The sequence below is a fragment of the Schistocerca piceifrons genome, chromosome 11 (assembly GCF_021461385.2).
Source record: "Schistocerca piceifrons isolate TAMUIC-IGC-003096 chromosome 11, iqSchPice1.1, whole genome shotgun sequence".
Classification (NCBI taxonomy): domain Eukaryota; kingdom Metazoa; phylum Arthropoda; class Insecta; order Orthoptera; family Acrididae; genus Schistocerca; species Schistocerca piceifrons.
Window position 1 is genome coordinate 20,056,258 of NC_060148.1, and position 144,179 is coordinate 20,200,436.

At 43.2% G+C, this 144,179-nt stretch overlaps 1 protein-coding gene across 1 annotated transcript; it reads right to left on the reverse strand.

The window, feature by feature from the left end:
- Positions 1–30,636: 30,636 nt before the first annotated feature.
- On the reverse strand, positions 30,637–90,948 carry LOC124720067 (ankyrin-2-like). The gene is made up of 4 exons (XM_047245334.1): positions 90,906–90,948; positions 71,387–71,963; positions 45,304–45,456; positions 30,637–31,219 (listed from the first exon to the last, which is right to left on the reverse strand). Exons 2-4 carry the CDS (start codon positions 71,950–71,952, stop codon positions 30,742–30,744), a joined length of 1,197 nt encoding a protein of 398 aa, XP_047101290.1. The 5' UTR covers positions 71,953–71,963; positions 90,906–90,948; the 3' UTR covers positions 30,637–30,741.
- Positions 90,949–144,179: the final 53,231 nt, after the last annotated feature.

Below are 144,179 nucleotides of genomic sequence, written 5' to 3' on the forward strand. Positions count from 1 at the left end.
CTCATGACTGTCTGGCCCTACCACCAGTCTTAGCCACCTGAGACTCCCACTGTATGGATGGCAGGTTAAGGTTTCCACCTAAAACTTTAATATGGCCACGAAATGCACGTCAAATATTCTCCTGGTTTCCACTCAAAATATTACCCCACTGTTGCTGCTGACAGGGTGGGGGGTCTACTATCGTGTTTGATCCACCTTCAACGCTTGTCTCGGCACAAATTATTTTACACTCGGGATCTGCACTAATCTCACTAATGTAATCGCGTTTTTTCTGGTGTAAACACAAGCGTTCAACCTATCTTTATAACATACATTGCTACCGGAATTTGCACCGATTGAGGTGGCGCAGTGGCTAGCACACTGGACTCGCATTCGGGAGGACGACGGTTCAATCCCGCGTCCGGCCATCCTGATTTAGGTTTTCCGTGATTTCCCTAAATCGCTCCAGGCAAATGCCAGGATGGTTCCTTTGAAAGGGCACGGCCGACTTCCTTCCCCTTCCTTCCCTAATCCGATGAGACCGATAACCTCGCTGTTTGGTCTCTTTCCCTAAACAATCCAATCCTACCGGAATTTAGAATCTCGTTGCTACTGAATTCGGGTTTCACCCAGCTTTCTGTCCCTAGTACTGTGTTGGTATTGTTACCGATTACAAGCGAGATTAGTTCTGACCCCTTTCCGTAGACGCTCTTGCACTTAATTAATACCACGTGGACATAGTGAGAACAATTTAAGGCCAAATTCTCTAGATTATAGTGTCCTGCATGTGTGTCGGCGCTGGGTCGGCGGTAACAAACACGTCACGGGTTGCGTGGATTCTGGGAGCAATCGCCATTCAACGTCAGTCTGTTGAGAAAGGATGAAAAACCGGACAGAGCTCTTAATCCACTGGTTCAAATATATCTCTCACATTATCAGAGAGGACTATGTTGAGATGCCCTTTTACTTACTAAATATGTAACGTTCTTTACGAAAGTGTAGCGTTCTTTATTAACAGTAAAATACTTGAAACCTCCTGGCAGATTAAAACTGTGTGCCAGACCGAGACTCGAACTCGGGACCTTTGCCTTTCGCAGGCAAGTGCTCTACGAGACGAGGTACTGGCAGAAGTAAGGCTGTGAGGCGGAGCGTGAGTCGTGCTTGGGTAGCTCAGTTGGTAGAGCACTTGCCCGCGAAAGGCGAAGGTCCCGAGTTCGAGTCTCGGTCCGGCACATAGTTTTAATCTGCCAGGGTGTTTCATATCAGCGCACACTCCACTGCCGAGTGAAAATCTCATTCTGGAAACATCCCTCAGGCTGTGGCTAAGCCATGTCTCCGCAATATCCTTTCTTTCAGGAGTGCTAGTTCTGCAAGGTTCGCGGGAGAGCTTCTGTAAAGTTTGGAAGGTAGGTGACGAGGTACTGGCAGAAGTAAAGCTGTGAGTACGGGGCGTGAGTCCTGCTTCGGTAGCTCAGATGGTAGAGCACTTGCCCGCGAAAGGCAAAGGTCCCGAGTTTGAGTCTCGGTGCGGCACACAGTTTTATTCTGCCAGGGAGTTTCATATCAGCGCACACTCCGCTGCAGAGTGAAAATCTCATTCTTGAAATACTTAAATGAATGCCTGAACTGTGAATGCATACAAAACTGGAGTTATCGTGTGGCGTGTTGTAAGTGCAAGTGGTGTACTTACTCTGTGTAAGTGTTAGAAAAACTTTGTGCGAACTCATGGGGCGATGCTACTCCCAATACCAACAAAGAAATACAGTCACTGCAAAATACAAGCAGCCCCTGAGGTACTGAATGCTCTGGCCCTGTTCGAAACTGATAACTTTGGTCCCTGTACACATAAAAAATAATAATATTGTCTTACCTGTAAAGCAGCAATGGCGGATCGCGCTGTATTCTGCCCTCTCATGAAGAAGAATAAAATATACTAGCTACTGGCTCAGCGGAGTGCAATGCTGGCTGAAATATTTTGAAATATACATGAAATTCTTTTGGCAGATAAACTGAAACATTTGAGAAAAAGTGAATGCATTAAGAAAAACATTTGACCCGGACAGGGAGGTGGTAGTGATTCGGGTGAATTACTAATACTGACTTTTTCAATAGTGAAATTGTATTCAAAGTTAAGTTTGGCTTTTCACAACAACTGACATTTGAAATTACGTTACTCAGAAAAATTACATCCTTTATACTAAAGGAAAGCTCTTCTTTGCTGATGTAGTCGCAAACAATGACATTTGTACAGCGGGTATTAGCTATCATCACTAAAAAGCATAAAGACAAATCATCAAACTATTTATACCCGTGTTAACAAATCTCAGAAACATTACAGAAGGGTAATATCTAACTAACCTATACATCAAATATCTGGGGTTACCCAGAATAGAACTCGTTGCTATCACCCAACTCATTTACATTAATGCGCTGGCAAAGGGAAAGCAGTAAAAAATTAATCTCTTTGCCTTTACTGCGAGAAGACTTCCGGTTAAACATTTATATTTCCAGTAATACATGTACTCGTAAAGCCTCTTTGCAATGTCAATCCAGTAATCATTTCTTGTCACAATTAAATTTAGACTTCATCACTTCACTTTACATCCCATTATAAAATCACTTATCATTTTTAACTGTCTATTTTACATGTGGGATAACACAAAATATTGATATGAGATAATTCCTGAATTATCATCTAACACTTGGCAGCTTTACACAGCACATTAAAAACTGCCTACTCCATCCCCTTTCGCTCACAGACTGTTACACAGTCACTGCTGTGTGACAAGCGCTCTCTTACTCCAGCACTACAATCTCAGACCGGAAGCAGTATCTTTGGCTCTGTGATCGTGCAAAGTCAGCGATCCGCTTTATAGAGCCCATCAGAAATGTAATCGTTTACAATATAATAGTTTCATTTTACTTTATTAATACGATTATTGTATTCTAGTGTCACATAAGTGTACCCGACTAGACTCCTTTCAAATATTCTAGAGTGCTCCGTTCCGGAAACATTGATACGTGTGAAGTATGTCAATACAAACGGCAAAATTTCAGTTCAGTTCTTGATTGGTGGCTGAGTTACAGTAATCCTAGTCTGCGAAAGGACCTTGTCCACTACTGTTCTGAGGCAGCTTTTCAGAAAAGGAAGACAATGCAATTTCACAATCAGTCTTCAAAAGACGCACTCGGCCCTTCTCCTAGTCGTAACGGGAACCGATACTTTGTGATGAAACAGACCAAAGCCCCCTGTTGCCACTTATTGATTTGTAGACCATTCTAAAGAAAACGACATCAGGCTAACACACACAGAAGCATTGAAAGCGGACATCCTTGGCTGACAGACAGAGGAATTGTCACACGACACCTGTTTTTCTACAACTGATATCTATTATAGTACTTGCATTGCTTATTAGAATTCGCAGTAAGTTTGTAAAACGAATGCTGGTTTCCTGTTTGTGCAGGAGTTACCATAGCTATTTGTGGCTGACACAATAAAAAACCATGTGCGAGTCGGGCGAAAGAACTTGTCACAGGTTCATGTGCTCTTGCTGTGTGTAGTATCACGTATCTGTACGCACAAATGGCTTCTAAAGTGTTCTTTCGTGCAGTTTCGCATTTGTGGTGATGACCAATAGATCTACGCATGGCACGTTTTAATGTTGAGACGACGCTTTTCAAAATGGTGCATGGGGGCTTAATTAAAATGCAATAATTTTAGTAGCTGTGTGTCCGGTTACGAAGTCTCGTAACTGGTTGGCCCTGAGTAGTATCAGTACGCAATCTGACTGCATAAACTAACAGTAGAGAATGACAAGAAATTTCCATTAACACAATTGATTAATTAAGTCCCCTGCAACTATAAAAGCTACGAAACAACAAAGCACAAGGGTAACTGTTCTGTGTGTGGTAGTGTGATTCAACGTACATTTATCTGGCACGGTTCTTCCTCAGTATGACAAGATATTTTAAACACCATTTACAATGAACTAATTGAAAAACCAGAAATACTATCTATAATTGCACATAGAAACCAGAATTACAAGTCTAACACATGAACACGAGAAAGATGCTTTGTTGACTGAACCTGTGACCAAGAGGCATTGTCGTTAAAGGAATGTGAAATAATTTTTTCTTTTACCTCAATATATATTGACGAAAAATACACTGTGATCATTGCAACATCTTCCATCTATACATTACACCAACCGAACAGCATCTACTCTCTCGCCCAACAGAACAACAACTGCACTCAACATCCTTTGAACTAGTACAGCCCTTGACATTCTCTGAACTACTACTGCGCCAGTGGAGGCGGCGGAATAATAATCTTTGGCGCAATCTCTGGCGCTGTGACTCAGTGTAGCCACCTTTCATATGCCCCTCCTCCACGGGCTAGTATTTGGTGGTATTTTTGCCAGCATTGGTGATGAAAATACCACCAAATTCGTCTAAAAAATACAGACAAAAATAAAAGATGATAAATTTTGGCTTTGCACTGACCCTTCAATAACCTAATATATAAAATACAGTAAGGAATACAAATGCTTGCATACATGTGATTGTACATAATAGTTTACACAAGTAGCATTTCTCAGAGTAGTTAAACAGTTCAATCAATGGCACCAGCAATGACGAATAGGTGCAGGTAAGAGTCACATAACATTTCATGAACAGTCTATACACAATAAATCAATTTATACAAATGTTCACATAAAATCTTTTCAATAGTTCAATAAACAAGTAGCACTCCTCAGAGTAGTTGACAGTTCCAACAGTAGCACCCAGCAATGGTCAACAGGTGCAAATAGCAGTCCCATAACATTTCATAAACAGTAAATACACAATAAATCAGTTTACAAAAATATTCACATAAAATCTTTTCAATAGTTCAATAAACAAGTAGCACTCCTCAAAGTAGTTGACAGTTCCAACAGTAGCACCCAGCAATGGTCAACAGGTGCAAATAGCAGTCCCATAACATTTCATCAGCAGTATTTGAACAGCTCGAACAATGGCACCCAGCAATAGTCAACAGGTGCAGACAGCAACAAGTGACATCATTTCAGTAGCAGCAGTTCCATCAGTGGCACCTAGTAATGTTGAACAAGTGCAGACAGCAACAAGTGACCTTATCAATGGCTGAGCAGTTCCAACAGTGGCACCCAGCAACGGCGAGCAGGTGCAGACCCCAACAAGTGACATCTCATCAATGGTTGAGCAGTTCCAACAGTGGCACCCACCAATGTTGAACAAGTGCAGATAGCAGTCCATAATATTCACCAGCAATAATTACACAGTTCATCAGAGTTCCTCAGCAGAAATTAAACATTTCCAAGTGGCACCTATCAATGTTAACAGGTGTAAGCACGAACAACAGTCTGAATGCACACACAACTGCTTTTACAAAATTATTATCAATGCTCTCACACTAAACATACAAATTATAATAAACACACGAATGATATCAGATAATTGTTATATTATCTATTACAATACACAAATATCAGTAAACCTATAATATTTATGGGTGTCAGTACAAGCCACAACAAACAAGTAAAATAATATTTAGGAGGTAGGTCGGTACCAATTATTTGGGATTAGGAAAGGAAAAAACACAAAACACATTCACTCATCTTTCATCCACGTATTAAGTACTATTGTGTAACTGAATAGTGTTAACTGTGTAAATGCAATTCTGTCAAAATTTGATGTGCAACATGTGTATCAAGTAGTAGTCGCAGCAGTGTATAATAGTCAATAATAGTTAGCCAACGTCATAGTCATCATGTCAAGACCAATGTTTGCCAAGCCAAATCAAAATGTACAGTTGCTGAACAACTGTCAGTGTGCCAAGATATGCAAATACTTCCTCTCTCCAAAAAAAGTATATACTGCTTATTGATTTACCAAAGTGTGTGTGTAGACAATCTTTCTTCCACTGGAGTGTTCTAGTCTGCCATCTTCGTCCTTCTTGTTCCATATAAACCAACAAAAAAAATATGCTCCTCACTTACTTTACCTCTTATCCACCAAAACTCCAATAATCATCCACATCACACAATCTCAATACTTCAATAAAACCTCTTAAATATGTCGATACATATAAACCTTATCACCAATATCATTTCACTTCTATAACAACTCTTTCCTCTAGTCAGTCTCCTCAAACAAGTACAGATAAAATCCTAGTGCAAACGTCAATTCGTCATCCCATACAACCTGAAGACACAATGTCCACACACAACCTCTGTGTAATCCACCTGAGCCAAATCTTCTACTCATTATGAATTATAAAATACATTTTGGTTACCTTGTCCATCATAAAATAAAAGAAATACATACATGACCTCTAACAGCCTTCAATTTGAATAACTTTCAGTAAGTAGGTGCGAGTACGTAGTATGAATGGTCGCATAAGACTTTGAATGAATAAATCTTAATATTTCACAGTGTGTACACAACTTCAAGAATCATGGCAAAACAGAAGCAAACATGTGGAGTACTTCTTTGTGTCAAGTGTCACTTGCTATTTCAATTGCTCACGAAGAATGCAGTGTAATAACTGTCAATGGTCTAAACCTAGTGTTGGTATTTCATGTCGTTAGCTTTCTTTCTATTAGCATGAATTTATACAGCTTCCATAAAACCTCCAGTTCATGTGACTTCAATGAAGTTCCTTGTAGTTCGTAGAATTATAGCAGTTCATTTTCTTATCTTAAAATATAAAGCACTGAGCGCAAGCAAAACATGCAATAGCGCGTAAATATACCAGCAGAGACAGAATGTCAACAAGTGGATGCAGCACAATCCCTACAACGAGGCTCTGCCAAGCGAACAATCTATAATTAATACCATAGTGTGACCTAAACTCCATGTTTGTACGCAGTATATCAGCATTTCTATATACCAAATTAAAGAGTAGTTATGACAACAAAACAGAAATGTGTAAATATGCAATCCATACGCAAAGCAGCAAATATATATCTTACACATTAAACAGGTTATTAGCATCATATCAGCATAAGCAAATAAATGTTCATATGTAATCTCAATAAGTAAACATGAAGGCGCAAGCAGGTAAATGACAAAGTATAACTTACATACATAACCATATCAGCACAACTAATCAGGTGACAATTATAATTTAAATAAATAGGCACAGCAGGCACGTAATAAAAAATATGACATCAGTGAAAAAGCATAGCAGCCAAGCGATGCATAATACACATAAGTAACAACTCTGTTCATTAATAAAACATTGTCAAAATCAGTTAACACAAAGAATAAATCGCGAGTAGCAAATTACGTATAAAGTACATACCTAAGTAGAAATATATTACCTGAAAAATAAACTCAATTAATGGTTACCTTTTTAGTTTATTACTTTCTTCTTCGAAATTACCTTCTTCCTGAAATTTTCTCGATAGCAAGTCCTCTTAACGTCGGACACACACAGAATTTACCTGAAGTTCTTAAATATTTTATACAACTGTATCCTGGAAAAAACTGAACGTTAATAACATAAGTTATCAAGTCACTGTAGCTTTACACTGAATTTAATCGGAGAAATTAGACTGTGTATTTGGCTATGGCTCTCAGTGCATTCGCACTGAGCGCACGATCAGCTGTAGGCGCGTGACGTAGGAAGTTATTGTTTGCGGTCAACGACTGCCTTGTGCGGCGCGCAGACTGACTGTCGCTTTGTGTATGTGCCGCCGCCAAAACACGGCGCGGTGTCCTTGTATTCTCTGAGTGTTTACGTGTAACTGTTAATTTCTCAAAAGTATGTCATTCGACAAAAATTTTAACGTTCGATATATGATGTATTCCCTTAGAGCGCCGTGATTTCAGAGTTTCTACTTCGACAGTGTTATCATGAACAATTTTGCGAACTCTATATGGACCGTAATAAAACAGAAAAAAATTGCGAAACAAGCCTTTTCCTTAGTGAGACCATCGATGAGACTAAATTAACACCTTTTGACTAACTGACAAGGATTTTAAACGACCAGGACGTTTAGCTGATTTATCTCTTCTAGCAGCCGCAGATGCAATATTTTGCAGAGCCAGGTTCACAACTTCAGAATGCCGCAGTTTCCGTGTAGGCGGAAAAGGAACTATTTCAGAAATACGATTTGTCGGTACTTTATTTTTTAATATCAATATAGGCAGTAAAGAAGTTGAATCGTTAGGGAGTTCATTCAGAATGTTTTGAAAAATATGAAGATACTGATCCCACATTCTGTGATTATGATGACAATAAAGACGACACAATTTATTGATTTCCTTCACCCATCTCTCTGAAGCGTTAGATTGAGGGTGAAAAAGTGAAATGACAATTGGTTTAATCTTATGACGCCGTAGAGTACGAAGCCAAATTTTAGAGCGAAACTGTGATCCATTATCTGATATAACCTTATCAACATGACCCACTTCTTTAAGAAAATGTTTGATGAAAGCATTAGTTACTTAATGAGCTGTTGCTTTACGTAAAGGTGTAAAACACACATATTTTGATGTCAATTCCACTGCTACCGAAATGTACGCAAAACCATTAGTAGAACGAACCACTGGACCGAACAAATCGACTGCAGCCATCTCCTTTAATTTCGCTGGATTGATAGGAAACAACGGTGCTCTGTGAGAAATAGTTAGCGGCTTAGCCTTTTGACATAATTTGCATTTGGCAAGAACAAATCGAATATATTTTTCCATATTACTGAAGTAGCAATTTTCTCGTAATTTATGAAAGCATTTTCTGGGACCAAAGTGTGCATAACTGAAATGTGTATACAATCGATTTATTAACCCACTCATCAGGAATGCAAACTAACCAAACAGAGTTGTCAACCGATTTTCGTTTAAAAAGAATATCATTGCGAACTAAATAATATGTCTAATCGATACGCTTTCCTTTCTCCTCCACTTCTCCTTAATGTCCTTCCAGATTGGATCCTTGTTTTGCTCCTTAGCGATGTCCTGGAGCGAAGACAGAAAAAATTTTCAAACGCAACATCTTGAATATACAACAGACAAGAATTGTTTTCTTTGCAGTCCTCCTCAGCACTTTGTTTCAAACCCATAGGTGCACGTGATAAAGCACCAGCAATATTATTTGAAGTACCCTGTATGTAAACAACACTAAAATAAAATTCCTGTAGATACAGCGCCCATCGTGACAATCTTTCATGTGTTAATTTTGTTGACATAAGAAATTCCAGAGTTCGATGATCGGTGTAAACCTTAGTATGTCTGCCATACAAAAAGATGCGAAATTTTGTGAAAGCCCAAACAACAGCCAAGGCTCCAAGTTCCGTAATCGAATAATTCTTTTCTGATTTAGAGAGAACACGACTTCCAAATGCAATAGTTTTCTGTACTACAACGCCGTTTTCTTCTATCTCTTGAAATAAGTGTGCACCTTGGCCTTTGTATGATGAGTCCGTCGCCAAACAAAAATCTAGATAAATATGGGTGTGATAGAAGTGGAGCAACAACTAAAGCACCACGAAGTTGTTCAAATTCTGATTGAGCTTCCTCATCCCGTTGGCGGGGAGGCTTGCGTGCCTCAGCGATACAGATAGCCGTACCGTAGGTGCAACCACAACGGAGGGGTATCTGTTGAGAGGCCAGACAAACGTGTGGTTCCTGAAGAGGGGCAGCAGCCTTTTCAGTAGTTGCAAGGGCAACAGTCTGGATGATTGACTGATCTGGCCTTGTAACAATAACCAAAACGGCCTTGCTGTGCTGGTACTGCGAACGGCTGAAAGCAAGGGGAAACTACAGCCATAATTTTTCCCGAGGGCATGTAGCTTTACTGTATGATTACATGATGATGGCGTCCTCTTGGGTAAAATATTACGGAGGTAAAATAGTCCCCCATTCGGATCTCCGGGGGGGGGGGGCGGGGGGGCTACTCAAGAGGATGTCGTTATCAGGAGAAAGAAAACTGGCGTTCTACGGATCGGAGCGTGGAATGTCAGATCCCTTTATCGGGGAGGTAGGTTAGAAAATTTAAAAAGGGAAATGGATAGGTTGAAGTTAGATATAGTGGGAATTAGTGAAGTTCGGTGGCAGGAGGAACAAGACTTCTGGTCAGGTGACTACAGGGTTATAAACACAAAATCAAATAGGGGTAATGCAGGAGTAGGTTTAATAATGAATAGGAAAATAGGAATGCGGGTAAGCTACTACAAACAGCATAGTGAACGCATTATTGTGGCCAAGATAGATACGAAGCCCACACCTACTACAGTAGTACAAGTTTATATGCCAACTAGCTCTGCAGACGACGAAGAAATTGAAGAAATGTATGATGAAATAAAAGAAATTATTCAGATTGTGAAGGGAGACGAAAATTTAATAGTCATGGGTGACTGGAATTCGAGTGTACGAAAAGGGAGAGAAGGAAACATAGTAGGTGAATATGGATTGGGGGACAGAAATGAAAGAGGAAGCTGCCTGGTAGAATTTTGCACAGAGCACAACATAATCATAACTAACACTTGGTTTAAGAATCATTAAAGAAGGTTGTATACATGGAAGAACCCTGGAGATACTAAGAGGATGTAGATGAAGATGAAATGGGAGATACAATACTGCGTGAAGAGTTTGACAGAGCACTCAAAGACGTGAGTCGAAACAAGGCCCCCGGAGTAGACAATATTCCATTGGAACTACTGACGGCAGTGGAAGAGCCAGTCCTGACAAAACTCTACCATCTGGTGAGCAAGATGTATGAAACAGGCGAAATACCCTCAGACTTCAAGAAGAATATAATAATTCCAATCCCAAAGAAAGCAGGTGTTGACAGATGTGAAAATTACCGAACTATCAGCTTAATAAGTCACAGCTGCAAAATACTAACACGAATTCTTTACAGACGAATGGAAAAACTAGTAGAAGCCAACCTCGGGGAAGATCAGTTTGGATTCCGTAGAAACACTGGAACACGTGAGGCAATACTAACCTTACGACTTATCTTAGAAGAAAGATTAAGGAAAGGCAAACCCACGTTTCTAGCATTTGTAGACTTAGAGAAAGCTTTTGACAATGTTGACTGGAATACTCTCTTTCAAATTCTAAAGGTGGCAGGGGTAAAATACAGGGAGCGAAAGGCTATTTACAATTTGTACAGAAACTAGATAGCAGTTATAAGAGTCGAGGGCATGAAAGGGAAGCAGTTGTTGGGAAGGGAGTAAGACAGGGTTGTAGCCTCTCCCCGATGTTGTTCAATCTGTATACTGAGCAAGCAGTAAAGGAAACAAAAGAAAAATTCGGAGTACGTATTAAAATTCATGGAGAAGAAATAAAAACTTTTAGGTTCGCCGATGACATTGTAATTCTGTCAGAGACAGAAAAGGGCTTGGAAGAGCAGTTGAAGGGAATGGACAGTGTCTTGAAAGGAGGATATAATATGAACATCAACAAAATCAAAACAAGGATAATGGTATGTAGTCTCATTAAGTCGGGTGATGCTGAGGGAATTAGATTAGGAAATGAGGCACTTAAAGTAGTACAGGAGTTTTGCTATTTGGGGAGCAAAATAACTGATGATGGTCGAAGTGGAGAGGATATAAAATGTAGGCTGGCAATGGCAAGGAAATCGCTTCTGAAGAAGAGAAATTTGTTAACATCCAGTATTGATTTAAGTGTCAGGAAGTCATTTCTGAAAGTATTCGTATGGAGTGTAGCCATGTATGGAAGTGAAACATGGACGATAAATAGTTTGGACAAGAAGAGAATAGAAGCTTTCGAAATGTGGTGCTACAGAAGAATGCTGAAGATTAGATGGGTAGATCACATAACTAATGAGGAAGTATTGAATAGGATTGGGGAGAAGAGAAGTTTGTGGCACAACTTGACCAGAAGAAGGGATCGGTTGGTAGGACATGTTCTGAGGCATCAAGGGATCACCAATTTAGTATTGGAGGGCAGCGTGGAGGGTAAAAATCGTAGAGGGAGACCAAGAGATGAATACACTAAGCAGATTCAGAAGGATGTAGGTTGCAATAGGTACTGGGAGATGAAGAAGCTTGCACAGGATAGTGTAGCATGGAGAGCTGCATCAAACCAGTCTCAGGACTGAAGACCACAACAACAACAACAAGGAAACTACGAACATAACGTTTTGTAGTAGGAACAGCATAATTACGAATAGCGTCTAGTTACTCTGGATCAGGAGGAATACCTTCTGTAGAAATAATATGCCCAAGAAATTTCACATGAGAACGACCAAATTCTGATTTTTCCAAGTTCACTGTAATGCCAACTCTTGCAAAAATACATAACAATGAATCCAAAATTTTGTTATGCTCACTCCAAGAACGTTTAGCAATAAGAATATCGTCAACATATGAAGTAATATTGTCACGAAGATAAACAGGTAAAATTTCGTTTAAACCACGAATGAATGCTGCTGAAGATACAGTAAGTCCAAACGGTAATTTCCGAAATTGATAACAGTTACCAAAGGCTAAAAAGCCAGTGTATTTTCTACAATCAAGGTGGAGTTCTATTTGCCAAAAACTTGCTCGCATATCAGTTGTGTATAAAACTTTAATTCCATGGAAATGTTGAAGAAGTTCATCTAAGTTCTGTGGACGGTCAGTTTCAGGAATGATGATATTATTTATCTGTCTGGAATCCAGAACCAAACGAATTGACCCATCCTTTTTAAGAACGACATGTAATGGGCTGGTATAAGGACTGACTGCTGGCTCAATAATGCATTGATCTAACATGCATTGAAGTTCACTCTTAACCTTCTCTCTATAAGCCAAAGGAATAGCGTACGTTTTCCCCCGAAATGGTGTGTGTTCTTTTACTTTCAATAAATATTGTAAGCCTTGTATAGTTCCTGTGTGATGACTAAATACTGTAGCATGTGAAGTCAAAATTTGGTGCAATTCTTCTCTTGCAACGTCATCTGTCACTTCAGCTTTGTTAACCTTTTCATTATTTCATTCTTCACTATTAATCATATCATCCATCGCGTCTCTGTATCTATTGTCGTAGTCATGAATGAACACGTTGTCGTCATAATACTCAGCGAAAACATCAGAAGTAAGAAACCTTAAACAATTTGTGTCTGATTCAGATTTCGTTACACACTCGAAAAATTTCAAACATCTCAGCATTCTGGCAACAGTCAAGTTCACACTTCCTTCCTTAAAGTTTAAAATTGCCTTATGTGTGTTAAGAAACTCCATACCTAATATAATTTGTGTACTGAGTAATGGAACAATAATAAAATTAGCAGAAAATTCATATCCTTGACAAATAAAATTTAAGTTGGTCTGTTGTTTGACTTCACACTTTTTCCAGAAATAGCTCCTCGAATTGTAGTTTTAGAAACAGGTGACATAGGACAAGCAATAGTTCTTACACATATACGAAAAACTGATTCACTAATAACATTCAATGGGCTCCCAGAATCTAAAACCGCAGTGAACTTATTCTTACTCACACATAGTTCAATAATAGGATGTAAAAATGCGTCTACATTACCTTCCTTTTCGTCTAACAAAATATCTCTCATGTCTTCCAAGCGTACATAGTGTAAAGTCGTAGCGTCATTACTTTCTGAACCGTCTGTACTGCTGCCAGAAGCCGAAGCTACAAGTCATTGTCGATTGTTTGCGTCACGTCTTTGATTATTCGCGTCATTTCGCGTATTTGCACTTGTGTCTCTGAATTTCTGTCACGTGGAGAATGCCAATTAGGACCCAGCTGTCTGTTATATGTAAATTCTTGGTTGTGTCTGTTATTAAAATTTCTATTTTCCTGGCTATCTGCATGACTACTTCCTGTGTAATTTCGACTGTCACTTCTGAAATTATTGTTATATCCACTACTCTGGTTATTTCTGTAGTAAGAATTTCTATTATTGTAAAAATAATTTCTGTCTTTATGATGCCGATTACTGTTTCCGTATGATTGACCATTCCGGTAGGAATTTCCGTTATTATAATTGTCTGTGTAATTTCTGTTAGAACGTCTGTTATTGTCATAAGGCTGGTATCTATTGTCCCGTCTGTTTCGTCTGTCATTTTCAAACTTACCGCTATAACGTCCGTTCCGATCATTATACCTTTTCACTGAAAATCTATTGTGATTACCGTTACTGAAAAAATTACAAGAAGTTCCGTCGTCGTTGTCATACTCAAGTTCTTGTAGCAAAGTCTTAAAAGTTTCAACGTCGTCTTTACATCTTCCGGCTAAACCAATGTGTCTTATCGATTGTGGCAGCTTAGTTAAACAAATGTGAATTAATTCAGTCGGGCTATAAGGGTTGGAAAGGAATTGATTCTTTCGAATCACGTCTTCAAAGTATTCTGCCGGCGTGCGGAACTCAGACTGTTTAAAATTACGCTGCATAATAAGACTATGTTTGACCCTGTCTTGCGTGTTTTCGGACCAATATGCCGATAGAAATGCATGATAAAAATCATTTAAATTATTAGAATCTCTAATAAGTGCGCGCATGCGCCTCGCCGGTTCGTTTTCTAAATATCCACACATAAATTCCAGTTTGTGACTTAGTGGCCAATTTGGTGGAAGTGCATGCATAAATTGATCTAACCATGAACATGGATGTATGTCATTATTAGAATTGGGAAAGATCTTAAATTTCTGAACAGTTAAAAAGCGTTTATAGTCAAAGTTTTCGCCTCGTGGCGACAAAGACCTACCGCGTCTGTCCCAGTCCGAATGTCGATTATTGTCAAGTTCGCGCGCCTGGCGCTCTCTTGTTGCATCTCGTAAATGAAATAAATTACTTTCTTCAAACCCCTCTGCTATCTGTGATTCTAAATTTCTCCTACTGTCTTTTCCTACGATTTCGCTTTCAATTTGTTTAACTTGCTGTCGTAACGCCTCAAATTCCCTTTTAACGCGTCCATTAAATTTTCCTTGATTTTCAACAAGTTTACTTTTATTCTGGTACTCTTCTGTTTCTGCAAATAGCAATGGAGCTGTGTATCTCTGCCCCCATTTGAACTAAGACTTGTCAATTTATCTGAAATCTCCTCAACTTTTTCCGATAAGTCACCTATTTGTTCTTCCTGATTATTTACGTCTTCCGTAAGTGGCGCGACTCGGGTTTCAGTACTGACACATTTAGTAGTCAACTGTTCATATTGTTGTGTTAGGTTATTTATTCTGTCATTTGGTACGGATTCCTCGGTTCTTTCAAATATTTCTTCTTTCTCGTGTGCACGTTGTAAATTTAACTCTGAAAATTTTTGTACTATCACGCGATCTCTTTCTTCCTGTTCTCTATCCTGCTCCTTTTGTCTGATTTCTATTGAAATTAATCTATTATCGTGAGCATTCAAAATCGGTTGTACTTCTTCTCTAATTTCTTTCTTTAATTCATCTTTCGTGTTTTTAAAACATGTCCCTATTTGTGAGTCTAACCGTGTTTCCATTGTTCCCATATCAGTTTTAATTGTTCCTATTTCTGATCCCAAATTTAATATTGCACTCATCAACTGCTCCATATTAACCAGTTCGAAATTCTTTTTGCCCCTAACATTTCCCGTAAAACTAACTTCTTTCGTCATAGCTGTCAAGCTATCTGTGTTCGATACCATTCCAAAATCTTCTCTCTTTAATCTCGTATCCTGGGAATTTTTTGATTGTGAAAAATTTTGAACTGGTTCTGGACTATTTTCCCGGCTTATTAAACTGTTTTCTACTTCATTATTTATCATACTGTTCTCCTGTGTTGGCGAGTTCGCCATGTTAACAATTTCGTCATTCTGACTATCCATCATTTTTGCCTTTTTCATCGATCGCGTAATCATTTACAAAACATACAAAACTCGTCACTATACGAAAATTACACACAATATAACACTTTATCACCAACAGTACCATTCTCACGAAATGCTTCCCGACAAACACGACTAACGAACAATTAAAACCTTCACAATTGCACAAAATTGTCAAACCCGTATACAAGACATAAAAAATTAAATTCTGTAAAAACACCATTAGAAGAATGACAAGACAACTACACATGTTCAATAACCAAACCTACACATGCAATATAGACTACAATTACTAAACTACAAATTACTACAACAATACTACTGTCTGCAATTTTTACTATCAAAAGAATTCCAAGGGACGATCCGAAGCAGCAGTCGCCACGTGCATGGGGGCTTAATTTTTAAAAAAATGTAAATATTTTTAGTAGCTGTGTGTCCGGTTTCGAAGTCTCGTAACTGGTTAGCCCTGAGTAGTATTAGTACGCAATGTGACTGCATAAACTAACAATAAAGAATGACAAGAAATTTCTGTTAACACAATTGATTGCAACTATAAAAGCTACGAAACAACAAAGCACAAGTGTAAGTGTTCTGTGTGTGGTAGTGTGACTCAACGTACATGTATCTCGCTCGGTTCTTCCTCAATGCGACAAGATATTTTAAACACCATTTACAATGAACTAATTGAAAAACCAGAAATACTATAATTGCACATAGAAACCAGAATTACAAGTCTAACACATGAACACGAGCCAGATGCTTTGTTGACTGAACCTGTGACCAAGAGGCATTGTCATTAAAGAAATGTGAAATAATTTTTTCTTTTACCTCAATATATATTGACGAAAAATGCACTGTGATCATTGCAACATCTTCCATCTATACACTACACCAACCGAACAGCATCTACTCTCTCGCCCAACAGAACAACAACTGCACACGACATCCTCTGAACTAGTACTGCTCTCGACATCCTCTGAACTACTACTGCACCAGTGGAGGCGGCGGAATAATAATCTTTGGCGCAATCTCTGGCGCTGTGATTCAGTGTAGCCACCTTTCAATGGGTTTGCAGTCGGCATGCAGGAAAGTTATTCGGTGAAGGCCTCCCGCTACATGACTTCATGTTTCCCTCCCAGAATACTGAATTTGGATGCCAGAAGTAATTTCATTGACATTAGCTGTAGAAGTGGTGCCGATAATGCCCCAATACGTCTGATAAAATTGAATGGTGATCCCATGAAGAACTTCTGACTTACTATTTGCACACTGTTTGAGACTTTCCCTGATCTCATTACTGTCAACTAGGTCTCGTGGGCAGCAATTTTATATTGCAGCGTATGGTTTTGTCTTATAATTGAAACAAGCGTAAAGGGAAGTTGTTGTACATAGGAAATTTATTAAGAAATATTTTGCTAACCCGTCTAGTTGTGAGAACGTTATAAAAGGGTGTTTTGTTGTTGTGGCTTAATGAAGCATAGTTATACTTGGAGTCCCTTTTCTCATTTATCAGTCGTTAACTTTAGTTCCTCATTTTTCATTCTTTACCTTTATGAATGTGTTTGCTTACTCGCATTCCACATCGCGAGTTTCATGCTGCAGAAACATTTTTATGAAAAGTAATTGCATTGCGCATGGCAGGTACGGTAAATGAAATTTGGTTTTCGACTGTTTCATCGTTACTTTGATAGTAACAGGTTGCAGAACAGGCGAGCGTTCCGTTCAAACGAGTAGGCCAACAAATTTAATTATCATAAAAATCCATGTTCACTGTAAGGTACAGCGATTGTCAGAATGTGTCTCTGAAAATATCAAATCACTTCAGACGTTTCAGTTCAATAAATCATTTCAGAAAGGTGTTATCTTGTGAATTTTCAAGCAGTTTTAACACAAAGCTAGATGCACAAAATTTTACGTTCACTTGCTCTCTAAAAATAATAACGGTTCTGGTACAGTGATTGTTTGCAATTTTGAAGATAAAGATTATCAATATTCAGGGCCATCACTTTAACCCGAACCATTTGTTTTGCAGTCAGACAACATATGAAAATTTCATTTAAAACAGGCGCAGCAGAATTGTTTGATTTACTGGCTGCCCTGAATTTCGCATCCTATAGCGTGTGCTTCAGCCCAAAATTTTATTTTAACACAGTTTTGTTGTAATGCACTGAGATTTACGTATTCCGATATGAAAATAAGTTTTACCAATTTCTCAGATAGCGACCAGACACTTACAAACAACAGTTTAAATAAATACGAACACGTTTCAAAATATGTGACGTCCCCTTATTGAGCAGCCAGATTGAAGATGCGAAGAACGCAGGTGGAGTTCTGGGCTGTTTTCCTTCAGCTGAAGCGTGCTATGACGTTACAGTGTGCCGCAATAGCAGACACCAGACGAAGGGCGTACGTCAGTTTATATCCGCCGCCTGCGGGGAAGATCTGGATAAAACAAGGACTCAACTACGATATTTCTCCTCTGTTTTCAGCACATCTGCTGTTTCTAAGAAACTCGTTTAAAATGAAAATGTCTGGTGTAGGAGATTTAGCGGAGCTGCTGTCACTGAACCACGGCATGCTGCCGTGACGCAGACACAGCCAGCCTGAGGAACCTAACAGTCAGTACCTGGGACCACTGCAGAGGCTGAACATTTTTTAATTTTATTTTTACAGATCGAAATACAACAGAGTGAGCCGTGTATCGACTCGTGCTACACCTTGTGTTTAGATTGTATTGGTTTTCCTTTTCTTCCCCTGACATGTTTGTTTGATGTGTTGTCTGTCATTAAGTGGCTGCTTGGTTGTCTTTTCCCTCTGCTATCGATAACTGCGTTTTTGCTTCCGGGAAACTGCTATGGAGGAAGTGAGATCTTTGACCGGTTGTAACCTCGCGCGGTGGCGCGGAAGTAGGGGCGTTGCGCGCAGAGAGAGTGGGGGGGGGGGGGGGGGCAGTGTGGCTCTCCAGCGCGGACCAGGCGTGGTCTGTTGTACCGAGTCGCCACGTGATGTATGTCGGTGGTGTGTAACGAGCGGGTCGAGTTGACGGAAGAGCTCCCCGCGGGTTGGTTCTATACAGAATCGCCCCACGAGTAGTTGCTGTTCGTTTCGCCTCGGTGGAGCGTTAACAAGCTTCTTTAAGTCCTCCGTTTCGACACTAGAGTTTAAAAAGGAGACACATGACACGAAGGAGCGGTCACTACCCGTCAACGTTGCAGAGAAGACGTGAACTCCGGTGGCAGAGCGTGTAGTCGCGTGACCGTGGCGTGTCGGGTACGCTGGCGACGCGTGCGCGGTCGGATGTGTGGATCCTGGCCATCGGAGGTCGTGTACTGCTTGTCCGAGCATAATTGCAAGTTACAGGGTGTTTCAAAAATGACTGGTATATTTGAAACGGCAATAAAAACTAAACGAGCAGCGATAGAAATACACTGTTTGTTGCAATATGCTTGGGACAACAGTACATTTTCAGGCGGACAAACTTTCGAATTACAGTAGTTACAATTTTCAACAACAGATGGCGCTGCAAGTGATGTGAAAGATGTAGAAGACAACGCAGTCTGTGGGGGTGCCATTCTGTACGTCGTCTTTCTGCTGTAAGCGTGTGCTGTTCACAACGTGCAAGTGTGCTGTAGACAACATGGTTTATTCCTTAGAACAGAGGATTTTTCTGGTGTTGGAATTCCACCGCCTAGAACACAGTGTTGTTGCAACAAGACGAAGTTTTCAACGGAGGTTTAATGTAACCAAAGGACCGAAAAGCGATACAATAAAGGATCTGTTTGAAAAATTTCAACGGACTGGGAACGTGACGGATGAAAGTGCCGGAAAGGTAGGGCGACCGCGTACGGCAACCACAGAGGACAACGCGCAGCTAGTGCAGCAGGTGACCCGACAGCGGCCTCGGGTTTCCGTTCGCCGTGTTGCAGCTGCGGTCCAAATGACGCCAACATCCACGTATCGTCTCATGCGCCAGAGTTTACACCTCTATCTGTACAAAATTCAAACGCGGCAACCCCTCAGCGCCAGTACCATTGCTGCACATTCGCTAACGATATAGTGCACAGGATTGATGACGGCGATATGCATGTGGGCAGCATTTGGTTTACTGACGAAGCTTATTTTTACCTGAACGGCTTCGTCAATAAACAGAACTGGCGCATATGGGGAACCGAAAAGCCCCATGTTGCAGTCCCATCGTCCCTGCATCCTCAAAAAGTACTGGTCTGGGCCGCCATTTCTTCGAAAGGAATCATTGGCCCATTTTTCAGATCCGAAACGATTACTGCATCACGCTATCTGGACATTCTTCGTGAATTTGTGGCGGTACAAACTGCCTTAGACGACACTGCGAACACCTCGTGGTTTATGCAAGATGGTGCCCGGCCACATCGCACGGCCGACGTCTTTAATTTCCTGAATGAATATTTCGATGATCGTGTGATTGCTTTGGGCTATCCAAAACATACAGGAGGCGGCGTGGATTGGCCTCCCTATTCGCCAGACATGAACCCCTGTGTCTTCTTTCTGTGGGGACACTTGAAAGACCAGGTGTACCGCCAGAATCCAGAAACAATCGAACAGCTGAAGCAGTACATCTCATCTGCATGTAAAGCCATTCCGCCAGACACGTTGTCAAAGGTTTCGGGTAATTTCATTCAGAGACTACGCCATATTATTGCTACGCATGGTGGATATGTGGAAAATATCGTACTATAGAGTTTCCCAGACCGCAGCGCCATCTGTTGTTGAAAATTGTAACTACTGTAATTTCGAAAGTTTGTCTGCCTGAAAATGCAAAAGCATATTGCAACAAACCGTGTATTTCTATCGCTGCTCGTTTAGTTTTTATTGCCGTTTCAAATATACCGGTCATTTTTGACACACCCTGTAAGTTCGTGGAAGGTTTAATCGTTAAGTAATAAGTTTGCGTAACCAGCGCCTCTTCTAGCTTGTGGCCTCCGCCGACCGGGTTTCCTGTCCCCGGCACCGGTGTAATTGAAGACAGTGATCTTTCCTCCTCCTCTCGTTACTGTCCGATGGCAGTTTGTTTCGCTAATCTGTCGTGTGTTATGAGTAAATTCATGCTTCTTGTTGGTCGATCACGTGTTCGCCCATTCAGGACTGTGTGGTGTAGTGTTTCCTTGCACGAGGTTACCTCTAATTCTGTCAGCAAGTTAAGCTGTCTTACAACAAGTTTTCGCTGGCTAAAAGTCGGTGCAGTGACCCGTCTGAGAGTGGCCATTGTGTTTACGGGCGTATTTAAATTGGTCAGTATTCTGTCTAGCCTGAGTGGGTGATTTGTGGCCGCCTTACACGGGTCCGTCATACCTGTGATGTTCTAATGATATTCCAGGACACTTTTGTTTAAAATTTTTTAAAATTCCTCCAAATTTGTAAATTCATTTTATTGCCATTAATCGTGTGTTTGCTGAGACCTGTTTAATTTTTCTAATGGTGGTGTTGGTAGCTTCACTACCTCACCAGCCTGAGTGGGTGATTTGTGGCCGCCTTACACGGGTCCGTCATACCTGTGATGTTCTAATGATATTCCAGGACACTTTTGTTTAAAATTTTTTAAAATTCCTCCAAATTTGTAAATTCATTTTATTGCCATTAATCGTGTGTTTGCTGAGACCTGTTTAATTTTTCTAATGGTGGTGTTGGTAGCTTCACTACCTCACCAGCCTGAGTGGGTGATTTGTGGCCGCCTTACACGGGTCCGTCATACCTGTGATGTTCTAATGATATTCCAGGACACTTTTGTTTAAAATTTTTTAAAATTCCTCCAAATTTGTAAATTCATTTTATTGCCATTAATCGTGTGTTTGCTGAGACCTGTTTAATTTTTCTAATGGTGGTGTTGGTAGCTTCACTACCTCACCAGCCTGAGTGGGTGATTTGTGGCCGCCTTACACGGGTCCGTCATACCTGTGATGTTCTAATGATATTCCAGGACACTTTTGTTTAAAATTTTTTAAAATTCCTCCAAATTTGTAAATTCATTTTATTGCCATTAATCGTGTGTTTGCTGAGACCTGTTTAATTTTTCTAATGGTGGTGTTGGTAGCTTCACTACCTCACCAGCCTGAGTGGGTGATTTGTGGCCGCCTTACACGGGTCCGTCATACCTGTGATGTTCTAATGATATTCCAGGACACTTTTGTTTAAAATTTTTTAAAATTCCTCCAAATTTGTAAATTCATTTTATTGCCATTAATCGTGTGTTTGCTGAGACCTGTTTAATTTTTCTAATGGTGGTGTTGGTAGCTTCACTACCTCACCAGCCTGAGTGGGTGATTTGTGGCCGCCTTACACGGGTCCGTCATACCTGTGATGTTCTAATGATATTCCAGGACACTTTTGTTTAAAATTTTTTAAAATTCCTCCAAATTTGTAAATTCATTTTATTGCCATTAATCGTGTGTTTGCTGAGACCTGTTTAATTTTTCTAATGGTGGTGTTGGTAGCTTCACTACCTCACCAGCCTGAGTGGGTGATTTGTGGCCGCCTTACACAGGTCCGTCATACCTGTGATGTTCTAATGATATTCCAGGACACTTTTGATTAAAATTTTTTAAAATTCCTCCAAATTTGTAAATTCATTTTATTGCCATTAATCGTGTGTTTGCTGAGACCTGTTTAATTTTTCTAATGGTGGTGTTGGTAGCTTCACTACCTCACCAGCCTGAGTGGGTGATTTGTGGCCGCCTTACACGGGTCCGTCATACCTGTGATGTTCTAATGATATTCCAGGACACTTTTGTTTAAAATTTTTTAAAATTCCTCCAAGTTTGTAAATTCATTTTATTGCCATTAATCGTGTGTTTGCTGAGACCTGTTTAATTTTTCTAATGGTGGTGTTGGTAGCTTCACTACCTCACCAGCCTGAGTGGGTGATTTGTGGCCGCCTTACACGGGTCCGTCATACCTGTGATGTTCTAATGATATTCCAGGACACTTTTGTTTAAAATTTTTTAAAATTCCTCCAAGTTTGTAAATTCATTTTATTGCCATTAATCGTGTGTTTGCTGAGACCTGTTTAATTTTTCTAATGGTGGTGTTGGTAGCTTCACTACCTCACCAGCCTGAGTGGGTGATTTGTGGCCGCCTTACACGGGTCCGTCATACCTGTGATGTTCTAATGATATTCCAGGACACTTTTGTTTAAAATTTTTTAAAATTCCTCCAAGTTTGTAAATTCATTTTATTGCCATTAATCGTGTGTTTGCTGAGACCTGTTTAATTTTTCTAATGGTGGTGTTGGTAGCTTCACTACCTCACCAGCCTGAGTGGGTGATTTGTGGCCGCCTTACACGGGTCAGTCATACCTGTGATGTTCTAATGATATTCCAGGACACTTTTGTTTAAAATTTTTTAAAATTCCTCCAAGTTTGTAAATTCATTTTATTGCCATTAATCGTGTGTTTGCTGAGACCTGTTTAATTTTTCTAATGGTGGTGTTGGTAGCTTCACTACCTCACCAGCCTGAGTGGGTGATTTGTGGCCGCCTTACACGGGTCCGTCATACCTGTGATGTTCTAATGATATTCCAGGACACTTTTGTTTAAAATTTTTTAAAATTCCTCCAAGTTTGTAAATTCATTTTATTGCCATTAATCGTGTGTTTGCTGAGACCTGTTTAATTTTTCTAATGGCGGTGTTGGTAGCTTCACTACCCCACCATACTTTGTTAACAAAGTTCTGTATTTACTTTAGTAGTCTGTTTACTATTGTTCTTTAAATTTTTTAAATTGTTGTATTGCTATAAATTACTTTGATTCGCGTTAGCGGCGTGTTTTAAAAGGTAGTTTATTGCCGTACTGCTAGCATCTGAGTTTTTTTTTAAATTTTTTTAAACTGTTGTATTGCTATAAATTACTTGATTGCCGTTAGCGGCGTGCTTTGAAAGGTTGTTTATTGCCGTAGTGCTATCTTCTGTGTTTTTTTTAAAAAAAAGGTTTCTCAAACTGTTGTATTGCTATAAATTACTTGATTGTCGTTAGCGGCGTGTTTAAAAGGCTGTTTATTGCGGCACTGTTAGTTTGTGTAAAATACGAATAAAACATTTGTGAAAATCTCAACTCGACAGTAAACTACTAGAAATTTGGCCCTGTTTCCCAAGTTGTGGTGTGGCTTGCAGTAACCGTAACCACTGTGTGTGTCACAGAGTACTTACGTTCTCCAATGAGTCTCCCAGGTCCGTTTTAACAGGACCGTCAATAGAAAATGAAAAAGCGCAATGGACTGATCTTTTCTAAAACCTATAGACCATGTAGCAGATATAAAAAATCAGGGGAAAATTATTGAAGTGGGGCTGCAACTGAGGGCAGTGGACAAAAGTACGTGAGAATCGGCATTAACTTTTACGTTAGTATTTATACTCATGTATTTCTTCTCTATTGTTTTTTTTGTCATTTAGTTTTGTCTTACAATTAATACTTTCAAATTCTTGTAACATTACTCTGATTTCTAATTCAATTATTCTTACTGCTTTCAGTTGTAGTGCAAAAAGGTTGACTTACCAGTTGATACATATTTTTGTAAAGAACGTTGCTTATCTGTTATTGTGGTCTTCAGTCCTGAGACTGGTTTGATGCAGCTCTCCATGCTACTCTATCCTGTGCAAGCTTCTTCATCTCCGAGACCTACTGCAGCCTACATCCTTGTGAATCTGCTTAGTGTATTCATCTCTTGGTCTCCCTCTACGATTTTTACCCTCCACGCTGCCATCCAGTACTAAATTGGTAATCCCTTGATGCCTCAGTACATGTCCTACCAACCGATCCCTTCTTCTGGTCAAGTTGTGCCACAAACTCCTCTTCTCCCCAATTCTATTCAATACCTCCTCATTAGTTATGTGATCTACCCATCTAATCTTCAGCATTCTTCTGTAGCACCACATTTCGAAAGCTTCTATTCTCTTCTTGTCTAAACTATTTATCGTCCACGTTTCACTTCCATACATGGCTACACTCCATACAAATACTTTCAGAAACGACTTCCTGACACTTAAATCTATACCCGATGTTAACAAATTTCTCTTCAGAGACGGTTTCCTTGCCATTGCCAGTCTACATTTTATATCCTCTCAAATAACAAACCTCCTTTACTACTTTAAGTGTCTCATTTCCTAATCTAATTCCCGCAGCATCACCCGACTTAATTCAACTACATTCCATTATCCTCGTTTTGCTTTTGTTGATGTTCATCTTATATCTGCCTTTCAAGACACTGTCCATTCCGTTCAACTGCTCTTCCAAGTCCTTTGCTGTCTCTGACAGAATTACAATGTCATCGGCGAACCTCAAAGTTTTTATTTCTTCTCCATGGATTTTAATACCTACTCTGAACTTTTCTTTTGTTTCCTTTACTGCTTGCTCAATATACAGATTGAATAGTATCGGAGAGAGACTACAACCCTGTCTCACTCCCTTCCCAACCACTGCTTCCCTTTCATGTCCCTCGACTCTTATAACTGCCATCTGGTTTCTGTACAGATTTCGCACCCTGTATTTTACCCCTGCCACCTTCAGAATTTGAAAGAGAGTATTCCAGTAAACATTGTCAAAAGCTTTCTCTAAGTGTTCTTCTAAGATAAGTCGTAGGGTCAGTATTGCCTCACGTGTTCCAACATTTCTGCAGAATCCAAACTGATCTTCCCCGACGTCGGCTTCTGCCAGTTTTTCCATTCGTCTGTAAAGAATTCGCGTTAGTATTTTGCAGCTGTGACTTATTAAACTGGCAGTTCGGTAATTTTCACATCTGTTGCTCATCTATTTAGTTGTAACCGCAATCGGCAAAGAAAAGGAAAGCTACAGTATTAGAGCAATCGTGTGATAGGTGACAAAATCGTTCCAGAAACTGGACACGTTTTAGCGGCTAGCAGGACAGGGAACCAGGAACTTTTAGCTTTCGGTATGGGTCTGTAAGGTTAAAAAAGAACACGTGCTTGAGCAGTTTGTAGAAGCTGTTAGGCGACGAGCTACGCAAGGACCAAAAACACAGCCGCGGGAGCGAAAAAGTGACCTATCTCTCCCTCCCCAAATGTATTCGACCGCACCTTTTAGATTGGGGACACTTCGAAAAGCGGCTCACCTGTCTGGAGCAGACAAAAACAGGCGTGTAACTGTTATGCTTGCCGAGTGCTTTCGCTTTGCACCGGTCTCTCGTAAGTCTGATTTGGCTCCAGGCTACGACTCTGGATTATCCAGAGGCTGGAAAAACCTAAAACGAGGAGAAGTTGGCCACGAAAGCAGCGCTGGTCATGAAGTGTCGCACTGAAAACGGCGCAAATTAGAAAATGCGCCAAATAGAAGTTCGTCCGTACAAAATCTCATAGACCGCAACAGTGTAAGAGAAAAGCCATCAGTATTGGAATGAACTGTTGCGTCATGTCACCGAAGCGATTCTCTTTTCTTGCCGCTACACATTTTAAATATACTGAACAAGCTAGCAGCCTGCTTATCCGCTTAGAGCAAGAACTGAAAGGTAAACGAAGCAAGTTCACCGTTTTGGCGATAACCACTTTCATAGCAGCGGTAACTGCATGTAAGTGGCACAACAAAAGGTGTCCGATGTGTCCGTCGTTTGGTTTCGTCACATATCGGATTTGTCCGGAACGACTTCTAACTACCCTACCACAACAAAGGTCAGAATTTAATAACGACTGTGGTGTTGCTCACGCTGCTAAATACTGCATTTTCGGGCAACAACAAAGTTGTATTATGTGGCAGGTGTCATTAGAGCACAGTTAATAAAGTCATTTCATGTCATAATCAAAAAACTAGGCACTCATCTTTTTGTGTTTCCCGCGCTGGTCTCGTATTATCATGGCTCAATCGTTGAAAATCTAGGTGGTTATGATTCCAAGCTCGGATGCAAAGAGGCCTAGGTTTTATTCTGCTATATTCAAAAGTTATGTAGATGCGCTTCACAAACCATCCTTGAAGATTACACTTTTGCTGGACAATGGTGATGTAAAAAAAATAATCAGCACTCCGAAATTAAGTTGCACTTCCTTTTAATTGCTTTTATTGCAATGTCACGTAAACACAAAACATCACTTCACAATACAAAACATACTTGAAAACATCTTCCTCACATTTTATAAGCCAACTACAATATGCATCTTTCCAACATGACGTCCACGACTTGACTTTTTCAAGGTCCGACTCTCTAACAACGCAACAACTAACAATCGCTTACGCGCCCAAAAATCAGAGTTGCAAGTACGTCAAAGACATAGTGACAAAAGAAATAATACACATAAGAAAAATATCATTGCAATATAAACATATCGATGTATCAAAAATGAAATCAAATTTGAATGTTGTCTCATAAATACGTTAACTACTGTACAGAAACACAGTAGAATATTGCTGGTATCGAGAGGTTCAGGTGAGGTGCCGTAATGGTTGCGTAATTCAAGTACCATTTCAGACTTCACTATTGTTTTTTCCATTTATGCAGCGTTCCACATTGTGTTGGTATCGCCCTTGACACGTCTCCGCCGACCGCAAAGATTAGCCATTTAGGTTTTTATTCATCAGTTTCACCAACTGTTTGTGAAGAATGCCAAATCGAAGAAGTTACCCATTAGTTGCTTCTGAAATTGTTGTTCTACTGCAATTTCAAATATTTGCCGAAAGTTGCGATGAAAATATACTATAAAATAAAAATATCGGCACTTGATGTTGCCATTTTAATATCGATGCACCGGAATAAAACAATCGCTGACATATATCGATCTTTACTGGATAAAATACCCATGTATTGACATTATATCGACAGCTCTACTTACAACAGCGGGAGCTGTGTGAGTGGCAGCTAGCAAGGACCTCAGGTGCGCGGACTGAAAGAAAACCCGCTGGCAACTTTTCTCCTCGTGGTGCTCACCATAAATCTCTGTGGCGTCCATTCTACGGACAGTTGCGCCGATGAAGTCGCATTCGTCGGGACAACTTCTAAAAGTATTTTTTTTTTTCATTCTACTCTTTTTTTTTTATTCTAGTCTCCAGAGATGGAAAGTTTTAAAAGGAAATATCGGCAACGAGATGGTCTGTGCGGGTAGGTGCCGTGCGACCATTTGCCAGGATCACAAAAGGCGGCTGAACTTGCTAATAACTTTGACTGCGCGGGGGGGCGCACACTGAACTGAAAAGCTTCCAGAAGTATTTAAAATCATTCCAGTGCGTCTTGATGTCTTCAGTGTCGTACAAATTATCACCTGCAATAAACATACCTAAAGTTGCACTTCAAACGAGAGAAACCAGAGCAGATGTTTTAAGTATCATTACTAAGAGTCTCGTCGAGGAATTAAATCAACTGAGAAATGCTGAGATACTATTTACGCAGTAAGCTCGGGAGTAGCAGAATATATATATCACCTCAACGGAATGTAATGAATCATGACGGAGAGAAACAGGAAGGCAGAAGAAAATGCTTCGTTGATTAAACACCAGAAAATGATTTAAACCGGAACCCGAAGGGCAGTTTTAAACTAAATGTGTCCGATGTTATCAGACAGCTGCGCGAAACTTAACTGTAATGTGTGGTGCCATAGGCAGCATGGTCACATTGCGTTGCTTGTAGAACTATGTGAGCGAACACGGTTCCCCAGTGGCAGAGCGTGTAGAGAACGTCGAATCTTTCCATAGTGTACACGTTAATAAGGAGGGTCTGAGAGAAGAAATTTTGCTGTTGAAAAGATTCATGAAGCCAATTTTGAGTCCGAGCCAGTTCTTCTATGCCTTCTCGGTGCTCTTCATAAGTGCAGTTTGAATGATATGCCGCAAAATATGATGACGGCCTTACGAATTGTTCTGCACTTTGCCTGTTAGTTTTGCACAAGCAGCTACGATCGAAGTGGGGTCAGAGTTTGTCCGCTCGTTATGTTGTGTCGTGATTATAAAATATTAAGCATCTAAAAAAAAAACTAGAGAAAGTAGTTTGGTAAAGTATCAAATTTACACAAATCGCGAGCATCAAAATTTATTAAAAAAGCCACTGATTGATCTTTCTGCAGTAACATTTTGTGACGTTATCCGAATTAACAAAGCTTAAAATAAAAAATTTTAAGGAGCGGCCTAACAACATTTACCCAGGGCCCAGAAAGTCTAGTGCCAGCCCTGGCTCTTGGTACCTGTATCGACATGCAGTAGCTGCTCTTTTAAAGAAATACAGACGAATTATTAGAACTTAAGATCTGTTAAACTCAGAGACTGTGCAATCAGAAATAAGGGAATTAAGTGACATAACAGTAATTGACTTGATACACTACGCTCTTCATTACACTTGTTTACTCGATTTATGTGTCAATGTAAGGGTAATTTTATTACCTGTAGTTCCAGGACTTGCGTTACCCTCTCAGCTGTGTCATTGAGATTTATGAGTATCGAGATTCGTGTGCATAATTGTGAAACTTACTTTGCTTTCATGTGCTGAAATTTGGCCCTCAGTGTTCTGTCTCAAATAGAACTAGAATTACATTGCTTGTTGCAATCTTTTATGTCAAGTACTGACAAAAATACTATAAGGACCGGATTTCCTTTATATATTGTATGTGGCATAGTTAATTTCCAACTATTTTAGTGTATATGGTGACTGCTTTTCATTATAATCAAAATGGATCTTTTGTGTCCTCATAAAGCAAGTGGTCCACAATGAAGCACCTGCAAATTTCGCAGCTAAATTCCCCAAGTTTCTAGCAGGTTTATATTAGTGCTCTAGTGAAGTTTGGAAGGTAGGAGACGAGGTACTGGCAGAATTAAAGCTGTCAGGAGGGGTCGTGAGTGGTGCTTGGGTAGCTCAGTTGGTAGAGCACTTGCCTGTGAAAGGCAAAGGTCCCCAGTTAGAGTCTCGGTCTGGCAGAGAGTTTTAATGTGCCAGGAAGTTTCGTATCAGTCCACATTGTGCTGCAGAGTGAAAAATCTTATTCTGGAGGTTTATATTACATTGCTGCTGTATGAGAGCTTCGAAGATACGGTGTAGCTGCTGTTTGCTTCCGAGCTGTAATTCAGTGTTTAACCATTGGCACTGAAGATCATACTAATTTCCTATTTATTTTTGTAAATTGCAGAGCTATTTTTGTGTGCACAGTTTAACAGATTTAGGTGCTTTGGTAGTGGAATAGGTGTGACATTGTGGTGCCCAGCTGGTGAGTGCCGTAGTTCTGCAGATCGCCGCCTGGGACAATGAGGGCGCTACTTGCGGCGGCGTCTGGCTGAGAGAACTGCACTGCAGGCCGTCGGCAGGGGGATGTGGAGGAAAGCGGGGGAAGCTTACTGTCTTATACTGTAACATCAGAGCAAAGGTCCGTGTCGTCCGGCAGGTAGTGGTGCGTTAGGCAGCGTGACAGCTGTGTGGGAACTGTAAGGTATGAGGTTGTGCTTTGATTGTTTAGTTACGTGTGGCCTAACCGTATGGTTCCAGATGATAAGCGCGTTATGTGGTGTGAATACCTCTACTAATATCTCATTGTAATTAAACACAGGAAGTACAATACTGTAAAACGTTTGCTGAATATGCAGAAGTAAACTGAGTCTGATATCAGAGGTGGAAATTCTAGTGAGAGAACTCATATAGCAGTAATCTTAGCGTGCTACAAATTGCTATAGTCTGGTATAGGACCTTCTAGGTTGGTGTGAAATGCTTTTCACCGATCACATATTATAGAGTAGTTGTGTTTATTCGCAATGAACTGTTGACTTTTTCAAAGTTTAGAAGTGTACTTGAGACATTTTTCTTGAGAGGAAGGTTGCCTGTTACCTGAATTACTTTACTGTTACATAGCTTTCTCTCTGTTTTGTCGCAGTGGTGCTTGGAGTATGTGTGCAGTATGCTAGTTGAGGAGGGGTAAAATTAGTGAGTGACAGAAGGATTCAGTTTTTGTCTTTATTTGAAAATCTGGAGACGCTGTTCTACTTTATTTTTTTATTATTTTTATTTTTTATTTTTTTTCAGACGAGTTTGTGGACTGGTTGTCTCATGACAGGATTTGCATCAGCCGCGTGCTGTACGACCTGGCGATGTCCACTGCTGTGCGCCCATTTTCAGTTCTCGCCCTCCTGTTGGCCCCCGCCTCGAGCAGCTTAGCCGCCGCTTCTGCATGGCCATTTAATGCCGCACAATGCAGCGGCGTCAACCCACCGCTAGCCCTTGCGTTGGGGTCGGCAGACGCTGTCAGCAGCAGCTGCACCACAGCCGCGTTGCCCCGCAGTGCAGCCAAGTGCAAAGGCATGTTCTGGCAGTTGCTCCTGGCGTCCAGCGCTGCACCGGCCTTCACCAGCCACCTCGCCGCCTCGACGTCTCCTCTGACAGCTACATAGTGCAGGGCAGTAAATCCACCCGTGCTCCGAGCCCCCACATCGGCCCCCGCGGCGAGCAGCTCCCTCAGCTCCCCCACCGACCCCTGGTTAGCCACCTTGATCAGCCTCCTGTCTCTCTCGTCTGCAGAGAGGCTTCTGCAAAAAAAACACAGGAACTCCCACTCTCTGCTACAAACTCGCAACACACACACATAATGAGGGAAACTGCCACACAAGGAAACAATATAAAACAGTGCACAACTCTGCATGTATTATGCTACAGCAAATCCCCCTTATAAACAAATCTTTATTCATTGTTCATTACAAATAGGATTATACAACCTCTGAAGGAATTATGTTGTCATATTTTGTGTCACTGATTCCTAGAAGTCACCTCCTTTGATCTCAGGATGCCATAGTTAACGAGTCACTCACCTCCACAAAAACACAAGCTTGTTGCAGCTGGTAATAGTTCTCCATCTGTAGCCTAACTGCTAGAGGTCACACACAAGAAGATTACCATCTCCAGATTTTCAAAGTGACACTCTCCTCATATGCAGCCAAAAAAATTTCAGTCCAGTTATCGGCCAATCTCTTGACACAGCCTCGCCAAATACTGAAAGTTTCTGACACACAGACAACAATGTGGCCAAAACATTGCCAACTTTGAGCTTGTAAACGCAAATTTATTATGATAACCGACATTTCAAAAAGCAACGTTCACCTTGAAATTATACAATGAAACTTTTTTTTACTCACTAGCTTCTCCGAATACAATCCAGCAACTGTTATTCCCGTTAACTATAGACACAAAATATCATGAATATGGTTTCAGTCACAAGGAACAATGAGTAAACTCAAAATGACATGATATAGTTTTGTGTTGACCGAGGATTAGAACCCAGCACTTAATCAGATGGTTAAGTAAGCACAATCAAAAGTTAAAAATCGTCATATTAACAGTCTTCCGTCGGTTCTTGGTAGAACAACATTATAATAACTGAAAAGCAGCAGTTTGCTGTTGTTCTACAATATTACTTTTATTGTAAACCGGTTTTCGGCTTAAAAGGCCATTTTCAGACATTTACTGACATTTACTCAGTAAATGTCTGAAGATGGCCTACTGGTGAAAAATGACGATTTTTAATAAATGAAAAGCACCAGTTTGATTTTGTTCTACAATATTACTTTTATTGTAAACCGGTTTTCGGCTTAAAAGGCCATCTTCAGACATTTACTGACATTTACTCAGTAAATGTCTGAAGATGGCCTTGTAAGCCGAAAACCGGTTTACAATAAAAGTAATATTGTAGAACAAAATCAAACTGGTGCTTTTCATTTATTAAAAATCGTCATTTTTCACCAGTAGCGAGATGACAAACTAAAATGACGAGATGAAAATATTTTGCCCTACAAAGATTCGAACCCAGAATATATGGACATTGACTTCTAGCTAAGAGTAGACGTTAAATAATGGTTGAATTCAACAGCAGCGAAATGTGCACATATGCGAATTGGAAATAACGAAAGTTTCTGTGTTCACTAGGAACAGAACATTACACATATCGTTGTTGACTACATACAATGTGATGTTCACTAACGAATTCATTTTCACAGTAGCTACGAGTGGCATCTTTCAACCTGACATGATAGGACGATAAGTCATATGTCTGACTTGGGAGTCAAAACCAGTACCCACCATTTGTCGCACGCATCTCGTGGTCGTGCGGTAGCGTTCTTGCTTCCCACGCCCGGGTTCCCGGGTTCGATTCCCGGCGGGGTCAGGGATTTTCTCTGCCTCGTGATGGCTGGGTGTTGTGTGCTGTCCTTAGGTTAGTTAGGTTTAAGTAGTTCTAAGTTCTAGGGGACTGATGACCATAGATGTTAAGTCCCATAGTGCTCAGAGCCATTTTTTGAACCACCATTTGTCACATATAGTTTGATGTGCACATGTTACAACTTGAAATGACAGACCAGGATTTGAACCCAGACATGTATCTTTTGTGAAGGTCTCGAGGACTTTGCAGTCATGCGGAAACAACGAAATGGTGGAAATGTATCACCTCAAAGGGATCAGATGTGTCGAAAATGGAGATTTGGGTTCGAATTCCAGTGCAGCACCGATATTTTCCACATCTTAAGCTCAAACACAGTAAGAGTCAAATGGCATGGGACCTTGGTGCGATTGGCTCATTAGTAAAAAAAATCGCATAGGAAAGGTAACTCACGACAGTTTCAATCTGGGATGACTTCTGCCTCTGCCAGGGCCCCAACTATAGCGAGTCTCCTCCAGGTTACTAGAGGTGGAGGGATAGTGCTTGTGCTTTTTCAAAAAGATATCCTGATGTGAGAAACGAATCCAGATATTCACCATACATAGCTAGAATCACTTCTACTTCTTTTTTTTAAACTAATAACTTTAACACGATTTAAAATTCATGGAAGTAATGTTGGTGCGAACCGACTACGTGCAGACAAGAAACTGACCACCTTAACCACTTTCTTCTCTCGTTTTATTTTTTAACCACTAGACCATTTTTTCTATGTGATATCCTCTGCACCACAGTTTTCTATCTTCTATTTTTTTTATGGCGACAGTGCCAGGCAGTTGGCGACAAAGAGGGCAAGGGTCAAGAATCCAGAGGCCTGTTCCATCGTACCGCCGCTATACCTGTCTCAGCTATCCGCTCTTCTTGTGATATACTGACTTCCTTTTTCTGGGAGACGCTGGTCAGCACCAGGCAGGAAGGTGGAGGGGAGGGGGGGGGGGGGGCCGTGGAGGCCAGCGGTTGAGCATTCCGAGGCCTGCCCACCACGCGTCCCCCCATACCTGTCACAGAGCCGCTCCATTATTTTCGTGTATGATTTTTTATTTTTTTAAAAAAATTTTGCGCTTCATCCAGAGGACCGTGTCTGCAAAGAAACTATCTCAGTTGTGAGCGACAGCTTTGAACTTCGTGTTCACGATAGTTTGCTTTCCAATTTATTTCGCAATATCTTGTAAGTCACCCAATGTTTCCCGAGGTTTGTTTGCCAAGTTGGTCTTCTCTTGACTCCAAGCACTCCACTCAATGGAAGCTCTGTGCTGCCATTTTGGATGCTTCGGGTAACCGTAAATGTAATGCAGAACAGAAGAAATCAGGACAGCCCCGTCTTCTGGTTAAATGTTTTGACATACTGAATAAAATAAAATGAAATATAATAAAAAGTACGATGTCTTCTGTTGTGAGGATAAGCTTTTCCTCCGATACTGCTTCACCACAAAATAAGATGCTTCTGAGCTATGCAGATTTCTGTTTCCCTAAAAATAAATACATAAATAACCAAAAAATACCGAATGAGAAAAAAAGAGCTTATCAACGATTCATTATGTTGTTCTTGTGTTTACGTCTTTTTCCTATTCACTAGTTAAATTTGTGGTAAGAACGTATGGGACGAAACTGCTCAGGTCATCGGTCCCTAAGCATACATGCTATTTAATATTTAATCTAGCTGAAACTAACTTACGCTAACGACAACACACACACACACACACACACACACACACACACACACACACACACATGCCCGAGGGGGGGGGGGGGACTCGAACCTCCGACGGGGGGGGAGGGGGAGGCGGGCAGCCGTGTGAACCGTGACAAGATGTCTAAGTCTGTGCGGCTTAATTACATGTACTAGCAAATTTTACAAAGTTGTTCTTGCACACTCGTGGCCGACTTGGAGGGGACGGGTCACCCCCTGGTCCACGCCACATCCGCTTGTGCCCGGCCCCCGGTTCTGTGCCAGAGTGGGTGCACCACCCTACGTAACTTCTACTAGTTTTATTTCCTTCAGTTAGGAGGTAATACGTTATTTGCCCTTTCAGCCAGTTTGGAGCATTTCTTTATTGAAAATGGATGTGGCACGTTGGTAGGATTAAAAGAAATCAGCAGGCAAGGTACTGTTCGTGTTACTGTGGCCAACATTTGTCTGACAACTCGCCAGATCTCCTTCACTTGAGCGCACACAAACCTGCGTTCTTCAGTATCTATCAGGTCGCTGTTCTCACAAGTTGGCGAATCACCCAGACTTTTTGCATGAAGTCTCGCTTTGCTTGCTACTTGCCCTTGTGCTCCCCCTCCCATTGTGTTTTCCAGTTTTCGGACTATGAGATCTCTTTCCAGTAGGTCAAAGGCTTTGGTAAAGTCTATGGACACCGTGTATAACATTTGTTTCTTTTTTAGCGCTTCATTGATGTTGTTTAGAAGCAGCCTGACTGTTGTAAGTGTTGATCTTCCAGATCTGAAGCCCATTTCTGGTTCTGGGAAGAATTAGAAGAAATGCATGTACGAAGGACACATTCAGCACATGGAAAAGTTGGAACAACTTTAAGTGAAATTAAATGTACAGGTTTTAACAAGTGTTCAAAAGGATTTCCACTGTTAAACGTGCAGGAGAGAGAAGACGGCAGGAAACTGTACATTAAAGATATCTATGAGAGGAAGGAACTATTAGACGTGGCAGAAGTAGAAATGACAGCTAAATTGGAAAATGTGGGGAACTGACCATTAGAATTTTACAAAGCTCTGGAAAATTTGCACACAAACAAGGCAGAACAGATAGTTAACGTTTCATACATGATCGCTGGGGAAGGTGGTAATGAAATGACTATTCAAGTTTGTCTGTAGAAGCCACGAGACAGGAGCCATAACAACAGACTGCCAGAAGGTCATCCAGACACTACAGAAGCGACGAAAGAGCCAATAAGTGCGATAGCTTTTGCACAAGGAGCTAAACAGTTCATAAATTCAAATTACTTACAAGAATAAATAACATGCAGAAGAATGAAAACCAAAGTTCAGGATCTCTTTTGAGGACGCTAAATTTGGAGTAAAAGATCCAGGGTGGCCGATCTGACCTACGGAATGTGCAAGAAAAATCAAGAGATCTTTATTGGATTTGGCTATCTTTAAGTGATGTTTGACAACGTGAAACAGTGCAAATGTACGAAAAATCGGGGTAAGGCATACTTAACGGCAGGTATCACACAACATGTACAATAATAAAAAAGGATAGGTACTCTGATTGAACATAATGCAAGACAGGGATGCTGGTAGGCTCCACAAATGTTCAGACTAAACACTGAATTTCAGTGGAATTGAAGGAACTTCCAGAAATTTAATTAAAACTGAGGATGAAAAGGATTTCATTGATAAAATTGACTGGTGATATTTCTGTGTTCACTGAAAGTGAGAAAGAATCACCAGAGTTGCTGAATGTAATAAACGGTCGAATGAGCACTGACTTTGGATTTATGAACAGAAGAAAGAAGAAAGTATTGAGGAGTAGCAGAAATAACATTGGTGGTAAAGTGTACATCAGTATTAAGGACCACAAAGTGCATGAATTGTAGGGATTCTGCTATCTGTGAAGCCAATTTACGCTGCAGAACAAAGCGAGGTAATGTAGCAGGGAAAAACAGGAGATCCCTCGCATAACAATCTTACTGATACCAAAGATTTAAGCCAATTAGGGGACGACACATCTGAAATGTTTGGATCACAGTACTGTATGAAAATGAATCGTGTATTATGGGAAAAAAACAAGAAGTGAATCGGAGCATTCTAAATGCATTGCTACAGAAGGATGTTAAAATTAGGTGAACTCATAAGAGAGGAACTCTGTAACGTCTCAGCAGAATAGGTGAGGATAGCATTATGTGAAAAATTCTGACAAGGACAAGGGTCAGCGTAATACATGATATGTGAAGGTATCAGGAAATGACTGCCATGGTAGTAGAGGTAGCTGTAGAAGGCAGTAAACTGTAGGGAAAGGCAGAGATAGGAATGCACAGCACAAATAATTGTGGAATTTGGGTGCTCACAGAAGTTTAAAACTTGTTCAGACAGACAGAAACATCATCAACAGCAGGAAGAGTTTCTGTTTTGATATGTGTTGTTACCTGTACTGGCTCTTACACCATGCGACCAAGGTGGTCCACACTTTGACAAGCTAGGTTCTACCGACATTTGCATCTGTTTCGTGCTTGATAAGTGCATGTCTTGTTACTAGCAGAAATTTTATGGCAAATTATAGGGTTCTGTCTCCTCTCTCATTCCTGCCAACCACCCAAAATGACCTCATAAACGTTATGTTTGACTGACCCCTACTAGACCATTCCAATACACCAAGAGTGTTAGACATACGCCTCTTTGTGCGTAGAGAGTTACACATTCAGCGCAGTCATACTCTCTCGCTGTCACTAGACTTTCTGTGCATGACATTCGCTTACCTGCCTGAATTATTATTTGCATTGGTTTACTGATTTTGATGAGAATAAATCACTGAACAGTTGACAATAGCTCACTATTTGCCCTACCAATACATTCTTAATTAACCTCTCTCTCATGATACTACCTCCTAATGCCGTGGATACCGACCCATTATTAATATGACTGTATTTTCTTATTTTATTCCTAGTGCACTTTGCTGACCCACCAAAAAAATCTAGACTGAGCATTTCGACTTCAAATTTTGGTCCCTATATCTTATCTACCACATAATGGTCGTGTGTGTGTGTGTGTGTGTGTGTGTGTGTGTGTGTGTGTGTGTGTGTGTGTTGTGAGGGAACTAACCACATGTGAGAGACAGTGGTCTCGTCAGGTGGAGCAGGAGTCTGCTTGGGTCCAGCAGCAAAGGTGGCAGTGGTGCTGGACCTCTACTGTGGACCTCTACTGTGTAGCAGCTGGTAAGAGAGAGGCACGTGGGCACCTGGTGGCGTCTCACTACAGCCAACACTGCTGAGGAACTGTACGCACACACGCATGCACGCACGCACGCACCCAAATGCTGAACGGATGCCAACAATGGGAGCAGCAATCCAGATGGTGCAAACGACTTGCCAGTGACAATCACATTCAGTTACACTAGCCGAGTTCCCACAGCAGTTGCTCAATACCACACAACAGGTAGTTCAAAACCATGCATGAACAAAATGCACATACAGTGCCTGACAATTACACAAAACTTTAACTACAAATTTCGTGGAAAGGTCAACTCGGGTTCCATCATATTGAAATGTATCTGAATGACCCGAACTGGGTTCGGCCCATTTGTGTGCAACCCACGTAATGTAACTGCCTTGGAGTTTGTCTGCTCCCTTTTCAATACTGTCCTTTTAATATACATAACAAAAATCCTAGAACTGGGTGTGTACCAATCCCTGATATGTGGCATCTGCGATCAGTACAGACCTAACAATGTGCTTCAGATACAGGTATTTGTATGTGTGTCCATATTTATAGCTGTTATAATGGTGACAGACAGTCAAATGTTAAGGACAAATGACATTTCAAAACTTCAGGAAGTCCCATAAGTAACATTTCGAAATGCTACTAAATTTCCATATTTAACAACCACTTTTGAAATACGTATGACCTGTAGAACATCATCTCCAGAAAAAATTTCAAGACATCCAGTTTACCATGTGCTATCATTACTGAAGTGTCTTCCATGTGACTTGCTCATCAGTTACCAGTTGGTTCTCTCCATACCACTCTCTATGTAAGAGACCCCTGCTCCTTTCCAACACATTTTCTCGGTGGTAGAGTTACTGCAAGTCTACACTCTCTATTCTGTGATATTCATATAATTTCCTTTAGTGACTCACTGTTTCTGGCTTTTAAGAACATTAAGGAGGAAGGTAGTGGTGTGTACTTGGTAAAGAACTCAAAGTACTGGTAGATACCAGCAGCATTATATCATTCCCACACAGACAACCCGATGAATTGTTAAGATGTATGTTGGAGCAGATGTAGAGCTGGTTATGGTGGTGAGTAAATTGAAGCTTAATAGAAATGTTAGGAGGAATCAATGTGTAAGTAAATGGGATATTAAAGTGCTGAGTAATAAAATAGTTATTTGAACTTCTATGAGGCTCTAGATAATGCAATAATGAATGTAACTGTTGACATTTCAGGTGAACAGCAGTTGATGTCTCTGAAAAGGCGAAACACTTAAGTAGAACAGACTATTGTTGGTGCAAGGAAAGCAACTCTTAAGAAATCTTATGAAACACACAAAATGATTGACAAAAGAAAGAAGTACAGCAATAGTCACAGAAAGCCAAGAATTTGGTATTACAGGTAACTAAGTTTGAGAGATAGTAAAGTAGAATGACTGCAGAAAGGTTGAGGATAAATAAATAAAAAATGGTCGTAGGATGCACAGATTCAGCACACAGAAGAGTCTAAAATACTTCAATGAAATTAAATGCAACAATGACAACACTAACAACCAACCTTCCAGATGTCAGACACAGTTCAGTGCCAAACATTGTTATGGCGATAGAGTATCAACCAAAACAGAACATGCATTAATGGTAATTGAAGGTATTACAAAGCCAACTGAGCATATTAAAAGCGTATGTTTGAGTAACTGCATCATAGATCTCGCGTGGGTGATAAGGTACAGTGTTTAAACCCCACTGATAACAATTTTTTTTAACTGTGTAACATTGAAAGTGATATATGCGACATTTTCCTGACATGTAAAAATACTTTTCAGAGTTTGTAGCAATGTTCTTTTGGCAGTCTGCTTTGACTTCGTTAGCTGAATGTCATGTTTTTGTTACTGATCTTATTATTTTGTTTATTATTAATTATTGTTACTATTACTTCCACATGGGTGATGCAATTGTTTCTTTATTTTTCTGTTCTGATTTATATTCTGTGAAACTACAAATGTACATTATAGGTTTACTACTTTCAATCCAATGAAGCGAAAGCAGACTGCCAAGAGAATGTTGCTGTAAACTCCAAACAGTCATTTTACATGACAAATACATTGTCCCGTATAACACTTTTGCACATAATACAGTAAAACATTTGTCGACATGGGGGTTTGAACCCGTGATCCTTGGTACAGGACTTTAAGGCTCTCCCAATTCCCCATGGAAGCAACGTGTCATGTACTCAGTTGTGTTTTGATGTGCTCTGTAGTTTTGGTGTTAGTTTTAATTAATGTTTATGCCCATTATGCTGGACAATAACACACAGAAAAAACTAAATCAGAGTTTTGGTTGATACTCTATCAACATAAAACATTTGGTACCGATCTCAGTGTCTGATATCTGGAGGTTTGGTTGTGATAGTTAAAAAATATAAGCAGCATTCAAATTAAACATGGTTAACTAGTGTAAAGTAATGGTAACTATTTTATTAACTCAAAAATAGTAGTTATATACAGTACACATACACAAAACTAGTCGCCAGAACTGTTGGCGCAATTATCCCATTGTGACACTAGCCAGTCGATTCCTTCCTTGAAGCTAGTAGGCTGCTATAGGATCCAAGTCTAGACCCAGTCACATACTTTGTCGTTTGTTGCCAATCGATGTCTGCGAATTGCTTCTTTTAGAGGTCTGAACACCTGAAAGTCACACAGTGAAAAGTCTGTGACTAAGGTGGATGTTCCAGTGTTTCCCACTAAAACAGCTGCAATGTTGTCTTCACCAAATTGGCCCTGTGTGAGTGGGCATTATCATGCAGGAGGGTAACACCATTGGACAACATGCTTCGGCGTTTCGACTTGATGGCTTATCTAAGGTTCTGTAAAGTGGCTTGATAACGATGGGCATTGATGGTGGTTCTCCTTTTCAGGAACTCGACAAGCAGTGGGTCCTTGTGGTAAGAAAAGGACATCATGACCTTACCAGAACTGGTGTGCATGGCCTCTGATTTATTTGGAGGTGGTAAAGTCGATGTATTAATTGCTTGCTCTGATGCTTGTTTTCCGGTTCAAAATGGTGACACCATGTTTCATCACCTGTGACAATACATGACAGAAAGCCGTATTCCTCTTCACGATAACGTTGCAGATGACTCAAAGACAGCACCATTCTAGTATTGCACTGTTCGTTGGTCAGTTGGTGAGGAACCCACTGTGCACAGATTTTTCGAAAGTTCAAGTTTTGATCCATTATGGTGTGGGCGGTGTCCACACTGATACCCAGTAACCAATGGATGTCGTCCATGGTGATTCTGCGGTTGTCCAAGACTAAAACATTCACTTCCGCAACCATTTCCTGTGTGATGGCACAATGATCCTGTTCAGGACGAGCATCGACTTCCAGCAACTCACACCCCTCAAGGAATCGTTTGCGCCATTCCACAACACTTGAACGACTCAGACTGTACTCACCGTATTCAGCCTTCATCTGTTGATACATTTCATGGCCTCCAACTCCCTCCACCGCCAAAAATCGAATCACTCCCCTCGTTGTTCCTGCTTACTCGCCTGCTTGTTTTGTAGTGGATGATAACTTGCGGGACCACCGTGTCTTCGATGTGAAACCACACTGGTGCTATGACACATCAAACGGTATGTATGCACACGTCAGTTATCTACCAATAGATGGCGCCATCATACCCTCAGCTACGTGTTGCCACCTTACATGTAAGGCAAAGGTAGACGCACTGACCAGGTTTTGTTTGAATGAACCTCATAATTCCACTGATTAACAAAGTGGAGCGAGAGCGAGAGCGAGACATGGCTGAAGACAATACACTGACCACCTCTGTGAGGGGAGGGACTTTCGCATGACATGGTAGAAGGAGAAATGAAAGTCGAATTGGCTAACATAGTGGATTGGCCGTTGGAGTTTCACAAAGCTCTGGAAGGCTTTCGCAAAAACAAAGCAGAATGGTTAGATAACATTCCTTCAGAATTTATGTGATGCTCTTGGAAGGTTGCAGTGAAACGACTGTTCTGCTTGATCTGTAGAATCTATGAGACTAGAGACATATCAACAAACTTCCAGAAAAAAATATCATTTACACACTCTAGATGCGTCAAAGTATCGACAAATGCATAAGCTTTCACACAGTGAGCTAAACAGTTCACGAATCCAAATTGATGACAAGATTAATATGTAGAAGAACGGAAGAAAAAACGGAGGATCTGTTGGAAGACAATAATATTGGCTCCAGAGAGGCAGATCTGAACTTTTAATTGATAAGGCAATCAAGGTGTAACGAAAATCATGGAACATTCATTGGATTAGCCCACCTTTAAATAGATTGACAATGTAAAGTAATGTGACATATGAAATTCTCAAAAATTAAAAACTTTACAGATATTGAGGACAGGCGCATTATATACGTTACTGTATGTACAATAATCAACAAGGAGAAGTAAAAATTGAATAAAGAAGTACTATGATTGAAAAGGTGCAATACAGGGAATCAGTGAATCTCCCCAGTTGTGCAAACTGAACATCAAGGAATCGTTCGTGGAATTGAACAAACTTTCAGGAATTTAATTAAAATTGAGGAAGGCATTTCACTGAGAAAATGACTGTTGATGTTACCATGTTCACCAAAAGTGAGTAAGAATTACCAGAGCTGCTGAATGCAATGAACAGTTGGATGAGTACAGAATTATGGTTTAAATAAAAGAAAGACTGAAGTATTGGGCAGTAGCAGAAATAACGTCAGTGACAAACTTAACATCAAAATTAGGGACCACAAAATAAAGAAATTTAAGTGATACTGTTACCTCAGAAGGAAATTTACACAGGACAAAGCGAGGTTGTTGTAAGAAGTAATGTAGCACAATAAAATAGATCATTCCAAGAAAAACAAGGTTACAACTCCCAAAGATAGGCCTCAACTTGGTGACAGAACATCTCTGAATGTACATTTGAAGCCCAGTATAGTATGAAAATTAATAATGGATTATAAGAGATACAGTAAGAGAAGAGAATTGGAACAGTCAGAATAGGGTGCAATAGAAGGATGTTGAGGATTACCTGAATTGAGAAGAAAGGCACTGTGGAACTTCTCTGCAGGATATGTGAGCATGGCAGTATATGGAAAACTGTAAGAAGAGACAGCAAACAGGATACATGTGTAGACATCAGGAAACAAATGCCATGGTACTGGAGGATGCACTAGAGAGCAAAAACTGTAGAGGAAGACAAAAATTGGTATACATCCAACAAATAACTGCAGACTTTGGATGGAAATGCTGCTCAATGGTAAAGAGGTTGACGTTGCACACCCATCTCCCAGAAATAAATGACGGGATCTCAGGACTCAAAATTTGTTCACAGACAGAAATATGATCCACTCCGCACAGAGTTTCTGCTTTGTGTGTGTGTTGTTACTCCGACTACCTGTTATGTCAAAATATGGTGGTCCACAATCTGAAGAGCTCAGGTTAACAGACCTTCCAACTGACTATTGCTTTTGTTTTGATTGTTGAACAGTCTAATTCTTGTTACTAGCACAAATTTAATCCAGGGTTCCAGGATTCTTCCTTCTTCCTCCTTTCTCATTTCTACCAACGACCCTAAACTGTCTCATAAACCTGTCTTTACTCACCCCACTGCTACAGCATTCCAATACCCTATTATTTTTAGATGATTTTATCTTTCTAAATACAGTGTTATACATACAATGCTCTCATAATTCCTCTCTGTGACTAGATTTTCTGTTTGTGACGTTGGCTTACTTGCCTGAGTTATTGTTGGATTGGTTTACTGATTCCGAAGGGAGTAAATCACTGAAATGTTCACAATAGATCACTGTTTTCCCTACCAACCCATTTTCAATTAACTCGTCTCTCATGATACAACTTCCTCATTCTGGGGATACCGTCCCGTTATACATCAGATCATATGTTCTGATATTCTTTTTACACTGCTGGTCACCGTAAATGCAACACCCTGAAGGAAGCATCCGAATCAAGTGAAATTTACACCATGGGTTTGCAGCGATGAGATACGCAACTGATTAGAATTTCAGCGCAGACGCACATCACGGGCGCCTGTGGCGCCACCTCATAGCGCCATTTAAGGCTTGGCGATTTCGACGAGTGTACGTTCGGCACGTGTGTTTACCTTGTGGTTGTTTCACAAGACGATCAGTTATGCCTCGTAGACAACAGCGAACATCGTTTGATCAAGTATCCGAGTTCGACAGAGGAAGGATGGTGGCTTACCGAGATTGTGGATTATCATACAGAGAAATCGCTAGTCGTGTTGCACGAAACCAAACAACTGTAATGCGGATATGTGACCGTTGGATGCAGGAGGATACGACGGACCGACGTGGTCGATCGCATTCACCTCGGTGCACCACTGCACGTGCTGATAGGCAAATTGTGCGCATGGCAGTGACGGATCGCTCAGTGACATCCCGAACCGTAGCACAGCACATTGCGTCTGTAACGCATCATCCAGTGTCTGCGCGTACCATTCGACGCCGTTTACAGCAGAGTGGTCTGTCCGCAAGACGTCCATTGCTTCGTCTACCATTGACGCAGAACCACAGACGTCTCCGTCGCCAATGGTGTGATGACAGACGGATGTGGACGGCAGAATGGAATGACGTTGTCTTTACTGACGAGGCACGCTTCTGTCTGCAGCACCACGATGGTCGGATTCGAGTGTGGAGACACCGTGGGAGAGGATACTGGACAGCTGCATTATGCACCGCCACACTGGTCTTGCACCGGGTATTATGGTATGGGGTGGTATTGGATATTACTCTCGCACGCCTCTAGTACGCATTGCCGGTACTTTAAATAGCCGGCGCTACATATCCGAGGTGCTGGAGCCAGTTGTCCTTCGTTACCTTCAGGGCTCGGCCACAGCCATATTTCAACAGGATAATGCGCGACCACACGTGGCACGCATTGTCCAAAGGTTCTTCGTCAATAACCAGATTGAATTGCTTCCCTGGCCGGCTCGCTCTCCGGATCTTTCGCCGATAGAAAACATGTGGTCCACGGTTGCTCAACGAGTGACCCAGATTACATCCCCAGCTGCCACACCAGATGATCTTTGGCAACGTGTGGAAGCTGCTTGGGCTGCTGTACCCCAGGAACACATCCAACGTCTCTTTGACTCAATGCCGAGACGTGTGGCAGCGGTGATCTCCAACAATGGCGGCTACTCTGGCTACTGATTCTGGCAGGAACCACATGCCACAGACGTCTGTAAACGTAATCATTTGATACTTGGTCAACATGTTATCTACAAAATAAATTTTGTTGTGCTACCTCTTGTCTTTCTTGGTGTTGCATTTACGGTGGCCAGCAGTGTATTTCACCTTGCTGACTCTCTTCTAACGTAGACTGAGCCTTTACATTTCCCTTTCTGTTTGTCTATCTTCTCTACAGCATACTGCTAGTGTGTGTGTGTGTGTGTGTGTGTGTGTGTGTGTGTGTGTGTGTGTGTGTGGGGTGAGGGAACTCACCGCAGGCGAGAGACGGTTGCTTCATCAAGTGGAGGAGACGTGGACAGAGCAGCTGCAGCAGGGGTCTGGCAGGGTGCGCTGGTAGTGGTGGCAGCGGTGGTGGTGGTGGTGGTGGCAGCGGCGGTGGGTCTCAGCTGTGTAGAGACTGGTGTGCTGCACATACAGAGAGAGGCCGAGTGTGAACTGTCTGGCGTATCCATGTGGGGATGTGGGGGTGGCTCAGTACAGCCAGCACTGCTGATGGACTATCAGCCCACTGGCAACTGGCAGATGACACATGCTGAACGTGAGGACAGCTTGCCAGTAAGCTTATAACATTCAGCTGCACCACCTCAGCTCTCCACAGCAGTAGCTCACAACGCCGTACAACAGCTTGTTCAAAACCATGTGCAGCTGAAAGTAACACACAATGCCCAACACTCTACCTGGATTGTATGCACCAACATAATGTTACTGTCTTAGAGTCCCTCTGCTCGCTTTTCAATAAGGTCGTTTCACTGTACAAAGTGGTTACCATGGGAGACCACTTGAAGAAACTGATCTCTAAGGCTGTCAGTCCACAATCAGACTCACGTAAATGCCAGAAAACCTGTTATTATTAGATGACAGTCTTCAACACTTGTAAACCCAAGTCTACTGCAATAAGTGTGAGCCGTGGTGAAAATTGCTGTTTTGAAGAGCCTGCCAGAGCATGTAGTGTGAAGCAGTTGCCCTCCATAATTTAGGTCAAGTAGTGTGTAAGTTTAGGGACTGATGACCTTAGCAGTTAAGTACCGTAAGATTTCACATATATTTGAACAGGGATGTCATGAAAATATTGCAAAGTCCATATCAGGCGCAAAAGACCACATTTCCGGGAAGCAGGCTGTCTTCTGCACCACGATTATGCACAGCCGCATGTTGTCAATGTCGTTGCTGAATATCTTCCAAAAATCAACCTGAAATGCATCCCTCACCCTCCATATAGTCCGGATTTAGCAACGTGTGACTTTTTTCTATTTCCTAACATGAAGAAACGCCTTCCTGGGAGGCATTATCAGTCATCAGAACCAGTGCTGAAGGCTGCAGAGGCGATTTTGAAGGACCTCTCAAAAAGTGGTTTCCAGCATGTATTTGAAGAAAGCTGGGACACGTGCATCGCATTCATTGGAGACTACTTTGAGAAGGACCATCAAAATTATGAGGATGAAGACAGGTATGCTGTCAAAAAAAAATTACGATCATTCTTTATTGAAGAGCCCTCATAGTTTGATCGGAAGACGTACCAGGAATAAACCTGTCAATAGCTGTTATTTCGCGCACAGGAAGTCTTTTACAAGTTGTGTCGGCCCTGAAAAGGGCCTTTTTTGTGACTAGGACATTGTTTACTTACAGCACAAGGTTGGTAACACCGAGTGGTGTTTTGCCGAGCTTTTTCAAACATTCCTGGCATTGCCCAAGCTGCGATTGGCGACATGTTCTATGCAATCCTTTAATTCCTAGGTTTCTAGGTGGTTTTCATCTGGGTGGGTGAACAAAAACCTTAAAGAATCCCCACAGCAAAAAATCTGGTGGCGTGAGGTCTGGTGATCGGGAGGGACCATGTCCTACGAGCACCTCTGCCAATTACGCGGCCGTCGAAGAGTTCATTTAAATATCCGCGCACAGCTCGACTGTTATGTGCTGGCGCTCCATCGTGCTGCAACCACATGCGTAGCCGTATGTGCAGGGGAACACCTTCCAGAAGCCCCGGGTAGAGTTTCTTGCAAAAAGTGGAGGTAATTTGGCACAGTAAGTCGAGGAGGTAGACGGACCGGCCCAATCGGATGGTCACCCACAATGCCTGCCCAAAGGTTGAGCGTAATTCGTTCCTGGCGTCCGTCACATGAGGATTCCCCCTTGCTCAGTAATGAACGTTTCGAGTGTTGTAAAGGCCATCCTGATGGAAGGTGCACTCGACGGTAAACAACACAATGGCTGGGAAGTCGGGATCTCGTGCAACACGTCGCAGAAACCACCGGCAAAACCCTAGTGAGCCGTGGTAAAAGTTTGCTGTTTTGAAGAGCGCGCCGCAGCGCTTAGTGTAAAGCAGTCGCTTTCCGTTTCTGGCGGTGGCGCCGCTGTGGCAATCGCAGCTTTGGTGTCTGCCTCTGGTCGGAAAGGGGAAAGGTGGCCTGTTCATGTGCATTTGAGGGGCGCTAGGAGCTCGCCAGTTGGTGAGTTGGTCAGCTGGGTCAGTGTGGAGCAGTCAGTGTGTGTCGTCCGGAGTGCTAGTATGTGTTAGGTCGCTGGACTGCTCGAGTTTGTTCAGGCAATGGTCACTGGCAGTTGGATCGATCGGTTGGTCGGTTGCGTACTGGGATACGAGATGAGTTGTCCGTCTTGAGCGTCGGCGCATGTGAGGTCGCCACGTATGAGTTGGTCAGCTGGGTCAGTGTGGAGCAGTCAATGTCTGTCGTCCGGAGTGCTAGTATGTGTTAGGTCGCTGGACTGCTCGAGTTTGTTCAGGCAATGGTCACTGGCAGTTGGATCGATCGGTTGGTCGGTTGCGTACTGGGATACGAGATGACTTGTCCGTCTTGAGCGTCGGCGCATGTGAGGTCGCCACGTATGAGTTGGTCAGCTGGGTCAGTGTGGAGCAGTCAATGTCTGTCGTCCGGAGTGCTAGTATGTGTTAGGTCGCTGGACTGCTCGAGTTTGTTCAGGCAATGGTCACTGGCAGTTGGATCGATCGGTTGGTCGGTTGCGTACTGGGATACGAGATGACTTGTCCGTCTTGAGCGTCGGCGCATGTGAGGTCGCCACGTATGAGTTGGTCAGCTGGGTCAGTGTGGAGCAGTCAATGTCTGTCGTCCGGAGTGCTAGTATGTGTTAGGTCGCTGGACTGCTCGAGTTTGTTCAGGCAATGGTCACTGGCAGTTGGATCGATCGGTTGGTCGGTTGCGTACTGGGATACGAGATGACTTGTCCGTCTTGAGCGTCGGCGCATGTGAGGTCGCCACGTATGAGTTGGTCAGCTGGGTCAGTGTGGAGCAGTCAATGTCTGTCGTCCGGAGTGCTAGTATGTGTTAGGTCGCTGGACTGCTCGAGTTTGTTCAGGCAATGGTCACTGGCAGTTGGATCGATCGGTTGGTCGGTTGCGTACTGGGATACGAGATGACTTGTCCGTCTTGAGCGTCGGCGCATGTGAGGTCGCCACGTATGAGTTGGTCAGCTGGGTCAGTGTGGAGCAGTCAATGTCTGTCGTCCGGAGTGCTAGTATGTGTTAGGTCGCTGGACTGCTCGAGTTTGTTCAGGCAATGGTCACTGGCAGTTGGATCGATCGGTTGGTCGGTTGCGTACTGGGATACGAGATGAGTTGTCCGTCTTGAGCGTCGGCGCATGTGAGGTCGCCACGTATGAGCTGGTCAGCTGGGTCAGTGTGGAGCAGTCAATGTCTGTCGTCCGGAGTGCTAGTATGTGTTAGGTCGCTGGACTGCTCGAGTTTGTTCAGGCAATGGTCACTGGCAGTTGGATCGATCGGTTGGTCGGTTGCGTACTGGGATACGAGATGACTTGTCCGTCTTGAGCGTCGGCGCATGTGAGGTCGCCACGTATGAGTTGGTCAGCTGGGTCAGTGTGGAGCAGTCAATGTCTGTCGTCCGGAGTGCTAGTATGTGTTAGGTCGCTGGACTGCTCGAGTTTGTTCAGGCAATGGTCACTGGCAGTTGGATCGATCGGTTGGTCGGTTGCGTACTGGGATACGAGATGACTTGTCCGTCTTGAGCGTCGGCGCATGTGAGGTCGCCACGTATGAGTTGGTCAGCTGGGTCAGTGTGGAGCAGTCAATGTCTGTCGTCCGGAGTGCTAGTATGTGTTAGGTCGCTGGACTGCTCGAGTTTGTTCAGGCAATGGTCACTGGCAGTTGGATCGATCGGTTGGTCGGTTGCGTACTGGGATACGAGATGAGTTGTCCGTCTTGAGCGTCGGCGCATGTGAGGTCGCCACGTATGAGTTGGTCAGCTGGGTCAGTGTGGAGCAGTCAATGTCTGTCGTCCGGAGTGCTAGTATGTGTTAGGTCGCTGGACTGCTCGAGTTTGTTCAGGCAATGGTCACTGGCAGTTGGATCGATCGGTTGGTCGGTTGCGTACTGGGATACGAGATGACTTGTCCGTCTTGAGCGTCGGCGCATGTGAGGTCGCCACGTATGAGTTGGTCAGCTGGGTCAGTGTGGAGCAGTCAATGTCTGTCGTCCGGAGTGCTAGTATGTGTTAGGTCGCTGGACTGCTCGAGTTTGTTCAGGCAATGGTCACTGGCAGTTGGATCGATCGGTTGGTCGGTTGCGTACTGGGATACGAGATGACTTGTCCGTCTTGAGCGTCGGCGCATGTGAGGTCGCCACGTATGAGTTGGTCAGCTGGGTCAGTGTGGAGCAGTCAATGTCTGTCGTCCGGAGTGCTAGTATGTGTTAGGTCGCTGGACTGCTCGAGTTTGTTCAGGCAATGGTCACTGGCAGTTGGATCGATCGGTTGGTCGGTTGCGTACTGGGATACGAGATGACTTGTCCGTCTTGAGCGTCGGCGCATGTGAGGTCGCCACGTATGAGTTGGTCAGCTGGGTCAGTGTGGAGCAGTCAATGTCTGTCGTCCGGAGTGCTAGTATGTGTTAGGTCGCTGGACTGCTCGAGTTTGTTCAGGCAATGGTCACTGGCAGTTGGATCGATCGGTTGGTCGGTTGCGTACTGGGATACGAGATGACTTGTCCGTCTTGAGCGTCGGCGCATGTGAGGTCGCCACGTATGAGTTGGTCAGCTGGGTCAGTGTGGAGCAGTCAATGTCTGTCGTCCGGAGTGCTAGTATGTGTTAGGTCGCTGGACTGCTCGAGTTTGTTCAGGCAATGGTCACTGGCAGTTGGATCGATCGGTTGGTCGGTTGCGTACTGGGATACGAGATGAGTTGTCCGTCTTGAGCGTCGGCGCATGTGAGGTCGCCACGTATGAGTTGGTCAGCTGGGTCGGTGTGGAGCAGTCAATGTCTGTCGTCCGGAGTGCTAGTATGTGTTAGGTCGCTGGACTGCTCGAGTTTGTTCAGGCAATGGTCACTGGCAGTTGGATCGATCGGTTGGTCGGTTGCGTACTGGGATACGAGATGACTTGTCCGTCTTGAGCGTCGGCGCATGTGAGGTCGCCACGTATGAGTTGGTCAGCTGGGTCAGTGTGGAGCAGTCAATGTCTGTCGTCCGGAGTGCTAGTATGTGTTAGGTCGCTGGACTGCTCGAGTTTGTTCAGGCAATGGTCACTGGCAGTTGGATCGATCGGTTGGTCGGTTGCGTACTGGGATACGAGATGACTTGTCCGTCTTGAGCGTCGGCGCATGTGAGGTCGCCACGTATGAGTTGGTCAGCTGGGTCAGTGTGGAGCAGTCAATGTCTGTCGTCCGGAGTGCTAGTATGTGTTAGGTCGCTGGACTGCTCGAGTTTGTTCAGGCAATGGTCACTGGCAGTTGGATCGATCGGTTGGTCGGTTGCGTACTGGGATACGAGATGACTTGTCCGTCTTGAGCGTCGGCGCATGTGAGGTCGCCACGTATGGGTTGGTCAGCTGGGTCAGTGTGGAGCAGTCAATGTCTGTCGTCCGGAGTGCTAGTATGTGTTAGGTCGCTGGACTGCTCGAGTTTGTTCAGGCAATGGTCACTGGCAGTTGGATCGATCGGTTGGTCGGTTGCGTACTGGGATACGAGATGAGTTGTCCGTCTTGAGCGTCGGCGCATGTGAGGTCGCCACGTATGAGTTGGTCAGCTGGGTCAGTGTGGAGCAGTCAATGTCTGTCGTCCGGAGTGCTAGTATGTGTTAGGTCGCTGGACTGCTCGAGTTTGTTCAGGCAATGGTCACTGGCAGTTGGATCGATCGGTTGGTCGGTTGCGTACTGGGATACGAGATGACTTGTCCGTCTTGAGCGTCGGCGCATGTGAGGTCGCCACGTATGAGTTGGTCAGCTGGGTCAGTGTGGAGCAGTCAATGTCTGTCGTCCGGAGTGCTAGTATGTGTTAGGTCGCTGGACTGCTCGAGTTTGTTCAGGCAATGGTCACTGGCAGTTGGATCGATCGGTTGGTCGGTTGCGTACTGGGATACGAGATGACTTGTCCGTCTTGAGCGTCGGCGCATGTGAGGTCGCCACGTATGAGTTGGTCAGCTGGGTCAGTGTGGAGCAGTCAATGTCTGTCGTCCGGAGTGCTAGTATGTGTTAGGTCGCTGGACTGCTCGAGTTTGTTCAGGCAATGGTCACTGGCAGTTGGATCGATCGGTTGGTCGGTTGCGTACTGGGATACGAGATGACTTGTCCGTCTTGAGCGTCGGCGCATGTGAGGTCGCCACGTATGAGTTGGTCAGCTGGGTCAGTGTGGAGCAGTCAATGTCTGTCGTCCGGAGTGCTAGTATGTGTTAGGTCGCTGGACTGCTCGAGTTTGTTCAGGCAATGGTCACTGGCAGTTGGATCGATCGGTTGGTCGGTTGCGTACTGGGATACGAGATGAGTTGTCCGTCTTGAGCGTCGGCGCATGTGAGGTCGCCACGTATGAGTTGGTCAGCTGGGTCAGTGTGGAGCAGTCAATGTCTGTCGTCCGGAGTGCTAGTATGTGTTAGGTCGCTGGACTGCTCGAGTTTGTTCAGGCAATGGTCACTGGCAGTTGGATCGATCGGTTGGTCGGTTGCGTACTGGGATACGAGATGACTTGTCCGTCTTGAGCGTCGGCGCATGTGAGGTCGCCACGTATGAGTTGGTCAGCTGGGTCAGTGTGGAGCAGTCAATGTCTGTCGTCCGGAGTGCTAGTATGTGTTAGGTCGCTGGACTGCTCGAGTTTGTTCAGGCAATGGTCACTGGCAGTTGGATCGATCGGTTGGTCGGTTGCGTACTGGGATACGAGATGACTTGTCCGTCTTGAGCGTCGGCGCATGTGAGGTCGCCACGTATGAGTTGGTCAGCTGGGTCAGTGTGGAGCAGTCAATGTCTGTCGTCCGGAGTGCTAGTATGTGTTAGGTCGCTGGACTGCTCGAGTTTGTTCAGGCAATGGTCACTGGCAGTTGGATCGATCGGTTGGTCGGTTGCGTACTGGGATACGAGATGACTTGTCCGTCTTGAGCGTCGGCGCATGTGAGGTCGCCACGTATGAGTTGGTCAGCTGGGTCAGTGTGGAGCAGTCAATGTCTGTCGTCCGGAGTGCTAGTATGTGTTAGGTCGCTGGACTGCTCGAGTTTGTTCAGGCAATGGTCACTGGCAGTTGGATCGATCGGTTGGTCGGTTGCGTACTGGGATACGAGATGACTTGTCCGTCTTGAGCGTCGGCGCATGTGAGGTCGCCACGTATGAGTTGGTCAGCTGGGTCAGTGTGGAGCAGTCAATGTCTGTCGTCCGGAGTGCTAGTATGTGTTAGGTCGCTGGACTGCTCGAGTTTGTTCAGGCAATGGTCACTGGCAGTTGGATCGATCGGTTGGTCGGTTGCGTACTGGGATACGAGATGACTTGTCCGTCTTGAGCGTCGGCGCATGTGAGGTCGCCACGTATGAGTTGGTCAGCTGGGTCAGTGTGGAGCAGTCAATGTCTGTCGTCCGGAGTGCTAGTATGTGTTAGGTCGCTGGACTGCTCGAGTTTGTTCAGGCAATGGTCACTGGCAGTTGGATCGATCGGTTGGTCGGTTGCGTACTGGGATACGAGATGACTTGTCCGTCTTGAGCGTCGGCGCATGTGAGGTCGCCACGTATGAGTTGGTCAGCTGGGTCAGTGTGGAGCAGTCAATGTCTGTCGTCCGGAGTGCTAGTATGTGTTAGGTCGCTGGACTGCTCGAGTTTGTTCAGGCAATGGTCACTGGCAGTTGGATCGATCGGTTGGTCGGTTGCGTACTGGGATACGAGATGACTTGTCCGTCTTGAGCGTCGGCGCATGTGAGGTCGCCACGTATGAGTTGGTCAGCTGGGTCAGTGTGGAGCAGTCAATGTCTTTCGTCCGGAGTGCTAGTATGTGTTAGGTCGCTGGACTGCTCGAGTTTGTTCAGGCAATGGTCACTGGCAGTTGGATCGATCGGTTGGTCGGTTGCGTACTGGGATACGAGATGACTTGTCCGTCTTGAGCGTCGGCGCATGTGAGGTCGCCACGTATGAGTTGGTCAGCTGGGTCAGTGTGGAGCAGTCAATGTCTGTCGTCCGGAGTGCTAGTATGTGTTAGGTCGCTGGACTGCTCGAGTTTGTTCAGGCAATGGTCACTGGCAGTTGGATCGATCGGTTGGTCGGTTGCGTACTGGGATACGAGATGACTTGTCCGTCTTGAGCGTCGGCGCATGTGAGGTCGCCACGTATGAGTTGGTCAGCTGGGTCAGTGTGGAGCAGTCAATGTCTGTCGTCCGGAGTGCTAGTATGTGTTAGGTCGCTGGACTGCTCGAGTTTGTTCAGGCAATGGTCACTGGCAGTTGGATCGATCGGTTGGTCGGTTGCGTACTGGGATACGAGATGACTTGTCCGTCTTGAGCGTCGGCGCATGTGAGGTCGCCACGTATGAGTTGGTCAGCTGGGTCAGTGTGGAGCAGTCAATGTCTGTCGTCCGGAGTGCTAGTATGTGTTAGGTCGCTGGACTGCTCGAGTTTGTTCAGGCAATGGTCACTGGCAGTTGGATCGATCGGTTGGTCGGTTGCGTACTGGGATACGAGATGACTTGTCCGTCTTGAGCGTCGGCGCATGTGAGGTCGCCACGTATGAGTTGGTCAGCTGGGTCAGTGTGGAGCAGTCAATGTCTGTCGTCCGGAGTGCTAGTATGTGTTAGGTCGCTGGACTGCTCGAGTTTGTTCAGGCAATGGTCACTGGCAGTTGGATCGATCGGTTGGTCGGTTGCGTACTGGGATACGAGATGACTTGTCCGTCTTGAGCGTCGGCGCATGTGAGGTCGCCACGTATGAGTTGGTCAGCTGGGTCAGTGTGGAGCAGTCAATGTCTGTCGTCCGGAGTGCTAGTATGTGTTAGGTCGCTGGACTGCTCGAGTTTGTTCAGGCAATGGTCACTGGCAGTTGGATCGATCGGTTGGTCGGTTGCGTACTGGGATACGAGATGACTTGTCCGTCTTGAGCGTCGGCGCATGTGAGGTCGCCACGTATGAGTTGGTCAGCTGGGTCAGTGTGGAGCAGTCAATGTCTGTCGTCCGGAGTGCTAGTATGTGTTAGGTCGCTGGACTGCTCGAGTTTGTTCAGGCAATGGTCACTGGCAGTTGGATCGATCGGTTGGTCGGTTGCGTACTGGGATACGAGATGACTTGTCCGTCTTGAGCGTCGGCGCATGTGAGGTCGCCACATATGAGTTGGTCAGCTGGGTCAGTGTGGAGCAGTCAATGTCTGTCGTCCGGAGTGCTAGTATGTGTTAGGTCGCTGGACTGCTCGAGTTTGTTCAGGCAATGGTCACTGGCAGTTGGATCGATCGGTTGGTCGGTTGCGCACTGGGATACGAGATGACTTGTCCGTCTTGAGCGTCGGCGCATGTGAGGTGGCCACGTATGAGTCCAGTGGGCAGCGCCGTATAGCGAGGGGTAGTGGCTTCGCGGTCGACACGAGAACAACAGGAGTCAACCCACGACATCGGTCTGGCCGGTGCGGGCTCCGACGCCGTGAGACGGGAGATCGGCGCGCCTTCCTGCGTCCGTTGAAGCGGCTGGCAGCGGATGGTTCGGGAGAGCGATTTGGGGGGTGCTGCGCCAGGTCTTGGCCAGACATCGCAGTTTATTAGAAGTTAAGTGATTCCTGATATGTTGCTTCATTTACTTGTTAAATTCTACTTGTTTTCTTGGACAGTCTCTCGTCCCCAGCTTGCTCGTCTGTCTCTCGTCCGTATTTGTTAGGCAGTGTCTGTCTGTCTGTCGGTCTGTCTGTCGGTCTGCCATACGTTAATAGCTGCCCCTGTCGTGTTTGTCGGATTCGGTGTTGAATTTATTGCTTGAAGTGTAACGGCCGAATTCCTGATATAAATCTTGACTATCATCTTGAGAGGCGGTATAAGTGTAATGTAGAGCATGTTTGTATACTTTATGTGAGACTGCATTTCATGGATTTTTATTTAAATGGTCATTTTAGTATATAAAGTTGCCACCCTTCCACTGTAAGAGTTTTTTTAAAAAATCAAGTTGCACCTTCAATGGTAAGTTAATTTTTTTAGTGTTAGTGTTTTGTACAATTTCGATCCCTCCTATGGGGTGCATAATTCATGTGCTTGTGCGAATTGTTAAAATTTTTAGTTTAAAGTAATCTGGTGTGTTGCAGATTTGCACCAGTGTAGTCTTTCAGAGGTGGTTGTGAGCAGTCGTGTCTACGGCCGTGTTAAAAGGGACCGGCAAAGTTCTCAGCCCAAAAGCTCATACTGTCAATATTTGTTCTTTCTGCCTTTGAATAAATTGTAACTTGATATTTAGAGGGTGCTATTTGATTGTAATTTGAAATCTGTTAAAGAAAATGTTTATAGGAATAAAATCTCCATTTGTGAAAGAAATCTAATTTGTTTTCATCAGTTACTCACTGGCAACTGCTTCCACGCTCACATAGTGTGATTAAATGTGTTAATGTTCTTGATGAATCGCTACTAAATAAAGTAAATTCTGAAGAAAAGCTTTTGAAGGTAAATTCACGGTTCATTACTGGTAGCAGAGCGCGGTTAGCATTCTTGCTACTACTCTTTGAGTAACTGATGGAATTATAGTTGTACTTATTTTATAGTGTAGTAATATTTCGCTTTGGCCAAGTGACTGTTTAGCTGCATGTTACAGGTTGTCATGACGGCCAGAGAATGTCCAGGATTCGGCCTATTGCGCAAAATTCAAATATTATATGTGTTGCGCATTCATAATATAAACAAACAAGGCACTGTTCCTAAGTTACTTGAGGATTTAAAAGATGCCTTGCTCAATCCGGTCCAAATTTCACGGCAAGTTATTGGTTTCTTTCAAACAGCCACGGCAGCGGCGTCAGGAGAGCTTGGTGAGTTCCAACAATTAGACTGGTTTTGTGTTGATCAACCAAGTCACAAGCAATTAGCTAGATTACGCGCGCATTGGGTGCACGTGTTTAACTGGGTCTCTGATTTAGAACAACTTGCTGTAAACGAGGCTGATCGTAAGGGAGTGGTTGAGTTGCAGCGAAAGGTGGCTGCGTTGCAGATTAGGTTAACTGGGTTAGAGTCTAGCTCCGAAGAATCTAGTGGGCAGGTCCAAGTCGATCCGGCACGGACAGAAAGCGAACTAAATAACCCAAACCGCGGAATTGAACCTGAAAAATGGTTCAAATGGCTCTGAGCACTATGGGACTTAACTGCTGTGGTTATCAGTCCCCTAGAACTTAGAACTACTTAAACCTAACTAACCTAAGGACATCACACACATCCATGCCAGAGGCAGGATTCGAACCTGCGACCGTAGCGGTCACGCGGTTCCAGACTGAAGCGCCGACAACCGCACGGCCACTCCGGCCGGCAATTGAACCTAACTCTGAGTTTTCCGCAAAGCTACCTAACCTGATTGCACTTCTGTCAAAGGATGTAGGAGAATTAAGTGTAGAATCGTTAGCGAAGATACAGGAAATTCTTTGGTTACTGGTTTATTTTGAGCAGCATTCTTTTGCTTTTCAAATATCGCACTCCATCCTGTTAGCTCTGTTGTACCCGTTGGCAAAGGGGAAGTGTTACGAATTAATTTCTAGAGGTCTTTCGGAGGGGTTCTCGTTATGACAACTTAGACAACTAATAATCGCTGAGAGACTCACAGAGGGCTTTAGGAAACATCTAGAATGCCAGTATATTTGGAAGGTGCAGGCCGCTATTGAAGATCTGTCAATGTACGTGGAAAGGGTAAGGGTAGCTTCACAGGCATTGCTAAGTGATCTATCAGAAGAACAATTAATTGCAGTAGTTTCGGAGGGGATGGCGGCCACTGACAAAATAAATTTTATTTTGAAGTCACCCCCGAAGACCTGGGAGGAACACTCTGTTGTTCTTACTTCTGCATCTGCGCTAAAGTTAAGCGAGGACTCTAGGAATGTTAGTGTGTCAGGACAAGCGAAGGAAAATTTTGGAGTGGAGAGAGATTGTCCGAGTAGTAATTATCAAGGCGTACACAGGAAATGTTTTTGATGTGGGGCTAGTATGCATTTGGTTAGGAGTTGTCCGGTTTCACGTGGGGCAAGAAATACTAAACGACATAAGGGCAGACGGCACGTTTCCGGTAGTAACTTATTGTGCGTGACGTAGTTGCCGATTCCCGGTTACGCCTACCTTATATTTGTCTTAATTTGAATCAGGAACCTCTGCGCGATTTATTAGATACTGGTAGCACGTATTCCTTGCTTAATGAGGCTTGGTTCCTGGAATTTGGCAATCTTACCAAACTGAGACCTAAAAATATCCCGCTTCGGAGATGTCGTGTGGCCATTGGTCAGGTGTTGCCTCTGGCAGGGTGGGTTAAGGGTAGTGTTACTGTCGGACAGTTTTCGTGGCCAATGACCTTTGCTCTCGTTGCAAGCTTGCCGGTAAATATGGTGCTGGGTTGTGATTTCATTTCTAAAACTCAACTAGTTTTGGATTATTCCGGGGGTAAGTTTTCTTTTAAGTTCGCGCCAAATCATAAGCTTCGATTTTGTGAGTGTCGAGCGGCGTTAACATCCACGCCTCCTTCCTTGTCAGTCACTCCTATTAATGATATTGATCTCTGCCATCTTTCTCCGTGGCAGGGCCAACAGGTCCACGACTTGTTGGATGCATTTCCTGGCTTATTTAGTGATAAACTTGGAGTAACGAATAAATTAGAATATGATATTCGTTTGACTGACAATATTCCGGTTAGACAGTCCCCATATGGTCTCTCACCACCTAAGATGAAAGAATTGCGGGAAAAGGTACAGAAGATGTTGGATCAAGGGGTTATCCGTCCCTCGACTTCTCCGGATGCCTCTCCGATATTCTTGGTACTGAAGGGTCAGGTTAGTGATTTCAGGGTTTAAATGAAAAGGTGATTTTGAAATCAGTCCTATTGCCTGATCTACACAATTCCTTTACTTGGTTTTCAGCCGCGTCTTGGTCCACGGTTCTTGACTTAAATCAAGCTTATTACCAGATCCTGTTGACAGAGGAGTGTAAACATGTCACAGTGTTTTACACCGACTGGAATCTATTTGAATTTAACCGGGTCCCTTTTGGGCTGGCCACCGGAGCTGCTATTTTGACTCGTTTATTAGATAGTATACTGGGTGAATTTAAACTATGCTTTGTCTGTAATTACCTGGATGACCTTGTGATATACAGTAAATCGTTTGAAGAGCATTTGAGTCATTTGCACCAAGTATTTACTAAACTTCAGCAGGCTTGTCTAACCGTTAAACTCTCCAAGGTCACACTTGCGAGGCCCCAGATTTCCTTCTTAGGCCATATTGTTTCAGGCGATGCGGTTCGGATCGATCAGGATCGTACTAAAGCCTTGCGCACGCTCCCACTCCCTGACTGATAAGCGGGGACTCGCTAATTTTTAGTTTAAAGTTATCTGGTGTGTTGCAGATTTGCACCAGTGTAGTCTTTCAGAGGTGTTGTGAGCGGTCGTGACTACAGCCATGTCAAAAGGGAGCGGCAAGGTTCTCAGCCCGAAAGCTCATACTGTCAATATTTGTTTTTTCTGCCTCTAAATAAATTGTAACTTGATATTTAGAGGGTGCTATTTGATTATAATTCTAAACCTGTTTAAAAAAAAGAAAAGAAAAAAGGTTTTCAGGAATAAAATTTCCATTTTTGAAAGAAATTTAATTTGTTTTCATCAGTTACCCACTGGCACCTACTTCCACACTCACAGTGTGATTAAATGTGTTAACGTTCTTCATGAATCGCTAGTAAAAAGTAAATTCTTAAGAAAAACTTTTGAAGGTAAATTCACAGTTCAAAATGACATTTCAAAAACAAGTTTCAACTTTAAATTAAATGCCGAAAACTTTTTTACTAGACTGGCATCGAGGACTCCAATCAAGCAACTATTGTCTCTGCTAACTAAATACCAAAGATCTTAAATAACGTTTCAGCCACAGGTAAACAAGTGTGCACATTTTTAAATGACATAGCATAAGGTTTTTTGTTGAATGGGGATTCGAACCCAACATCTAAAAGGATAATTAACCAAGCACAATAATACGTTATATGTCCATATATTTCACTGGTAGCATGATGACAAACTGAAATAATGAGACAAAGAAGATTGTCCCTTTACTGGGATCTGAATCCAGCACCTATCATTTTTTCTAGCCACAAATACACGTTAAACATCTGCTTAGTTCACCTGTAGCGAGATGGGCACGTACCTGATTTCAAAATACTGTAACATAAAGTTCTGTGTGGGTTGGGAGTGTAAGCCTGCACGTAGCATCATTGCTGACTGCACACAAGGAGACGTTGATTGTCGAATTCTTTTCCGCCAATTGCTAGGAGTGAAATGTTTTATCCTGAAATGATGCCTGCAAAGTTTTGTGTGTGACGGAGTCGAAACCAACAATGACCGTCATCGTTGACAAAACATACAACCACGATAAAAATCAAAATTACTTTTCTCCTTTGGTCTGGTGTGCACATACGACTTCAAATAACACGAAGAGCTTTGCAGTCAACCAAAATTATAACAGATGCTAATTACTATGGACATACCCCTGGGAAGCATTTCTTAGCACAAAACACTGTTGTTACACCAGATGCGTAATTTTACATTCTGAGGACACACAGTAGCATTTAATTGGAAATTTTTTGTCAGGGCCAAACATTTTATTTTGATGAAGTTAAGGCCCAGTGGTTCAAATGTCCACCTGGCCATCCTGATTCACGTTTTCCTTTATTTCCTTAATCCAATTAACGAGAATACTGAGACCTTTCCTTTGTAAGAGCACTATCGATTTCCTTCCCCACATCTGGCACTGTAGATTCTGCTTTGTCTCTATTGGTCCTGCAGTCCATGGGACATTTAACCCTAAATAACTTCTTTCTTTCCTCCATCCTCAGCATTTCCTATTGAATTCAAGTGCCTCACAAAGGTTAAATGGTCGCATTTCATCACATCTGCCAGTAATCGATTGGGCCACAGACATGCACAAAATGTTTCATGCCCCATTTTTGAAGGCTTAAACAACAATCTTTATAACCTTCAAATTTACAACCTTGAATAGTCACTGCTAGAACAATTTACAACTTGAAATAAAAAATATACTTGTTGCAATGTGTATGACAATATGTCAAGCAAAATCTCTGATCTTATGCATGAATCTACTTGATTCAGTAAATTATGCCCATTACGATTCACTTCAATGTAGTAAGTTACATGCAAAAAATTATGCACTTCCTTACGTAATTGCACGATTTTCTTTTTTTGTGCCTCCTTCCACATTCTTACAGCCTTTAGTAAATTTTTCCTCGCAGAATTTATCTGGAGCACGTGTGCTACACAAGCTAGATGTACTGAAGACAAGCGTAGTCTTTGCCCAGATCAATGGTGTTAATGATAACAAAAGAAATAACAGTAATCTTCAAAAAACGTATTGGATAAACAAAGTTGCTTTGTTGCTTAAAACCACCTCATGGTATAAAATAAATTCCTTCTGAAGTTGTAATAAAAGATCAACACTTCGAAAATAACAATGGACCCATTCTCAGAACAAAACAGTGACTCTATGAATGACGTCCTTATAAACCAAATGCATCTCATTTTTTAGTAAATTTTTAAGCCTCTAGCACAACAAATAAAGCACTAGAAAATAATTAACTGCTCTTGACTCAATGACTCACTGCAGTTAGAAGTATGACAACACTATCTGGAGAACGTTCTGGAAATTTTATTGATACTTGTAGCTGCATTTATTTTGTATGGCCCAGTGCTGGTGTAACCATAAATTTGTCCAAAATCAAGCTGCTTAGATGGGACATAATACTTCTTGCAGAAATTTTTGCATCCTAATATAATGGCAGTAGTGCAGCTGACTGTTATGTGATTTTATTTCAACTGTTACAAAAATCAAGTCCGTAGCACACATGGGTAGCTGAGGCAACTAGTGAACATTGATATGGATTAAGAAGGAAAAGAATGTTTTGAAGAGGCTGTAATGGACCTCCAGAGAAACAGAATGCTCATCCAGTGAGGAACCTTTATTCATTAATGACAGAACAATGACACAGCACAGAGTAGTTCAGTGGTCTGTTGAGGCAAACATTTAACAAATATGAACAGACTCTCCTCACCTCTGGCAACTTTAGTTAAAAAAACATAAGGTTGCGCTTTTCTTCCTAATCTACAATAAACATGATGTACCTTTACTACCTACTGGAGTAGAGTCGATGTAGGTTGGGCCATGACCAAGGCAGGAGTTTGAGAAGTGGCTCACCATTGACCTTGCTTATAACTGATATTTTATTTCATTACTGAACCAATCATCATGTTAAAGTCACAGTGCACGTATCTTACTGTATTTGCACTTTAGATGTTGAAAATGTTGTGCTGAAGTGGGAGTCTAAGTCAGATATATATTTCTGCTGTTTTTGACCCTTTTTGGACTATAGAGGTCCATAATTTTGTTGTTTCCTCAACATTACAAATTCTTCAAGGTTTCTATTAAGGGGCAAGTCTGGTTTTAAGTAGTAGTTGGGTACAAAAATTTTCATTGGGTGATTTCAAGTTGCAGCATTCACACTCCAAACTGTAGGTGAAAAGTTGTTATGATTTTTAATATTTGTGCATGAATTGTCAACAATAACGATTGGTGCCTGTTTCGGCTCCCAATCAGGCTCAGAACTTTTTATCATATCATTTCAGGTTTATGAATTCCACTTCTAGTTACTGGTGAAAAACTATTTGACAGTCATCTCTCTGTGTTTAGTCAATGGTGACAGTATGTCCAGGATTAGGGTCCCAGTCAGCCCAGAACTTACTCGCCTAATTTCTAGTTCAGACACGAGAATATCTCACCAGTGATGAAATAAACGGACATTGTACATCTATACATGGCTAATGATATGTGCTGGGTTCAAAGTGCAGTAGGACAAAACTTTGTTACCCAATCATTTCAGTTTCATCCTCACCCTAGCAATGAAAAGTTTTCAATATGACATTATAACATTTTATCACGCTTCATTAACAACCCTACTAGGTAATGGGTCCGAATCCCTGCCCAAAACAAAACTTTCTACCACATCACATCAAGTTTGAACATACACACACTCAGTTGTGTGTGCATGAAACGATAGTTAAGATCTCTTGTGATTAGTTAGAGACAGTGGTAACTGGACTGGAATCCTGGGTTTCAGTCCAATACAAAAGCATGTAGTCTCAAGTTGAATCTTGCTTTGTGGAATTTCATTTATTGTAATAAATTTGAGTTCACAAGCGCTGAGGACTCATCTCTAGTAATGGGTTTTCGGATGTGGCATTAGTTTTCATCTGCACTGATAGCTGTAAAGGGAAATTTTCTCTGGTGGTCTCTTGTAGTAATTTTGTATAGTGAAACGACTGTATTGGAATGAGAGCAGACAAACTAAACTGCAAGACGGTTACATTATGTGGTTGCATACAAACCAGGTGGAATGTGATTCAAGTCACTGGGCTGCTATTGAGCATGACAGTACATCAGTACATCACAGGATCCACAAATGCATATGAATGGGACAGGCACTCATCTGGTTGTGAAAAACATTTCAATAACAATTAACATGATATTTCGATGATCAGAACAGTGTTCAAAGCATGTATTAAAGACTGGTTTTTGGAAGGTAAGGATAATGAAAAGGACAAGAGCGTGTTTCGAACAGAGCTGGAGAAGAAGTTCAGTACAATGGGCAGTGCAGCAAGGTGCAAATTGTGATTTAACGACAGAAAGCGGCTATGGTAGTGCAAAATTTACTTTTCATAAGTTATACCACATTAATCTTAATTTCATCCAATAAATACGGTTGATAGAAATTTCAGTATTTTCCAAATGAGCATCCTCACATTGTAAGCACACATGAAACCATGAAGTGGTTAAAATAAGCTGTTTCATTTCCCAGTCATGAAAAAATGACGAGTGAGAATGTGTGTGTGTGTGTGTGTGTGTGTGTGTGTGTGTGTGTGGAGGGGGGCAGATGGTGAGCAATGTTGGTGATTGGTGATATTGTAGTCTGTCCGCTGCGAACTTACTAGTGAAAAAAAATGAAGTCTGTCCTCCACATACAGTAGACATGAATGGTAAATTTCATGAGAAACTGATGTCTACAAGGCCTTGCATGGATACATAGGGAGCAAGATGAACATCGAGTCATAAGACACACCCCACACCCCCTGAAAAAGTGCAAAAGCATTGAATCAACCATTGAAATAAAAAATTATCTGCATATATATATATATATATATATATATATATATATATATATATATATATATAATGGAAGGAAACATTCCACGTGGGAAAAATTATATATAAAAACAAAGATGAGGTGACTTACCGAACAAAAGCGCTGGCAGGTCGATAGACACACAAACAAACACAAACACAAACATACATATGTCTGCTTGTGTCTGTATGTGTGGATGGATATGTGCGTGTGTGCGAGTATATACCTGTCCCTTTTTTCCCCCCAAGGTAAGTCTTTCCGCTCCCGGGATTGGAATGACTCCTTACCCTCTCCCTTAAAACCCACATCCTTTCGTCTTTCCCTCTCCTTCCCTCTTTCCTGATGAGGCAACAGTTTGTTGCGAAAGCTTGAATTTTGTGTGTATGTTTGCGTTTGTTTGTGTGTCTATCGACCTGCCAGCGCTTTTGTTCGGTAAGTCACCTCATCTTTGTTCTTATATATATATATATATATATATATATATATATATATATATATATATAACAAGTTTATGTATTTTATTTTAATTATTATTAAAATCCTACACATGTGCTGAGTATAAAATTTGAGTGTGACAGAAAGTATCATTTTTGAGGCGGAGGGATGGGGTGGAAAGGAGACAGCAAAAGACTGTGGCAGTGCCAGAACTGAACAGCATATCTGTGTCTGCGACTGACACCCAATAGTGTGTGACGTATGAGGCAGTGAAGTAGGTGGAGATCAGGAATTACGACAAGGATCTAATATTTGTCATGAAGAAAATTTGCAAAACGTACACAAAGATTACCATTAGTAAACCAATTATCATTAATAAATTTTTTTCAAACTTAAGAGCTTGTGTTATTTCCCATAGCAAGCAGGATGAGTCTGAAGTAAAGTAGAAAAATATATTTAGATGCAATTTTTTAAGAACATAAATAATAACTGTAATATGTTCATTAATGAAACATGAATTTTCATTTTGATTTCTATTGAACAAAAGAGAAACACACTGAATGATTTACAGTATAGGCTATAAGTTCATTACAATTGGTCAAGGGAATGCAGGTAGTGGCATCTCAAAACAAGGTTTCCAGTATGTCAAATAGCACAAAAGATATTGCATAAATTCCAAAATACAGATGAAAAATAAAAGAAAATTTATCAGTGTTCATGGCTTCTAAAATTGTACAGACAGGTGTAACTGTAAGATGGTGCAGAAACAAGGGAATTTTGGTCTCAGAGACTCTTTAATATTTAGACTATCAGAGGTGGAATAGCAACATCAATAGACAGTATCGATAATGCTGTAGGGAGTGCCACAGTGGAAAGATATTCTGTGGTATTCGCTCGGTGGCTGTACTAAAGCCACAGAGCAACTGAGATACGCAAGCAGGCGTTAGATGCCTATTGATTGAGCACACAGTAAAGCATATTATTCTATGTTTCATAGAAGGGAATGTATCCAAGTACTGCATCAGATTTATATAATGGCTGAACAGAGAAGAGAACGAAATGATGTGGGAACACTCAACACTGAGGTGGTCTCACGGAGCATGAGGTGTGAGCAGCCATATACTGGAGCACCTATGCTTACTTTGCCTGGTTTTCTGAACATCTTGCATACAAGCCCTGACAACAAGCCATTACTCTTTGGTATAATGTGCCTTTAAAGTAGTTCAAAATCTTCCTTGTACTGTTCAGATTTGGAGAGAACAAATAATTAAATTGGGAAAGCTACTGACTTATGGCTTGCATCTAGAAATACATCTACATCTACATTGATACTCCGCAAGCCACCCAACGGTGTGTGGCGGAGGGCACTTTACGTGCCACTGTCATTACCTCCCTTTCCTGTTCCAGTCGCGTATGGTTCGCGGGAAGAACGACTGTCTGAAAGCCTCCGTGCGCGCTCTAATCTCTCTAATTTTACATTCGTGATCTCCTCGGGAGGTATAAGTAGGGGGAAGCAATATATTCGATACCTCATCCAGAAACGCACCCTCTCGAAACCTGGACAGCAAGCTACACCGCGATGCAGAGCGCCTCTCTTGCAGAGTCTGCCACTTGAGTTTATTAAACATCTCCGTAACGCTATCACGGTTACCAAATAACCCGGTGACGAAACGCGCCGCTCTTCTTTGGATCTTTTCTATCTCCTCCATCAACCCGACCTGGTACGGATCCCACACTGATGAGCAATACTCAAGTATAGGTCGAACGAGTGTTTTGTAAGCCACCTCCTTTGTTGATGGACTACATTTTCTAAGCACTCTCCCAATGAATCTCAACCTGGTACCCGCCTTACAAACAATTAATTTTATATGATCATTCCACTTCAAATCGTTCCGTACGCATACTCCCAGATATTTTACAGAAGTAACTGCTACCAGTGTTTGTTCCGCTATCATATAATCATACAATAAAGGATCCTTCTTTCTATGTATTCGCAATACATTACATTTGTCTATGTTAAGGGTCAGTTGCCACTCCCTGCACCAAGTGCCTATCCGCTGCAGATCTTCCTGTATTTCGCTACAATTTTCTAATGCAGCAACTTCTCTGTATACTACAGCATCATCCGCGAAAAGCCGCATGGAACTTCCGACACTATCTACTAAGTCATTTATATATATTGCGAAAAGCAATGGTCCCATAACACTCCCCTGTGGCACGCCAGAGGTTACTTTAACGTCTGTAGACGTCTCTCCATTGATAACAACATGCTGTGTTCTGTTTGCTAAAAACTCTTCAATCCAGCCACACAGCTGGTCTGATATTCCATAGGCTCTTACTTTGTTTATCAGGCGACAGTGCGGAACTGTATCGAACGCCTTCCGGAAGTCAAGAAAAATAGCATCTACCTGGCAGCCTGTATCTAATATTTTCTGGGTCTCATGAACAAATAAGGCGAGTTGGGTCTCACACGATCGCTGTTTCCGGAATCCATGTTGATTCCTACATAGTAGATTCTGGGTTTCCAGAAATGACATGATACGCGAGCAAAAAACATGTTCTAAAATTCTACAAGAGATCGACGTAAGAGATATAGGTCTATAGTTTTGCGCATCTGCTCGACGACCCTTCTTGAAGACTGGGACTATCTGTGCTCTTTTCCAATCATTTGGAACCCTCCGTTCCTCTAGAGACTTGCGGTACACGGCTGTTAGAAGGGGGGCAAGTTCTTTCGCGTACTCTGTGTAGAATCGAATTGGTATCCCGTCAGGTCCAGTGGACTTTCCTCTATTGAGTGATTCCAGTTGCTTTTCTATTCCTTGGACACTTATTTCGATGTCAGCCATTTTTTCGTTTGTGCGAGGATTTAGAGAAGGAACTGCAGTGCGGTCTTCCTCTGTGAAACAGCTTTGGAAAAAGGTGTTTAGTATTTCAGCTTTACGCGTGTCATCCTCTGTTTCAGTGCCATCATCATCCCGTAGTGTCTGGATATGCTGTTTCGAGCCACTTACTGATTTAACGTAAGACCAGAACTTCCTAGGATTTTCTGTCAAGTCGGTACATAGAATTTTACTTTCGAATTCAATGAACGTTTCACGCATAGCCCTCCTTACGCTAACTTTGACATCGTTTAGCTTCTGTTTGTCTGAGAGGTTTTGGCTGCGATTAAACTTGGAGTGGAGCTCTCTTTGCTTTCGCAGTAGTTTCCTAACTTTGTTGTTGTACCACGGTGGGTTTTTCCCGTCCCTCACAGTTTTACTCGGCACGTACCTGTCTAAAACGCATTTTACGATTGCCTTGAACTTTTTCCATAAACACTCAACATTGTCAGTGTCGGAACAGAAATTTTCGTTTTGATTTGTTAGGTAGTCTGAAATCTGCCTTCTATTACTCTTGCTAAACAGACAAACCTTCGTCCCTTTTTTTTATATTCCTATTAACTTCCATATTCAGGGATGCTGCAACGGCCTTATGATCACTGATTCCCTGTTCTGTACATACAGAGTCGAAAAGTTCGGGTCTGTTTGTTATCAGTAGGTCCAAGATGTTATCTCCACGAGTCGGTTCTCTGTTTAATTGCTCGACGTAATTTTCGGATAGTGCACTCAGTATAATGTCACTCGATGCTCTGTCCCTACCACCCGTCCTAAACATCTGAGTGTCCCAGTCTATATCTGGTAAATTGAAATCTCCACCTAAGACTATAACATGCTGAGAAAATTTATGTGATATGTATTCCAAATTTTCTCTCAGTTGTTCTGCCACTAATGTTGCTGAGTCGGGAGGTCGGTAAAAGGAGCCAATTATTAGCCTAGTTCGGTTGTTTAGTGTAACCTCCACCCATAATAATTCACAGGAACTATCCACTTCTACTTCACTACAGGATAAACTACTACTAACAGCGACGAACACTCCACCACCGGTTGCATGCAATCTATCCTTTCTAAACACCGTCTGTACCTTTGTAAAAATTTCGGCAGAATTTATCTCTGGCTTAAGCCAGCTTTCTGTACCTATAACGATTTCAGCTTCGGTGCTTTCTATCAGCGCTTGAAGTTCCGGTACTTTACCAACGCAGCTTCGACAGTTGACAATTACAATACCGATTGCTGCTTGGTCCCCGCATGTCCTGACTTTGCCCCACACCCGTTGAGGCTGTTGCCCTTTCTGTACTTGCCCAAGGCCATCTAACCTAAAAAACCGCCCAGCCCACGCCACACAACCCCTGCTACCCGTGTAGCCGCTTGTTGCGTGTAGTGGACTCCTGACCTATCCAGCGGAACCCGAAACCCCACCACCCTATGGCGCAAGTCGAGGAATCTGCAGCCCACACGGTCGCAGAACCGTCTCAGCCTCTGATTCAGACCCTCCACTCGGCTCTGTACCAAAGGTCCGCAGTCAGTCCTGTCGACGATGCTGCAGATGGTGAGCTCTGCTTTCATCCCGCTAGCGAGACTGGCAGTCTTCACCAAATCAGATAGCCGCCGGAAGCCAGAGAGGATTTCCTCCGATCCATAGCGACACACATCATTGGTGCCGACATGAGCGACCACCTGCAGATGGGTGCACCCTGTACCCTTCATGGCATCCGGAAGGACCCTTTCCACATCTGGAATGACTCCCCCCGGTATGCACACGGAGTGCACATTGGTTTTCTTCCCCTCTCTTGCTGCCATTTCCCTAAGGGGCCCCATTACGCGCCTGACGTTGGAGCTCCCAACTACCAGTAAGCCCACCCTCTGCGACTGCCCGGATCTTGCAGACTGAGGGGCAACCTCTGGAACAGGACAAGCAGCCATGTCAGGCCGAAGATCAGTATCAGCCTGAGACAGAGCCTGAAACCGGTTCGTCAGACAAACTGGAGAGGCTTTCCGTTCAGCCCTCCGGAATGTCTTTCGCCCCCTGCCACACCTTGAAACGACCTCCCACTCTACCACAGGTGAGGGATCAGCCTCAATGCGGGCAGTATCCCGGGCAACCACAGTCTTAGTCCGATCAGGGGATGCGTGGGACGAGCTGGCCGTCCCCGACAAACCCCCATCCGGACCCCCACAGTGATGCCCATTGGCAACAGCCTCAAGCTGTGTGACCGAAGCCAACACTGCCTGAAGCTGGGAGCGAAGGGATGCCAACTCAGCCTGCATCCGAACACAGCAGTTGCAGTCCCTATCCATGCTAAAAACTGTTTTGCAAAGAACGTCTGAAGTAATCTACAGAGAGCGCAAACAAATCGACAAAATTTAAACGGTTATTAAAATACAAGATTGCCTAGTAAATGCAGTAATGCTGCTACTTGCGCACTGCTGACACTGCTCGGCGGCGGAAGGAGACTAAGCGAAATTACACTATTCAGGTACTAAAACACGATGCTACACTCTCAAATACTATAATACGCCCGAAATTTATGAATTAAACAATGCAAGTACCAAAAACACGCAAAGAAATTAAGAATTAAACTATGTAGCAAATGGGTGAGCTAGGAGTATACGACTTGCTGCTGCAGCTGCTTATCCAACGGCGGCAGGGAGCACACTGACTGCGACCAACCGACACTGGCCGTTCAAAACAAAAACAGTAGACAAACGACTACGCGAATTTACACTATTCAGGTACTAAAACGCGATGCTACAACTCTCAAATACTATAATACGCCCGAAATCTATGAATTAAACAATGCAAGTACCAAAAACACGCAATAAAGTGACAGACAACTACGCAACAGAAAAAGCTATAGTACTGAGGTGTGAATAGTAATTACTCTGACAGTCTGCTTTACTAGACGAAAAAAATTCCACAGATCAACAGCAATTAAAAAGATATTGTATATATTCGAGCCCTCCTTGAACCATGCTGCAGTGCACTATCTTGTTTAAGGTATCAGCTATAAGTGACACACTTGGACCTTGACTTTATGCAGCGTGGCACTATTCGAAGGTATCTTGTTGTCATCGGACACAGAGGCACAGAACAACTTTAAACGCTACTTTATCTAAACAGGCCTACAGCAACCCATAAAGTCTGTTGGTTTAAAACTAAACAGGTCACTGTGTCTGAGCCTGTGATGGCCAATACAGCTTTATGTCCACAGAAGAAGGGTTTACGCTGTATTCACACAGTGAATGTATCGTTTGTCCTGACACTTGACGTTAAAACCTAAGGACCCACTTTTGTACACATGTAGTGCAACAGAATAGTGTCTACCAATTGTCTCTTTAATGATTTTTGTTAGCTAACGTACCTTGTGGATGACATCGGAAGTTCACTGAGGCTTTTTGCAGATGATGCTGTGGTGTATCGAGGGGTTGTAACAATGGAAAATTGTACTGAAATGCATCAGGATCTGCAGCGAATTGACGCATGGTGCAGGGAATGGCAATTGAATCTCAATGTAGGCAAGTGTAATGTGCTGCGAATACATAGAAAGATAGATCCCTTATCATTTAGCTACAAAATAGCAGGTCAGCAACTGGAAGCAGTTAATTCCATAAATTATCTGGGAGTACACATTAGGAGTGATTTAAAATGGAATGATCATATAAAGTTGATCGTCGGTAAAGCAGATGCCAGACTGAGATTCGTTGGAAGAATCCTAAGGAAATGCAATCCGAAAACAAAGGAAGTAGGTTACAGTACGCTTGTTCGCCCACTGCTCGAATACTGCTCAGCAGTGTGGGATCCGTACCAGATAGGGTTGATAGAAGAGATAGAGGAGATCCAACGGAGAGCAGCGCGCTTCGTTACAGGATCATTTAGTAATCGCGAAAGCGTTACGGAGATGACAGATAAACTCCAGTGGAAGACTCTGCAGGAGAGACGCTCAGTAGCTCTGTACGGGCTTTTGTTGAAGTTTCGAGAACATACCTTCACCGAAGAGTCAAGCAGTATATTGCTTCCTCCTACGTATATCTTGTGAGGAGACTATGAGGATAAAATCAGAGAGCTTGGAGCCCACACAGAAGCATACCGACAATCCTTCTTTCCACGAACGAGACTGGAATAGAAGGGATAACCGATAGAGGTACTCAGGGTACCCTCCGCCACACACCGTCAGGTGGCTTGCGGAGTATGGATGTAGATGTATATGTAGATCTGGTAGTGAACTGGGTTCAGTTCAGGGATTCAGTGAACCTACTACAAGAGGGCAATGATAGCACCACCAAGTATCAGGAAATGACAGTCTATGATAGTGTATTTTACAGCAGACACAGCTAAGGAAACTCAGTGGCAAAAACTGTACACTCGGAAATACAGACACATGCAGAACTGAGAGACACAAATGAGTGGGTTGCCTAATGCTTACCTGGTTTGTGGCGGTGGATCGTACAGCAGCCGACTGACTTCAATTAGGTCTTCCGGCTGCTTCCGCATGGCATCTGCCCATCCCTGAGTGGCCATCACCTCGAACGGACAGGACTTGATGAAGGCAAGTGCGGCCTGCCTGAGGTCACTGCAGGAGTGGCGGACCGCGAGGGTGGCTGCAGCCGCCGCGGTCTCCACGGTCAGCTGGGCGGCCACCTGCCGCTCGCACTCCGCCTTCAGGCTCAACAGCCCGTACTTGTCCGCTGTGGCCAGCAGCTCGGGGGCCGCGCTGGGCAGCTGGGGGGCCTGCAGGGTGTACAGGTAGGAGACCAGTTGCCTCAGCACCGGGCCCCCCACGTCCAGGATGCTCACCGCGCCGCTGCTGGCCTCGAGGGTGTCGTGGGCGAACATGGCCTCGAACACGGGGCTCCTGTCCACCAGGACGGCCCTGTGCACCACCAGCCGTGTGTCGCCTGCCACGAGTATGACCATGGCGTCGTCCCCAGCATCCATGAGGTCGCCCAGGTTCACGGCCATCGACTTCTTTACGTCCTTAACTGCTTCCATTGCGGATGATTCTGAAACATGGCATTACCGAGCAGCCCTTTGAGCTTACAGATGACTCTCGATACTTCTACAAGCAACAGGCAGACCAGTCTCAAGTATCGGTTGATAAATGTGGGCATCATCTGTCAGTTACAGCACCGTCATATTCTTGGTATGATAGACTGATGCCATTGCTGAATACAGTGGAAAGTGAGGAATCAGAGACTGGAGACCCACTGCCAAACAATCAGTGGACTACTTACTTTATATATACACATTAGCATTAAATGGACGTTGTTTTCACTGTTTAAAATTTTACTCCTTGTTGTCCACATGGGAAATTTACAAAACACCGAAAGAAGATAAACATAGCAAATTGTTTCTATCTCAGTGTCAGATCACACATTTTCCGACACAATCATATGGAACTCGCAAACTTGTGACTGGTGAGATTTTTCTGATTCATTATCTCACGCCTTCCAGTGACGTGTTACGCATGCTCAGGAACACTACTGCTCTAACACAGGACCCAGTTCACCGACTGGATGTCATAACGTGTCGGTTAGTGTACTAAAGGTACTGTTAGCTCTATTGCCACGAGACCTTGCCATTTAATGGCATGTTGCACATATTTGCAGTTCCAGGTGATTTTCACACAGGCACTACACACAGACGAAAGTACTTTTGGCAGATGACTAGATGGTATTACACCGGTTTGGAACTTTGTAGTCCATAATATGTGGCTTCCTTCATGGAGCCAAACTCATAGTACTTGAGGAGTTTATTTATGTTCGACGTTTTCTTATTTTTCTACACTTGTACAATTAATTGTTCGCTCAAGGATTGTGGTTACATCAAGACAAGCTGTATATGTATCTAAAATAGTGGAAGATTTTCAACGGTGTAGACTGATATACTGTGAGTGCTCTTATCGGTTTAGTGTTACGTTTCTACTGTTCTGTAGTGAGAGTTTCTTTGTACAGTCCAGGACTATCTATGTAAGGCACTGGACGTAACGCGACACCCAGCATCTGATGTCTGTGCAGCTGAGAGACGATTTTCGACCAACAGTGGTGCGCTCCCTTTTCCGAAAGACAACACCGTAAATCGATCCGCTACTCATGTGAACCGAAGACATTTTAATGGAAGATTAAACAAATAAGACCTGACATGCGGAAGCTATACATCTCGCTGGCTGTTGCCTGATGTGCAGCCTACGCTTACGACAGTTTGTTACGCTGACTTTTTACAGCTGAAGCAAACTGACTACTCCACCTCTGAAAAGTGAAACGGGTGGTCGCACACAAACGAGACAGAATCACACAGTGGGTGCAGGACAGGGACCAGTGAGCCAGCAGCAGGGCTGAGACACCACGGCTGCGAAGCTGACACAGGCAGAAGGCTGGCGGAGGCGCTCACCCCTGCTGCTGCTGCCCGTCCTGGCCTGAGTGGCCCTGCTGTCTGCACACACACACACACACACACACACACACACACACACACACAGAAAGACACACACAGAGACAGACACACACACACAGAAAGACACACAGAGACACACACACAGAAAGACACACACAGAGACAGAGACAGACACACACACACAGAAAGACACACAGAGACACACACACAGAAAGACACACACAGAGACAGAGACAGACACACACACACAGAAAGACACACAGAGACACACACACAGAAAGACACACACAGAGACAGAGACAGAGACAGACACACACACACACACACACACACACACACACAGAAAGACACACACAGAGACAGAGACAGACACACACACACAGAAAGACACACAGAGACACACACACAGAAAGACACACACAGAGACAGAGACAGACACACACACACAGAAAGACACACAGAGACACACACACAGAAAGACACACACAGAGACAGAGACACACACACACACACAGAAAGACACACAGAGACACACACACACACAGAAAGACACACACAGAGACAGAGACAGAGACAGACACACACACACACACACACACACACACACACAGAAAGACACACACAGAGACAGAGACAGACACACACACACAGAAAGACACACAGAGACACACACACAGAAAGACACACACAGAGACAGAGACAGACACACACACACAGAAAGACACACAGAGACACACACACAGAAAGACACACACAGAGACAGAGACAGACACACACACACACAGAAAGACACACAGAGACACACACACACACAGAAAGACACACACACACACACACACACACACACACACACACACACACACACAGAAAGACACACAGAGACACACACACACACACACACACACACACACACACACACACACACACACACACACAGAGACAGACACACATCACACAGAAAGACACACACACACACACACACACACACACACACATAGATAGAGACACAACACACATAGATAGAGACACAACACACAGACACAGAACACAGAGAGAGAGAGAGAGAGAGACACACACACACACACACACACACACACACACACACACACAGAGATAGACACAACACACAGAAAGACACACACACACACACACACACACACACACACACACACACAGATACCTGAGTGACAGGGGGGACCGCGGCTGTACGTCAACGCCGACGTCGTCCCATAACTGTATGTGCAGGCCTCGGCCGCATATGAAAATGACCGACGGAGCAGCTCCTAGGGCCAAGCGCACTGTGACATGTCTCGGCGGACCCGTGAACCATTTATGTTAGCCTTGTTCCCTGGCGGCAATTGGCGCGGGGGGAACAAATGGTTCAAATCGCTCTGAGCACTATGGGACTTAACTTGTGGCGTCATCAGTCCCCTAGAACTTACAGCTACTTAAACCTAACTAACCTAAGGACATCGCACACACCAATGGCTGAGGCAGGATGCGAACCTGCGACCGCAGCGGTCACGCGGTTCCAGACTGTAGCGCCTAGAACCGCTCGGCCACCCTGGCCGGCACCGGGGGAACAGTGTAGAACAATAATGTCAGGATCGTGGGTATGAGTCCTTCTGTGGAAACGTTTTAATTTTTTTTATTATTTCCAGATAACCGGAATACACAGTATTGGTCTTCCACAGCATTGTGGAACATTAACACTTTGTAATCAAGTCTGTAATATGTCTCTGTTCGTCCATGAAACGACAGAAAATTCCATAAATATCTTTATTTAGAATGTCTAAGCTACTTGCACTGGAAATAAACCAAAACAATGCTAAATACAGCGTATATCGGTGCATTAACATTTTCATAAAACGGAAGGCCAAACAAATTCACATATCTCACGAAATAAGCGTCAAACGAAAAAACTACAAAGAACGAAACTCGTCTGGCTTGAAGGGGGAAACCAGATGGAGCTGTGGTTGGTCCGCTACATGGGGCTGCCATGGGTCAAACGGATATCAACTGCGGTTTTTTAAATGGGAACCCCCATTTTTTATTACATATTCGAGTAGTACGTAAAGAAATGTGTTTTAGTTGGACCGCTTTTTTCGCTTTGTGATAAATGGCTCTGTAATAGTCACAAACATATGGCTCACAATTTTAGACGAACAGTTGGTAACAGGTAGGTTTTTTAAATTAAAATACAGAACGTAGGTAAGTTTGAACATTTTATTTCGGTTGTTCCAACGTGATACATGTACCTTTGTGGACTTATTTCTGAGAACACATACTGTTACAGCGTGATTACCCGTAAATACCACATTAATGCAATAAATGCTCAAAATGATGTCTGTCAACCTCAATGCAATTAGCAATACGTTTAACGACATTCCTCTCAACAGCGAGTAGTTCGCCTTCCTTAATTGACAATGCGCTGACGCATGTTGTCAGGCGTTGTCGGTGGATCACGATAGCAAATATCCTTCAACTTTGCCCACAGAAAGAAATCCGGGGACGTCAGATCCGGTGAACGTGCGGGCCACGGTATGGTGCTTCGACGGCCAATCCACCTGTCACGAAATATGCTATTCAATACCGCTTCAACCGCACGCGAGCTATGTGCCGGACATCCATCATGTTGGAAGTACATCACCATTCTGTCATGCAGTGAAACATCTTGTAGTATCATCGGTAGAACATTACGTAGGAAATCGGCACACATTGCACCATTTAGATTGCCATCGATAAAATGGGGGCCAGTTATCCTTCCTCCCATAATGCCGCACCATACATTAACCCGCCAAGGTCGCTGATGTTCCACAGCCATCGTGGATTTTCCGTTGCCCAATAGTGCATATTATGCCGGTTTACGTTACCGCTGTTGGTGAATGACGCTTCGTCGCTAAACAGAACGCGTGCAAAAAATCTGTCATCGTCCGGTAATTTCTCTTGTGCCCAGTGGCAGAACTGCACACGACGTTCAAAGTCGTCGCCATGCAATTCCTGGTGCATAGAAATATGGTACGGGTGCAATCGATGTTGATGTAGCATTCTCAACACCGACGTTTTTGAGACTCCCGATTCCCGCACAACTTGTCTGCTACTGATGTGCGGATTAGCCGCGACAGCAGCTAAAACACCTACTTGGGCATCATCATTTGTTGCAGGTCGTGGATGACGTTTCACATGTGGCTGAACACTTCCTGTTTCCTTAAATAACGTAACTATCCGGCGAACGGTCCAGACACTTGGATGATGTCGTCCAGGATACCGAGCAGCATACATAGCACACGCGCGTTGGGCATTTTGATCACAATAGCCATACATCAACACGATATCGACCTTTTCCAAAATTGGTAAACGGTCCATGTTAACATGGGTAATAAATCACGAAGCAAATACCGTCCGCACTGGCGGAATGTTATGTGATACCACGAACTTATACGTTTGTGACTATTACAGCGCCATCTACCACAAAGCGAAAAAAGTGGTCCAACTAAAACATTCATATTTCCTTACGTCCTACACGAACACGTGATAAAAACTGGGGGTTCCTATTTTAAAAAACACAGTTGATATCCGTTTGACCTATGGCAGCGCCATCTAGCGGGCCAACCATAGCGCCATCTGGTTTCCCCCTTCAATCTAGACGAGTTTCGTTCTTTGTAGTTTTTTCGTTTGATGCTTATTTCGTGAGATATTTGGCTCGGTCATGGTCAATGGACCACCCTGTAGATATAGGAGGAGCAAAAAATAATTTACGAGTACAGATGTTGTATGGACACTTTAAAATGCGCAGAAAAGCGTTAAAATAAAGTTTCAACAAGTCTAGATTTCAGTAACACACCCCATCCCCCCCCCCCTCACTCCCACCCTGGAAGGTCTCACTATCAGAACCTCTTTGTTTACAAATCAAGCACTAGCTGAGATTAAAGCTTTACACCACTTACCAGGTGCACTTCGTATGTCATTACTTATGCCACGCTCTATAAAATTTTCCAGTTCGTGCCTGACAGCCAAGAGCGATTCAGCTCAAGACATTATAATGCTGTGTAATGCCTGGTGGTTGATGGACACATAACGAACTAGTACCTTTTACTGGTAGGTATCACAGAACGGAAGTTTAAACAGAAGACATATACTGCTGTTCACCTCTTTATGCTTTTTTTATTTTAGATATGAAAATGGCTCGTCAATGATCTGAAACTAGTAATCAGTGAAGGAGCTTAAGCGATCTTGAAATATGATTTTTATCCATACATTTTAACATAACAGATCGCCAGTCCTCCCATTTGAAAATATCAAATCATAACGACAGAAATTTAACTTTTGTGCTCAAGGGCATATTTTCCACTGTATTGGCGCCAGCTGTGATCATCATTATAATTCGGTCTAAATTTCATTTGGCAACTCAGAATGCAAGTTTCATGGCGCATCGTTGAACTTCTAGTCGTCTAGTTTCATTTCCATGGTTGATGTATACACTAACCATTAGTATTAGCAGTTTGTCACAGTAGAGGAAACGTGTTTCTTTTGAGGAAGATTTCCTACAAGGAGTCATAGATACCTGAACGAGGCGGAAATTCTCGCTGAACTTCTTGTAGATGAAACACTATCAGATTCAAGTGATTTCAATTACACAGAAGTTGAAGAGAATTCAAATAAAGAAGATATGGAGGACAAAGAAACAATCCACAGAGGTAACACTCCAAATATGCTACAAGTTGTGGTTGAGTATATTCTGAGGAAACTCTTAGGAATATTTAAAGTGATTTTGTCAACTTAGTCCATAAACATCAGGGAATAACTAGCACTGGTAAAGCAACTAGTATGTGTGAATCGCTGAAGAAATTTTTCACTCCCGAAATAGTTCGGAAAATTGCTGACCGTACAATTATTGAAGAATCTGAATGAAAAAATGAATCTGCTGTTAGCGATTCTGAAATATATGCTTTGTTGGGAATTTTTAATTTAATGGCAGTTTACCTCGTTATCTGTTACGGTATTTGAACAACTGAAAGGAATATTCGCACAAGGTGGACCTCAAAATGTTACGTCTTTTCAGAGGTCGTCCCTCAATTCAAGTTTCTCTCAAAGACAAGCCTAGGCGCTACAGTCCAGAACCGCGCGACAGCTACGGTCGCAGGTTCGAATCCTGCCTCGGGCATGGGTGTGTGTGGTGTCCTTAGGTTTAAGTAGTTCTAAGTTCTAGGGGACTGATGACGTCAGAAGTTAAGTCCCATAGTGCTCAGCGCCATTTGAACCAAAGACAAGCCTTGGAAATAGGACATACCTACTAGAATTTTCAGTACCGCGGGTGAATAACGAAAATAATAAAAGTGAAAATCTATGCTGCAGGAGACAGTAGACCTGCTGCAGAGGTTCTTTTGAGATTGTGAAGAGGCTGATGGAGCCAATAAAGAATACAGGTTGCATCGTCCCGACACACTACTTCTACACTTCTGCAAAATCGGGGGATACACTTCAAGAAAAGTTTATCTCGATTAGGACTTTCAAAACCTACAGAAAACGCACACCGCAAGAAGACGACAGCAGGCAGAGACGTGTATTCCTGCAAGTTTGCATTCGCAGATTCATCGATTAAGGGGACTCCAGTAACAGTTGTCTCTAGCGTCGCACAGGAAGAACTGAAGAAAAATTTCCTGCCAGGAATAGAAGCTGATGCAGCAAAGAAGAAAACCCACATAAACCTGTAACTGCACAGAGGGAGGCGTGGATGCTGTAGAGCGAATGTCCAGGACAGAATCTACAAACAGGGACACGAGGTGGCGGCCACTGTGTATGGTCTACAGTCTGCTTCACACAGAGTTCAAGATGGATGCGCCTCAGCAGAATGAGGGGAAATAGTAAAATGCCAGAGAACTACATCTGCACGAATTAGGATTGTAACTTTTGAAACAAGATGTAGAAGAGTGATCGAAGGACTCTAAAGGGGTCTACTTGCCGATAATTTACGCTATAGGAGACCCCGTGCTTTAAGAACACAACTAACCAAGCAGCCAGAGATGAGATCACAAAAACCGGGACGGCCGGAGTGGCCGAGCGGTTCTAGGCGCTACAGTCTGGAACCGCGCGACCGCTACGGCCGCAGGTTCGAATCCTGCCTCGGGCATGGATGTGTGTGATGTCCTTAGGTTAGTTAGGTTTAAGTAGTTCTAAGTTCTAGGGGACTGATGACCTCAGATGTTAAGTCCCATAGCGCTCAGAGCCATTTGAACCATTTGAACAAAAACCGGCTTAACGTGCGGAAGTTGTAGTTGCCATTTGTGCTAGAGAAATTCAGAATAAGCCCTTTTCTGTGCAAAGGAAAAGTGTCGTCTAGAAATGGTAGTATTGTCTCTGACTGAAGAGAGTTTCTCGAAAGTTTTTACTGTACCATAACCAGTAATTCTGCAAGTGTTTTCCTCTCTGTTTGTGAAACTTTTCGTCGCTCACTAAAATGTATAACTCAGTTATTAGATCAAAGGGTGTATAGACAATCTAGACAACCGGTATCTTCAAGCTGGGAGTTTATGTTTCTAGTTTTTACAAACTTTCATTGTCCAAGTTTTGACCACTGTTTGTAGCACTTCACAAAAGAGAAACCGTATATCAACTTTTTTACCTATTTTTTGCTCACCCAGTATGTTCCAAACATTACGCTTTTTGTGATATTGTCACTCAGGACTTTTAAACTAATCTCAGACTGGTGAAACAGTGACGTGAAATAAACACGTATTACAAGGTTTATGCTTCTCCAACTCATTCACCTACAGAGTTGCAGCTGTCAGTTGATTCCTTCAGCAGGGCGTACGAACGATTTGGTCTCTCCATCAATATTCCAAAGACAAAGGTGATGGCGTAGCCAACTCCTGGCTCCTCCGTTCCTGATTTCAGCATATCCATTTATGATGATACAGCCTTGGAACAAGTGGACCATTTCGTCTACCTAGGAAGCATACTGTCATCTAACTGCTCATCTGGAAAAGATGTGGAGAATAGATTGCGTGCTGCCCATGTAGCATTTGAACGTCATACAAAGCGTGTCTTCCTGAATAAAGACCTAGCACTGTACACCAAACTGATGGTGTACAAAGCTGTAGTCATTTCCACCCTGCTATATGGTTGCGAAACTTGGACGTTATATTGCTGTGATCTGAAGCTAAGATGTATCATGAACCTGAAATGGGATGACTTCATATCCAACTCGGCTGTTCTGGAGAAAGCAAAAATGTATAGCATGGAAGCTCTTATCACTGGGCGTCAACTCAGATGGGTGGGACATGTCCAGCGGGTGAAAAATGACAGACTTCCACGCCAAACGCTGTACAGCGAAGTGAGCACAGGTAAAAGGCCACGAGGTGCCCCTCTCAAACGTTACAAGGATCAGCACAAGAAAAATCTGAAAAACTTTAACATCGATCCGAGCGACTGGTCCACAATAGCAGAAGATCGAAGTCGCTGGCGCTCAGTTACCTCAAATGCTCTTCAAAACTTTGAGCTGGAACGTCGAAGAATGGAGGATGACAAACGCCGGAGGCGTAAACTCCTCCAGGCTCTGCCACGTCCTCCACCTTCCATCAGCTGTAATGTCTGTGGCCGCCTGTTCCACGCTAGGATTGGATTGCTAAGCCATCGGCGACACTTCCACGCCTGAACCGTGACAAAGGAAATCTCAGGAGAGAAATGAAAACTCGGATACGAGTATCAGCCGACGACGACGACAAGGTTTTAAAGCCTATTGCGACACGGGCAAAGGTTGTCCTTGGTTGGTGCTCCACGTAACCTAAAATGAAGTAGTGCTCCCATGGTTAATGAATTCACATTTTGCAACGAAGCTGTGTCCAGAGCGGAGGAAGGCTCCTCCCCCCCCTCCCCCCTCCCCCCTCCACTGTTCAAGAAAGCCAAGGCGCAAGGCGTGATCCTCGCTTCGGGCAGTTTTTGTCACGTAACCGAACTCGAACTGCGACAGAGCGCTACATTACGAGTGACTCACTGCGTCCTCCATCACTTTCGACGCCCAAACAACATTCCTCAGTAGTGACACGAGCCCCTCCTTTATCGCAACCGCAGACCTTTAGACGGCCGCCTTGGCGCTTAACACCAAAGGTGTAATATCGACCACTCCTCTTTATTCAACACAGGAATCTCTGAATAACATCGTACACGTAGACGGAATAGAGCTGTCATGTTAGCTAATATGTTCGTTTTAGGAAGTATCGTGAAAGGCTTTGAATTTTCTTCTGGGATTACAAGTACACTGAAGAGAAAAGCACGCCCTCTTGTTTTTCGGACTCGCATGTTTTCATTAAAACCTTACAGACTAACTTGCAGCTGTGTACCGTAATTAGTTCCTATGGACTGGCGAATCGGTACGCTGGACCGCTTCAGCAGACTGCGCCCCTGCGCCCACTTCTTGCCGGCTGCTCTCAGCGATCTGAATTCTGGGTCGGCTCCCTCGTGGCGCGGCCAGCGCGGCGGTTTACACCCGTTCCGAGGCGGTCGGAACAGCTACCCAGCAGTGGCGCTTACGACTGGTCCCGTTTCGTCATGGTACGAACTTTTCATAGTTTCTGCTAAGTGGCAGGTAACTCAGCTGCGACTGGTTAATGAAGGCGAAATGCAGGAGTGGAACAGGTTTAGTTTCACCTTTCCGAACACCTTGTGTCAGACTCAGCAGGTAAGCATTAGAACTTGAGTGCAAAGAAAAAAAAAAAAAAAAAAAAAAAAAACATGATGAAAAAGTCCCAGTTCTCTTTTCGATTTATTAAAATGTGACGGCGCAAAATGTGTTGGTGGCATATAATAAACATTACCTCTGGTAGCATCTGTTACTGCAGGTAAAATAGAAACCTTAATTTCTGCAGCTGCAGCTAACCGCACAGTGTCTAAGTATGTGGGTTCTTGGACTGCCGCACGAGACGATCAACTGGGAGGACGTGGCGGGAGATTCTTGTACTCCCGGGCGAGAGATCTCGACTGAGGAAAGCTGTACCCTGTACTGCCATGAAGTGTTGTACGAAGTTACAAAAAGTGCACGATTTCATCGCCTGAAGGTTGCGTATTACATTGTTTCCTGTGAAAATATACAGATCCAGATAGTACACGTGTTCAAGGCCTCTAGAGTATTGTCTGCAAATTCTTGAGACTGTTTGTTGTTGTTGTGGTCTTCAGTCCTGAGACTGGTTAGATCCAGCTCTCCATGCTACTCTATCCTGTGCAAGCTTCTTCATCTCCCAGTACCTACTGCAGCCTACATCCTTCTGAATCTGCTTAGTGTATTCATCTCTTGGTCTCCACCTACGATTTTTACCCTCCACGCTGCCCTCCAATGCTAAATTTGTGATCCCCTGATGCCTCAGAACATGTCCTACCAACCGATCCCTTCTTCTAGTCAAGTTGTGCCACAAACTCCTCTTCTCCCCAATTCTATTCAATACCTCCTCATTAGTTATGTGATCTACCCATCTAACCTTCAACATTCTTCTGTAGCACCAAATTTCGAAAGCTTTATTCTCTTCTTGTCCAAACTATTTATCGTCCACGTTTCACTTCCATACATGGCTACACTCCATACAAATACTTTCAGAAACGACTTCCTGACACTTAAATCTGTACTTGATGTTAACAAATTTCTCTTCTTTAGAAATGCTTTCCTTGCCATTGCCAGTCTACATTTTATGTCCCCTCTATTTTCGACCATCATCAGTTATTTTGCTCCCCAAATAGCAAAACTCCTTTACTACTTTAAGTGTCTCATTTCCTAATCTAATTCCCTCAGCATCACCCGACTTAACTCGAGTAAATTCCATTATCCTCGTTTTGTTTTTGTTGATGTTCATCTTATACCCTCCTTTCAAGACACTGTCCATTCTGTTCAACTGCTCTTCCAAGTCCTTTGCTGTCTCTGACAGAATTAAAATGCCATCGACTAACCTTAATGTTTTTATTTCTTCTCCATGGATTTTAATGCCTACTCCGAAGTTTTCTTTTGTTTCCTTTACTGCTTGCTCAATATACAGATTATACAGATCGAATAGCATCGGGGAGAGGCTATAACCCTGTCTCACTCCCTTCCCAACCACTGCTTCCCTTTCATGTCCCTCGACTCTTGTAACTGCCATCTGGTTTCTGTACAAATTGTAAATAGCCTTTCGCTCCCTGTATTTTACCCCTGCCACCTTTAGAATTTGAAAGAGTTTTCCAGTAGACATTGTCAAAAGCTTTCTCTAAGTCTACAAATGCTAGATACGTAGGTTTGCGTTTCCTTAATCTTTCTTCTAAGATAAGTCGTAAGGTCAGTATTGTCTCACGTTGGAACTTATATTTACATAACATCAAATATTATAACATATACTTATATTAAACTAATAATAAAGTATCAGAACCTAATAAAAACGAGAATGTTAGGAAAAAAATTTTGGTTGTGTCAAGACGCGAACCACCGCCCCCAACAAAATAAATAGCTGGGGGGGGGGGGGGGGGGGGGGAGCAGTGTCGCTACTCATTACGCTAAACCAACATCACACCGTTTTTGTAATCATAATATGTTACCCCGTGCTGGAAACAATAGTAGATATGTTACTAACTGAAATTTAATTATATCAAATTGTACCAAGAACAATGCGGTTTTGGTGGATCTTCAGTGTGTCGCTGCCTTCAAATAGCCTACTCTCATAATACGCGAGTTACAATAATTCTTTTGCCACGAATATCCTGTTTCTCATTATTTTATTGGATCGAATCACACAACTAACAACGCGTTTTCCAGTGATTCTCAATATGCTGGTGCACAGAAACGGCATATATACATATGAGCTTGAAATGAATGGCAATATGGCGCCTCACAACTCTGTACTGAAGGGAGACGGCGTGCATGTGACGTAGGTGGCGTTGTGTCATCTCATTGGTCAACGCTCAGACGCACGCTCAGAATATCTGACATGCCAGATATCGGCCTGCACGTTCGGAAAGACTCCCGCACGTGCTGTTCCACGCAGTGACGTCATAAACTCGGCATGCTCGACGCTCAACGTTCCGATGCACGTTCCGTGTGCCGTCGGCCTTGAGTCTGTTATCGTATGTTAGAAAACATACGATACACACTGTTTGCAATTTGTTTCCTGTAACCATTGTTAAGGGATGTGAGAACACAACATCAACTGTTCAGCTCTGAGAACCAAGACGCGAACCAGAAATGATGGAAAAAGTCAGAAGCATAGTACAGTACACCTCAGTCGAGTGTATGCTGACTGATGTCGTGACGGATGGGGAAAGATTCACTGTGGTCCCATGCCCATGTCGTTACATTTTCCACTACAGCGAACAGAGCATCACAGGTTTCAACGAATGCAAAGTCTAGTCACAAACTGTAGCTCAGCAAAACCAAATTAAGTATTAAGGGGGCAATATAGGAAGCGTTCGGTGAGTTCGTGAACGAAATATGTGCGCAATGCAAACTCTACTCACATTTGCAAATTACTTCAACAGAGTATTACTTTTTTTATTTTACACATCTAGTTCCGTAGAAATAAATTGAGGAGCAAATCTCCAAGGTCACGGAACGTATCAGTACGTGAAATTACGACATAAATGTAATAAGAGATAAAATAACATGTTTATTAACCAGAAAAAAAGACAAGCCGTAAGTTTATATAAACGCAATCAACAATACGACACAGGAATCAACTTCATTTTTCAAGGAACTCCTCGACATAGTAGAACGAGTGGCCCATGAGAAAACTTCAGTTTCGATTTGAAAGCGAGTAGATTACTTCTAAGATTTTTAAATTCTTTTGGTAAATTACTGAAAATAGGCGCAGCAGCATACTGCGCAAGCGTCAAGCAGGTGTGATCCTGTAAAACTAGTGATTCTTCGCTACATGAAACATTACGAGCTTTCCACAAATAACTTACTTTAACAGAAAACAAGTATTTCTAAACATTTGCGTTTCTAAAATCGGTAGCACTAATTACGGTCAGTAACGCAAACTTGTTCGTTGCGCGAACTGTTTTGCAAACCGTCGACTTTTACACGCATGTGTTCAGTACAGATTTTTCTCGTGGTTTCCTGGCTTACCTTGTCTCATGGCATTAACCTGGTTTTGAGTCTGACCTAGAATCAGTGCTTCTGGTTCCGTTCGCGCCTGATAGCAGTCCGATGATTGGTTCGTAACTGCAGTCCAGAAACAACTGGCCGAGCGACCACCGCTTCGATCGCTTAGACTTGCTGCCTGCAGAAACTTTTTGGTTCTTATTTAATCGACTTTTTATGTTGTTCACAAACTGAAACATCATTTCAGCTTTTCACGCCAATTGAGGCCTTCCAAGCATGGTCTTTTCCGAATGTATTTCTGACCAAAATGCTATTCTGACAGCTGGAGTGCAGAGTTTTTCTTCATCACGCCTTTTGTATTGTTGCGTAGATATCCCCACAGCAACTTTCATCCTCTGACCAATACTTCTTTACATCTAACAGAGAGCAAAATATCAGTTTTCGTAAATTTAGCTTTAAAATTTTTTTTTTAATGTAACGAAATACTTTCATTAAAAATTTTCATCCCCTATTGGACCGCCTTAAAGGCTGAATTCCCAGAAACACTAAAACACGTATTTTTTATTTTCTGACTGAGAAACTAGATTTCAGTTTCTGTAGTTCTGTCTTCAAAATTTACGATCCACGCCATCTCCAGATTTCAAGTTTCTACCCTTATCGGCTTGGTCTGCGCCATGATGGATGAGACAGACATTGAGTTTTAATCACAGAGATTAATAATTATTAATGATACAATTATTTTTGCTCACAGATTCAGCTGGCGACTGTTCGTAAGTTATTTTCAATCAAAAATTTTGCCAGATTCAGTTTATTTACTCCACATTTCACTGACTTTCTTATTTTGACATTTCGTTCGATCGCAGTCTCGCAATTACGATTCCGTTGCAACTGTATCTGGAATTTTATGTATTTTTATTATTCTTCGGAACGTACACCTTTCCCCAAGTATGAGGGAAAAGTAGGTGCACGTGTCCTTTAAAAATCGTAATTGAACGAAGTGCAGGTCCGTTATTACTTGTGTACTCAGGAAATTCATTAAACTGTCCGCTATAGTTTAGCGAAAGCAGCACCTCGATACATACACTCCTGGAAATGGAAAAAAGAACACATTGACACCGGTGTGTCAGACCCACCATACTTGCTCCAGACACTGCGAGAGGGCTGTACAAGCAATGATCACACGCACGGCACAACGGACACACCAGGAACCGCGGTGTAGGCCGTCGAATGGCGCTAGCTGCGCAGCATTTGTGCACCGCCGCCGTCAGTGTCAGCCAGTTTGCCGTGGCATACGGAGCTCCATCGCAGTCTTTAACACTGGTAGCATGCCGCGACAGCGTGGACGTGAACCGTATGTGAAGTTGACGGACTTTGAGCGAGGGCGTATAGTGGGCATGCGGGAGGCCGGGTGGACGTACCGCCGAATTGCTCAACACGTGGGGCGTGAGGTCTCCACAGTACATCGATGTTGTCGCCAGTGGTCGGCGGAAGGTGCACGTGCCCGTCGACCTGGGACCGGACCGCAGCGACGCACGGATGCACGCCAAGACCGTAGGATCCTACGCAGTGCCGTAGGGGACCGCACCGCCACTTCCCAGCAAATTAGGGACACTGTTGCTCCTGGGGTATCGGCGAGGACCATTCGCAACCGTCTCCATGAAGCTGGGCTACGGTCCCGCACACCGTTAGGCCGTCTTCCGCTCACGCCCCAACATCGTGCAGCCCGCCTCCAGTGGTGTCGCGACAGGCGTGAATGGAGGGACGAATGGAGACGTGTCGTCTTCAGCGATGAGAGTCGCTTCTGCCTTGGTGCCAATGATGGTCGTCTGCGTGTTTGGCGCCGTGCAGGTGAGCGCCACAATCAGGACTGCATACGACCGAGGCACACAGGGCCAACACCCGGCATCATGGTGTGGGGAGCGATCTCCTACACTGGCCGTACACCACTGGTGATCGTCGAGGGGACACTGAATAGTGCACGGTACATCCAAACCGTCATCGAACCCATCGTTCTACCATTCCTAGACCGGCAAGGGAACTTGCTATTCCAACAGGACAATGCACGTCCGCATGTATCCCGTGCCACCCAACGTGCTCTAGAAGGTGTAAGTCAACTGCCCTGGCTAGCAAGATCTCCGGATCTGTCCCCCATTGAGCATGTTTGGGACTGGATGAAGCGTCGTCTCACGCGGTCTGCACGTCCAGCACGAACGCTGGTCCAACTGAGGCGCCAGGTGGAAATGGCATGGCAAGCCGTTCCACAGGACTACATCCAGCATCTCTACGATCGTCTCCATGGGAGAATAGCAGCCTGCATTGCTGCGAAAGGTGGATATACACTGTACTAGTGCCGACATTGTGCATGCTCTGTTGCCTGTGTCTATGTGCCTGTGGTTCTGTCAGTGTGATCATGTGATGTATCTGACCCCAGGAATGTGTCAATAAAGTTTCCCCTTCCTGGGACAATGAATTCACGGTGTTCTTATTTCAATTTCCAGGAGTGTAGATCGATCATTCTGCGTACATTTTGGGTGGTCTGACAGTTGTACGACCGGAGTAAAGAACCGTAAGCGAAACGTGTGCAGACATGCCAACTTTCAAAAGCGAAAAATCAGGAGAATTTTAGCGGTGTACTATTGTGAATTACAACACATCTCTGACGATTAAAGTTGCAATAATTCAATTACATTTGGTTCATTATTTACATGTAAATACTAAATAATGGACATATCTGAGCGTTCGGACTGTATAATTTATCACTCAACATGCTGAACAATATGAATGATGAGCTCTGCAGGTTTCTTTGGATTCACACACATCGAAATGAAGCGCTCTCGAGAGAACTACAGTTCGAAATTACGATCCGAGGAAACAAATTAAGGTATAGTAGATTTCTGTTTTGACATTAGCACAGTTTTTGCATGAATAAATCACTGTTAAATGATCACACGTTTTCATTTCATAATGCAACACATATTTGCATGGCATCTTATATCCGTAAGACATCTTTCCCAAATTTAAATCAATTTTATACAGGATGTACATGTTAGGCTTAGCAAATAATCTAAATAGTTTATCAGTCTGAATTTGTATGATTACGGTAGCTACTTATTCAGCACAACCGTAGCTGACTTAACCTTCTTCAAAAACTCTGAACTAAATTTCTGCTCGAAACACTTGTCTTTTGAACTGATTTTAAAATCAAAAATTTCTCCAAACACGTATCTGAAAGGATAGACCTGAACTGAGTTTTGGTATCTGGAACTGTGCTAGAAATTCTCCCACATTCCGCATTACTATGTGGAATTGACAAAATAGCCAGCATCACCATTGCAAGTTTATCGTATTGAAGAACCCCATCAGCCGATTTCTTCTGATCTACCAACGCCCACTGAACAGCAATTCTCTCTGCTGCCAAGCTGGTTGCTTCCAGCTGAAAGTTACAGAACTGAGAGTGAAGAATATCAACTTCGGTGTTCACTTTCGCTAGTAAGAATATTAGGAAATCTGTTTATGAAAAATCTAAGGCTGGAAAATGACGCTTTGCCAATAATAGAAATATTTGCAACTTCTGTATGCATTAAAACTTCATCTTTGAATGGAAATTTGTGTATCATGTAATCACCTGATAAGAAACATTTTCTTACAGACTTAAAGAATATGGAGTTTTCCTCAGGCTTCAAAGTGGTCACCAAAGCTTGGAACAACTATCGACTACTCCTTGTCCACGATAACTACGATTGCGCTGGTGCTACCAGAAGCGGAGGAAATTGGCACTCGTTGAAAGATATTCATTTGCCTCCGAACGCTGCCAACGGTAAGTTCCTTACTTCCTCGTAGATACGAAGCGTGAGGTACGCCCACTGCCACTCCCGACTGCCACAGCACGAATCTTCCAAGTTAACACAGGACAAGTACCTTGTCATCGACCAATATACCGAAGGGGCAGGATTTTCAAATAGTAAAGAAAGTATTGGAATTGCTCTGAAAATCGGGAGATCGGTCTTCAGTGTCGGGAGATCGGGAGGAAGAAGGAAAAAAATCGGGAGCCTCCCGCTTAACTCGGGAGAGTTGGCACGTCTGCGTGTGTGGCATCTGGAGGAGATAGGGTATCTTTAAAGGATTTGTGAAGAGAACATTCGGGAAGTGAGGGATTAATGGTCTCCAAAATGTCGCTGCACTGTTGTGTTATGGTTTCCCAGTAATGTCAGACGGTGTGAATGGCGTCAGCCGAGAAGGAGCGGCTGAGCAGCCGGCCGTGCTGAGAGCGTGGATCGGTCGGTCGGTCGGTGGCGCACTGAGGCACGAGATGACTTGTCCGTCTCGAGCACGGACGTAAGAACAAGGGGAGATGGCGCTAAGTATCCCAGCCGTACTGCGTTTTGAAGCCATGGGGGCGTGGCTCTCTGCCATGACACTCTGACCAAAACATTGTCAGTGTGCTATAGCGCTGCGTGTATTACAGTCGCTAATTGCACCATATACGCATGTAACGTCATCAGATTGGTTGTTTCAAAGTTTTTGTTTAAAATAAAATCTCGTAAAGGCGAAATTCCGCATTTCTTCTGATTTAAAATAGTTTTTAATGTAATATTACGAACAGCTAGCCTTCAATGTAAACGATACAATGTTGTTAATTCAGTAATAAACGTGTATCAAAAACTAAATAATAGAAACTGAAAACTAAGTTAGCTATACCCTCCCTCCAAAGCCCCATAAATACATCTTGTTTGTAATACGTACTGGGACATTTCAGTTACGTTACACTACTGGGAAACACTGTTCATTACCACCAATATTTACTGAAATACGGTACATAGAATGGCAAACCTACACAGTGTCCTGTTTAGGCCTGTTAATGTAGTGTTAGCTTTTAATTTGGTACATGATGAAGACAAAGTGAGTTACTCAACACTTCGATTATCGACGATACGTACGTATTATACTGAAACGTGAACTTGAAAACTAAGAATTTAATTCTTTGAATTAACATACCTTTTGCAAATGTTTTGGGTGTGTAGGGAAAACTGATGGTACAGCATTTTCTCGGAGCCTTACTGTTGAAACGGAAGTTCGGTCTATGTCCTCTTCTCGGAAATGCTGAGAACATATAGTGCTCCATTTAGACGCACACCAATTCTTCCTCCTCACGGCATTCTCCCACAGAGCTTTCCGACTTTCATTTTTAGGAAATCTACAGGAGAAAAACACGCTATAGTACAAGTACCGATGTAGCACACGTTCATTCACAATGAAGTTGTAAAATCACACTTAACGAGACAACTTACACATGAAATGTTATTCCCTTCGATTTCGCATCACAATCAGAAAGATTCGTACATCCGAACACCACACAAGTCACCATAATAGCGCAAAATCCTTCCAAAAGTGAGCGACAAGCCTATCCACACAAGCTTACAGCAGCAACATTTTGGTCGGATTGAGATGGCTACCCTCGGCTTCACAGCTGTGACGTCACGGCGTCTCCCTCTATTCTTACCTCCATGGTCTCGAGCGTCGGCGCATGTGAGGTCGCCACGTGAGTCCAGGGGGCCGCGCCGTATAGCGAGGGGCAGTGGCTTCGCGGCCGACACGAGAGCAACAGGAGTCAACCCACGGCGTCGGTCTGGCCGGCGCGAGCTGCGACGCCGTGAGGCGGGAGATCGGCGCGCCTTCCTGCGTCCGTTGAAGCGGCTGGCAGCGGACGGTTCGGGAGAGCGTTGGGGGTGCTGCGCCAGGTCTTCGCCAGACGTCGCAGTTTACTAGAAGTTAAGTGATTCCTGATATGTCGCTTCATTTACTTGTTAAATTCTACTTGTTCTCATGATCTCTATTTATGTCAGTCAGAGGCGATACGATTTTTGTGGACACGGAAACACTTTCAGTAACTTCCATTTTGAGAAGAAAATTCGACGTTGGCTACAAAGCTTTTATTTCTTATTTTATTATTTGTGCAGCAGTGTTGAGTTGTCTTCATCATCATCATCATCATCATCATCATCATCATCTCATCCCCCATCGACGCGCAAGTCACCGAAGGGGCGTCACCTAAGAAAACTTGCACCACGCGACCGGTCTTCCCGACGGGAGGTCCTAGCCGCACGACATTTCATTTCATTTATACACACGCTGAGGGAAAATTTACTCTGCCTGAAAACTTTACGTGACATTGAAAGAATATGAAGCACACGAAATGCACTGTAATGAATGTACCTGTATACCCTAATCTGCAATATTGCTCTTTTCCGACACATATCTCGTGTACCGATCAAATTCAAACATGAAGCACCACAAAGTTAATATCTCCATAGGGTACGCAGTGAAGCTAGAGTTTGTCGGTAAACTGAAGAGCGAGTGAGCGAGTCCCCACTCTGCCAACCCAGCTACGTCACGAGGCGCTCCTACAGGCTGTTTCACAACGTAGTACCGGCCCTGCCGCGGCGCGCGATTTAAATCTGTAGCGACGCCGTGTACAGATACGTCTCGGGTGCGTTCATTTTTAGACAAATGTATTAAGACCATAAGGAATACAAAAAACGATAGCATCTTCCGAAAGACAACAACAGAGTAAATAATATTAACATAAGAACGGAAGTCAGGATTCTACTACAAACATAGAACCGAATGCCTGTTCATGTGAATATATGTTCCTCTGTTGCTATTCGTAAAACGGGCCGCACATAATGCAATCGATCTGTAGAATTTAACGCGTGATCTTATTTTGTGTTTATAGTGGAAGGTAGAAGTTTTCTTTGAAACGTAACAATTCTTGCAACATGAAGAGTGTTTAAAAAGTAAGCAGAAATGTATAATTTTGTGTGTTAGTCCGATTTGCACTACTTTTTCGTCACTGTGTTCGTAAACATGTCTCAAAACTATGTGTACAATGTTATGCATATTCGCTATTTACTCTGTTGTCAGCTGTCAAAAAGGTTACATGTGTTTTGGTAGCGTCAACGATTATTTGTTTTGTATAAAAATAGATTACAGAGTCTGTATTAAATTTTGTTGTAAGAATAGAATAAAATCTATGAAATTTTTAGAAATGTTGAATATTGCTTTTGGTGAGCCTGTTATGAGTATACCAAGGGCATACAAGTGGTATAAACATTTCAAAGCGGGTCTTAAAGGGCAGCAGTTTTACAAATGTGGATGAGATTAAAAATGCACAGTTAGAAGACCTACAAACTATCCCGAAGAAACAGTTCCTAAAGTGTTTCGCGAATTGGAAAATTACTGGCATAAGTGTACAGTATGTAATAGAGAATATTTTGAATAGTATAACATTGCTGTAGCACTGAAAGACCTGAGTCGAAACAAGGCCCCGGGAGTAGACAACATTCCATTAGAACTACTGACGGCCTTGGGAGAGCCAGTCCTGACAAAACTCTACCATCTGGTGAGCGAGATGTATGAGACAGGCGGAATACCCTCAGACTTCAAGAAGAATATAATAATTCCAGTTCCACAGAAAGCAGGTGTTGACAGATGTGAAAATTACCGAACTATCAGTTTAATAAGTCACAGCTGAAAAGTACTAGCGCGAATTCTTTACAGACGAATGGAAAAACTGGTAGAAGCGGACCTCGGGGAAGATCAGTTTGGATTCCGTAGAAAGGTTGGAACACGTGAGGCAATACTAACCTTACGACTTATCTTAGAAGAAAGATTAAGAAAAGGCAAACCTACGTTTCTAGGATTTGCAGACTTAGAGAAAGCTTTTGACAATGTTAACTGGAATATTCTCTTTCAAATTCTGAAGGTGGCAGGGGTAAAATACAGGGAGCGAAAGGCTATTTACAATTTGTACAGAAACCAGATGGCAGTTATAAGAGTCGAGGGGCATGAAAGGGAAGCAGTGGTTGGGAAAGGAGTGAGACAGGGTTGTAGCCTCTCCCCGATGTTATTCAATCTGTATATTGAGCAAGCAGTAAAGGAAACAAAACAAAAATTCGGAGTAGGTATTAAAATTCACGGAGAAGAAGTAAAAACATTGAGGTTCGCCGATGACATTGTAATTCTGTCAGAGACATCAAAGGACTTGGAAGAGCAGTTGAACGGAATGGACAGTGTCTTGAAAGGAGGATATAAGATGAACATCAACAAAAGCAAAACGAGGATAATGGAATGTAGTCAAATTAAATCGGGTGATGCTGCGGGAATTAGATTAGGAAATGAGACACTTAAAGCAGTAAAGGAGTTTTGCTATTTAGGGAGTAAAATAACTGATGATGGTCGAAGTAGGGAGGATATAAAATGTAGACTGGCAATGGCAAGGAAATCGTTTCTGAAGAAGAGAAATTTGTTAACGTCGAGTATAGATTTGTCAGGAAGTCGTTTCTGAAAGTATTTGTATGAAGTGTAGCCATGTATGGAAGTGACACCTGGACGATAACTAGTTTGGACAAGAAGAGAATAGAAGCTTTCGAAATGTGGTGCTACAGAAGAATGCTGAAGATAAGGTGGGTAGATCACGTAACTAATGAGGAGGTATTGAATAGGATTGGGGAGAAGAGAAGTTTGTGGCACAACTTGACTAGAAGAAGGGATCAGTTGGTAGGACATGTTTTGAGGCATCAAGGGATTACAAATTTAGCATTGGAGGGCAGCGTGGAGGGTAAAAATCGTAGAGGGAGACCAAGAGATGAATACACTAAGCAGATTCAGAAGGATGTAGGTTACAGTGGGTACTGGGAGATGAAGAAGCTTGCACAGGATAGAGTAGCATGGAGAGCTGCATCAAACCATTCTCAGGACTGAAGACCACAACAACAACAACAACATTGCTGTAGACTAACAAAGTTCTTACCAAAAAATAAAAGTTAATATGTAAGCGCACCTCGTATGTTAAACTTAGAAGTCCAGAATCGGGGTACGTGTTTCGAAGAAAATTTCAGCAGTGTTTAGAATAGCTATTGCGGACATGTTTTAAGCAATATGTCTTTAGTGACCGAGACAGAGATTTAGTGTTTCATCAGCATCAAAGGCTTTACGTGATTTTGAAACTGTCTATAACGATGGGTTTCCTCACAAAATTATTAGTTTTCCTTCGTGGCGATTCCAGAAAAAACCATGCGGCTTATTTCTGCGTTCCTTCTTTATGCGTCCTATTGGGCGAGGCTGACGTTTGCATACATTGCAACCGCTTGGTTGGGAGTGTAATATTAGCCAACAGGGCCGGCCGAAGTGGCCGTGCGGTTAAAGGCGCTGCAGTCTGGAACCGCAAGACCGCTACGGTCGCAGGTTCGAATCCTGCCTCGGGCATGGATGTTTGTGATGTCCTTAGGTTAGTTAGGTTTAACTAGTTCTAAGTTCTAGGGGACTAATGACCTCAGCAGTTGAGTCCCATAGTGCTCAGAGCCATTTGAACCATTTGAACCATTAGCCAACAGTTCTTTTTGCGTCGCTTCTATAACATACGCTGTACTAACATTAGAGACGAATGAACGCTCGTTACTCCGCAAATACCTCGTCTTCTTCGTATTCTGCACATTTTCTTGCAATGCTAGACGATTATCCGTCACTTCCGGATATCGAAGTATATCAGTAAGTATACAGAGTTAACTGACACTGGTAACTAAGATCCCACGAACAGAAACGACGTATATCACTGCACGACGATCTGCACCGCTAGACAGGTAACGTGCAACAGATTTTGGGTGCCCCTGTAGGCCAGTGGCAGCGTTCTTCCAGGAATCAGTAGCGCTAGGATTTCACTCGGAACAAGTCCCGCCCACTCACCCGCTGGAGCAGGCGCGGCTCGTGGCTTCTATACTGGGGAAGGCTGCGGTATTTATCTATCGGAGCCAACATAGACCTCGGGTTACGCTGCAGATTGGTCTGACATAAACAAGTAAGGATTCAGGGGGAGAGGGTGGGCATATCACTCTCTACCCATAATTTTACGTACTGTATCTTCTATAATCAGGTATTAAATATCATTAGATGCTAACTTCGAGTTAAAATCTTTGGTTAGTGTCTTTATACGTCATCATTACATTTTCTGACACTTTGCAGCAAATCATATGAAGAGACGCGTTTCGGAGAGACCTTTAATGCGACGAATGTTAACTTTGCGGCTGCTTAATATTTTAGGTGTTTTCAGTTCTAAACTTAAGGCGTTTATTGTGGTTTACCTCCAAAGCTCGAAGTTTACGAGTTCGCATGACAATACTGTCATGTTTTGGTGACGTCACAGGTCTTGTGCAAGTAAAGCTCACTAAAATCTTGCAAAATACACTCCAAAAAAGAAACTTGCTAATATCACACGATATCAACAAAAGCACTCAGCATCAGCAAGCAAGGAAAGTAAAGTAATGGGACAAATTTCGCGCGCTTTGTCCTCTAATCACTTATGAAACTCTCGCTAGATGGCAGTACTGGTATGTTACTGTAGTCTAGTGCACTCTGGCGGGATATTTGCAAACTTATTCTAAATGTGGATAAAGTAGCCAATGGCAAAAACAAAACAACTATGTAAAACATTATCAAAACAATAATACTAAACGTCGATTAATGACGCATCGAAGCGTAGTAGAGATGTGCAGAGACAGAGATTAGATAGCGAAGTTTCGGCCACTCTACATTCCTTTATTACATAGATAGTGGAACGTGAAAAACGTGTGGTGGTTCGTATGACACCCTTAGGCTGCAAGCTCTGAGGCTTCGGGTCGCCCATAAAGAGCGGTACTATGCAGAAGCCACGCCCCCAAACCGCTACTACATGTAGCTTACGGACGTTCCAAGGCGCAGCCTAAACACTACTAACCGTTCGGAAAACATCTATCGATACAAACAGTGCCAAAAACGTTGACCGTCGTTATTTTAATCGGAATGGGAAATATCCGAAATTCGTCCTGATAATTTAAATTACGTAATACGTTCTTGGGAAATTTACTTTAACGTATATTTTGGGGCGGCTCCGCCTCAGAACCTTTAATTACGAGCCGCGCCTGCTCTGGAGGAAGCAAAACGAGGATAATGGAATGCAGTCGAATTAAGTCGGGTGATGCTGAGGGAATTAGATTAGGAAATGAGACACTTAAAGTAGTCAAGGAGTTTTGCTATTTGGGGAGCAAAATAACTGATGATGGTAGAAGTAGAGAGGATATAAAATGTAGACTGGCAATGGCAAGGAAAACGTTTCTGAAGAAGAGGAATTTGTTAACATCGAGTATAGATTTAAGTGTCAGGAAGTCGTTTCTGAAAGTATTTGTGTGGTGTGTAGCCATGTATGGAAGTGAAACGTGGACGATAAATAGTTTGGACAAGAAGAGAATAGAAGCTTTCGAAATGTGGTGCTACAGAAGAATGCTGAAGATGAGATGGGTAGACCTCTTAACTAATGAGGAGGTATTGAACAGAATTGGGGAGAAGAGGAGTTTGTGGCACAACTTGACCAGAAGAAGGGATCAGTTTGTAGGACATGTTCTGAGACATCGAGGGATCACCACTTTAGTATTAGAGGGCAGTGTGGAGGGTAAAAATCGTAGAGGGAGACCAAGAGATGAATACACTAAGCAGATTCAGAAGGATGTAGGCTGCAGTAGGTACTGGGAGATGAAGTAGCTTGCACAGGACAGAGTAGCATGGAGAGCTGCATCAAACCAGTCTCTGGACTGAAGACCACAACGACAACAGCCTTACTGTTCCTGTATCTGTCTTCTCTTATCTGCTTTATTTAATTATTAGCAACAAATTGATAAAATTGGTGTTTTACCAGTGAAATACTAATGCTGCAAATTGGACAAGTACGTCAGTCGTTGCGTTTCGACGAGACCTCTTTATCTGCGCTGGTTCAAAAGTTATAAATTATTCGGTAACTTGCACATGTTGCAGATTCGTTTATTTAGTATCTTTCGATGTGTAATTCGTCTAAATCGTATCAGCCTCTCGGCTGATTCGTCTCAACTCCTCTTTCATTTGCCGTACCGTACTTTGTCGAACTAATTTGCGTTTGATTTTAATGAACGCTAATGTGGATGAAGTATTGTCCTACAGCCGTGCCCTGGAACGGTGTAAACAAACCCGTGTGACGTCACGTGACCGCCAGCCTGTTGAAACTGGCCACTAGCTCGCCCCCGCCTCCCACCTCGCTCTCGCCTGCTGTCCTTTAAGCGAGGAATCGTTGGCGCTAGGATTTCACCCGGAACAAGTCCAGCCCACTGACCTCCGGTTTTTGCCGCTCTTTGTTCGGCGCCTGGGCATCGTTTCAGTTGACCCACGTGGTTTTCCGCGTTCGGCTGCACTCGGAGTGAATGTTAAATTAACATCTTGCTAGGTCTTAAATTGTGCCAGAGAGTTAGAAGAAACGTTGCAAAAAACGTGCACAATTGGTCTCAGCTGTGCCACAGCAAACATAAGAGAAAACAATTTAGCACTGAATACGAGAACTCAGTATTCAGATGAATAGCCTATGAAGAAACATACTTCTACGTGAGAAAAAGCACCCGAAGCTAAAACAGGAAAAAACCTACCCTCAAAGAATAATTTGCTTGGAGAAAGAGGAACCACAGTATACTTGACACTTAAGTTTCAGAACTCAGACAGTATTTGTGAAACAAGCACCAATGTTCACTATACTTCCAGATGGCATCAAAACTACTTCGTTCTTGCTAGATCGATCCAAGCTGTTTTTGCATGTTATTCACTGAATAAATCTTTTGGTTAGAAACAAACAGGACAAAGAATAACGAGAGATTATTTTCCTGTGACGTTTGCAACAGCATATAGGACACTAATCACACAGAAACAGCCACAATTCTTTATAACCTCGTTTGTAACGCGCCGGTATGGAACTGGAAGAATTTACAAATTTAAATCAGCCATTATCCATGCAAATACTAACGAAATATTTCATACAAGCAAATATCTTACTGCTTTCATTAGGCATTTCTACTTTATGGCATTCTTTTATTCTTTAATTTTCGTCAGCTACTATGAGGGCCTACATAAACAAAACGACTTTGACTTATTTCTATATAACTTTGATTTTAGACTATAGAGTTATTCGGCTGCATCCGTGGCTTTACTACCGGCATGACAGATTGAAGACCATTGTTTTCGCGTTGTACGTTTACTCTGCTGTTTCCCTCAAATAAACGTATTATAATAAGTGAATTAGTTAATGAAAATTTGTCCTTATTGTCTTTAAATAATATCACGTTATTTTTTGTTTTCTATTGCTGGCGATGCTTTCAATTCATAATAAATATTTTTATTTCTTTAATAACGTACATTCGTATTATATTACTATCCAGAAAAACTTAAATTTCTTATCATTACTGAATATCATCCCGGTCTTACATGTGTTGGACTGTGACAGTAAAAACTTTGATGTAGCTTCTTGCAGTCTGCGAAACTGACGGCTGTTTAGGGGAGGGCCTTACACTATGGATAGGCACGGACGGGGGTGAATGGGCGGGACTTGTTCCGGGTGAAATCCTAGCGCTAAGGGCACGTCGTTCTTCCGGGAAAGGCCACTTCCCCCACCAAAAGCGCTGCTCGCTCTTCAGTTTACAGACAGACTATAAGTAATTACCTATAACCCTGAGAGGGTGGTTCGGTGTGGGGCGGCGGAGGGGTGAAGTGGACTGCGGTAGTCGTCGTGGGGTTGCGGACCACTGCGGCTGCGGCTGCGGTGGGGACGGAGCCTCTCCGTCGTTTCTAGGCCCCCGGTTAACATACAATGCAATACAAGTAACCACATGCACCTCCAGACGACTTTGCGGAATGTGGAGCAAGGTACTTGGTTCACCAAAGCCATTCTACACTGCGCAGCCACGTAAGCCTTACCGCTGCGCACGTCCAACCCTGTTCCCCCCCCCCCCCCCCCCCCTTGCGCTATGTAATGCCACTTCCTCGGACGAGAAATAAAAATCAAAAATTAGCTCCCAATACCCCAAAGCTTCCTCCCCCCCCCCCCTCCGCAAGTCCCAAATTCCCAGAAAAGTGAATAAGCGAATGAAGTTCCATTTATCACTCTTATTAGGACAATAACAAGTAATTAAATCAGGAATCTAACACTTGACAATTTAGCAATCTACGAAAGAAAGATTAAATTTCCGTAAAATTAAAATCAAAATCATAATAAATCGCAAAATTATCATAAATTAACATTGGCAAAGTAGAAACAACGACCCCAAAGAATAATACTCCGTGTGAGTACTTTTTGGGAATCGTGAGTAATGACTAACAAGGGAACCTCCCCATCGCACCCCCCTCAGATTTAGTTATAAGTTGGCACAGTGGATAGGCCTTGAAAAACTGAACACAGATCAATCGAGAAAACAGGAAGAAGTCATGTGGAACCGTGAAAAAAATTAATAAAATATACAAACTGAGTAATCCATGCGCAAGATAGGCAACGTCAAGGAGAGCGCGAGCTCAGCAGCGCCGTGGTCACGTGGTTAGCGTGAGCAGCTGCAGAACCAGAGGTCCTTGGTTCAAGTCTTCCCTCGACTGAAAATTTTACTTTCTTTATTTTCGCAAAGTTATGATCTGTCCGTTCGTTCATTGACGTTTCTGTTCACTGCAATAAGTTTAGTGTCTGTGTTTTGCGACCGCACCGCAAAACCGTGCGATTAGTAGACGATAGGACGTGCCTCTCCAATGGGGACCGAAAACATTTGATCGCAAGGTCATAGGTCAACCGATTCCTCCACAGGAAAACACATCTGATATATTCTATACGACACTGGTGACGGCATGTGCGCCACATGACAGGAATATGTTGTCGACCCACCTAACTTGTACACTTAGCGAATGGGTAAAAAGATTCTTCTACCTTGCCCGATTTAGGTTTTCTTGTAGATGTGATAATCACTCCCAAAATAGTGATGAAAACGTAAGAGTTTGTCACTTAAACTGAAAATAAAAAATTAAAATTTTCACGCGAAGAAAGATTTGAACCCAGGACCCCTCGTACCGTAGCTGCTCTCGCTAACCACGGAACCACGGAGCAGCTTCCCTCCCATTGTCCCTGATGTTGCCTATCTTCTCATGGACTACTCAGTTTGTATATTTTACCAATTTTTTTCATAGTTCCACGCAACTTCTTCCTGTTTTCTCTATTGATCTGTGTTCAGTTTTTCAAGGTCTATCCACTGTGCCAACTTATAACTAAATCTGAGGAGGGCGCGATGGGGAGGTTCGCTTGTAAGTATAATTCAATGCATTGTCACTACGTTACGAGAGTTAGCCCAAGCAGGTCATATATTTGAATGTTCGTACATGTAGGCGCCCTTAGATTGTTTTTGACATTGAATAATTGCGATCTATTAAGATGCAGTAATACGATCTTCTGACTTCCAATATCAAGGCAGTAGAATTCGAACGGAGGACATTTACCTACTAGAATAAAGTGAACTTTTAACTAGATAATTGAACTAAACAGTACTTAGACAGTGATTTAGGCAACGAACACTGATAGACAATTTTCATTCATAACAGCCAGTGGTTTATGGAACTTCAGTGATAGGTCCGAAGCGTATAATTAAAATCCCGCCAACACCTGGGAAACTTTTCTTCTCAAGGCTCGGTTAGAAAGTGACTGATATTGTGCAATAAAACACCCTCGCGTGCCAAGTCGTCCATCTGTGATTTAAAATTCTACCAAATTATTGACATGAAACTCCCGAGTAATAATTACGCGCAGCGATAATATTTGACTGTAGCGCTCGGCGCTTGTGTAGAACCTTTGACTCAAGCAACAAGCCCACTGTTACTATTTCTTACATACTTGAAATTACGACCAGCTTGTAGGGAATTTGTTGTGGGTGTGATAGTATTGGTTTTATCATTAATATTTCATCATTAATCAGTTAAACATCGATTACGAACGATTGATTACGATTCTCGGTGAAGTAAATATCTCACGCACGTCGACATTTCGGTTCAGCACTGTTATTTAGTGTAACGTCGTCTTCGTAACTTGATAACGATCTCAACACTCTACCGACTGTCGCCGAGTTCTAGCCGAGGCCAAGTACAAATCAAACCAAATGATCAAGAAGAAGAGCCGCTATAGCCACCAGCAGCCGGTCTGCACCAGCCCCGCCGCGTGACGTCACCTACTGACCCTGAACTGCCGACATGAGGTTATCTGCACTGCGCGGTAGCCCGCTTACGTCCGTAAACCGGTCTTTACACCACGTCCTACGTGACCTCCGTGACGTCACGTCAGCTAGGCACGGCGAACGCCACGTCTGTTGCAGGCATACTCATAATGGTGGTGTCTCCCTCTCTGACACAGGAAAATGTGAAACTATTGGCGGTAGTTGACCAACACACATTGTTCTGCAATCAATTACTTGTGCAATTCATTACACTTCTTAACAAATAGTGTACTCCTGAACTTGAATTTCCACCTGTTTTAAGGATTGACATACAAAAACAACTTCATGGTCCAGCAGCAACAGAATTCGTGCTTCTTTACCTTATTTGTAAATCTGAGGAAGTTACGTTTGTACTGGGTTGCTTTTACAAGAAACTGTGAACATATTGGTGCTCTTCTTTAGGTATCTTGGTTGCCTATGGGGTGAGGAGCACTGAATGTTAATGAAATATCTTACGATCGTACACCTTGGGGGAGGGGGTGGGGGACAGAAGAAGAGGCAAAAGAGAGATACGTGTTTTTTCATTTTTTTTATCTTATAAAGAGGGGAATATTTATCTTTTCTAATGTGCATGTTTAAAACAGTTTAAGCTCAGCGGTATTTTCGATGTATGAAGCTATTTTGTTTCCTGTTTAGAATTCGTTTCGTTGAAAACGACTTTAATCTAATGACTGGCAACAGTTGGACATTTACACATGTAAATTAGTTCACATTTCCAGTGACGATGTCAGACGAAAAGAAATAAATAAATAAAAGAAACGAGTTCATTGTAAAGGGGTTGGGGTAAGTTACGATAGCAAAATGGATCAAGTAAATATAGTTTCTTGAATGTAAAATTTCCGAAGCTTGCAATGGGGCAAAGCGTCTTCTCATATTGATCTACGTTTCTTTCGACAGGATTTAGTAGTACAGAACTATGATCTTCATTTGTAGCTTTACGACAGTAAGAAAATCTTTCATCTAAATAAAACTGCAGAATCCAAAACAATACCAAACATTTCGTCCAAAAATAAGAGATTTATAGTGATAAGCACGCGCAGGCGTTTCTGCCTGCAACAGACGTGGCGTTCGCCGTGCTTAGCTGACGTGACGTCACCAACAAGCGCCGAGGCCTTCCCTTGAGTCTGTGTTGGATTCGGTCGTTCTGTCCTACGCGAGCTGTCAGCTGCGTGGCAGATGATAATCGTTCATGCGAAAAACGTGTTTTCCGATTTTCTTGCAGTACAAAATACTGTCTGTTAATGAGCCAAAGCTACTTCAACTGGTATAGGTAGTTTTTTCGGCAGAGATTCTCCTTTTACTTAAAAAAATTAAAAATCGCTTCTTTCCGTTTTGGAAGTTTTCTTCACTATATAATACTTCTCATTCGATTATAATCCGTATCTTAAAAAGGCCCTTCCACACGCAACGATCTGTCTGCGCACTTCACATCTGCCCAAACAGATGGTTGCGTGTGGACAGAAGATTTGCACCAACCTGAGGCGTGTGCAAACCTGGAAGTTGGAGTTGGAGGTTTGAGCGAAACCTCTCAAATCTGTGGGTTCAAACCACACCTGCGCAGACAAGTTGGACAGGAGATCGCCGCAAATCTGGCGCGAAACAACTGTTTGCGCAGTCTAGTGTTTGTATTTGTGCGCACAGGGCATTATAACGGCTGATAACTCGTCAGTGCTCTCGAGAGTTTGTAAGTGAATTCATTGAAATATATATAGAAACCACACATGTCTGGGGAAGATGAAAAATAAAGAATATAGTGACCGAGACGAAAGGACAGCAGCATACAATCCTCTAATTGAAAAATTGCGGGGAGTTGACGCCTCGGCGAACAAAGAAACAGTAATAAAAAAAAATCGCGAAAATATCAACGAATGTTCTCTTGAACTGGGCGAAAGATGTGACGAAGAAATTACGCACGCCCTGCAACGTGGAATGACTGGACAAATTTTTGAAAGCGCAAAAACTGTTAGAAATAAATATAAACGTTATTTCAGTACTACTGGAGCTGTTCCATGGCAGGATGGATTTGTATCGTAATAAACTTTGTTTTGTAAACAAGTATATTCATGTTTCTTTTTATAACAGCAGTTAATTTTCTATTATGTTTGCAGACAGATATATTCTTTTGAATAAACTTTTGATAAACGTATGTGAAATATATTGTTTTACATTACCTCTTGTTCCATTTCCTCGCACATAGACACTCCAATTTCATCTTCAATTGTACTCCTGCATGGTCTTGGCGTTTCCTGATCACTAAGAAAGCCAAGCAGATCAAAATACCATAACGTTGGCTGCTATACTTTATCGACTCCTACACCAGATCATCTAGGTTTCTGAACTTTGGGTCCGCAGCTCGTGGTCGTGCGTTAGCGATCTCGCTTCCCGCGCCCGCGTTCCCGGGTTCGATTCCCGGCGGGGTCAGGGATTTTCTCTGCCTCGTGATGACTGGGTGTTGTGTGATGTCCTTAGGTTAGTTAGGTTTAAGTAGTTCTAAGTTCTAGGGACTGATGACCTTAGATGTTAAGTCCCATAGTGCTCAGAGCCATTTGAACCATTTTCTGAACTTTGGATAACTCTTTTCGGTAAACAGTTCGCAACGAATTTACTTGACTTGCGTTCATGAACTCATCCTTCAGGACAGCGTAAATAGCTCCACATGTGTTGCTTATTATTTCACCTAACGCTTGTTTCGATATTGGAAATTCCAAATCCTCGTAGTTCCTTCCCGTTGCTAGGAATCTTAATGTTACCGCCAGCCGTTTATGAGGAGAAATTGCCCTTCTCATACAAGTATTTTTTCTCATAATACGAGGGGTTACAAGCTTTAAGAGATAATTATAAGTTTCGACATCCATCCGCAAATAATTTCGCCAGTTGTTAGGTTCGCCCTGCAACTCTCGCAGTAAACTTACGTGAGAAAACTGCTTTCGCTTTAGCAGCCACTGTCTACACCATTTTGACCGCAACACAAGTTGCGAACACAGACCACAACAGAACTTCCTCCGTTTCTAAATTTCAATATAACTGAATTAAATTTTTGACGTTTACGGGGAGTGTAGTCGCTTGCCACTGATATTTCTTTTCTACACCGACAACTCGTGGGCGAGTAGTAGATTGGGGTTTGTGTAGTGTGAACACACCACATTTGCAGCGATCTATTCCATGTACAGACATCTGCGCCAATGTCTGCGCAGACAGATCGTTGCGTGTGGACCGGGCTTTACAGTATCATATCGCAGCTTGATGATGAAGTGTCAATTTTTTCGATATCTGTCATAGTCATTGTGATAATTTCTAAGGAAGCTATCACATCAAATTTAGAGCGTTTACAGTGAAAAATGTGGTCGCTGGCTACTTTACGTTTGGTTACTTTTAGGTGATACGTTCCTGCGTACAAAATGTAGCTGACACATCGATATCGTTTTTAAAGCTGTAGCGAAAGGTATATCTCACAGAATGGAGGAAGATGCTGCAGCTCAGTTGTGAATAGTTGTGGAAGCAGACGCGTCATTCTGGTGTCAGAACACCTGCCCTTTCAGTACACTGCATTCATTATGGACAGCAGGAAGACATTTTTAATGGAAAACTCGTATCTCAAATATCAAACACTGAAGAAATATTCTCTACAACAAAGTAGTGAAACTAATATTATATATTCGGAAAAGGTATATTCGTGGAGAATCTCACCATTTCATGAAGAATTGAAACGTTAACTTCTGCTATTCAAGGAATATGCTCGAATGTTTCCTACAACGTTTGATTATATCGTGGACGCTATGAAACCTGTTCTGCCAACGGCTGATGGCGCCTTTAAGGTGCGAACACAAAAAACTAAACTACTTCCGAACACGCCATGAAAGCCCAATGGTACCGACCGGCCGCCGTGTCATCCCTAGCCCATAGGTGTCACCGGGTGCGGATATGGAGGGCATACCACTTAGTAAATGAATCGACTTCATTTACTTCCGGTACGATCGACGTGGAAGAATTATGGGCAAATTTTAAACACATTGTAAATCACGCATTGGAGAAGTATGTGCCGAAAATGTGGGTTTCGGACGGAAAAGACCCACCGTGGTTTAACAGCGCAATTCGGAGAATGCTCACGAAGCAAAGACAGTTGCACTCGCGGTACAAGAAAGATCAGGAGAATGAGGACAGGCAAAAGTTAGTAGAGATTCGTGCTGCTGTAAAAAGACCGATGCGCGAAGCATACAACCACTACCACCGTCATGCCTTAGCAAAAGAACTTGCTGAAAACCCAAGGAAATTCCGGTCGTACGTAAAATCGGTAAGCGGGTAAAAGACTTCCATCCAGTCACTCACTGATCAGTCTGGCCTGGCAACGGAAGACAGCAAAACGAAAGCTGAAATTTTAAATTTAGCATTTGAGAAATCTTTCACGTAGGAGGATCGTACAAACATACCGCCGTTTGAGTCTCGTACAGATTCCCGTATGGAGGACATAGTGATAGACATCCCTGGGGTTGTGAAGCAGCTGAATGGGTCGAAAATAAATAAATCGCCAGGTCCTGATGGGATTCCAATTCGGTTTCACAGAGAGTACTCTACTGCATTGGCTCCTTGCTTAGCTTGCACTTCTCGCGAATCTCTTGCCCAACGTAAAGTCCCGAGCGACTGGAAAAAAGCGCAGGTGACGCCTGTATATGAGAAGGGTAGAAGGACGGATCCTCAAAATTACAGACCAATATCCTTAACATCGGTTTGTTGCAGGATTCTCGAACATGTTCTCAGTTCGAATACAATGAATCTCCTCGAGACAGAGAAGTTGCTGTCCATGCATCAGCACTGCTTTAGAAAGCATCGCTCCTGCGAAACGCAACTCGCCCTTTTTTCACATGATATCTTGCGAAGCATGGATGAAGGGTATCAGACGGATGCCGTATTCCTTGACTTCCGGAAAGCGTTTGACTCGGTGCCCCACTGCAGACTCCTAGCTAAGGTACGAGCATATGGGATTGATTCCCAAGTGTGTGAGTGGCTTGAAGACTTCTTAAGTAATAGAACCCAGTACGTTGTCCTCGATGGTGAGTGTTCATCGGAGGTGAGGGTATCATCTGGAGTGCCCCAGGGAAGTGTGGTAGGTCCGCTGTTGTTTTCTGTCTACATAAATGATCTTTTGGATAGGGTGGATAGCAATGTGCGGCTGTTTGCTGATGATGCTGTGGTGTACGGGAAGGTGTCGTCGTTCAGTGACTTTAGGAGGATAGAAGATGACTTGGACAGGATTTGTGATTGGTGTAAACAATGGCAGCTAACTCTAAATACAGATAAATATACATTAATGCAGACGAATAGGAAAAAGAATCCCGTAATGTTTGAATACTCCTTTAGTAGTGTAGCGCGTGACAGTCACGTCGATTAAATATTTGGGCGTAACATTGCAGAGCGATATATAAATGTACATTAATGCAGATGAATAGGAAAAAGAATCCCGTAATGTTTGAATACTCCTTTAGTAGTGTAGCGCGTGACAGTCACGTCGATTAAATATTTGGGCGTAACATTGCAGAGCGATATGAAGTGGGACAAGCATGTAATGGCAGTTGTGGGGAAGGCGGATAGTCGTCTTCGGTTCATTGGTAGAATTTTGGGGAGATGTGTTTCATCTGTAAAGGAGACCGCTTACAAAACACTAATACAACCTATTCTTGAGTACTGCTCGAGCGTTTGGGATCGCCATCAGGTCGGATTGAGGGAGGACATAGAAGCAATTCAGAGGCAGGCTGGTAGGTTTCTTACTGGTAGGTTTGATCATCATGCGAGTGTTACGGAAATGCTTCAGGAGCTCGGATGGCAGTCTCTGGAGGAAAATGGTTCAAATGGCTCTGAGCACTATGGGACAACATCTATGGTCATCAGTCCCCTAGAACTTAGAACTACTTAAACTTAACTAACCTGAGGACATCACACAACACCCAGTCATGACGAGGCAGAGAAAATACCTGACCCCGCCGGTAATCGAACCCGGGAACCCTACCGCACGACCACAAGCTGCGGACTCTCTGGAGGAAAGGAGGCGATCTTTTCGTGAATCGCTACTGAGGAAATTTAGAGAACCAGTATTTGAGGCTGACTGCAGTACAATTTTACTGCCGCCAACTTATATCTCGCGGAAAGACCACACAGATAAGATAAGAGATTAGGGCTCGTACAGAGGCATATAGGCAGTCTTTTTTGCCTCGTTCTGTTTGGGAGTGGCACAGGGAGAGAAGACGCTAGTTATGGTACGAGGTACCCTCCGCCACGCACCGTAAGGTGGATTGCGTAATATGTATGTAGATTGCGGAGTATGTATGTAGATTGCGGAGTATGTATGTAGATGTAGATGTGGTCACCACACCGCTCTCCCAGCCGTATGTCAGTTAAAGGTAAGAACACAAACAAATAATTAGTGTTGTAAAATTCCTGGGAATTTAAAAGCGAAGAAATATTCCAGAGGAAATTGCTGGAAATATTACCAAAATTCATAAATTCCTGGGAAATTATGATTAATTAGCAAGCTAGCTTAAAAAGACTTAATAGGTAAACATAAGTAAAAGCAGTAATCATATGGTTCAATCAAATTTATATGGGTCTGGACTTACCTCCTTGTTAGAAATAAACACATTTTTTGGTTTTCAATGTTTTAAATATCAAAGAATTTGCCCTAGAATATGCTTGCCAAGCATCGACATTTACGCCTCTTACGTTACCTTCAAGTGTCAACGTCGAAACCTTTAGAAAAAGCGAGTTTACAATACTGATACGCCAAATAGTGAGTAACCAAAATTACTAAAATACGCAGGGAGATTTGTTTATTCAGTTTGTTAAGTTTTCTGTCGATGTTAGAGGTATTTTATGCTATAAAGTTTAAAATAAACTCGAGCGAATTTTGTAAACATTAGTCATTTAAAATGACATTCTGGAGAAAAATTACGCGAATAAACCGGCCGAGATTTATGATTTACTTGAAAAATACAAGTGATTTTATTGACACAGAACAAGGTCAAATATTAATTAACAATTCTAAAAGTGATAGTGATAGCGATATTTCGGAAATTAAATTTATAAATCATGGTTCATCGCAGGAAATGAGGGGTCTTTGAACTCTAAAATTGAAGCACCTCTAGTCATTCGTTTGGAAAAATTAAAAAATACTAAAGATAACGGCTAGTTGAGAATTTCACCTCCAGAGAAATAATTTGTAAGTTTAGGTTTCATTCAGAGAAAGGTGGGGTTTAACTTGCCGAAAAATTGTTGGCCTAGTAAATATTTTAAAAATATTTTTTCCGCCGGGCTTACGGTAAATGATGTTTTGCCTGGAATTTGCTCGGAAATTAATGCATGGAATGATGAATCCTGGATTTAAATGTATGAATTTATTTAGTTAACCTAGTTTTAAGGTTCTTTAACTGTTAAGGGAGCGAAAGGCTATTTGCAATTTGTACAGAAACCAGATGGCAGTTATAAAAGTCAAGGGGCATGAAAGGGAGGCAGTGGTTGGGAAGGGAGTGAGACAGGGTTGTTGCCTCTCCACGATGTTGTTAAATCTGTACATTGAGCAAGCAGTAAAGGAAACAAAAGAAAACTTCGGAGTAGGTATTAAAATCCATGGAGAAGAAATAAAAACTTTAAGGTTCGCCGATGACATTGTAACTCTGTCCGAGACAGCAAAGGACTTGCAAGAGCAGTTGAACGGCATGGACAGTGTCTCGAAAGGAGGATATAAGATGAACATCAACAAAAGCAAAACGAGGATAATGGAATGTAGTCGAATTAAATCGGGTGATGCTGGGGGAATTAGATTGGGAAATGACACACTTAAAGTAGTAAAGGAGTTTTGCTATTTGGGGAGCAAAATAACTGATGATGGTCGAAGTAGAGAGGATATAAAATGTAGACTGGCAATGGCAAGGAAAGCGTTTCTGAAGAAGAGAAATTTGTTAACATCGAGTATAGATTTAAGTGTCAGGAAGTCGTTTCTGAAAGTATTTGTATGGAGTGTAGCCATGTATGGAAGTGAAACATGGACGATAAATAGTTTGGACAAGAAGAGAATAGAAGCTTTCGAAATGTGGTGCTACAGAAGAATGCTGAAGATTAGATGGGTAGATCACATAGCTAATGAGGAGGTATTGAATAGAATTGGGGCGAAAAGGTGTGGTGTCACCGCCAGACACCACACTTGCTAGGTGGTAGCCTTTAAATCGGCCGCGGTCCGTTAGTATACGTCGGACACGCGTGTCGCCACTGTCAGTGATTGCAGACCGAGCGCCGCCCCACGGCAGGTCTAGAGAGACTTCCTAGCACTCGCCCCAGTGGTGCAGTCGACTTTGCTAGCGATGGTTCACTGACAAAATTCGCTCTCATTTGCCGAGACGATAGTTAGCATAGCCTACAGCTACGTCATTTGCTACGACCTAGCAAGGCGCCATTACCAGTTACTATTCTCCTGCCAACCCACAACAAGAGGAGCTTGTGACACAACTTGACTAGAAGAAGGGATCGGTTGGTAGGACATGTTCTGAGGCATCAAGGGATCACCAATTTAGTACTGGAGGGCAGCGTGGAGGGTAATAATCGTAGAGGGAGACCAAGAGATGAATACACTAAGCAGATTCAGAAGGATGTAGGTTGCAGTAGGTACTGGGAGATGAAGAAGCTCGCACAGGATAGAGTAGCGTGGAGAGCTGCATCAAACCAGTCTCAGGACTGAAGACCACAACAACAACAACAACAACAACAACAACAACTGTTAAGTGTTAAAACATTAAAAATCTAACAATGTTCATAAATACCCAATTTTTGGGAATCTTCCCGGGCCAAAGAAATATTCCCGGCAATATTCTCATTTTATAAGTTCCTTCCCACCAGGAATATATCTGGCCCAAATCACTACAAATAATAAATCAGTCCATTTACTTCCTTATTTACGTAACTGTATCTACTTAATCTTTTACATTTCTCAAACATTAGTAAGGTCTGAATGATCAACTTGTGGCAACTGTGACGTATTTAGGTTCTTCAACTCCTTTAATAACAACTCCTGCATTTGTGTTCTAAAATGTAATTTATTTAATGATGGCAACTGTTTCATAAATGGCAATATTGTCTTGAACCACAGAAGGTCTTTATCATTGTTATCTTATTGGTCCTGACGCATTAGTTTAATTTTCTCTCACTAATTTGAGATATACACATAACCCATGTTCTTTTTACTTACGTTTATTTCTCGTTGCAACCGGTGGATTTATGGATCCTGAAGGGATGTTATCATTGCGGGTAGTTTCTGTTGCTTAGGAAATCAGCAGCATGGCCTGTTCTGGCTGTTCAACTACAGCAACAAGTTCAGGCTCATAGTCGTCAACACTACTATCACAGAGTCCCATAACTGATACTGACAGTACTTTCAAAGGCATTATCTGTCCCCCTCACATCCATTTCGTCTTCCAGAGTAGCAGCACATGAAGAGTCCAAAAAATCCTTAGACGTGCTCGCTGCCGAGTGTTCTGGCTGAATGTTCCCTTCTGTTTTTCGTTGTGTCAAAATGTCTTTTAAAAATAGCATGGATTCAAAATATGTCCAAGTGCCTCTATATACCAGTTCACTGTCGGTGTCAGCTAAAGAACGAGGCGTAGGTATCTTTTTCAATTCTTTTGCAAACGTGTGCGTTATATTTTTCCATTGTTTCTTTGTCGCATCACCTGAAGTAAACATTTAAAAAGAAAAATACTTCAAAGCATAACGGTTACTAAAAGGTTAACAACCTGTCTCTTTAACAATTGCCGTTTCAGTGGGGAACGCTACGAATTGCTGAGATGATCGTTTAGAATTTAATGGCGAGCGGTATATTCGCGCTCAGTGAAAATCCAACTACCCATACGCTATATGAGCTGCGCAAACACGAGACGAATGTAGTTCAAAACTCTGTATAGTACTGATTCATCCTTGTACATAGAAGCGTAGGAAATTAATGCGACTGTTTAACGACATAATAGCTGATGAGATGCTGCAGACGTTTACTCCACAGTCGTGTTCTTCTGGCAAGTTTGACCTACACTTTTCCACTGAGTCGCTCTGTATCATAAGTGACTGCTTGTTGACGATCTATTTCAAAAGTGTTAAAGGCACATAATGGCAGGATATCACTCTGAATACTGCAGTGACTACAATCTCGAGACCGTTAGCGTGTAAACAAAGACTAGCTCACCATTCTGTTGTCAGCAATTGTGAAAGGGACAGGTTATACAAATGATTACCTTATTTGTTAACGTTCAATATATCGCATTACATACGTAAAAAGGTAAAAAAATAGTACTGTATTGTCCAACTTAGAACCCACCCCATTTTTAAACAAATTTAAAAAATATAAGAAATTAACACAAACTTTTCATCATTCCAGGCACTTAGCGACAGGCATAACGTTCCGCCAACTCGCTTTTTCATTTAGAATTTCTGAAACGGCTATTTCAACAATCGTTGCAGAGGTGTGTGTAAAGCTGCCTGGACAACACTCATAATGAAGTGAGTGTCTGAGCCAACGGAAGATGACTTTAAAAAAATAGCACAATGTTTTTGGATGAGATGGCAATTCCCTGTCTTGGAAGTATAGTTGCGAAACACATTAGTATTAAAAAACCCAGTAAACCTGGCTCAATGTTTTACTGCTACAAATCCTTTTCCATTGGATTATTAGCCGCCACCGACGCAAATTATAGTTTTGTCATGGTGAAGGTAGGCTCCTATGGCAAAGACAATGACGCAGGTGTGTTTGAAAAAAAATGCATAAACCTATTGGCAGTAGTGTGGAAAATGCAACTATACTTCCAAGACAGGGAATTGCCATCTCATCCAAAAACATTGTGCTATTTTTTTAAAGTCATCTTCCGTTGGCTCAGACACTCGCTTCATTATGAGTGTTGTCCAAGCAGCTTTACATACTGTTAAAGCTGTTACTTTATTACACAACATCATCCGTGCCCCTGAATCAATAAATGAGCCAGAGGTGGCATTTTCTCAAGATGTATACCTAAATATACCAAATACAGCACAACAGAGATACAATGCATCATCACGAGCAGCTGTGCAAGTAAGGTGTAATTTTAAATTCTGTTTTGAACAAAATCCTGTACAAAGAATGTAGAGTACACTGCTTAAAACTGTGTTATGTGCAGTTACTTGCAGTATCATTTATATTGGCAATGAAGAAAAATTTTAAATTGTGTGTTGAACAAACTCCTGCGCACAGAAAGTAAACAAAACTGATTGATAAATGTATGTTACACATTACTTATTTGCAGTACCAATTATTTTCGCAACTTGCTCCCATTCACGGTATGATATCAAACGGTTATGATAATTTTTGTTTCCCTCGTCCTACAACAGGCGCCGTTTTTGAACAAGACTGATGAAAATTTCAGCCATTTCAAGAGGAAAAACACACTGCAAGCCGCGTCCACTCCGTGCGGAAATATCAAACAATTTGATCGCGTCCGCTTCGCCGCAACTCAGCGTCTCACACTGCCTAGCACGTGCGCGCTCACGTAAGACAATTTGACCGTTGGTATTTCCGCACGGCCGCCGCACCGCAGAGCGAATGGCTCTGAGCACTATGGGACTTAACATCTGTGGTCATCAGTTCCCTAGAACTTAGAACTACTTAAACCTACAGGGTGTTTCAAAAATGACCGGTATATTTGAAACGGCAATAAAAACTAAACGAGCAGCGATAGAAATACACCGTTTGTTGCAATATGCTTGGGACAACAGTACATTTTCAGGCGGACAAACTTTCGAAATTACAGTAGTTACAATTTTCAACAACAGATGGCGCTGCAAGTGATGTGAAAGATATAGAAGACAACGCAGTCTGTGGGTGCGCCATTCTGTACGTCGTCTTTCTGCTGTAGACGTGTGCTGTTCACAACGTGCAAGTGTGCTGTAGACAACATGGTTTATTCCTTAGAACAGAGGATTTTTCTGGTGTTGGAATTCCACCGCCTAGAACACAGTGTTGTTGCAACAAGACGAAGTTTTCAACGGAGGTTTAATGTAACCAAAGGACCGAAAAGCGATACAATAAAGGATCTGTTTGAAAAATTTCAATGGACTGGGAACGTGACGGATGAACGTGCTGGAAAGGTAGGGCGACCGCGTACGGCAACCACAGAGGGCAACGCGCAGCTAGTGCAGCAGATGATCCGACAGCGGCCTCGGGTTTCTGTTCGCCGTGTTGCAGCTGCGGTCCAAATGACGCCAACGTCCACGTATCGTCTCGTGCGCCAGAGTTTACACCTCTATCCGTACAAAATTCAAACGCGGCAACCCCTCAGCACCGCTACCGTTGCTGCACGAGAGACATTCGCTAACGATATAGTGCACAGGATTGATGACGGCGATATGCATGTGGGCAGCATTTGGTTTACTGACGAAGCTTATTTTTACCTGGACGGCTTCGTCAATAAACAGAACTGGCGCATATGGGGAACCGAAAAGCCCCATGTTGCAGTCCCATCGTCCCTGCATCCTCAAAAAGTACTGGTCTGGGCCGCCATTTCTTCCAAAGGAATCATTGGCCCATTTTTCAGATCCGAAACGATTACTGCATCACGCTATCTGGACATTCTTCGTGAATTTGTGGCGGTACAAACTGCCTTAGACGACACTGCGAACACCTCGTGGTTTATGCAAGATGGTGCCCGGCCACATCGCACGGCCGACATCTTTAATTTCCTGAATGAATATTTCGATGATCGTGTGATTGCTTTGGGCTATCCGAAACATACAGGAGGCAGCGTGGATTGGCCTCCCTATTCGCCAGACATGAACCCCTGTGACTTCTTTTTGTGGGGACACTTGAAAGACCAGGTGCACCGCCAGAATCCAGAAACAATTGAACAGCTGAAGCAGTACATCTCCTCTGCATGTGAAGCCATTCCGCCAGACACGTTGTCAAAGGTTTCGGGTAATTTCATTCAGAGACTACGCCATATTATTGCTACGCATGGTGGATATGTGGAAAATATCGTACTATAGAGTTTCCCAGACCGCAGCGCCATCTGTTGTTGAAAATTGTAACTACTGTAATTTCGAAAGTTTGTCTGCCTGAAAATGTACTGTTGTCCCAAGCATATTGCAACAAACGGTGTATTTGTATCGCTGCCCGTTTAGTTTTTATTGCCGTTTCAAATATACCGGTCATTTTTGAAATACCCTGTAACTAGCCTAAGGACATCACACACATCCATGCCCGAGGCAGGATTCAAACCTCCGACTGTAGCAGTCGCGCGGTTCCGGACTGAGCGCCTAGAACCGCAGAGCGTTCGCAACAGTTCGCTCAAGTAGGACGCCGACTTAGCAGTGCCAACGTGTCTCCTCGAAGCTTTCAGCCTTGCAGCGAAATGACCACGACGAGAAAAATGGAGAAATTTCAGTCAATAAAGAGGCATTACCGACGATCAGCCTACACACGCGCCATTCGCGAGAGGAACAGGCGTAAACGGATAATACGAAGAGAAATCTGGCTGAGACCAGTATTTATTAGTTGGTACTAACGCCCGCCGTCATACTTTCCGCAACGGACAGGATCCCTACTCCGTCGCTTATTATTATAGTATTACATAGGTTGCAATACAGGGCACGGATGCACCAGAAATACGAGGGAATTTTATCCAGTCAACACGTACTCCGAAGTATCCTACCTATGATAGTGTAACTTCTATTATGTATTCCACCTGCCATAGTCTCACTTCTTAACGTAAAATAACATAGAATGAAATTTTCACTCTAGAGCGGAGTGTGCGCTGATATGAAACTTCCTGGCAGATTAAAACTGTGTGTCGGACCGAGACTCGAACTCGGAACCTTTGCCTTTCGCGGGCAAGTGCTCTACCAACTGAGCTACCCAAGCACGACTCACGCCCCGTCCTCACAGCTTTACTTCTGCCGGTACCTCGTCTCGTGCCTTCCAAACTTTACAGAAGCTCTCCTGCGAACCTTGCAGAACTAACACTCATGAAAGAAAAGGATAATGCAGAGACATGGCACACAGTTTTAATCCGCCAGAAAGTTTCATATCAGCGCACACTCCGCTGTAGAGTGAATATTTTATTCTAGAAACATCCCCCAGGCTGTGGCTAAGCCATGTCTCCGCATTATCATTTCTTTCAGGAGTGCTAGTTCTGCAATGTTCGCAGGAGAGCTTCTGTAAAGTTTGGAAGGTAGGAGACGAGGTGCTGGCAGAAGTAAAGCTGTGAGGGCGGGGCGTGAGTCGTGCTTGGGTAGCTCCGTTGGTAGTAGTTGGCCTTTGGCTGTGCTGCGGTGAGGACGCGCTGTTTGTGTTCCTGCCGCGGAGCGAGCGCTGGTGTTGTTTACATCGTACTCGGCCGTTTCGCGCATGCCGTACTCAGCATATAGATGACAATGGCGCACCAATACAGAAAATCGACGCTCTAATTTACGTTCCGCAACGAATTTGAAATAAAAACTTTGAGGTTCGCCGATGACATTGTAATTCTGTCAGAGACAGCAAAGGACTTGGAAGAGCAGTTCAACGGAATGGATGGTGTCTTGAAGGGAGGATATAAGATGAACATCAACAAAAGCAAAACGAGGATAATGGAATGTAGTCGACTTAAGTCAGGTGATGTTGAGGGTGTTAGATTAGGAAATGAGACACTTAAAATAGTAAAGGAGTTTTGCTATTTGGGGAGCAAAATAACTGATGATGGTCGAAGTAGACAGGATATAAAATGTAGACTGGCAATGGCAAGGAAAGCGTTTCTGAAGAAGAGGAATTTGTTAACATCGAGTATAGATTTCAGTGTCAGGAAGTCATTTCTGAAAGTATTTGTATGGAGTGTAGCCATGTATGGAAGTGAAACATGGACGGTAAATAGTTTGGACAAGAAGAGAATAGAAGCTTTCGAAATGTGGTGCTACAGAAGAATACTGAAGATTAGATGGGTAGATCACATAACTAATGAGGAGGTATTGAATAGGATTGGGGAGAAGAGGAGTTTGTGGCACAACTTGACCAGGAGAAGGGATCGGTTGGTAGGACATGTTCTGAGTCGTCAAGGGATCACCAATTTAGTATTGGAGGGTAGCGTGGAGGGTAAAAATCGTAGGGGGAGACCAAGAGATGAATACACTAAGCAGATTCAGAAGGATGTAGGTTGCAGTAGGTACTGGGAGATGAAGAAGCTTGCACAGGATAGAATAGCATGGAGAGCTGCATCAAACCAGTCTCAGGACTGAAGACCACAACAACAACAACGAATTTGCACGGCCCAAAGCACTCGAAGTCGAACGATTTCTACGAGAAGAAGTTAAAATCCCGGCGACCGACATTCTCGGCATTCACTTGTCCATTGTGAGTAATATCGTATATGTCAAGATCATCAACGACGCAACATGTGAACGGATCCTTCGGGACACGAAACAGGGCCTCCGTTTCTGCCATGCTGATGGCAGTGTGGGGTCTGTGCACGTCGATCATTCTGGCATGGGACTTCGCACGATGAGAATTTTCGAACTTCCTTTCGAACTACCGGCGGAGGACGTCGTGACAGCGCTGCGCCCCTACGGCACGGTCCATGATCATATTGCGGAAAAACGGACGCAATTCCAGACGTATCCTGTGCTGAGCGGCGTCCGCCAGGTCCGAATAGAACTTAAAAGACATGTACCTTCATATCTGAATATCGGTGGCTGCCGTGCCATCGTCATCTACGATGGGCAACCGAAGACCCGCTCTGGTTGTGGGAAGGAGGGACACCTTAGATCAGAATGTATGCAACGTCGAATCACCCCACTGCCGCCGGCTGATGCGGACCCGCCATCGCAGCCGACGCTGCTTCCCGTGACTTAAGGTACGTTGTCCAAGACGCGACGCACACTAGCGACTGCGACGGGTCGCTACGTGACGTCAGAAGTTGTCCGCTGGCGCATGCGCAGTTCGAGTTTGGGATGCGACGCGCGACTGTTGAGGCAGCTGTCGCAGCACTGCACCAGTGAGCAGTGTTGCGACGGAAGTCGCACGACACAAAGACGTACGGCTGCCAGAAAGATGTCGAGCCAGTCAAGGAAAACTGAAATGAGCCACTCACAGGATGTGATGCTCTGTGAGCTGGTCTCGCAACAGCCTTGCCTTTACGATCTGAAGAACCCTAAATATAGAGACACTATGTTCAGAGACAGAATTTGGGAAGAAATTGGTGCACAGTTGAAGCTGGCAGGTGAGTGAAATATATAATATTTTCCCATTAATGCAAATTTTTCAGGCCTGTTATGAAAATCAGTATAATCCATGCAGATGTAGAATTAGAATGATGAAAATGAACTTGAAGGTCAATTTTCGCATTACTCTTTTTTGTGACGATAAAAATTGAAAACGGCAAATACATTATAAAATGAACAATCTAAAGTACAACGAGAAAGTTACATTTTACAATACCTTCACTTTGAATGTAAACGGTAGATTGGTGTCTTGATGATACCTTCTAGTTGTGAAAAACCACCACCAGATTGTTGTACAGCTTTCTGTAATCAATAGATGTTCGTTTTTGAGGAAGGCGTTTCTCAACAGATTGCGCAAACAGTATGCTGCAATAAGTAATTTGTCACATTCACTTCAATTCATTGGTAGAAGATGGTGCTCAAAAAACTTGTGCCAAAAGTGCACTACTGTTTTACAAGACCCTTCTGGTCTGACACAGTTCACAATTGAAATTCGTCTTTTGTAAATCCTGGAGTCATCTTTTGAGTGCAGCTTGGCAAGATTAAATGTTCATGTCATCCATAACGATGTATGCTGTCAGATTATAAGAATATGGAAGTTCATTTGGATGGGAATAAAGAGTCAGTCGGCTATGAAAGTTGCCTTAGCTTGTTCCAAAAGCTTCTGCATGGGAAAAACTGACAAGTATAATTTGGGGAAATTTTGTGAACAAGCACGGACATCATTTCTTCCACATTTCTGCCAGTGTATACTGTAGACGTTCAGAATGAAAATTCTAGAGATGTTTAAGGTGTGACCCTATCTTGTTGTCAAGAACTTGAAACAATGCAATGACGCTAGCGTGCGCTTATTGTTAATGAACTTATCTTTCATTGGAATTTTAGGTGAAATGTCCAAAAACAGATGGAGGAATATTCGGGACTCGTATCATAGAAATAAACGAGAAAGAAAGCTTGGAACAGGTTCAGATGCCTCAGCAAAACCAAGAAAATGGGTTCTGCTTGATCACTTGGCTTTAAGAAACCTACATTTCGTGCCATTTTAAATGAAATTGTCAAGAGCATATGGAGAAATATCAGTAACTCATACCGGAGAAATATATGACATAAAATGGTTTCATTAGGTCCAAATGTGTCAGCGAAACAAAACAAATGCATTCTCTATCGTGTGATGACCACACGATTCTCGCTGCGCGTCGACAGAACTGGCGGCTAGTCGCGACGCTCCCGGAGATATATGTGCCCAAATCTCGGAAACGGAGATCGATATCATTCTGATCTCAACTTTAAAAATAATTTCGATATGTTAGCTTCTTTTCATCGGCAACGATGTATGACCTAACGTGAACCATACGTAAAGTAGCCAGCGACCACATTTTTCACTGTACACAATTCAAATTTTATGCAGTAGGTCGCTTGTAAATTAAGTATCGGAATAACTGTGACGAATATCGGAAAAATAGGCACCTCATTAACAAGCTGTGATGTGAAACTGTAAGATACGCAAACATCAATTTTTTGTGCCTTTTACTTTCCTCACAATTGATAGAGAAGTCATATACAGCGAAAAAAACACGCAAAACCGGAAGAGATACTTTTCAATTTTTTAAAGTAAAAGGAGAATCTGTATCGAAAAACTAACTCTGGGAGCCGATGTAACTTTGTTGCATTAACATGCAGTATTTTTTACAGCAAGAAAATCGGAATTCTTATTTTTCTACTGTATTTGAATCCGCCGCCGCCGACCGGAGCTTGGGAAACGGCGACGACTCCAGTGGTGTTGCGGCCGTGTCGCAGTCTGCCAGGGTGTGAAAAGGGGAGAGGAGGGGGCGGCGTACGTTGTGCAAGACGCGGCAGTTGGCTGCGACTGCGACGCTGCCCCCTCCTCTCCCCTTTTCCCAGCCTGGCAGACTGCGACACGGCCGCAACACCACTGGAGTCGTCGCCGTTTCCCAAGCTCCGGTCGGCGGCGGCGGATTCAAATACAGTAGAAAAATAAGAATTCCGATTTTCTTGCTTTAAAAAATACTGTATGTTCATGCAACAAAGTCACATCGGCTCCCAGAGTTAGTTTTTCGATACAGATTCTCCTTTTACTTTCAAAAAAATTGAAAAGTATCTCTTCCGGTTTTGCGGGTTTTTTTCGCTGTATATTACTTCTCTACCAATTGTGAGGAAAGTAAAAGGTACAAAAAATTGATGTTCGCGTATCTTACAGTTTCACGCCACAGCTTGATAATCAGGTGTCTATTTTTCCGATATTCGTCACAGTTATTGCGAACTTAATTTACAAGTAACGTACTGCATAAAATTTGAATTGTGTACAGTGAAAAATGTGGTCGCTGGCTACTTTACGTACGGTTCACGTTAGGTCATACATCGTTGCCGATAAAAGAAGCTACCATATCGAAATTATTTTTAAAGTTGAGATCAGAATGATATCGATTTCCGTTTCCGAGATTTGGGCTCATATATCACCGGGAGCGTCGCGACTAGCCGCCAGTTCTGTCGACGCGCAACGAGAATCGTGTGGTCATCACACGATAGAGAGTGCATTTGTTTTGTTTCGCTGACACATTTGGACCTAATGAAACCATTTTATGTCATATATTTCTCCGGTATGAGTTACTGATATTTCTCCATATGCTCTTGACAATTTCATTTAAAATGGCACGAAATGTAGGTTTCTTAAAGCCAAGTGATCAAGCAGAACCCATTTTCTTGGTTTTGCTGAGGCATCTGAACCTGTTCCAAGCTTTCTTTCTCGTTTATTTCTCTGATACGAGTCCCGAATATTCCTCCATCTGTTTTTGCACATTTCACCTAAAATTCCAATGAAAGATAAGTTCATTAACAATAAGCGCACGCTAGCGTCATTGCATTGTTTCAAGTTCTTGACAACAAGATAGGGTCACACCTTAAACATCTCTAGAATTTTCATTCTGTACGTCTACAGTATACACTGGTAGAAATGTGGAAGAAATGATGTCCGTGCTTGTTCACAAAATTTCCCCAAATTATACTTGTCAGTTTCTCCCATGCAGAAACTTTTGGAACAAGCTAAGGCAACTTTCATAGCCGACTGACTCTTTATTCCCATCGAAATGAACTTCCATATTCTTGTATTCTGACAGCATACATCGTTATGGATGACATCAACATTTAATCTTGCCAAGCTGCACTCAAAAGATGACTCCAGGATTTACAAATGACGAATTTCAATTGTGAACTGTGTCAGACCAGAAGGGCCTTGTAAAACAGTAGTGCACTTTTGGCACAAGTTTTTTGAGCACCATCTTCTACCAATAAATTGAAGTGAATGTGACAAATTACTTATTGCAGCATACTGTTTGCGCAATCTGTTGAGAAACGCCTTCCTCAAAAACGAACACCTATTGATTACAGAAAGCTGTACAACAATGTGATGGTGGTTTTTCACAACTAGAAGGTATCATCAAGACACCAATCTACCGTTTACTTTCAAAGTGAAGGTACTGTAAAATGTAACTTTCTCGTTGTACTTTACATTGTTCATTTTATAATGTACTTGCCGTTTTCAATTTTTATCGTCACAAAAAAGAGTAATGCGAAAATTGACCTGCAAGTTCATTTTCATCATTCTAATTCTACATCTGCATGGATTATGCTGATTTTCATAACAGGTCTGAAAAATTTGCATTAATGGGAAAATATTATATATTTCACTCACCTGCCAGTTTCAACAGTGCACCAATTTCTTCCCAAATTCTGCCTCTGAACACAGTGTCCCTATCAAATCGTAAAGGCAAGGATGTTGCAAGACCAGCTCACAGGATGTCCTGTGAGTGGCTCATTTCAGTTTTCCTCGACTGGCTCGACATCTTTCTGGCAGCCGTACGTCTTTGTGTCGTGCGACTTCCGTCGCAACACTGGCCACCGGTGCAGTGCTGCGGCAGCTGCCGCAACAGTCGCGCGTCGCATCCCAAACTCGAACTGCGCATGCGCCAGCAGGCAACTTCTGACGTCACGTAGCGACCCGTCGCAGTCACTAGTGTGCGTCGCGTCTTGGACAACGTACCTTATGCAGCAACCCATCACGACAGCTACCACTTCACCACGACAGCCGACATCCACTGTTGGGTCGCGGCTCCATGCTCCAATACAGGGCGATGACGACACACCCGTTCCACAAGCTACGGATTCAACTCCGATGCCGCCGCCCCCGTCGACGGATAACAACATACATGACGATAGTATGGCCGTGGACTCGCCTATTGTGCCTACGGCTGCCTTTGTGCCGGGACGTCGGGAATCTTTGCCATCGTCTGACACAGAAGGACACACCAGGAAGCAACGCTCTCCGAAGCGACGGAAGCGGAGGCGTAGAGCAACTTCCGAATGGGATGCGACACAGCCTCCAGAGGATGACGATTCCACCTTCAATGACGACGCTGCCACAGAGGCAGCCGCCATTTGCTGCAGTGTGGCACCATCGAACGAAACTGAGGACGAACCACATATATCTACAGTGGCAAAATCGGATGCTGAGATGCAGGACAGATGCTGCCCACCACCTTCTGGAGTGCAGGCACCCATGCCGAGTCCTGAGGAAGCTGGCGAGGCCGATCTTGCTTTGAGTTCCCCGACGTGGGCGGATGACCACGACGACAACGGATCCATGCAAGTTACGCCAACAGGGCCCACGGCATTGGCGCCCCCCCTTTGGGGGGCTGCGGAGGTGTCAATACAGTCAGAAGCGTCATAGGTAATTCCAGTCTTAATGGATAACTTAACACCTGCGGTTCGGCAACAAGCTTATCGTATCGCCACGCTTAACCTCAACACGATACGACTGGCAGTGAAGATCCAGTTGCTGCGTGAGATGCTTCGTACTTCGGATGTTGACATTGCCCTGTTGCAAGAAGTATATATAGCGGCCCTCCCCATTTTCTACGGTTATGTGACATATGTGTCACCGGCGGACCGGAATGGCAGCGGTACTGCCATACTAGTGCGCGACGGAATTGCCATCGAAGAAGTGACTTATCTTCCCTCAGGAAGGGGGCTGGCGATCACAGCACGGGGCATGCGCATCATTAACATTTACGCTCCATCAGGCACTGACCAACGCCGCGAACGATCGCTGTTCTACTCGGAGGATATCGCCCCCCTCTTTATCAGTCGCTTCGAGCAACATATCTTCGGCGGCGATTTTAACTGTGTGCTCCACCCCAAAGACCAAGTCCCACATTTCTCGACTTGTCAAGAACTTCGGCTCCTGGTTCGAGAACTGCTTCTCAGCGACACGTGGGAGACAGTGCACGGTGACCGTCCCGGGCCGACATACCTTACAGGGCTATTACAAATGATTGAAGCGATTTCATAAATTCACTGTAGCTCCATTCATTGACATATGGTCACGACACACTACAGATACGTAGAAAAACTCATAAAGTTTTGTTCGGCTGAAGCCGCACTTCAGGTTTCTGCCGCCAGAGCGCTCGAGAGCGCAGTGAGACAAAATGGCGACAGGAGCCGAGAAAGCGTATGTCGTGCTTGAAATGCACTCACATCAGTCAGTCATAACAGTGCAACGACACTTCAGGACGAAGTTCAACAAAGATCTACTAACTGCTAACTCCATTCGGCGATGGTATGCGCAGTTTAAAGCTTCTGGATGCCTCTGTAAGGGGAAATCAACATCGGCCTGCAGTGAGCGAAGAAACGGTTGAACGCGTGCGGATAAGTTTCACGCGTAGCCCGCGGAAGTCGACGAATAAAGCGAGCAGGGAGCTAAACGTACCACAGCCGACGGTTTGGAAAATCTTACGGAAAACGCTAAAGCAGAAGCCTTACCGTTTACAATTGCTACAAGCCCTCACACCCGATGACAAAGTCAAACGCTTTGAATTTTCGGCGCGGTTGCAACAGCTCACGGAAGAGGATGCTTTCAGTGCGAAATTTGTTTTCAGTGATGAAGCAACATTTTTTCTTAATGGTGAAGTGAACAGACACAATGTGCGAATCTGGGTGGTAGAGAATCCTCACGCATTCGTGCAGCAAATCCGCAATTCACCAAAGGTTAACGTGTTTTGTGCAATCTGACGGTTTAATCTTTACGGCCCCTTTTTCTTCTGCAAAAAAAAAAAAAAAAAAAAAAAACGTTACAGGACACGTGTACCTGGACATGCTGGAAAATTGGCTCGTGCCACAACTGGAGACCGACAGCGCCGACTTCATCTTTCAACAGGATGGTGCTCCACCACACTTCCATCGTGATGTTCGGCATTTCTTAAACAGGAGATTGGAAAACCGATGGATCGGTCGTGGTGGAGATCATGATCAGCAATTCGTGTCATGGCCTCCACGCTCTCCCGACTTAACCCCATGCGATTTCTTTCTGTGGGGTTATGTGAAAGATTCAGTGTTTAAACCTCCTCTACCAAGAAACGTGCCAGAACTGCGAGCTCGCATCAACGATGCTTTCGAACTCATTGATGGGGACACGCTGCGCCGAGTGTGGGAGGAACTTGATTATCGGCTTGATGTCTGCCGAATCACTAAAGGGGCACATATCGAACATTTGTGAATGCCTAAAAAAACTTTTTGAGTTTTTGTATGTGTGTGCAAAGCATTGTGAAAATATCTCAAATAATAAAGTTATTGTAGAGCTGTGAAATCGCTTCAATCATTTGTAATAACCCTGTACTAGTCACTCCGCCAGTCGTCTAGATCGCATTTATGTCTCACGAGCTCTAGCACCGGGAGTATTGGACGCCGAACGTTGGCCGCTTGCCTTCTCCGATCATATGCACACTCACTCTACAACAGCAGCGGATATGGCGCAGCCAAGGACCCTGGAAGCTGAATGTGGCACATCTTCAAGCCCCGGAATGCCGTCAGATTATCGCCAACACATGGCTGGATTGCGAACGTCGTCTTCCCCGATACCCATCGACTCTAGCATGGTGGGTGGACTGTGCAAAACCAGCTTTTCGGCGTGCGCTAACACAATTCGGAAAAGATATCGCAGCTTGGCATCGTCACACATTGGACTATTATTACACGATGCTTCGCGAACTCGACAGCCAACCACCATCTCCAAACCGACAAACGGAAAGCCGCCGAATTAAAGGTAAAATATTGTCTCTTACGAGGAAACGTTTGGAGGGTGTCGTAGTGCGATCGCGACATCAGGACCGAGTGGAAGGAGAAAACCCGTCTATGCATCACATCGTGCTCGACAGCCGCCGACGCCGACAGCAGCTGATCACGGGCCTCGTATGCCTGGTGGTAGGGTCGTACTGACTCAGGCCGCGGTTACAGAAGCCTTCGCAGATCACTATCGCCGGTTTTACGACGAGGTGAATACAGAGGACGAGGAAGCGGACGATCACGACATACTGCAGCACGTGCCGCACACTCTCGACAATGCAGCAGCGGCGACGCTGTTAGCTGGAGTTTCACGGGACGCGCTTAACAAGGGAGCACTCAACAAGTCGCCCGGGCCAGACGGACTGCCGCTCGAGTTTTATCGTACTTTCCGCGATCTACATCTACATCTACATCCATACTCCGCAAGCCACCTGACGGTGTGTGGCGGAGGGTACCTTGAGTACCTCTATCGGTTCTCCCTTCCATTCCAGTCTCGTATTGTTCGTGGAAGGAAGGATTGTCGGTATGCCTCTGTGTGGGCTCTAATCTCTCTGATTTTATCCTCACGGTCTCTTCGCGAGATATACGTAGGAGGGAGCAATATACTGCTCGACTCTTCGGTGAAGGTATGTTCTCGAAACTTTGACAAAAGCCCGTACCGAGCTACTGAGCGTCTCTCCTGCAGAGTCTTCCACTGGAGTTTATCTGTCATCTCCGTAACGCTTTCGCGATTACTAAATGATCCTGTAACGAAGCGCGCTGCTCTCCGCTGGATCTTCTCTATATCTTCTATCAACCCTATCTGGTACAGATCCCACACTGCTGAGCAGTATTCAAGCAGTGGGCGAACAAGCGTACTGTAACCTACTTCCTTTGTTTTCGGATTGCATTTCCTTAGGATTCTTCCAATGAATCTCAGTCTGGCATCTGCTTTACCGACGATCAACATTATATGATCATTCCATTTTAAATCACTCCTAATGCGTACTCCCAGATAATTTATGGTATTAACTGCTTCCAGTTGCTGACCTGCTATTTTGTAGCTAAATGATAAAGGATCTATCTTTCTGTGTATTCGCAGCACATTACACTTGTCTACATTGAGATTCAATTGCCATTCCCTGCACCATGCGTCAATTCGCTGCAGATCCTCCTCCATTTCAGTACAATTTTCCATTGTTACAACCTCTCGATACACCACAGCATCATCCGCAAAAAGCCTCAGTGAACTTCCGATGTCATCCACAAGGTCATTTATGTATATTGTGAATAGCAACGGTCCTATGACACTCCCCTGCGGCACACCTGAAATCACTCTTAGTTCGGAAAACTTCTCTCCATTGAGAATGACATGCTGCGTCCTGTTATCTAGGAACTCCTCAATCCAATCACACAATTGGTCTGATAGTCCATATGCTCTTACTTTGTTCATTAAACGACTGTGGGGAACTGTATCGAACGCCTTGCGGAAGTCAAGAAACACGGCATCTACCTGTGAACCCGTATCTATGGCCCTCTGAGTCTCGTGGACGAATAGCGCGAGCTGGGTTTCACATGACCGTCTTTTTCGAAACCCATGCTGATTCCTACAGAGTAGATTTCTAGTCTCCAGAAAAGTCATTATACTCGAACACAATACGTGTTCCAAAATTCTACAACTGATCGACGTTAGAGATATAGGTCTATAGTTCTGCACATCTGTTCGAACTCCCTTCTTGAAAACGGGGATGACCTGTGCTCTTTTCCAATCCTTTGGAACGCTACGCTCTTCTAGAGACCTACGGTACACCGCTGGAAGAAGGGGGGCAAGTTCCTTCGCGTACTCTGTGTAAAATTGAACTGGTATACCATCAGGTCCAGAGGCCTTTCCTCTTTTGAGCGATTTTAATTGTTTCTCTATCCCTCTGTCGTCTATTTCGATATCTACCATTTTGTCATCTGTGCGACAATCTAGAGAAGGAACTACAGTGCAATCTTCCTCTGTGAAACAACTTTGGAAAAAGACATTTAGTATTTCGGCCTTTAGTCTGTCATCCTCTGTTTCAGTACCATTTTGGTCACAGAGTGTCTGGACATTTTGTTTTGATCCACCTACCGCTTTGACATAAGACCAAAATTTCTTACGATTTTCTGCCAAGTCAGTACATAGAACTTTACTTTCGAATTCATTGAACGCCTCTCGCATAGCCCTCCTCACACTACATTTCGCTTCGCGTAATTTTTGTTTGTCTGCAAGGCTTTGGCTATGTTTATGTTTGCTGTGAAGTTCCCTTTGCTTCCGCAGCAGTTTTCTAACTCGGTTGTTGTACCACGGTGGCTCTTTTCCATCTCTTACGATCTCATGATGCCCCGATGGATCATCACGTACCAAGAACTGATGACCCCCGGTTCCCACGTACCACCTGCATTCGTGGAAGGTCTCCTTATACCGATACACAAGCCTTCCAGAGGTCGGACGGTCGAGGACTACAGGCCCATTACAATGCTCAACTCGGACTACAAAATCTTCGCCCGACTACTCGCCAGCCGCATAAAGAAGGCTCTGCCCCTACTCCTCTCAATGGAGCAAACGACACAGGGTGGAGCGACCAACATTCAAACGGCAACCAGTGAATGCAGGGATTTAATAGCCATCGCCACATCCTGTCGCCTTCGAGCTGCTCTGATCTCCATTGATTTCGACCACGCCTTCGACAGAGTTCACCACAAGTTCCTTCTGTCCGTTATGGCCCGCATGGGCTTCCCGCCTGACTTTCTCGACATCTTTCAGCGCCTTTTCCGTGGAGCTGCATCCCGTGTACTGGTGAATGGACGCATTGCGGGTCCCTTTCCGATCCGACGGTCAGTCAGCCAAGGATGCCCACTCTCCATGAACCTTTACGCGATCGCACTCGAACCACTTGTCGGAGGGTTGAAAAACAGGCTCTCGGGCATGTCATTGAGTGACCACACCTTTCACTGCAGTATATATGCTGATGACCTTCTGTTATTGCCTACTTTGTGGCGAGTGAAGCAAATTTCTGTCTAGTCTTTATCGTGAATTGTCATCAAGTAGTGCGAACCGTATCACAACATAAATGAAGAATAGCTTATGTAACACAATGCATAATTTAAGATAACAGAGCACTTGACTTAAACACATTCAGACAGCACTATTCCTTAATCATTGTCTTCGACTGGATAAATGACCAGTTAGCGTGAGTTTGTAAAGCTACAATACTTATTTATTAAAACACTATTTCAAAACGTGTTTACCGTTCTTTGCATGGGCGCACCCAGCGAGGGGCAGGGGGGGGGGGGGCAGCTGCCTCCCCCCCCCCCCCTAGAAGATATACGCAGTTTTTCACTAGTTTACTGTTTTATTTAATAGAAATGCTGCATGTTTTCTCGGATTGTACAAGTGCATTCTTGTATTTAAAATGTTTATTAAAAACAGTTTTTCACTGGTTTACTGTTTTATTTAATAATAAGTGCTGTATGTTGTCTCGACTCCTTGTTTCCTATGACTAGTATGACCTGCCCCCTCCCCCCCCCCCCCCCTAGTTCAGATCCTGGGTACGACCTTGGTTCTTTGTATTTCAGGCATTCGGCTGTAGGTACACCTATCAATGTGAACAAATGAAATTGGTTACAAAACACAGACTATACATCTTTACTTTGAATTACAATCAACAGTCATCATTCTTAGCACAAAACTGTGTCAAACCTGAGCACATTGAAAGAAGAAAGGTTGAAGAGGATAGACACTGCAGTTTTTCTTATTTCTTAACAGTACCTTCGAGTGACGCTTACCCGGGTTTGTAAAAAGATGCTATTTCATCTGCAATTTGCTTTCTCCAGGAGTGCTAGTTCTGCAAGGTTCGCATGAGAGCTTCTGTGAAGTTTGGAAGAGAAGGAGAGGAGGTACTGGCAGAAGTAAAGCTGTGAGGACGGGGCGTGAGTCGTGCTTGGGTAGCTCAGTTGGTAGAGCACTTGCCCACGAAAGGCAAAGGTCCCGAGTTCGAGTCTCGGTCCGGCACACGGTTTTAGTCTGCCAAGAGTAAGTCCTCGTAGAATACAGAAATTGAAAGAGAACATAAAACGTCTGGAATCATCCTGTGACAAGAGAGTAAATCGTAAAAATCGACCTTATGCTATACTTGATCATAGAAAGTTACGAGAAATCATATACGATCATAGCCAAAACAGGGAAAGTCGTTATAGTCGCCACAAATCCGAATAGAGCCGCTTGTTCACTGATCTAAATTTAAAAAAGATGTTTGATATGTTTAGAGAACAACATCCTGAATACAAATGCAATGAATGCACTTATAGAGAGATTTACCACTCATGTCTCAAATTGCGATTTGGTCTGCCTACAGCATATTCCTTGTTCATACTGTGACAGGTTGTATTTGGGTATTATGTCAGCAGAGAAAGGTGAGAGACAAGCTAGTGAAATTCAAGGAAGATTACATCATTTCAACGCTGAAGTGTCTTATACAGCATTGAAGGAAGATGAAAACAAAGCCAGACAAAGCAAGGGCTTTCTGACAGACTCCTCCGTATTGTACCAACATTCCTGTTACAATGAAGCCATACATAAAGCTGGAACTAATGATGGAACAGTGTGCTTTTGGCGTGAAATTGTGGCCAGGCGAGGATCCGCAGAAATTTCTTCGTGTACATGGAAGTACATCACCTAAAACTATCAGGGCAGAGGAAAGGACTTTAGTTATTTGGTCTGAAGATGAATAGGGTGAGACAATAATTGGTACATATTGTCACTTTGGCAATACTTAATAACGCTGAGATATTTTAGGACAGTCAGTCAAAAGTTCTTGATATGAGGTCACAGTTTCCTGCAGTGTGACGGAGACTTTGCCCTGACGGGACATGAAAGAAACATCGTACTGTACATGTTCCTAAACACTGGACAGATGTTATCGCTTCTTCAAGGCTACGAAACCTTTGCTCGTATATGATATGTAGCCTGGCTTGAGTGATGTGGAACATTTGCCCAGAAGGGATCCGAACTTCAAGATAACTTCATCAAATTGGATGCAGATATCAAGAGATGATCCGGGAATAGTTCGTATGAGAATCAGCCAAAATGTATTACAACCTTAGCATGCTTATTCCACCTTAAAGAAATCAGGAGAGGGCCGCAATACATACTGTAAGCTCTATTGTGTGCCACTAACTGAAATTCCTCTTCTCTATTATCAGCTGTTGCCAATATAAGCAGAAATGTTGAATGACTTCAGGGATATATGAAAGTATATTCCAGTGGAATTCAAACCATTTTATGAAGAATTGGTTTCTTTGCAAGTTAAGTCAGCATAATGCATACTATAAGAAATAACTTCAGTGGCATTCCTCTGCACGTAAAATATCGGCAGATCTATAGAAATTCAGTATTAACGTTTTTTCGCACAAACATTTTGTTGGATACTGAGGTTAAATACAGGGTGATTCAAAAAGAATACCACAACTTTAAAAATGTGTATTTAATGAAAGAAACATAATATAACCTTCTGTTATACATCATTACAAAGAGTATTTAAAAAGGTTTTTTTTCACTCAAAAACAAGTTCAGAGATGTTCAATATGGCCCCCTCCAGACACACGAGCAATATCAACCCGATACTCCAACTCGTTCCACACTCTCTGTAGCATATCAGGCGTAACAGTTTGGATAGCTGCTGTTATTTCTCGTTTCAAATCATCAATGGTGGCTGGGAGAGGTGGCCGAAACACCATATCCTTAACATACCCCCATAAGAAAAAATCGCAGGGGGTAAGATCAGGGCTTCTTGGAGGCCAGTGATGAAGTGCTCTGTCACGGGCTGCCTGGCGGCCGATCCATCGCCTCGGGTAGTTGACGTTCAGGTAGTTACGGACAGATAAGTGCCAATGTGGTGGCGCTCCATCCTGCTGAAATATGAATTGTTGTGCTTCTTGGTCGAGCTGAGGGAACAGCCAGTTCTCTAACATCTCCAGATACTGTAGTCCAGCTACAGTAGCACCTTCGAAGAAAAAGGGACCAAAAACTTTATTGGCTGAAATGGCGAACAAATGTACAACTAAATGAAACTTTATAGCTCCCTTAATTCGCCGACAGATAGTGCTTAGCTCTGCCTTTTGTCGTTGCAGAGTTTTAAATTCCTAAAGTTGTGGTATTCTTTTTGAATCACCCTGTATATTCCAGTGGAATTCAAACCATTTTATGAAGAACTGGTTTCTTTGCAAGTTAAGTCAGCATAATGCATACTAAAAGAAATAACTTCAGTGGCATTCCTCTGCACATAAAATATCGGCAGGTCTATAGAAATTCAGTATTAACGTTTATTCGCACGAACATTTTGTTGGATACTGAGGTTAAATACAATCATTTATATATTGTTGTTGGTTACAATCTTGTACTTTTAAGATTACAGTCTTGTTCTGTTAAAGATATTTTTCCCATTATTTCTTTTTCAATTTACACGTGACACAACTGTTTGTTAGAGAAATAACGAAGTCAGTACACTTGTTTATCGTAATTTTGGCTTTCGAAGTATAGTATTTGTGCAATAGAGTGCTTCCTTCTTCCTGAAAAAGAAGTTACTTTTGTCGATTGCAACCTTCTTCTGGGCGCCTATTTAATTTAATACTAGTCTGTACTTTGCCACTCTTTGTACTGAATTCGAGGTGTTACTACCGGCAAAAAAAAAAAAAAAAAAAAAAAAAATAAATAAAAAAATAAAAAATAAAAATAAAAATAAAAAAATAAAAAAATTAAGCTTACCACTTCATAGGACAGTAAGTATGTAACTGGATGTGCGATATTCTGTGTCTGCAGGTTCGAGCGCATTTAGACGAGATTTGGAATGCAACACGACGCTGTCTTCAGCATTGAAAATGATTTCGATACGTCAGCGGCACATTACGGAGCATTTAACGGCCTGACGTAAGCCAGACAGCGCCTACATCCTTAGAATAAGATTGAATGGATTACGACAATTCCAAGCATAACAACTAACAAGGGGAGGCCACAACGTCTGTAACGCGGATTTACTTCCAACTTCGTACACTCTTAGTACTCCATGGGGACGACAAAATGTGTAAGCAGTAGCGCGTACTTCTCAAGCGTCACTGAGAAAATCGCAAGATGACTTCGGTCGTCAAATATATATCTGTGTGTGGCCATGTTAACCATGAAACGGCAGCTCAGAGTGTTCGGTCAGAGCGTTAGCTACCCTTTCTAACAGGAAAAACTGAGCGAACGGATGAACGAACACACTGAACACGCGTCCCCGGACGTCCTACCTGAACGAATTCAACGAACAATATAGAAAAAAATGATTTTTTTAAAAAATGTGGTTGGCGTTCAGACCCCTGGATCGCTGGATCGAGTTCCGTTCGTCAGCTTTTTTTTTTTTTTATTTTCAACACAGTCGTTTTCTTTACTGTTCCTATTACAATTGATATAATGGGGAAAATACGTGTAATCGGATGAACTTCTATTAAATTTACAATGTTATTTGGCAGTCTACTAATTTTTATTATCACAAATAATGTAATATTGATAACTATCGACTACTAAACGACCTAACGCATAAAGTGATACTGAAAATGTATGCTTGTCCGTTTCTTCAAAATTGTTCGTATTTAATCGAAAGAGAACGAGAAATTGCTTATCGGAAGACGCTATTAAAGTACACTCGATACTGCATAATCAATTATCAGCGCCGATTTTTAAGGAAATACTGCGTTATGCATGGTTTGCGTCCAAATTATCGTCTGAAAGAGAGGTTTTTGAAAATGTTAACGAGGTTTGTTTTTCCACGGAAAACCTTGTTGTAAATTTAATACTAGTTACCCGATTACACGTATTTTCCCCATTATATCAATTGTAATAGAAATAGGTAAGAAAATGACTGTGTTGAAAATAAAAAAAAGTGACGAACGGGACTCGATCCAGCGATCCACGGGCTTGAACGCTAACCACTCGGCTGCCGCCGCTTCGTTGGGAAAATGGCCACGCACAGGTAAATATTTGACGACGGAAATTCTCTCAGTAACGCTTGAGAAGTACACGCTACTGCTTACACATTTTGTCGTCCTCACGGAGTACTACGAGTGCGCGAAGTTGGAAGTAAATCCGCGTTGCAAACGTCGTGGGCTCCCCTTGTAAGGAAAATAATTAAAAGATAACTGTCATCGTCAAATAAAAAAGCGAGACTATGACGTGTGACAAAAAAATGGTTCCAATGGCTCTGAGCACTATGGAACTTAACATCTGAGGTCATCAGTACACTAGGACGTAGAACTACTTAAACCTAACTAAGCTAAGGACATCACATACATCCATGCCCGACGCCGGATTCGAACCTGCGACCGTAGCAGCAGCGCGGTCTAAAGCGCCTAGAACCGCTCCCCCACCGCAGCCGGCGACGTACGACAATTTTTTTTCAACAATATGTTACTCATAACCATTTAAGTAATTATGCCTCTGTAGATGCTACACACACACACACACACACACACACACACACACACACACAGAGAGAGAGAGAGAGAGAGAGAGAGAGAGAGAGAGAGGGAGAGAGAGAGATACGAGCAGTGGCGTCTGCTGAGGAAACTCCCCGTATGTAGCCCAGGCTGATCTAGACGTCTATATACAGGGTGTTTCAAAAATGACCGGTATATTTGAAACGGCAATAAAAACTAAACGAGCAGTGATAGAAATACACCGTTTGTTGCAGTATGCTTGGGACAACAGTACATTTTCAGGCAGACAAACTTTCGAAATTACAGTAGTTACAATTTTCAACAACAGATAGCGCTGCAAGTGATGTGAAAGATATAGCAGACAACGCAGTCTGTGGGTGCGCCATTCTGTACGTCGTCTTTCTGCTGTAGGCGTGTGCTGTTCACAACGTGCAAGTGTGCTGTAGACAACATGGTTTATTCCTTAGAACAGAGGATTTTTCTGGTGTTGGAATTCCACCGCCTAGAACACAGTGTTGTTGCAACAAGACGAAGTTTTCAACGGAGGTTTAATGTAACCAAAGGACCGAAAAGCGATACAATAAAGGATCTGTTTGAAAAATTTCAACGGACTGGGAACGTGACGGATGAACGTGCTGGAAAGGTAGGGCGACCGCGTACGGCAACCACAGAGGGCAACGCGCAGCTAGTGCAGCAGATGATCCGACAGCGGCCTCGGGTTTCCGTTCGCCGTGTTGCAGCTGCAGTCCAAATGACGCCAACGTCCACGTATCGTCTCGTGCGCCAGAGTTTACACCTCTATCCGTACAAAATTCAAACGCGGCAACCCCTCAGCGCCGCTACCATTGCTGCACGAGAGACATTCGCTAACGATATAGTGCACAGGATTGATGACGGCGATATGCATGTGGGCAGCATTTGGTTTACTGACGAAGCTTATTTTTACCTGGACGGCTTCGTCAATAAACAGAACTGGCGCATATGGGGAACCGAAAAGCCCCATGTTGCAGTCCCATCGCCCCTGCATCCTCAAAAAGTACTGGTCTGGGCCGCCATTTCTTCCAAAGGAATCATTGGCCCATTTTTCAGATCCGAAACGATTACTGCATCACGCTATCTGGACATTCTTCGTGAATTTGTGGCGGTACAAACTGCCTTAGAAGATACTGCGAACACCTCGTGGTTTATACAAGATGGTGCCCGGCCACATCGCACGGCCGACGTCTTTAATTTCCTGAATGAATATTTCGATGATCGTGTGATTGCTTTGGGCTATCCGAAACATACAGGAGGCGGCGTGGATTGGCCTCCCTATTCGCCAGACATGAACCCCTGTGACTTCTTTCTGTGGGGACACTTGAAAGACCAGGTGTACCGCCAGAATCCAGAAACAATTGAACAGCTGAAGCAGTACATCTCATCTGCATGTGAAGCCATTCCGCCAGACACGTTGTCAAAGGTTTCGGGTAATTTCATTCAGAGACTACGCCATATTATTGCTACGCATGGTGGATATGTGGAAAATATCGTACTATAGAGTTTCCCAGACCGCAGCGCCATCTGTTGACAATTGTAACTACTGTAATTTCGAAAGTTTGTCTGCCTGAAAATGTACTGTTGTCCCAAGCATATTGCAACAAACGGTGTATTCCTATCGCTGCTCGTGTAGTTTTTATTGCCGTTTCAAATATACCGGTCATTTTTGAAACACCCTGTACGTTAAACGTCTTTTATGGTTTGAAAACGTGCTTTACACGTTGACTGAAAATACTAAGCGACAGAAACTAAGAAAAAGGCGCTGATGCTTTCTTGTCGAGTAATACGTTCGTTTCAGAGCGACGTTCCGCCAAATCCATTGTTCGTCATGTTCCGGCAACGTGAACATTGACGACTTTCCAAGAAGGATTCGTCTGCTCAATTCACCGAGGGAGCATACTTTCGCGTAGCTTAATTGTCAGTCATTCAGTAGCGGAAGAGTTATCCACGCCTGTTTAGCGGCGCAAAATGGCCCCCTCGCAATTTGCACACGCGTGTCCGTAGAGTGTTTCACAAGACGAGAGAACGCCAACCTGGGGCACGCGCCGTCCTGTAGCTTTCGCGACTGGTGTTTGTACCGAAACTTTGTGGCGGAGACAGGGGGGGGGGGGGGGGGGGTGGGGGGGGGGAGGGGTGAGGGGACGGAGAAGAGAGAGGGGCAGGGAGTGGCCACGCGGCCTGGACACTCCAGCACCGGCTGCTCCGGTGTTCCACTCCAGTCTCACATTCTCAGAAGAATGCCAGACATTTGCCACGCCGGACATTTGCCACACTTGCCCCTTCGCCAGGTAGCTTGAGTAGCGATCCCTCAGGTAAGGGACGCCCTTCCTCGGATTTCTTCTGTCTGCTTTCAAACCGCCGTCTCCACATGTTACTCGACACAACCAGTACGTAAGGGATCTTCTTCTTCGACATCTTGGCGAAATACAGAGCTTCTTTTCCGAAATTGAAATATTTGTATCTTTTGGGAAACGAAAACAATTCCGACGATTATGTCAGTATGTAATTACTTCTGCCAAGTACAAATATAGTTCCATCTGTCTGTACGGTAGCTTCCTTTCACGCTTAACTGATTGCGATAGAAACAGTCCATCGCCATGGGAGCAACAAGGAAGGAACGGTGTAACGAGAATTCGAATGTACGCTAATCATTTCTGTTTGATCGCTGCATTTGTGCCTACTTTAATTACTACAACTGCATACCCAAAAGACAATAAGGAAAGAAGAAACGGGTATGTGAATGTTTGAAAAGAAGAACGACATATTCCATATTAATTTACTCTCTAAAATCCGATATCCCTTGCGGCGAAACATTAGTTAATAAAGTGTAGCGGGACAATGTTCAAAACATGACTGAAAGTACGTTCATAAACATAGATAAGAACATCTATGACTGGCATGTCATCTAAAGTCGACATGAAATTTTAAAATGTTAGAAATAAGGAAATGAAGTAATACAGAATGTTATGCTTGTAACGTACGTTGTTCTACATTGTTTAGCTCTGGTATTTACAGGGTCACAGAGAAAGCATCCTAGGTTTTGGAGGGAAAAGCTGTAATTGTAATGATCTCCACTACAGCAGAAACAAGAAGCACAACTTAACGAAAAATAATGTAATGTGTGTTCCATCTCACAAGCGACACTGAAGCAGGTAGTTCCTGTGACTTAATATGGACAGAGGTTATATTCGACAACCGGAATAAATTAATAACTGGCTCGTTTTACCAACCCCCTGCCTCAGATGAAACAGTTGTTGAACATTTCAAAGAAACTCTAGTCTCATCGCAAATAGGTCCGCTACTCATACAATTATAGTTGGCAGTGACTTTAATCTACCTTCCGTATGTTGACAAAAATACATTTTCAGACCCTACTGTGGATAGAAAACAACTTCCATAATTGTTCTAAATGCTTTTTATAAAATTATTTTGAACAATTAGTTGACGAGGCCATTCAAATTGTAAATGGTTACGAAAACACACATGACGTCGTAGCCACAAATAATCCTGAGCATCACGACGGATACAGGGATTAGTGAACACACAGTCGTAGGGAGGCTCAATTCCGTAACAAAGAAATTCACCGAAACTAGACGCGAAATATATCTGTTTATAAAAGCAACTAAAAATTCGGTTGACGTCTTTCCAAGATACAGTCACCAATCCTTCCAATCTATGCAAGTGAAGACCATATGTGGCTTAAGCTCTAAGAAATAGTATCAACAGCACTCGAGATATTCATACCAAATAAATTAATATCAGGCGGAACCGATCCCCCATGGTACACAAAACACGACAGAAAGCTGCTGCAGGAGCACCGAAAAAGGCACGTATAATTTAGATTGAGCGCAAAATCTCCAAGCTTGGCAAAGTTTTACTGTGGCTCGAAATTTGGTGCGGATTTCAATGCGAGATGCATTTAATAGTTTCCACAACGAAACTCTCTAGAAATATGGCGAAAAATCCATAGAGATTCTGGTCCTATGTTAAGTAAACCAGCGGAAAGGCTCAGTAAGTACCTGTACTGCGGGTCGGGCGGCGAGTGAGGAGGAGGAGGTTGTAATGGTACTTGAATTACGTAACCATCACGGCACCTCATCTGAACCTCTCGATACCAGCTATATTCTACTGTTTTTCTGTGAAGTAATTAACATATTTCTGAGACAACATTCAGATTTGATTTCATTAATGTAGAGGTACTCTGATACATCGATATGTTTATGTTGCAATGATATTATTCTTATGTGAACTCTTTCTTTTGTCACTATGATCTTTGACGTACTTGTAACTCTGATTTTTGGGCGCGTAAGCGGTTATTATTATTAGTTGTTAGAGAGTCGGACCTTGAGAAAGTAAAGTCTTGGACGTAATGTTGGAAAGACACATATTGTAGTCAGCTTATAAAATGCGAACTTTAACAGTGAGGAAGATATTTTCAAGTATGTTTTGTATTGTGAAGTAATGTTTTGTGTGTTACATAATACTGCAGCAAAAGCAATAAAAAGGAAATGTAACTTAAATTTAGAGTGCTGATTATTTTTTTTTTTACATCACCATTGTGCTAACTTTGAAAGGTTTAATCTTCAAGAATGGTTTGTGAAGCGCATCTACAAAACTTTTGAATATCGCATAATAAAACCTAGGCCTCTTTGCATCCGAGCTTGGAACCATCACCACCTAGATTTTCAACTATTGAGCCATGATTTTACAACGAGACCAGCGTGGGAAACACGAAAAAAAAAAAAATGGTTCAAATGGCTCTGAGCACTAAGCGACTTACCTTCTGAAGTCATCAGTCGCCTAGAACTTAGAACTACTTAAACCTAACTAACCTAAGGACATCACACACATCCATGCCCGAGGCAGGATTCGAACCTGCGGCCGTAGCGGTCGCTCGGTTCCAGACTCTGGCGCCAAGAACCGCACGGCCACTCCGGCCGGCGAAACACGAAAAGATGAGTGCCTAGTTTATTCATTATTTCAACAAATGACTTCATTAACTGTGCTCTAATGACGTTGCCACATAATATAACTTTGTTGTTGCCCGAAAATGCAGTATTTAGCAGCGTGAGCAACACCACAATCGTTATTACATTTTGACCTTTGTTGTGGTAGGGTTGAGGGGAAGGGGGAGACATGGGACTCAACCCTTCGGAGCAGATAAAATCACGGCATATGTCCGCACACCGTCGAGAACGTAGTAAGTAGGAAGGCTCCTACCTGCTGCTGCTGCTGTCACCACACGTCACTCGCCCGTCCCGCTGTAGGAAAGCAACTGAGGGCCGCGACTAGCGAGTGGCTGTTCCAGAACCGGCGGGGCAGCGGCTCTGACGTCACGTGACCCCCCCTCCCCCCCCCCCCCCCCCCCCCGCCCCCTGCCCGGCCGCCAGCGACGAACGCTGCAAGCAGTGACCTTCGCGCTTCTTGCAGTTTTTTTTTTTCCGAGTAGCGAGCGCACACAACGCTTCCTGCGGCAGAACGCTGTATTCCGAATAAACAACTCCCTCCTCCGCATGCCCCTACACCACTCAGTAGAGGTGGGCCAAACGGTTATTCTGGAGTCACCGTTATCACAGTTCCAGTTATTCTTTGATAACCGTTATTTTTAACGGTTATTTATAACTGCCAAGTTATTTTTCGCTAGCGAATACCGAATACTCCGAGGGGCTACAGTTAAATAACGACATAGTTGAAGTCCTTCAGTTTAGTTATCAGTATAACTGCGAGTAGTGTGAAATAGCAGGAATGTCGTATGAATCGTGTAATAACCTCAGCTTATTAACTCCGGGTACATTTTAGTTGATGTTAGAACGATTATTAGTGTTTCATACTATATGTTTGTAGGTTATCGGTCGCTATTAGAAATATTATCTTCGCAGCTGCGACAGAAAGTACGCGGAACTTCGCCAAAGCACAGTTTAAGAAAGATGTTAACAACGTGCGTTTTTAAGTATGAAGTAATATGTAAACTGAGTACTGTAGGTTAAATTCGAAGCTTAATTTCTTGTGCTGTTCACATAATAGAATAAAGTGTACAGCCTTGTAATACAACAAAAAATATACGTAATGTGACAGATTCGCTTACTCATGTGCTGTAAAAGCTAGTGCTATTGGGGAAAGTGTGAGTACGCTAATCCAAGTTTTATGTCAGATTTGCAAACTGCTCGATTTCTCCAGTGACAGCATGTTTATAACATATGAAGACATGCAGATCGAAAAGGTTGACAGTGTTACATTTCTGGGACTACAACTCGATAATAAATTCAGTTGGGAAGGGCATACCACATTTTTTCACTCTATTATTTCATAAGGGAGCATATTCTGTGGTAACTTATCAAACGTAGCAAAAGTTTTTCGCACGTAAAAGCGTGTAATAAAAATCGTTTCTGGTATCAATTCAAGAACATCATGTAGGAACCTGTTCAAGGAACTTTGTATTCTAACCACTGCTTCCTAGTATATTTATTCCTTAATGAAATTTGTTACAAGTATTTCCAACCAATAGCTTAATACATAATATCAGTACTAGAAATGGGAACAGCAATCTACACAAAGACCTAAAATTACTTACCTTGGTCCAAAAGGGGTCCAATATTCAGGAACATGCATTTTCAATAAACTGCCAGCAAGTCAGCAACCATTAAAAACTTGGTTTCAGATAAGGCACGGTTTACAGTGTGTTTGAAAGACTATTTGATACAGAAGTGTCTGATTCCACCCGTCATCAATATGCCTGAAATGGCTATTTTAAGTGTGTCTATGACGTCACTACATACACATGGCAACAAACACGAAGATACATATAAATAATACAATAACATTTCCCACCAAAAATACAATCAAACCAATGGGACAATTGTGGGAAGTTGGGGGTTTTAGGGTGAGGACAAGCTAGTAAAAAAAACACACCATGATCCCAAAACACAAAATGAAGAACAAAAAGAAAAAAAAACTACAGCATTCTGCTACACCAACAAAAATCTGCAGGAATCGAACACTTCACTTGAACAATGTAGGTCAACTATAGATGACCATACCAATACCCACAACTAAAAGTACGAAAATTGGAATCAGACATTTCCCTTGACCTACATAGGTCAACCTCAGATGACGATACTAAAACATCAACACACACAACTATGAAAATGGGAATCGGTCATTTCCGGTGACCTATATAGGTCCACCACAGCTACTGATGCCAAAAAACCAACACCTACAACTGCGAAAAATAAAACCACAATCCCAAAAGTCCACAAATCAATCATCCCTACATAAATTAAATCACATTCAATACTTCATAAATACACAAAACATCAGAGCTAGAAAAAAAAAAATAATTACCACCAGCAAATTCCGGCACTGCAACCTAGATCGACAGGCCCCCCCCCCCCCCACACGCACACACAAAAACCAACTCATAAACACCGTGCCGTAATGACATTCACACACCACAACACCTTTACGTCGAAGCAGACGGGTCGAATCAGACGCTTCCATTGACTCCTCCTTCTACTCTGTAGATGAATGTCGTAACAGAGACTGATAGACAAGCTTAGGTAAAAATTCTGCTATATTTCAGTTTTGACAGCACTTGGTTGCAACAGTCAAGATCGGGTATTCTGTGTACGATAAATTTATTAAAAGTACGTAATTGTGTTTTATTCTGTCAGTGTACCAATTCTGTAAATATTAGCAGTTGCTGTGATATATTCACATATTTTGGCAATCTCCTGACAAATGATGAGGATAATAATTATTATATTCCACTGTATTATGTTATACTTTCTGACATGTTATTTGTCATTCGCGATGGCCAGCGGCTATTTCCGTAGCAGTACGAAAATATTTGTTCGCTCCAGTTACTATCCTCTCTGGAAATATCACGTGGAACTACGACCTTTAACTGGAGTCACCGAGTCAGGAACGTCTAGACACACAGTTATTCCGTTACCAGCTTCCAGGTTATCTGTGGTGGTAGTCCGGTAACTACCAGAGAACTAGAACTACGAGCCAATAACGATAACGGCCAGAGGAGAATACCGGTCTCTGACAGTTATTTCCATAGTCGCTCGAATTGCTTAGTAACTTTCCTTGTACTACCCGTCCAAGCTAAATTAACACGTAAGGCGGTGGCTTAAGGGAACGACCGTACTTGTTAATGCCTGTACTGCAGCTCCTATCAGCCACGACTCGGACATTAACTTTATTTAATTGTTTATGCTAAAAGTAACGAAGGCCCACGAAATAGTACACAGTTCTTATCAACATATGGCGCGCAGTCTCACGGTTATTCCCATGGTATATAGAACGCCTTCCAAATGCGCAGTACGATCTTCGGTCAACAGATGGCGCGAGGCACTGTTGACACTAAACAGTTATTGAAATAACTGCCAGAATCAGAGGATTGGTTATCGCAGTAACCGTTACTTCTCAGTAACCGGTTATTTCTATCAGTTACGTTATTTTTTGCCACCTCTACCACTCGGCTTCGTCCAGTAACGACACGACTGAGATCGTAACCGCCTGTTTTACTACCTGAAGCCTGGCTTTCATAGAGGTTAGTCTGGTAGGTACGCTGTTGTTTTCCATCTACATGAATGATCTTTTGGATAGGGTGGATAGCAATGTGCGGCTGTTTGCTGATGATGCTGTGGTGTACGGGAAGGTGTCGTCGTTGAGTGACTGTAGCAGGATACAAGATGACTTGGACAGGATTTGTGATTGGTGTAAAGAATGGCAACTAACTTTAAATATAGGTAAATGTAAATTAATGCAGATGAATAGGAAAAAGAATCCTGTAATGTTTGGATACTCCATTAGTAGCGTAGCGCTTGACACAGTCACGTCAATTAAATATTTGGGCGTAACATTGCAGAGCAATACGAAGTGGGACAAGCATGTAATGGAAGTTGTGGGGAAGGCGGATAGTCGTCTTCGGTTCATCGGTAGAATTTTGGGAAGATGTGGTTCATCTGTAAAGGAGACCGCTTATAAAACACTAATACGACCTGTTCTTGAGTACTGCTCGAGCGTTTGGGATCCCTATCAGGCGGATTGATGGAGGACATGGAAGCAATTCAGAGGCAGGCTGGTAGGTTTGATCATCATGCGAGTGTTACGGAAATGGTTCAGGAACTCTGGTGGGTGTCTGTGGGGGAAAGGGGACGTTCTTTTCGTGAATCGCTACTGAGGAAATTTAGAGAACCAGCATTTGAGGCTGACTGCAGTACAGTTTTACTGCCGCCAACTGACATTTCGCGGAAAGACATCAAAGATAAGAGAGATTAGGGCTCGTACAGAGGCATATAGGCAGTAATTTTTCCCTCGTTCTGTTTGGGAGTGGAACAGGGAGAGAAGATGCTAGTTGTGGTACGAGGTGTCGTCTGCCACGCACCGTATGATGGATTGCGGAGTATGTATGTAGATGTAGAAACTATGCTTTGCGCAGTCCACTTCATTTCTGGACAATAGAGAATTTACCTGCACCACGCCATACATGTAGATGGGATACGCGAGTAAAATCTCAAGGAAATCATAGGTTCAGAACGTATCCTTAAACACTGTAGTTGCACTTCCACGAGCATTGCAAGTGCTTGTAGCTCTGGTCGCCGCTTTTGTTTTCCAAAGTTATTTTGATTTCAGTCTTACATAGAGGTTTATATCTCGCAAGTGCATAACCAAATTCATTCGTGTGAGCTGGCCACCCAGAACATTTTACCGGTCAGCTAGCTGACCGTGTACTGCCCTGGTATCCATGCAAGAACTTAAATTTTTCCGCCTGTTCCCTCGCGCTGCGCCAGGTACCATGGCCCGAACTTATTTTATGCCAGCAGTTTCTGCAGTAACGCTCGTTTTTGCACTAGTCATTTTTAACCATTCGTAATAAGTGGGCGTTATCTGTGGTGCGATAGGCTGATGCAGTGCAGACTCACTAGTCGTCGTATTCGGTTTTATAATACGTGCAAAGAAAAAAAAAATCCACCGAAAACACGTAGCTACCTGTACGATAGCTTACAACAGAACAGCGCAAAATATCGGTACACAAAAACATCATCCCCGCAAACTGCAGATGCTTAGGGTGAAATACCAAGTTTAGTTTCTGCCGCTTCAAACTGAGTGCCGTTGATCACCGCACAAAATTGTTTACGTTTATAGTCCTTTTGTTTAGTCTCGTCTGAAAAATGTCGTTCGAGAAAAACTTCGTTAGTAAAGTTTTGCGTCAACTTATAAAAACGGCGCAATTCGTCATGTGAAGTCTAGATATTGCATCTCATACTGTGAGAGCAGACACTGCCGCACCTATTATTACGCTTTTTTCAAGACCTCCTCAGTGATGCCTGCTTATGTTTGGACAGAATTCGTGTCAGCTGCTGAGTCGTGACTGCACTGGAGCGACGTAAGGGGTCGTGGGTTCTCTCCCAGCAGTTCCTCGTCTACTCAGAAATCCGTGCCTCGCCGCGGTGTGTGAGAATGTGGCGTGCAGGAAGCCCTGCGGTATCTGTTAGGCTAGGCGCAAGTTGAGACGCGTATAGCGCGTGTGGCGCGACGCAGCGCAGCGCGCGTTTTTGTAACACCCTGTAGGTTCAAATGGGGCCGCGCAAATTGCAACGCGACGCGACTGGGACGCGACTGGGACGCGACTGGGACGCGACTGCGCCAGGTCGCGCGGCGTTGTGGTTGCGGCACAGTTTCTCGCGCCGCGCGTCGCGCTTGCCTCGCTAGCACCGTGGGAAATCTGAGGAGAAGAGCGGAAAAGTAACCCGGCCATATAC

What these genes read in the sequence shown, in the direction of transcription:
- LOC124720067 (XM_047245334.1), bottom strand. Translation starts at nt 71,952, where the DNA reads ATGGAAGCAGTTAAGGACGTAAAGAAGTCGATGGCCGTGAACCTGGGC. An exon ending in GATCCACCGCCACAAACCAG is followed by an intron (nt 45,457 to 71,386) that starts GTAAGCATTAGG and finishes CTGTATGTGCAG; the next exon opens with CACACCAGTCTCTACACAGC. An exon ending in GCAACCGTCTCTCGCCTGCG is followed by an intron (nt 31,220 to 45,303) that starts GTGAGTTCCCTC and finishes TTTTTTTTGCAG; the next exon opens with AAGCCTCTCTGCAGACGAGA.